Genomic DNA, 144179 nt, shown 5'->3' on the forward strand with positions numbered 1-144179 from the left:
AAAGTTTGTATATAAGGATAAAATAGTCCATGAACATATTTGTAAATTGTTTTCAAAATAAGGGTATTATTGTCTAAAAATTTTAATAGTTAAGGATAAGATTGTAACAAAAATAAGACTACCAGGTAATCTTAAAATACCTAAAAAAATAAAGGTAATCAGATTACTTTCTATATTACCAACAATAATTACTATTGACGTTAGAAGATTATTAGAATCTTATATTACTTAACAACCAAATGTTGTACTTAAGTAATATAAGATGGTATTACCTTAGTAATGAGGGATTACTTCCAACCAAATACACCATAAATTTATGATATGAATTAATTTGCAGACCTTATGTTTTATAATTTGGGGGTGGCATTTTGTGGCATTTATAATTATATTTTGTAATTAGGATAGTNAGTACATTTAGACCCAAAGATTTAAACAAGTAACATTATAAGCTCATACGTTAAAATATAGTGACATTTTTATCTAAAGGGTAACCATCGTTAGTTTAATCAGTTAGATGGAGAGCCAAAGTTGGGAATATGTTGAAAATTAATCAAAATATGATTTTATAATTTGCATCTTTTACATTATTATTTTTTTAGAATTATTTTTCTCTTATTTGAACACTTATTATTTTAGTTTTGTTGGACAAAAATATATCTCCCTGTTTGTTTAATTTTTGGAAACATTTTTCTATTATCCTATCATATCCTAAACAGTAAAAAACGTGTTTGTTTTAATATTAACTATTTAATTAAAAATTCAATCATATTATATTCAACTCAAAACATTTAACAATTACATTTTACAATAAAATTTTATAAATTAACAAAAACACCCGCATCCACCCAAGCCACTATTAGCCGCCATTGTTGCCATCGCTGACTGCCGACACAAAACGACGCACGATCGGCCAATCGTACGCCTATTTGGCCGTTTCTGGCCAAATCCACTATGGATCTGGCCGAAAATGGCCAGATCTATGACCAGAGGTCTGGTCGTTGACAACGGCCAAAATTTGGTTGTTCCGTATATCTGGCCGTTTTCGACCAGATGCACAATGGATTTGGCTAGAAAATGTCGAATCGGCACATGACCAGCTAGATCTAGTCAGTCGTGTATCATTCCAGCAACTGTTGGCCAGTAGTCAATTGGGTGAGTGAGTGTGTTTTTGTTGATTTTTAAATTTTTATTGGTTGGGTTTGTGTGTGTGTGTGTGTGTGTGTGTGTGTCTTGAGTGGGAGGGGGGAGAGAGGGGAATTAAGGTTGCTTTGCTAAATTAACAAATGTATTAATGTAGGGGTTAAATATTTTCAGAAAATGTTATAAAAAAATGTACCAAACAAATTCTCAAGATCCTATCCTATTCAGAATAGTTATTCAAAATATCATATTCCAAATAATGTACCAAACAAGCCCTATATTTTCATAAAAAAACGTTTTTAGAGTTTTTTGTATTTATTATATCTAATTATTGTTTTGCTTATTTTATTTATGATCAGATGGACAAAAGGGTTTTTGTATATTTTTGATGATTTTGTATGTTTGATAATCGGTTTGAGTAACAACAATTTCCTTTTGGATGAAAATATCACAATATTATAACATTTGGGCTTGTCATATCCCTTGTTTAACCTTTGAGTCTAATATTACTTAAACTAAACCTAATGGGTATTTATGTTTTAAAACGTATAAGGGGCCGTTTGAATCGGGGCTATATAAGATAACGGGGGTAATATTCGTTTATTTTGCAAGAATACTGTGTTTGGTTTGCAAGTGATAAAATATTACGATAATCTTTTATTACAAATAGTGTTTACTGTTGGTAATGTGGGGGGTAATCTTATTACCTTGTTAGGGGGTATTATTAAAACATTATCGGGGTAATATGATTTTTCTACCCATTTTGCCCTTAATTAAAAACCATTTCGAACATAAATGCCCTCAAATGTCTACCAAATAACAATTTCTCAGCCCCCCTATATTTGATAAATTAGCTAAAATACCCCAGTCACAAAAAAGTTTAAAAGTTAAAAAAATACCTCCAACCACCCAAGACCACCGTCAGCGTCAATTCGTCATAGTGGTGCATGACCAGCGGGATTTGGCTGGTCGTGCGTCGGTAAGGCCTTTTTCGGCCATGGATCGGCCAGATCTAGCATTTCTATGGCCGTGAAATGGCATGGCCAAAGATCTGGCCGTTTCACAACCAGATCTATGGCCATACCGTGAAATGGCCATAGATCTAGTCGTTTTCCAGCCATGGATTTGTGATCCATGGCCATTTTCGGCTTTGCCGATGCATGGTCGGCCATAGACGACCATGCGTGTCCGTCGACTACCGACGGTGGCCAGAGGTGGTGGCTGGCTACTGACAGTGGCTTAAGGTGGGTGGGGGTGATTTTGCTATAATTTAAAGTTTTATGTGGCTGGAGTGTTTAAGCAAAATTTCAAATGTAGGGAGTTAAAAGAAATAATTCAAAAAATAACAATAATAAATACTATTATATTAATATTTAAAAATGAGAGCAATTTAGTAATCTATATAACATACCCACCCATTTATCCTCCCAATCAAACATATTATTCACCAATTTATTCGAACCAACTAAATACATTTTTTAAACATTCTCAGTAATCTTCAAGGTGATTTTTTTTTTCATTAATATAATATACCTCTATAATAAAACATTATATAATCTAAAACCCCCTCTAAAAGTCAATAAGTCATGATAAAAAGGACATCAGGTGGAAAAAATATTCTATTCATCTTTTCTAGATTTTACTCTTTAATTAACTTCTAATTGAAAAAGAATATTTAAAAAGTATTCGATTAATAAACATGATCTTCTTAAACAAATAAAAATCTATTATTTAATAATAGAAAAAAAAAATTGGTTTCATTTTATATAGTTGTGGTGAAATTGCAAAGTAAATTATATCAAAATAGAAAAAAAAATTAATAAAAGAAATTTTTTAGTGGGGTCATCAGCCCCATTTGTCTACATAGTTCCGCCTACGGTTACAAACCCGTTATTGAATGGACATTTAATTGTGTTAGGTTGTTATATTTTACCATACAAGGATATTTCAATAATGGAAAAATAAATAATTGTAAGTAAAATAGCTCTAAAAGAAGATTAATAAATGTTTGACACGTGTTCCCAGAGAAGTATCTTTTTTTGGAGAAAAGGTATATGGGTATTATGGGTTCTAGTCACCCATTAGAGAGGAGTTCAAAATTATTGGTAACTTGACAACATGCTACTATAGTGATACTGAAAGTTGCCAGGCAATGGAAGTTCAAATACAAGAAATTACTAATCAAATGCTAATCAGACTTGAAAGAGCGGAAGATGCAATGCAATCTAGAAAATGCTCGTTATAGTCTTAATATCGTTTGTTGTAAGCATATTGAAATGAAAAAAAAAAAAAAAAAATGTATTGAAGGGAAATTATACAAGATTTGGATTGTGTTGCTCCTAAAAGGCATCTATTACTATTTAGTGTTGTAGACAGGAAAAATCTACGATTACGGAACAGATAGATCTTGTGAGGTTGAGGCCACTAACGATCTGTAGAAGCAAACGTGAAGTTCACAGGGGACACCGGTGTGGTGTCTGCTGTAGGTACTCCGACGCTCAAATCAATGGGACTTGAGAGGCTATTTATAAGGGCTAAGGGAGGAAAGTTTACTGGAATCTCATTGGAGACTAGAACTACGACAAATGTGATGGTGGTTCTTGAAAGCAAGAACTTTTAGGAGCAAGTAGGTGGTATTGAGATTCAATTCATTATGAGAGGGTTGGGCCTCTGTTTATATAGTAAACCCAGGAGGTTGGCGCCCCAGTAGAACTCTGAGTTCTACTTGGTAGAGGAGTTCAAATTAAAAAGGAAGTCATATTGCTTGCCTTTATCGGATTAGCATTACCAATTCAAGTAAGATCTTGGATCTTGACTGAAGTAGAAAGTAAATAGAATTCTAATTCCTATTTTGCGATGCATGTGGGCTAATGGGCTGGAGTCCGATTTAGCTTAACTTGTAGGAAGGCCCAAATCATGGAGTGGTCAATCAACAAGGTTAATTTAAGCGTAGGCTCAACCAAAATTGGGTTAAGGCACTGGGACATAATATATTTATTTCATTGTTGGACCACATCAGGCCCAATACGATTTTTGACCCATACAGTTTGTCCCCCACTCTTTAAGTTAAAGAATATTTAGCTCAGAGAGTAGATTCAATTAATCGTAGGTGCAATACAAACGAATCAATGTCCTCTCAGAGAGGGCTGACTCGAAACACTTGTTATTGCCATAGGGCCATAGGCTGTTCGGCTCGGTTCATGTGGCCGAGTGGAAAGGAAGGGCTGAGTAGAATGAAATTGCTTCAAACACCCTATGCAAGGTAGAACTACTATGGGCCCCCTTGGTTCGGCTCTATTTTTTGGATAAAAGGTGTTAGCCGAATGAGGAAATGCATTAATTGCCTTCCCAAAGCAAAGCAGCAGGTCAAATGTGACTGAGCGGTACCACATGGTGGATGACCCAATACATGTCTAGGCCAAATAAATCTGAGCCATGCCGAATGGATGGCCATGTGGCCTTGACTCAAACGAGTGATAGGCATCGCATTGTAGGATAATCGCATTACCACTCGGCTAGACAAGCCGAGTGAAGCACATATGGTCTGTGACTATAAACCTTATAGGCTAGACATGATATGATCTGGTTGGCTCATCTCTTCGTATGGATGTTGAATCGAGCTTGAATTGCATTCACTGAGGGCACCACGAGTGTGACACATGTAGGGTGAAGATCAAATATGCCATGGGTAGGAATAATGAGAAGTTTCATTTTCCCAAGGCGGCATGAACACGCGATATGTGTATCATTACTTTCAATTTTTTCAATCAGCGAGAAAATGAAAAGTCACGTTTTTCGAGAACCTCTGAACGAATGCCATGTGTCCACCATGGCAAGACTCGTATTTAAGAGGGAAGTTGCCTTTTTGCAACTTCATTTTTCATTTTGGTGTTTTCATTTGAGAGAGAGAAGCTTGAGAATGGGAAAAGCCTACTTACAACAATTTGAGGATTTCGGTAAAGATAATCTTTTTTCTTTCAAATTTTTGCCCGTGTTTTGTTTCTTTTGTGTATTCCGTGGGATTATGAGTGTTTTGGGTGACGTCTCGTGAGATATGGAGCTGTTATGGATGGTAAAAATCAAATTTTGGAAAGGTTTTGTTTGGGGTGGTTTTCTGGAGAAAAGTGGCTTTTGGAAAAGAGTGGTTTTGGAAAGGAGAGTGGTTTTTTGGGGAAGGAGGTATATAAAATTCTAAAGGTTTTTTTCTTGGATTGTTCTACTAGTCAAGCCAAGTGGAGAACTAAGTTGGAACCTGGTTGACTGCCAACTGGTCGAGCCAAGTGGAAAGTCTTGTTGCGGGGTGTTCACTGATATCCTTTTGGTCGAGCAAAGTAGGAATTACACTTATGCTTACTTGGGTAGGGTAGGCCATGTCGAGCCATTAGGCATGGCAATGGGCCAAGGTGGGAATCTCATTCACCATACCCATCCCTCAAAATAACTCCCCACCCTTACCCCATCCCCATTATGGGGATGACGGGAATTCCCCTTCCCCGCCCCATAGGGGAATGTAGGAGGCTCGTCCTCGCCCTGTTAATTTTACACAAACATAAATTAATTTGAGCATTACCAAACACAATAGTTAATTCTCATCCACATGACAAACACTTAAATTAATCGTTTAAACATAGTTAATTTTACATAAATATGGGTTAGGGTTTATTCTGGTTCAATTGTTTAGGATAAGGGAAATTGGGAAAATATGGGTTTATATAGGTAGGATAATTGTTTAATTAGATGAAATATAGGGGTATTAGTGAAAAGTGTACATATATATATATATATATATTATTTTTAATTTTATATATTATATACGGGGTGGGATGGGTCCCCGGTATTCCGGGGAACATCGCCATGCCTATTGAGCCATGAATCGCGTTTCCAGAATCTTGGCCTAGTGTTTCTTGTCTAAGCCGAGTGGATGTCCAAGTATCTGGATCCTCAAATTATAGTGTGCAGAGTCAAGTGAAAGCTTGGTCACAACCGCAGTGAGTAGGTAGAGCCGTGACTCTTTGTATCTTGTTGGTTTTAGCGAATTAAAGCACTTGCCAAGCTGAGTGAGTACTAGTTGTACTCTGATACTTTGTAGTTAGTCGAACACCTTGTTGAGCTACTTGGCTTGGGTAGAGCCAAGTGGATTCATTGATAATAGGTTTGTTTGAGCTGAGTGAGCATGTTTGGGGGCAACAAATATAAGGAATCCGTAACTTCTGTGATGTTACTTGAGGGTGAAACCACGGCTCCAACTGGGGGAGTGAATGTGGCATTCCACGTAGGCCAAGTGGTTAGGGAGCTAAGTGATGAGCCGAGCGATGGGGACTCTGTTAACTTTCGTATGAAATAGACAGTGATATTTGGGAGAAACTGAATCAATGTTTATTGATTGTACTGTACTTTCTTATATACAAATACAATAAAGTTAACTATCTTGAGTTAACTAACTAATCTACTAACTACAATTAACACTAATAACTGATTATTAACAAACTAACAATATTTAACTGACTACTTAACAAACTAACAATATTTAACTTCCAATACCCCCCCTCAAATTGGAGGGTGGTAGAGATCAAGCACACACAACTTGCTTAAAAGATGATGATGAAGTTGGTTCCCAAGAGCCTTAGTCAAAATGTCAGCTGGTTGCTCAGAGGAAAAGATGTAGGCAGTGCTAATAAGGCCCTTTTGAAGTTATTCCCGTACAATATGACAATCTATATCTATATGTTTGGTCCGCTCATGAAACATGGGATTCGAAGCAATATAGTGAGCTTGATTATCACAATGCAGAGGAACAGGAGACAAATTGGAGAAACCAAGTTCTTGAAGAAGCTGGACTATCCACATTACTTCACAAATAGTTGAGACCATGGCCCTGGACTCAGCTTCTGAAGAAGATTTTGAGATAGTAGCTTGCCTCTTAGATTTCCAGGAAATAAGTGAGGAACCAAGAAAAATACAATATCCGGTAACTGATTTTCTAGTCATCAAACAGGAGGCCCAATTAGAGTTACTATATGTAGATAAACTCAAAGAATTTGCTGCAGGAAAGAAGAGACCCAAACCTGGAACAGATTTCACATATCTGACAACTTTAAGGGTTGGTGCCATGTGTGAGTGTTTAGGCTAATGCATGAACTGACTTAATAAATTCACAGAGTAACTCAAATCAGGTCTGGTCATACACAAATATAAGAGCTTGCCCATCAATCTCTGATAGACTGATGGATCAGGAAGTAAAAAATCACTGTCATTTGGAAACTGATCATCATAGGCTGTTGATGTAAGTTTCAAATGGGATTCCATAGGAACACTAGATGGCTTAAGAGCTGATAATCTAGACTCAGAAATAAGCTCTAAGGCATACTTTCTCTGACAAAAGCTAATGCCCTTACTTGATATAGCTACCTCAAACCCCAAAAAATACCTCAACATGTCCAAATCTTTCAACTTAAAATTGGAATGCAATAGCTCTTTAGTTTGATGAATCAAATTCTGATCATTCCCAGTTATCACAATGTCATCCACATAAACCAAAATAATGACAATTTGAGAATTTAGTGTTTTAATGAACAAAGAATAGTCTGACTTGGACTGCCGAAAACCACCATGCAACAAAGCTAAAGTCAGTTTATAATTCCAGGCCTTGGAGGCGTGTTTCAAACCATATAAAGATTTATGCAGCTTGCAAACAAGATTATTTTGCCCCTTTTTCTGTGGAAAACCCTGAGGAAGTGTCATGTATATTTCTTTTTGCAAATCCCCTTGCAAAAAGGCATTGTCAACATCAAGTTGGAATAAAGGCCAATGAAGCATAGAAGCCAAGGCTAAAACAGTCCGAACAGTAACCATTTTGACAACAGGGGAAAAAGTTTCAGAATAGTCAATACTAGCCTACTGTGTGTACCCCTTAGCAACCAAACGGGCTTTATATATGTCCAAGGTTCCATCAGCTTTGTACTTGAGCTTGTAAACCCATTTACGTCCAATGGGAACTTTTCCAAGAGGTAAAGGTACTAAAGACCAAGTATGGTTCAGTTCTAAGGCATGGCTTTCTTTATTCATAGCATCCACCCAATTATGGTCTTTTGGTGCTTGATGAAAACTAGAGGGTTCAACCAAGGATAGATTGGATAAAAAAGCTTTATATGTGGGTGAAATAGTGTTATAAGAAACAAAATTAGAGATAGGATAGTGTATGTGATTGGTTGAGGAAGAATGAGGGATAATAGGACAAACAAAGTCTTGAGTCCAGATAGGAGGATAGACACTCCTACTGGATCTCCGGAGGGCATGAGAAGGAATGAGATTGTTAGCAGGACTTGGTGTATTTAGGGAAGAAAAGTCATTTGATAATGTGTTGGCAGGGGAAACAATCGGTTCTGTGATCTGGACAGAAGGAGAATCATGATTAGGAGGAGAATGAGACTGATCTGGTTCTGTTTCAGTAAAAGCAAAATTAAGTGGAAAGGTAACCTGTGAGGGGTGAGAAAAAACAAAAGGGAAAATGTGTTCATAGAACACAGCATCTCTAGTAACTGTTATGGAATGAGTAGACAAATTATAAAGGATATACCCTTTTTGAGTTAAGGAATAACCCAAGAATATTGATGGTATGGCTCTAGGAGACAAACAGTTTGTCTTTAGAAGGTAAAATGGTAGCATATGCCAAAGACCCAAAAACCTTTAAATGATCCAATGCAGGAGGTTTAGTAAAAAAAATTTCAAAAGGTGATAATTGATAAGTTGCATAATTTGAGTGTTTTTAAGGTTGTTTTGATGTTAGTTTAGTTAACTTCTCATTTGTTTCCTTTGTTTTGATGTTTGTTTTTGTTAAATTTGAGATATGAATGGTTTACCTATTGATTTGGATAACTTTTGTGTTTTTTTAAGGCTTTGATTGAGTAGATTGGAGTATTGGAATGAAATTGGGACTTAAAGCTTGAAGAAGTTGAGATTACCCTTCAGTCTTGAAGGCCACGGCCATTCCTTGGTAGTTCACCATGGCCATGNTCCGGGGGTAAGAACCGGAACCGGAACCGCACAGTAGCGGTTCCAAAAAATTGGAACCGGAACCTACCCGCACAGTGCAGGTTCTGGGTAGGTTCCGGTTCCGGTTCCGGTTCTTACCCCCGGTTCCGGTTCTACCCGCTACCCGTGCTCACCCCTACGAAACACGACACTACGGCGAGGAAAGGCGGTTCTTGAGAGAGCAAGAACAAGGAAAGCAAAAAGAGGGATTGTATGTGAATGAATTTTGGGCGGCTTGCCCTTTGAATTTATAGGTATATGAGCCAAAAATTGTATTGGGTTTGACGAAGTCCAATAACAAAATAAACATATTATGGCCCAGTGCCTTAGCCCAATTCCGGTTAGGCCTACGCTTAAATTCACCTTGTTGATTGACCACTTCATGAGTTAGGTCTTCCTACAAGTTAAGCAAAATTGGGCTCCAGCCTATTAGCCCACTTTCGTTCCAAAATAGGAATTAGAATCCTCTCAAGTTCCTAACTCATCCAAGATCCAGTATCTTACATGAATTAGTACTCTTGAACCAATAAAGGCAAGTCACAAGACTTACTTCCTAATTCGAACTCCTTTACTAAGTAGGACTCAAAGTTTTACTATGACTCAAGCTCCCTTGAACTCCTATATAAACAGGTCAACCCTCTCATTTTGCATTCAAAAATCACTCATTACGTTAGCTCCTAAATTCTTGCTCTCAAGAATCCCCGTTTTCCCCATCGTAAAGCTTAGTTCTGACTAACTTTACCACCTTCAGCCACCGCAAAGCTGTGCTCCAGCCACTTTGTGTTAGTGTAGCCCTAGCCATATTACGGTAAACCTTTTTTTGCTCTTAGCCCTCATTAAAATACCTTCAATTACGTTGACTTGAGAGTCGGAGTGCCTACAGTAGACACCACACCAGTGTCACCCAAGCCTTCACATTCGTGTTTTCTTTTTGTGCAGATCCATTCGATTGTTAATGGTTTGTTTCTCACAAGATTCATCCCTTTCGAATCAATCGTAGATTTTACCGTTTACAATAGGGAGCTAAGGTGGTCTAAGTCATTTTTGAACTCAGAGTTATAGTTCTTTATGAAATCAGAGTGCTAGTTCCTATAGAACTAGGAGTACTTGAAGAGGAAGATGTTGTGTTAGACTTGGAACCTTTTTGAGTATACGAATTCGTGTAGGACTCAGAGTCCTTGTGATATAGGAATCCTTACGAGACTCAGAGTCCCAAGAGGTGAGGAATCCTCAATCGATTCGGAGTCCTTAGAAGTGGGTATTGAGCCTGAATCATAAATGGGCTTAATGGGTGTTGTGGCCCAGATTGTGGATTTAACCCAATTCATGGAGTGGGCTTTGGCATGAAACCAAACGAAGTTGGGCATTGATATTGAGCCTTTTGCTATTGGGCTGTTAGGGGCCCAACATGGATTTTTGCCCATACAATGTCTAACAAGACAAAGACGAATTTAATGAATTTTATAAAAATAATAATTTCAAACATAAATTTAATTTAAATTAGTCATAACATCAAATTAATGTCATAGTCGACCATTGTTGATCATTTAATTAAATTATTGTCGATTGTTGTTAATATATATATTTTTATAATTATAGAAATATGTAAGGGTTATTTTGTCATTTATTGGGGTTATTTCTGTAGTTAAAATTTTGTTTATGTACTTTTATGTTACAATTTGAACAAACTCTTGTAGTGATCTGTGATTGTGTTTTTTAGTGTTCTCATTTCTGAACTATATCATTATCCTTAGTTAATGTCTTAATAAAATTATCGTTGATCATGTTTCAACATCCATAATATATTTATTTCATCTAGTATCTTTTAGCCACCCACCGCCACGACCTCCCTCATCGACTAATTCTCGGGAGAGACTAAGGCAATAACTCACCAATTTGTCCTAACTGTTTGGACTATCCATGGATGGGTCTTTGCCTTGTAACATGAATGATATTTGTTTCAAAAGCACCTACCGTTAAATTCATTAATTAAATTTGTTAATATTAAATGTCCCTTATTATGTATTTATGAGTTATAAAATAAATTAGATTTAATTATCCTAATAAAAAAGTTATTTTTAAAATTAACCCAGCTACACTATTAAATTAAACCAATAATAGATTAATAGCATCAACAAAAAAAATTAAAAAAATATAAATTAATGTATTTGAACCCATATATTATAAGTAGAGGTAATATTTCTAAACTCCCCTCAGATTTGGAAAAATCATCTCCTACCTAGCTGATCATGTTAAATTTGATCATCTTGATCAACTACTTTTATGGTCATATTTGGGACAACTATTAAACATATTCTGCAAAATAATGACCTTTTTTTTCAATCAGAGCTTGTATAACAATAACCAAAATTAAATTCAATCAATTATTTATAGCATCTTCATGTCTTAGTTTTAGATCAAATAAAACTAAGCAGAAAATCTATATTTAGTAAAACTTACATAGCGTAGGAGGCTATTGATCAAAGCTCCGAACCACTATAAATCTCTGAGCATTTCTCTTCTCTCTAGTCATTTAATATTTCCTGCACATTTATTACTTATACTCCTAGTTAGTAAATACGCGTTTTATACGCGAATTTACGTATTTTACAAAGGGCTACCGAATTATTCGCGAATTATTAGAGTATCTGTATAATTCGCAAATTATTGCACAAAAAAAAAAAAAAAAGAACTGATTGAAACGACATCATTTTAGTGGGGGAAGAAGAAATCAGTGGGTAAGGCGTAAGGAAAGAGATTGGAAAAGGGAAATAAAATAACCTTCTCAAAAAGTTCAAAACTCAAAATGACATCCATTTTCCCCGCCTATTCCCCACACCTTTACATTTAACTCAAAACACATACAAAATCATTCTATTTTTAAATTATTTTCGTGCTATCTAATAAATTAGATTGATTAATGATATTAAAATAACAATTTATGTGAAAAAAAAAAAACTGTCTATATTATAGGTATAAAATAATAGTTAGAAATTGTAACACTAATCTTTTATATAGATTTGTGAGACAAAATTTTAGTTCTTGATTTAATATAATTTAATGGATTAATGGAAGTTAAAATTGGTTGCATTTAATATCAAACTTATCAAGTTTTAATTAGTAATAATCATGACTAGATATTGTATTTGAGTCTGGAGTAGAGCTAGGCAAGGGACCGGTCTCATGGGCCTGGGACCGGTCCCAGACCCATGAGAAAAACCAGGACCCGACCAGGCCTTAGGCCTGGTCGGGAACTGGTCCCATGGGGTTTGGAAAATTTATTTCCCCTCTCAATTTTTTTTTTATTTTGGGGGCAAAACGAAATTTTATAGGGGGTTTTGTATTTTTTAGGGGTTGATTAGTAAGTTTCTAAAATTTAATTAATTTAAAAAAATAATAAATTAATAGTTAATTTTAATTTTTAACATAAATGTAATATTCACATTTCACACATTCACGCTTCACAAATAAACATTAAATAATTTTTTTATTAAATTATTCATCTTCAATTTCATCGTCAATACTAATTACATTATTCAAATCTGTATTCCTAAAGAGTTGAGTAGTTCGGGATCTTCAGGGGTGTTGTAGTCTTCTTTCTGCATGGTCTAATCCCGTAAACAAGTTATCACTCAATCATCTCATCGGTTAAAGAACATTTTCTGTCTTCAACAATCCGACCACTCGTTGAAAATGTTGACTCGGATGCAATTGTAGAACACTGCACAGATAAAATGTCACGGCCATTTAGGATATAATGGGGAATTGACTTTCTTGTTGGTTCCACCATTGAAGAATATCCATGTCAGTTGCTCCTTCATCGTCATAAAGGTCAAGTCCACATGTAGGTAGCGAGTATCTTATTTGGTCTATGTATGTACGAGTTGGAGCTAGAGTTGGAGCTTCCGCCATGTCCCACATACGCCCTGAGAGGGGGCTACATCAAGGTCCTGATCGCCTCTCCTAGACATCCACTTCCACTTCCACTTCTACTTCCATTGTATCTGTTCTCATATAAAGAAAAAAGCCTATCCAATTTGTGTTTAAAGTCAGTCAAATACAACGTATAATCATGTCCTAAATAATGGTCTAACTCAGTAATTACACCGTTAACTACGGATAATTTAAACCTAAGATCTAGAAAAAGGCCTAATCCATATAAGAATGGAATATCTAACAAATATCTCTATATTTTTCTTCCATACTTGAAACAATTTCACTTAAAATGTTATCATATCTATATTGATCAAAAGTTTTAGCAATTTGAACTAAAATATCTAACACTAATTAGTAGTTGGATAATAAATACCACTTAATGTATTAGTAGCATCATAAAAAATTTTAAAAAATGAATAAAAAAGTTCTCAAACCGCCCAATCATTATAGTTGACAACTCCTCTGGATAGTTTTCCGATTGACGAAATCTGTAATTTGTTTCGCGGTTGGCAAAGCTTTTTCCAACATCAGTAGGTAGACTTCAACGGATAGGCATGTCTGTACATAACTCAAAGGTCGAACGGTGGGTCCTCTTGCTTACAATATTTGACGTACTCCTGCCATCTTTTATTGTACCGCCAACGATAAATCCGATAGCTCTACGCACCCTCTCCATCTTTGAATGTTAGCATCAAACCTGCTTTAACTATCAAATTGATGATGTGACAAGCACATCTCTGGTGATAAAATTTGCCTTCACCAAGCGGATCCAATTTCTTTTCAAATAAAGATATTGCCGCGGTGTTAGCAGCTGCATTATCAAGCGTTAGCACTATAACTCTATCAGTTAATAAATATTCTTGCAAAACTTCAAGAATGATAAAATAAATAGTTTCAACACATATGTTTTTCATATAATGGTTTAAAACCTATCAATTTTGTTGTAAACCCCAATTATGATCTAAGAATGTACTGTGACAGTTAAAAAATCGGTTTTTGATCTACAAGCCCATATGTCTGATGTAAGTGCAATAGATATATTCCTAAAATTTTGAAATTCGTTTTTAAGTTTATTATTTATTTTGTTATAAAGTTTTAGTATATCTCTTCTACTGTGTTTATTAACAGGGGTATATGCTGGACAAAATGCAGTTTTAACCATATTAATAAAAAAGGATTTTCAGATAAACAAATGGGAGAGTCTGTAGCAACTATATATCTTGCTATTTCCTCTCGTGCAACATGTGTATTGTATTGTCATGTTGAGAGAGTGAGGATTGTGGATTAAAATTAAGTTGAGTTTGAATTTGTCTACCTGATCCGCTTGAAGATGCATTTATTTGGGGATGCTTCTTTTCTACGTGTCGTCGCATCATCGAAGTCCATTCTCCAGCCCCAATAATGGTTCCACATAAATTACATATCCCACACGATTTCCCCTTCCCCATTTGCTTTGGCCGTTTTGATTTGGTGAAGTATCGCAGACATCGGACACGACCCTCTTTGACGGTCGGGGGGGTTGGGCTATGTCCGTGTCCGTTGACTCGCAGCTCACATGTGTTTGGCTACACCTCGTCCCGACCGAATGTGGTTGTGGAATTACAGCTGCATCATCTGGAGGAAATGGTGAAAATGGATTGAAGGCTTCAATTTCTTCGGTGGATGGAACAAAAACTCATTGGGGAAGACATTATAATTTATAATAAAATAATAATAATTAAAATGAAAAGAAATTAATAATAATATGAATTATGATTATATTGAAAAATAGAAAAAAATTTGAATAATATAAATAAATTATAAATATAAATTGAATGAGAAATTGATTGGAGATTGGAGTAGAGAGATTGAGAGAATGAAAGAATGAAAGATTGATTGGTGTGAAAAAAATTAAAGGTTTTGGGTTATTTATAGTGTAGTTGGGGGAACCGGGGGGGGGGGGGGGGAATGAAAAAAGAACTTATAATTATATAAATTAAACCTTGGTGTGAGTTGACCGTTGGCAGCCAACGGTTAATTTTTTTTTTTTTAAATAAATTTTGTAAAATTTTATTTTAGTCCTTATAATTTATATATTTTTAGGGGGTTTAATGTAATTTACAAAGGACTAAAATGATAAGGTAAAAAAAATTTGGGCCCAGGCCCGGGCCTGGGGAGGGCCCAATGGAGGACCCGGACCTTCCTCCTTAGGCTAGTCCGTTTTGGGACCAGGCCTAGGTAAGGACGGTTTTTGGAGCTGGGCTTTTGGGCCCGGTCCTAAATGCCCAGCTCTAGTCTGGAGACTATAATTTGAATATCAGTTATATATTGTATATTTGTGTTATTGATTAATTGAATACTTTGCATTTGAAATACCATATTGATTTTAGCCAGGTAATCCATAAAAGTGTTAAAATAAGATTGATATTGCCGTATTTTTTAAAACGTATTATTGACAATACATCGTATTAAACCCGTATATACCCATACAATATTTTTCCCGTATTTAAATTTTATGGCTGAATTTTATAAATGTATTTTTTACCATTTACCATATTATACCTGTAAAATTCCCGTACAGTTTTTTTTGCCGTGCCGTATTTACTAACTAGGCTTATGCTTGTTTGCTCTTAATTTGTTGGGTTGGTGAAAATTTTTATTTTGCATTATTACGTTATATTGACGTCAACATAACGTAATAAATTTTTCACTACATAATCCCCCAATAAATGAAAAAATAACCCTTACATATTTCTATATATATATATATATATATATATATATATATATATATATGAGATATACCCCACCCTAATTCCTAAACCTCCACATCGTGTTCTTCATTATTGCCATGTGTAATCTGTGCATCGCCTGTGCACAACCTGTGCACCTGCAATCCGTCATGCATCCTTGGTTGCTTTGTGTGTTCCCAGTTTGTGTAGTGGTTTATGACAAATTCTGGTGGCTCTTGCTAGAGCCATTTATGTGAAATTGCTCATTGGGTTGTTGTTTAAATGATTGTGTGTTGTGGTGATTGTGTGATAGATTGGGGTTTGAGTTGTGATAGATTGTGGCAGACTGGTGCATCAAAAAGGAATTAGGGATTTCATTTGAAATTGAAGATGAAATTGCATTTTAGTAACCTAGTTTAACACTTCAAACTCAAAAAATAAAAATGAGAGTACTAAAATGGTAGTTAGGTTCAACGTATTTAAGTTCTTATTTTTTTTTCTTTGTATATTATAATTTTTAGATAACAAAAAATTTGCCTCAACTCTGTGATCAACTTGATGAACTAGTCCCTCACTCTGTGATCAAAATCCTTTCCTCCCAAATGGGTATCTCCACTAGAAGCAAGAACCTCAAACACACCATTGTCAATAATCAAAATACAAACATCAAAGGTTCCATTAGCAAGATCATAAACCAAAATGTTATTCTCTCCCCCTTTCTTGTCTAGATCATAAGCAATGGTCGCTGCTATAGGCTCATCGATTATCCTAGCCACATTAAGCCTGACGATGGTGCTTGCATCCTTAGTTTCCAGCCTTTGCGCATAATTGAAATAAGCTACAACAAGCAACAATATAAATCCGTTCGACCCAAATAATTCTTAACAAAATGCATTTTTATCAAATATTACATCAAAAATAATGTACCTGGAACGATGACAATGACATCTTTAATTTTCTCCCCCAAGAAAGCCTTCTCTCTTGAATGGTTGAATGGCAAAATGGCAAAACCTAGCCAATTAAGAAAAAAAACTAAACAATTTAAATAAGAACAAAAATAAAAATAAAAATTGAAGACTCTAACCTTACACAATATAGTCAACTTTGGTTGATTATCGTCAAATTAACAAAGGGATGGAGTGAAACATAATGATTTTGGACAAGTCTTGGCCTTTTGGTGTGTCTAGTAAGGGATGCAAAAGAACCGATTGGAATTGAAATCATGCAGGTACTCGAGGTTCGGTTTTGGTTCCCTCCCAAAACAGACCGTCAATAGGTTGGTTCTGGTTCCAAAAATCTAGAATAGACATTGTGCGATTCCAGTTCTGACTCCTGCAGTCAAGAACCAAAATCGGAATTGGGAACCGGGACTGATATGAAATAACATTAAAGGGGGGGTTTGTAATTTTTCTGTCATATAAAAAATTTAATTAAATTTTAGGGAAAAAAAATTTCCCTTGTTTCTCTCCATCCTTATCGCTCTCTCTCAGTTGAAAAACTTGACATCGTTGAATCTTCGGTGCTGCCAATTCAAATTGTCGAACACTATTCTCTCACCGTCTAGTCTTTTCATTATCTCCAATTAGGTATTTTCAAAATTTATAATCTTTTTGAGTTAGGGTTTTCTATTTCAATTTCAATTATAAATCTTTTTGATTTAGGGTTTTCAATTTTAATATAATTTTGTTCTAACATTAGATTTTGCTAAATTGCTAATATGCTTCGGTTTGTTGGTGACATCAGAGGAGCAGCTGAAGAAAACTGAACAAGACAACGACTTGACACGATCTTCTTCTTTCACTAAGGTACAACTAAGATTTTATCCCGTATCATTGCAGCATATATTTCTTCTAAAAATCATTAGAGGCACCTTGCATTACATAATAATAAACTAATATTAAATTATTGATATTGAAAATAAGATTTTATGTCTTGTTGTGTTGCGGCCTGCTTGCCATTGATGTAGTTAGAAGAGTTTAGAGAGTTGAAGTTTGAATGAATTATGGATATAAATAAATGGTGGGATTTAGATATATGTTTTGTATGTGAAGTTCTTTGAAGATGTGAATCAACATATAAAGTGTTTGGTAAAATGACTAAGAGAGCAAATGCATAATTGATTAAGTAAAAGGATTTCACTAAATGGGGTTGTCTTGACTTGCATATGATGAGACATAGTTCTTTAGTTTAGGACAACAAATCCATTTTTGAGCTATACAAAAATAACTTACTTTTTGATGTGATTTGACTAACCGTAAACATTTTGTCAGTTCACTATTCTGCAACTTATACATTGAAGCAACATTAGTGCAATTCTATCCATTGTGGTTGCCATCTTGTAGAACAAAAAAGGAATGATACTCATAAGAGGTTGATGCAAAAAAAACAACTCCAATTCCACAGTGGGCAAAATTATTGAACTTCTTCTAAAATTGCTATACCACCAAACTAATAAATAACTCCGTGATTCCCTTCTCTATGAGTTTAAAGCCTTTGAAAATGTCTCTGTTATTCGGTGACATTTGCTGTTGATTATTAACCGCTTGCTATATAAAATTGAATTATGCAGTCTAATGACAATTCATTTTGATGTAATTATTTGTGTGTGCTGTTTGTTGTGGATCAAATAAGTAATCAAAATTGCTTATTGTCTCAAGTGTGTGTTGAACTTACAAATTGTATTCAATATTTTGAACTTGCTAATTGACTTTCTAGTATTTATTTTGTAATATAAATTTATATTTATATTTAAATTTATTCTCAAATAATTGTATTTAATATTTTGAACTTACCAATTCACTTTCGTGTATTTATTTTGTAGAAATTAATGCATGTGACCCAAAAAATTTAGAGCATGGAGCATGAGATATTTTCAATTTTTTATATTTGGATGTTGTTAATTGTTATGTTACTTATTTTATATGTTATGTAATTTTATCATTTTAATTTTGGAGTTTGTAATTTTGAATTTGTGATTTATCAATGGATTATTGTAATTTACTATGTGAAATTCTTAGTTTCGATAAAGTTGAATTGGAGGTGGTGGGCATGAAGGCTGTATAATGTATTTGTAATTTTATTTTTTGTTAACGTGTAAGTAATTGATCTACCATACGCAGCGGAAAACAAAAATTCAATCGGTAAATCAATTACTTTTCTTTGCCTAGATCCGAGTATAGATTATACCGTTTACATGTTTATAAACAAAAATCTATATAAAGTAAATCCATTCAAAGATTATAATACTTACGTACGTTTGGAGGCTCCTTCGAATATCTCTGATTTCGGACAGGAACACAGTTCACGGTCTACTATTCACGTGATTTTTTGCCAATCAATCCAAAGTAGGATCATACTCACGGAAGTCCATACAAAGATAATCCGCAAAACCCTTGATTATTTTGCTAGAACAATCAAGGGCTTCAAGAATCAAGAAAGAAGAACAAGAAAAGTTTTCTTCTTGAGAGGGAGAGAGATAGGGTGGCTAGGGTTTTAATTAAATGAATAATTCTCTTTGTTTTAATTTTAAGTTGCACTTATATAGTGCAACAATTAAAACCCTATTCCACTTAGGAATAGCCATAGACTGTAACCCTAGTTTACCCTTGCAACCAAACATACCCATTATGGTATTTTAATTAATTAATTATTATTATTATTAAAATTAATTAATATATAATAATATATTAACATTCAATTAATAATAATAATTCATTTAAATATATACATAGATATATTTAAATATAATCTCACTAATTTGTATTTAATATTAAAATTAAATATAGGCAACAACCTCAGTAAATTTAATTGTGCTATGAGATTACCAAAATACCCTTTCGTCCTAAAAGATGAAAATACCTTTCTCACAAATTGATTCTTAAATTATCTTCTAAGTGTGTGACCCATAGGCTCCTAATCATATCGACAATGTGTAATATCGCGATTAACACCAATTAATCATCTCACTACACACATACCAAGATTAGCCCCTAGCAAGACATCATGGCCACCTGATAGATTCGGATTCAACGAAACCGCAGCCTGTTAATGGTATGGTTACCGTGTAATCAAATGATTTCATCAACTGTTATCTCATCGAGACTGAGGTACAAGAATAGTGTCAACCTCATATATCCTCGACGTGTTTGTATTCAGTTCTGGACCAATGACAGAAATATTAAATTGGATTGAGCATCAACTCAATCCCACTGTGGTCACAGATTTGGTGTCATTGCCATTTACTGAATTACCTTGTGAGATAACTTCTCCAGTACCCAAAAGTGATGAATCCTTTGTCGATCCACCATAGTCTCGATACACTTCTCAATGTAACTAATCACTACCGTATTGATAGCTCTGAATAGAACTACGTTGGGCTAGTGTCAAACTACACCAATTGGTGCACAAGGCGCTCAGGTGATCTCAAGTCTAAAGATCACATGCACCACCATCCGTTAGAGGATTTATTCCATATACACTAGGGTTACCATCCATATGGAATCTTCTGGTGGGTCTGTCCACTGAATTTGCCTTTAACAAGCACTCATGCGTTGCACCAGGTTGTCGGCAAACAAACTTGACAAGTGAGATCAATTACTGCCTTTCGACAAGGTCGTTCAACACTATGATAGCCTTACCGTATTATCTGTGTCCTTGATCAGAATGGCCACCATATGTGATCATAGGGTTCTCACTATCAAGATTTGAAACACTTGATACCCTCGTCATGGTTCTACCATCCTAAGGACATATATCATTACATACATGATATAGAAAAATATGCATTTTATTGATAAATAAATATTTATTATAGAGTCAATTTTACAATAATTGATTGGCTCTAGGGCACCTACTCTAACAATCGGGTGCCAGGCGGGGGGGTATTTGTAAGTATTAAGGGTTTTTTTTCATTTTTTAAACTTATGCGGGGTAAAATAATTTTTCTGGGTACCCAGAACCAGAACCGGTGTTATAGGTTTCGGTTCCAAATTTTAGGAACGGGCCGATTCCGATTCCTTAAAAAATGTAGGATACCCAGAATCGATCACCCATGGTGTCTAGGCTTTAGTTACAAAGAAGAAGGACGTGCAGTGCACAATTTCCGGCAGCGGACAACAGATAGACCGCAGCAGCCTGAGTTGGTTGATCGACAATCTAGCATAGCAATGAGAAGAATGAAGATGGAGAGTTAGAATTTTTTTAGGGATTTTTAGTTTTAGTGAATCGGATTTGCCTCTGGTCTGACATTGTTACACCGGTTTGATAACGGTCTAAAGTGGGTCAATGCGTAGAAGCGGGTTTCTTGTGTTACTGGACCAGAGTTGTGGCCAAGACCCTATCGAATCGGTTCAACTAGCTGACCTGTCCTGAGTTTTAGAACATTGGTTATAAAGCCTTTTAAATACCAATTAAATATTTTTTATAAGTCATTAATGAATCATATTGGTAAAAAAATGTAAAGTAAATCTTGTTAAGCTCACATTGTTACACTTCTCAATTGCCGGGAACCTTAATACCTTTTTGGGGGGGGGGGGGGGGGGGGGGGGGGGGGGGGGGGGGGGGGGGTGGTCGGAGTCTAGACTCTATTATTAAAACTTACCCAAGGTAATATATTGTGTTTCCCATATTACCCCTAAATAGTTGAGCATTTGATCCAAATTAGCCTTATATTTATTAAGATTTACAAAACACCAAATTCACTCATGCATACATTTTTGTCCTCATTTTTTAAAAATTTTCGGATGACATTGCCCTTGTTATTATCATTATTTACAGAAATGTTATTGTACCCAGAGCTAACCACCACCGTGGATCGCCGTCGGAGGCTGCCAGATATGTGGCACTGCTGGCGTCACGGCTAGATTTGTGGCACTGTTGGCGACCGCTAACGGTGGTGGCCGATTGCCGGCAGTGGCTTGGGGTGTTTTTGTTAAGTTTAAAATATTTTTGGTTGTTAGGGTGTTTTTGCTAAATTTGAAAAGTTGGAGGTTAAAAGAAATTATTCAAAAAATAATTAAAAAAAATTATATTAATATTTAAAAAGGAGGGCAATTTAATGATCTATATAACATAATTTATCCTCCCAACCAAACATATTATTCACCAATTTATTCAAACCAACCAAACACATTTTTTAAACATTCCCAGTAATCTTCAAGGTGATTTTTTATTCCATTAATATAATATTCCTCTTTAATAAAATATTATATAATCCAAACGCTCCCTAAAGATTTTAAAACGAAAATGCACAGCTATCCAATTTTGTATTTGGTTTTACTTAGGGATATTATCAATTAGGATACAATTTTTTTGGATTTTTGTATGGAAGGACAAAAGTTATAAATTGTTCAATTAAGGGACAATAAATAATTATGTAAGGATAGATTTAACATTATATAAGGGTCAAACATAATTAAACAAATTTCATTTTTTTTTTTTACAAAATAAATAATAAAAATTTAAATACTAAATAAAAGATTTAAATTATCTCTTTTTATAAAATAAATAATAATTTTTTATTTTATAAAAAAATTATTTTAGTTTTAAATATTAAATATTTCATTTTTTCAATTTCCTATGAAAAAAAGTTGGTTAGTTTTTCAAAATTATTAAAATTTAGATTTTAAGAACTAAATTCACTTAAAAAAAGAACAAAAGAAAAAAAAAAAACTAAGGATATGTAAGTCACTTTATCCTTTTCCCGTTAAATATTGTTACCTTCGTCATGTAATCAGTGGCATAAAAAAGTAATAAAGTTGAGATTAGATAATATTTTTCCTTTTTAAATATGATAAAAATTGCTTCATAACCTAATTTTATTTACAAATTTTTTTTAATAGTTAAGGGAGAACGACTTACACATACCCAAGATTCATCGTAAAGACAAGTTGGTATCCAAAAGGTTTTGAAATGACAAATAGGTACTTTCCGTCATGTTCTGTTAGTGATTTCTGTTTATTACTGTTTATTAATAGTGAAAAGACTAAAATGCCCTTAAAAGTTTGAATTTTAGTTTTTTATAAATTTAAAATTTTCAAAAAACCCCCAAATTCCGGCGATGGTGGCCGGAATCTGGCATTGGGGGTGGTGGGGGTGTTTTTGTCATTTAACAAACTTTTTATATATGGGGGTGTTTAATTAAATTAGCAAACCTAGGGGCTTTTTTAGAAATTTTTAAATTTATAAAAAACAAAAATTGAAACTTTGAAGGGCATTTTAGTCTTTTCACTATTAATAAACAAAAATCATTAACCGAATATAACGGAAGGTACCTATTTATCGTTTCAAAACCTTTTAGGTATCAACTTGTCGTTACGGTAAACTTTGGGTATGCACAAATCGTTCGGCCAATAGTTAATAATTAAACAAGTTAGACTCACAAACTCATGTAAGTTGCGGCCTCATATGTCATGATTGTGAGACAAGTATTACGCTTTAAATGTTGTTAACCAACCATGGTAGTCTTGAGATAACATTCGGTAGTCTTTCATTAGATAATATTTTTCCTTTTTAAATACGATAAACCTAATTTTATTTATAATTTTTTTTAATAATTGATAATTAGTCAACATACAATTAGACAAGTTAGACTGATTGTTAAGCAAACGAGACAAGTACTACGCTTTAAATATTGTTAATCAACTCAAAAATAAAAGAAAATTCAGGGAGAAGCCGCGTAGACCATTTTGACTATCTTACGCAGACACGTAATAAATATCATCCGGTGGAAGATCAGTAAAAAAGAAAATTCGCGGAGAAGCCGTGTGCACTATTGTGACTATCTTACTCGGACACGTGATAATTATTTCAAAGTTTGAAGAAGGCCAACGCACTTCATCCAGTAGAAGATCAGTAAGAATTAAAATTCAAAGTCATACATTCATTGGTCAAGCTTAAAAACGCCTTTGATTTCATATATCTATTCAAATTTCAAAACCCAATTGTAAAAGCACACCCCGAAGGGCCCCTTCTCTTCCCCCTCTTTATCATCTCTGTTAACATAAAAAGCACAGACTTGACCTAAAACACTCAAGTCTTTCATTTTGAACTTAACTTTTATTGTTTTCTACTTCTCAAGATGGAGAATGATTTTGCTGTAAAAGGAGAGAGAGGAATCTCAATGTGTGGAGGCAGATACGTACAGTACAACATTCTAGGAAACCTTTTCCAAGTCTCCTCCAAGTACGTGCCTCCTATTCAGCCCGTCGGTCGCGGCGCATACGGCATCGTTTGGTATATTTTCTTTCCTTTTGAACTTTCTGTTTCTGTTTTTCAACTTTTGGAATTAAACAATCTGTTTTAGTTTTAAGCTGCTGGAGCTTGTAAAAGTAGATTTATTTTAAAAAGAGATTCAAATTTTATGCTTTAGTATATTTTATACTGTTTGGAAATTGGACATTTGGACGGATATTTTTGGCTTTGCTAAGGTGAGGATTTTTTTTGTTTAATTTAATTTAATATTGTTTTGATTGCGTGTTTTTAGGATGATATTCTGTCTGTTCTTTCTATCAAATCGTCTATTTATTATGTTTAAAATTGAATTTAATTTTCAGATACTAACATAATTGATGTGGTAAAACTTGTTCTCTGATGCAGTAGTGCAACAAATTCTGAGACAAAAGAATCTGTTGCTATAAAAAAGATTACGAATGCATTTGATAACAGAATTGATGCTAAGAGAACTCTCCGCGAGATCAAACTCCTTGGCCACATGGATCATGACAATGTATGTACTTCACTAAACTTTCTCTTTTTTGATGTGTTTGTGAATTGATTGTGTCTGATTTGCAAAACAGATTATTTGTATTTTCTTGTGCCTTAAACTAGAGAGATTAAGGCAGTTGTATGTTGCAGGTTATCAAGATTAAGGACATAATTCCGCCAATGGATAAGGAAAAGTTCAATGATGTTTATATTGTTTATGAATTGATGGATACTGATCTACATCAGATAATTCGCTCCAACCAGGCTTTAACAGATGATCACTGTCAGGTAAATTGGTTGGATTTGTTTTCTATTCACAAACTAGTGGTTTGTCTAATTAAATGAGCTCTTTGCATCACATGTTTGCTCTATAGAGAAAAAAAATTCATCCAGATGGTGGGTCGGTAAGATTGTTTCAAATATCAAATTGTGAGCTGGCTTGCAATATTTTTGTGAGTTAACGTGCTCAGCCAGTTTTTGTGAGTACTTCTGTACCAAATGAAAAAGCTTAGTAATGTTTTTACAGACTGAACGGATGTTTGATTTACAAGTTTGTAACATCATTTAGAGGAAACATAGTTTCATCCTTCCTTAACATGCCAAATAATTATTTTTCGTGAATGATTTATTCAGGCTGAAAAGAAATAAGATTTGTCTTAGAAAGGATTAAAAAACTTGATGCTCTCACCTTATTCATTTCCTGTGGAAGATCTAAACAAAACTTAATGGATAACACAACCTACTTCTTGAACCCTGTTGCTCTTCTCGTCAACGGTGTTGCCTTCTATACTCTGTACTTTGTACTTGATCATGCAATTGTTCTACAAGTTATGTAGTTTAATACAATATTTTATACTTCTGAAATACACATTCTGCTATCAAAACCATTTACATATGAAGCTTTCACTTTTGACATGTCAGTAAGATGGTTTGCATCAAATATGGAATTTGGATGAGTTTAAAGATAGCGTCGTCATTTTATTATAAAAAAATGTATAACAACCCTGTTGTAAAGCATATCATTTACACAAATATACATTTTTAATGATTTCCCTATGAAGTGAATTAACTGATAATCTATTTTCTTTGACTGAAGAGGTAAAGTTCTTCGGAACAGTAATATATGACAAGTGTGTATCATAGTGTTTCAACACTGCTTAGAGTTGGAAACAGATTTTTCACATGCTGAATTGCTCAACCAGCTATACTAAGATGGTTAATACTGTTGTACTAGAAAGAGAAGCCACATATTGCACTAGAGGCTGATAGTTTATCCTTTCTTATCCTTAAATATGATCAAGGAGCGAAAATTATGTCTCTTTCTTTCTTATTGTGAATTGCATTTCATGAGCATTCCATTGCCAAAATTATGTCTATTTGATTCATTGTTTATTATCCAGTTCAAAATCTAATGGAATGGCTATATATGAGCTTGAAGGCGTCTGAAATCAGTTATATGTTTGACAAATTAGCTTGAGTCAACCAATAAATGGCAACAACTAAAAATAGCTTGTTTAATGCCTTTGGCAGTATTTCCTGTACCAACTGTTGCGGGGACTGAAGTACATACACTCTGCAAATGTATTGCACCGGGATTTAAAACCCAGCAACCTGCTTCTTGATGCAAACTGTGATCTCAAAATTTGTGACTTTGGGCTTGCAAGAACCACTTCAGAGACAGATTTCATGACAGAGTATGTAGTCACTCGTTGGTATCGAGCCCCTGAATTGCTGCTGAACTGCTCAGAGTATACTGCAGCTATTGATATTTGGTCTGTTGGTTGCATTCTCATGGAAATTATTAGAAGGGAGCCTCTTTTTCCTGGTAAAGACTATGTTCAGCAGTTGACACTTATAACTGAGGTACTCATCCTTTGTTGGTATCTACTAACCAACTTTTGAAACTATTAGTAGCATACTTATGGTAAAGATGTAGTATAGGTGTTTCAAGAAGTGCTGGACTAGTTGCATATCTTAGTTGGTAAGGTATTATATCTGATGTTAATGACAACAAATTTCTTGATTTTTTCCAAAATAGTTGTTAGGTTCACCAGATGATTCAGATCTTGGATTCCTAAGAAGTGATAATGCTCGGAAGTATGTCAAGCAGCTTCCTCATGTACCCAAGCAACCCTTTTCTCTGAAGTTCCCAAGCATGTCTCCATTGGCAATTGATCTTGCTGAGAAAATGCTAGTTTTTGATCCAGCCAAACGGATAACTGGTATGCCTTTTAGCATAATATATCTGCAATAAACCTATTAAGTTTTCTCATTCTCTTATTGATATGAACATCTCTTCTTATGATGCATGTAAAGTTGAGGAAGCATTGAACCATCCATATCTATCAAGTCTTCATGAGATCAACGAGGAGCCCACTTGCCTGTATCCTTTCATCTTTGATTTTGAACAGACAACCTTGAATGAAGAAGATATAAAGGAACTCATTTTTAGGGAGTGTATGAAGTTCAACCCCGATAAGATGATTGAGTGATGTGACTGGCACCTGTCCTTTGTTTCTGTTGTTTGTTATATTAAGAGTGATCTGGAGGGTTGATTATGGCTTGTAATGCTTGCATATATATCATATGTGTAGAAATTCGGTTTAACCATAAAAAATTGGGAGATGGGTTCTCCCTTCGTGTACTGACTATTGATAGATAGGGTGGAATTGCAGTATGGATTTATATAAGTAACTGGATCTTGGGTTTGTATGCATAAAACAAGGCTATGCTCTCCTAGGCTGTGTTTGTATATTGTACATTCAATTTTATTAATGTTGAAGAACAAAATAATACCAAAATATAGAAAACAGAAGGAGCAACGATGTGCTGTTTCTGTTTCCCGGAGTGGAAGTATTTTTCTATATTTGTAGTACCTTTATCTTTGATCTGGAATATTTTGGATGCCTGGATGTCATGTAAGGCTGTATTTGGAAGTTACTTCAATGAAATATTTCTGGTATTTCTATTCATCTATGCTTATGTATAAGCAGTAAAAAAAAATTATGTCCATCCAGGTAGATGAGGCCCGTTCTCTCTAGTAATCTTATTAAACAGATGGGCTTGTTGATAGTTATATAGGGTTTGTACATTATCAGGTGCATGTTGAAGAACTTCTGGACCCTTTTTTCTTTTTTTATGTCTCAGTGATTAAGCAGGTGGAAAGTTTACAGTGAGTCACAAGGCTCAGATTCTCATATTATAGTTGCAGCAGATTTATAATTGACATATGATTAAACATATTTATGATGAATTTCACTAAAAGGTTTCTTCACATTGAAGTTGTAGCTAATTAATCTCTCTATTTAGCTTAATACAATTACTGGGCGTGAAGCCATAAAATAGCGTAGAAACAACACCAAGTTAACCACTTGGTCGTGGTCGCATGATAAAATCTTAAGACTATTCAGAGGTTTTGAATGACCACCAATAATAAATAAAATATGTGAATATTTTCTTGTCACACATAAAAAATTAAAACTAATCCATTTGTGTAGTAAACGATTTTTTCCCACCCAAGGTTTGCCTTAACGACTCTTTTTCACCCAAAAAGTTTCATAAATTCTCATGTTTAAAAGATCACACTGATGTTCACATCAATCAATCAGAGCTTAGAAAGACTTTGTATTATCTATGAGCTGTCATATTGTCCCAAGATAGAAGAGATGCGGCTTTCACTAACCCAACAGACTCAAATTTTATCTATGAGTGAATAAGGACCGCACACTTGTCCCAACTTTATCAAAATAAAAAGATAAGGATTAGAGAATGATCCCCATGTGTCATGACAACTTGCAGAAACACTCATTACATTGACCTAGAAGGTGTATAAATGAGCACCTCTTTTCACGAAAAAAGGAGGTTGGGAATATGAGAGCTAGATATAGATTTGAGCTTCATTATTTCTTTATGTAAAACAAAATATTTATTCATCTTTGTATGACTTACGGGCAATATCATAAAAATAATTAGAGAATAATAAAATAACAGTGGACGTAGGATTTACTTTAAGCATTCGAACCACTATAAAAACCTCTCTTGTCAGTCTATTATTTATGTTTCTGTAATATATATAATTTCAGTACCATATTCAAATCTCATAGATCAATCACGTATAATTTTTAAAACTCTTTTAATACTTTACACGTAAGAGTCATTGTTGTCAAAATAAAAAATTAACGTAACTAAAATTTATTTTTGTTCGTGACTTACAGTACAGGAAGATTACTGTATTATCTATTTATCTAATATAATTTATTTAATTTTATATTTTTAATCGTAAAAATAATATAAGAGAATTGGAGACGACATGTACATACTACATACACCCAGAAACTCCGTTCCGTTAATTTAAAATAGAGTAATGTTACAGTCACTAAGAGTAGTGCACCAAATAACGTGATATAATCTTGATCGTTGATTAATATTAAGTTATAATTAATCGATGATCAGAATTTTACTATGTCATTAGACGTCATTAGGTACACAGATTCGGTGCACTATTTCCCGTGTCTCTATTATTTTCCTTTAAAATATATATAAAAAAAAAAAATTGTAAAAATGAGAAAAATACAGTTCAAGGACAGTGGAGAGAGCTTCAATAACCTTTCTCTTCTTCACTCAAACTGCTGTCAAGATCGATTGAGAGCAAAACAAAAATGAGATTCTCAATCTTGAGAAAAGCTCTACAGAGTCGAAACACAAATAATATATCCTCACTATTCAACTCCACAACTACTTTTCGTCCATTCTCACAAGTCTCCTCGCAATCCCAACGGTACGCCTTCTACGCTTCTATTTAATTCTTTTCTCAAAAACATTCATTGATTTAAAGCTCCATTCTTAAAAACAGACCTTCATTTGGTATTGCCTTCGATATCGACGGCGTCCTTCTGTTAGGCAACACGCCTATTGGTGGCTCTCCTTCGGCTCTTAAGAGACTCTACCAAGAATCTGGTACTGACTCACCTGAAATATTGTTTAACTTTTTTGGAAATTATAAAGCTGAACCTTTTTTCACCCACTTTTTTTTTTTTTTTTTTTTCCATATTGTGGGCAGGTGATTTGAAGATTCCTTATGTGTTCTTGACTAATGGTAAGTTGTTTAGTTTATTTTTGGATTCTTCTGTCTTGGGATTCTGCTGATGATTAATATTGTATTGATTGTGTATAAATTTTGGCGTTGATTTACATATTGGTTATTGAAGAACTAAATAATGCATTTTTAATAAGTTCATTGGCAACGATTCTGAATCTCAACAGGAGGTGGTTTTCGTGAATCTAAAAGAGCCTCTGAGTTGAGTAAACTTCTGGGTGTAAATGTTCTACCTTCACAGGTTCTGCTACTTTTTTATTTTTTAAACTATATCTGACTCCAAACTCTGCTTTCTTTTTTTTATTATAGCGCTTAGCTCTTTTGCATTGATCAGCTCTTTAAATTGTGATTACAATGCAGGTCGTACAAGGCCATTCACCTTTTAAACAGCTGGTCAATAGGTAGGCGTTTATATTGAGTATGATTTATGGCTAATTACCAAGTTTCAAGGACTTTATATTCATGCTGACATTGAGGATCCCTGAAATATTAATTAGATTTAAATTTATATTATGTGTTACAGCATTGTTTGAGAGACTAGAAATAGAATATAGTTGCATCCAAAAAGGAATCGATTTGTTTTGGAAGTAGAGGGTTGGTATCACATGTTCGCCCATCAGGCATCTAGACCTCTTTTGAAGCAAAGATCATATGCCCTTGATTTTATTCATCCCATAAACTGTTTCATGAAATAAACTTAAGTTGTATCTGTAAGCTCACCAAGGTGATGATAAATGTAAAATATAACCCCAGGGTTTGGTTGAGTGGTTAAGAACCTTTGTACAAGAGGTCAGAGGTTCAATTTCCTGGGGGCATCTGACTTTGTAATAGTTATATCACACTAGTTCTTGGTTACCATGGTTGTAAGGCCTACCCAGGCTGCAAGTAACTCTTGCTTCTCAGTTTAAAACTCAGTGATAAGGGAATGGGACTTTTGGGTATCCAAATTAAAGAAATTTACAAGCCAATGAAATAACATGTGAGCATGCGTACCAGAGTTGAAGTAAGGAAAAAATATAAAATGAATGATAAATAGAATAAGTAAGATGTTCATATCTGTGTTCAGTATTTTTTTTTTTTTTTTGGATCTCAGTATGTTTGTCTCTATGTTGATTACATATTTACTACAGATTTGAGAATGAGTTGATTGTTGCTGTTGGTAAAGGTGAACCTGCTGCAGTGATGACTGAATATGGATTTAAGTAAGCTTTTGTGACTTGTCTGATTTCTTGGATTATCTGCTTCCTTTACCGATATTTGCCTAAGCCTTCAAGAATTTTGTAGCCTGAGTTTTTAGCCCTAACTCACTTATTTGTGTATTGATTTATCTGCAGAAATGTTCTTTCAATAGATGAGTATGCATCCTACTTTGACAACATTGATCCACTGGCACACTATAAGAAATGGACAATTAAACATGCTGCTAATCAAAATATAACATCTAAAGAGATGGCTTCAAGAATTTACTCTCAGAGAGTTCAGGCAGCATTTATTGTTAGTGAACCTGTTGACTGGAGCAGAGACATTCAGGTTGCCTTATGTCTTTCTTATCTTATTTGCATTCACTGAGAGGACTTCTGATTAAGTTATGAACCATATAGCTGGTATGAGATGCAGAGCACTATGGCTTGTTACACACTAGAAGAACAGTTAAGAATATACCATAGGCCTCTCCTTTGGTACTAATGCTGCTGTATTGGTGTCCAAAAGTATGACAATGCTATATTTGAATGGACCATGAATAGTGAGACTAGTTTTCTTAGAATGATACAGGTAGTGTCAAGAGGCCTGAACAGTCCAACCTCTGGATCTTTTCAGCTTGCAGATCTTACTGCTCCTGAGAAATGATTTAATAGTAGCTGAACTGGATTGTAGTGATGGTTGTTTAGCTTGTTTTAGTGCTTAGAACTATAGTGTCTAGCGAATGCCTTGAGTGGCCCTATATTGGAGGTTTGAGGGGGACTTTAATGTTGTTATTTTCTAGTGGTTCTAAACTTGCTCCTTTTCCAATTTATTCATTTTTTATATCTTCTATACAGTGGCTTCTTTTTAATTGAATTATGTAATCTAACGTTCTTGTTGAAATATGATGCTTGGACTCTTGAGTTAACTGGTGATAGATGTCACTATTAGGTTCTTTGCGACATTTTAAGAACTGGAGGTCTTCCTGGAAGGGAAACTGGACACCAACCTCATCTATATTTTGCAAATGATGATCTTGAATACCAGGTTTGTTACGATGTTGACTATAGAGGTTAATATCTGTTTCTTGTGTTCTTGCTGCAAAATCATTTGGAAAACTAGTGATGTACTGACAGTGTGCCACGAAAGGTAGGCTACTTTCCCTATTGAACGTCTTGGTATGGGAGCTTTCAGAATTGCTTTAGAATCCATCTTCAATAGGTAAGACAACTCCACTTGCTGATGCTATACCCTTTGAATATTTTCAGCGAATCACTAGTGTTCTCTTGGAGGGCCTCCTATGGATGGGCAATAACTGAATGAGTACAATTGCTCAAATGAGTTTTAGGGTACTATGTGCATTTTAGAGCCAGAAAACTTTTACTGAGTTGGGATGAATAGACATAAAATGTTGAAAAATTTAACCCCTATATCATGTCTTTGCTGGCCTGCCATAGACTTCTAAATTATCAATATCATGTGATTCCATGAATAATGCCTCTAGTTAAATATGCAGAATCCACCCCAAAGCTCTGGAATATACTTCTTTTGGCAAGCCAAATCCATCAGTATTCCAGAATGCTGAAACTGTGCTAAAGCAACTAGTGTCATCTCTTCATCCTAATGCTCATGATGTGAATCGTGCAACTCCTCAAAGTCATCTTTTCAAAACACTATATATGGTAGGAGATAACCCTTCGGTTGACATCAATGGTGCACGCCAGGTTTGTCTCACTTGGCTTACAAATGTTGGTTCATATTTTTGTGTCAGTAATATGAACTACATATTTTGTTCAGATATTTGAGTAGAACACTGGATTTTGTTTTACATTTCAGGCTGGACGACCCTGGTTTTCAATTTTGACTAGGACAGGGGTTTTCAAGGGAAAGGAAAACCATGCCAAGTTTCCGGCAGATCTGGTAAGCAGTTGATGAGTTCCTGTAAAGTGTCTGTACAAATGTACTTTCCTTGCTATATGTATTAATATAAATAGTATCAAAACAAGGCAATAAACACACAGCCACATCTTTTCTTTTCTTTTTGTTTTTCCCTCCTCTTCTTTCAAGTTTCCCTCCCTTGTCAAATTCCTGGGCTATCATTGGATAACCAAAAGATGCCTGAAACTGCAATCCACTCTACCTTTGCCTTTACCCTGGCTTCTTGATGACTAGAGAAACCAGCTATCTGAGTGGGTGGAAAGTGTAGTATCAATAATTTGGTGTTGAATTGCTATTTAATCATACTTTTGTTTGAGGTTGCCTAAGTCAAATCGTTTATGCCGTATTTTGCAGGTTGTTGACACCGTAGAAGAGGCTGTGGACTACATATTGAGAAAGGAAGTCACCCATTAAAAGTCTATGTGCCCATATTCGATCAAGATTTTTTTGCCTCATTGTTTCAAACACAGCTATTAATTATTTTTGATTAAAGGTTGTTCTATCATGTACAAGTCAATTCAGTTTAATAACATCATTTTCGTCAAGAATTATGATAACCTAGGGTGTGTTTGGTTCATTATTTTGGATAGGATTTTGGGAATAATATTGGGTAGTTGGATAGGGGAGTATTAGGAGGTAAACTTTAAAAATTTATGAAAAAGCCCTTTGGTTTGCTAATTTAATTAAAGACCCTAATATATAAAATAACAAAAACACCCCACTACCTACAGTGCCAGATTCCGACCGGCCACCACCGTTGGAATCTAACCGAAAAATTTCGTTACGACACAAACCTGTCGGATCTGTGTTGTAACGCGTCGCAATGGCCTTTTCCGACCAGATCCACCGGCCACCAAAGATGGACTTCTTTTGACATTTTCCGACGGTCGACGACAACATTTGGTCGTAGATCTGGTCGGAAAAAGCCAGATCTACGACCAAATGTTGTCGTCGACCGTCGGAAAACGTCAAAAGAAGTCCATCTTTGGTGGCCGTCGTTTTCGGTCAATGATAGCCAAGATTTGGCCGTCGTTGATCGTCAACGATGGCCATTTCTTTGGCCGTCGTTGATCGTCAACGATGGCCATTTCTTTGGCCATCGTTGACGGCTAGATCCGTGATGGATCTTGCAGAAAAGGCCAGATCGGTGAACTTCTCGCCATTTCTGGTCGGTAGGTAGGCCGTTGTACAGATTCCGGCAACCACCGACGATGGTTGCCGGAATCTGGTAAGTATGGGTTGGTGGGGATGTTTTTGTTAATTTTTAAACTTTTTTTCTGGGGGTATTTAATGAAATTAATAAGCTTAAGGGGTCTAAATGTAATTAAAAAAATATAGTAAAATTTCTGGAATAATATGTCAAACAATATTTGGGGAATAGGATTGGGAATATGGATAAAAAAAATGAACCAAACATGACCCTAGAGGTTATTTAAATTACCGATATAGTTACACAGTTGAATAAGAGTTCTTTTTTATATAACTTACATCATGCTCTTGCCAATCAACTATTTTTTCGTCTCATTGTTTTGCCTCGCATCTTGAATTCAATAATCAAAGTGTAGAACACCTGCTGTGCCCATCACAACCGTGGAAGGTTGCAAGATCGGCGCCCAATTTATCAGCGGAAAACATAATTACAAAGGGAAAAGCAAAATAAAAGTAATTTTTTATTTAATTTGACAGTGAAATAAGATCTTGCTCAACATAATTACATTGCAGTTAATAGTTCAGTAATAAAATATGTTCCATATTGTACAACATACAAGATGGTGTAATGTGGAAGACCTGATCAACTTTATCTGAGTTGTAATTTGATTTTCCCTTTTTGCAGGTAGAATTTTAGAGTGCTATTACATCCCGACTAAAACTTCAGTACTTGTTTAGGTTGGCTACCCTGTGATCCAAGTGCTTTATCCAGTGCAATCTGAAAATTGTCAAAAGGAACCAATTCCATCCTGCAAAGTGGAGCACCTCAACTGATAAAATAGATGGCTCATGCTTATTGACAGATATTAAACTGCCAAGTTAACCAAAAAGAAGAGGTTGAGTTTGTCTATGAAGGAGAACATACTCATATTTCAACTTCCCTTCCCGTACAAGGCACAGAAGATAATCTATCATATTTCTGCACTCCGTAGCTTTATCTGAACTTAGCCATTTCTGCAACCAAAAACCCTTCAAGGAAAGATCCTGCAAAAAAAGTATATTTAGGACAATGAACTCGAGGATGATCCCATGAATTGTGTTTTTAGAAACAAATAATTGTTCTGCCCAGGCTTGTACAAACATAACCTGAAAAGACATCAACACACTGTAACAATAAGAAAAGAATGGGAAAACCATGGCTTACCTTAAAAATGAAGGATGAAGTTGATACGGTGACAGGTTTCTTTGACATTCCACCATAAGTTACCATAGTTCCTCCCTGTCTGCAAATGAGAAGTTATTGCTTTCCTAAGAGAGATTAAATTTAAACCCAACAGTTCCTCAATAATTCAGTACTGAAGGTTACACCTCAAGAATTTGAGAACCAAAGAAGCAGAATTGCCCCCAACACAGTTGAATCCCAAAGCAGGTTCAGGTAAATTAGCCTAGAATGTAAGGAGATGTAAAATGGCAAGCTTAAGTTATGTGAGAAACAAATACGCACTAAAAAAATGGAATCCTTTAATAAACCAGGCACACCAGAAGATCAAAACCTTCCCACTTATAGTGAGTAAATAGATTATTATACCAGGAGACCCTTGACATTCTTCACTTCCAGTTGGCTCTCAGTAAAAACTTCATCTGCCCCAATATTTTTAAGTTTTTCCTTCGCTTCATCTGATCCTGGCCTGAAGCAAGCTGAAGATGGTAAGTGAAGTTATGCAGGCATCATTCATCAGATTACAGAACTTCAGAAAGTACAGAGATGAATCAAAAACACATTTCCTGTCACATTGTAAACTTCTATAACTTTTGCATGTGCCTAGCCATAGGACCTCTTCTACCTAAATATTTGGAAGGATGTTACCAGCATCCATTGTTTAACAACAAATATATCAGTTTCTTTTTCCTTGAAGTAAGAGAATTTTCAAGTCTTTTCTTTATGCATGTATGAGCATTTCTAAGGTGATGTCTTCGGGAGCATAAAAAAGGTAATGAATACCATAATTCCCTAGTTGAAAGTGGATTACTATTAACGAGTTTAAAGACATAAACATAAACAGAACCTACTGAGAAATATAGTGCTCAGAATTATCAACTTTCAAACAAATAGCTTTATAACAAGCTTAGATGCGCAAACTCAAAAAATTAATACATTACTTCTGAACTCGAAAGTACCTGTCCCTTATGATATTAATGCTATGGATGCCACGAAATTTTGCAATCTGAATTATGCACTGTCCTACAATGCTTGTAGCACCATTTTGCACAATAGAATCTCCTGATTATACCCAGAATAATCAGTAGAAACGGTAAAAGAAATACAAAAGCATCAACATTATCAAAATGAACATATGGCCGTACCAGAATTTAGAGTCGTGAAGTCTTCAAGCATCCTTAATGCAGTCAAAGGATTAACAGTAATTGTTGCAGCATATTCCATAGGTGAAACCTTATTAATTTTGTGCCAAACACTCTGATCTTTGACAACATAAGTCTGCCATGTCCCTACGTAGAACAAATACAATCATCACTGAACAAGCTCAAGCAACTCGCTACATATTTCACCTTCAAAGTTGAGCAAAGAAAAAAAAAAAATGTACCAGAAGACGGGGGTGATGGAATGACCCAATCACCGGGCAATAAACCTGCAACCTCTGAGCCCACTGAGTACACCTCTCCAACACCCTCATATCCTCCGATTGCTGGCACCTGTGGCCTCACTGGGTACACTCCTAAATAACACCACCCATTTCCACTCAATAAAGGTTTCTTAACATATACTCTTAAGAGGGCGCACGTTAAGATACAACAAAGAAAAAAATTTGATTATATCAATTAACTTTTATCTATAGAATACAAAGAAAAACAGTCCCCTGAATTCATAACAGTAAAATTTTGAATTATTGTAGTCTTAGTCTATGCAATAACAACTCAACAAACAAGAATGATTCTGAAAACGTAGCAATTCACTTAACATATGTTTTATAGAATCATTCACAATTTATCAAAACATAAGAATTTTTAATTTTCAATTGTATCAACAAACTACATATTACAAGGGGAAAAAAAAAAAGAAAAAAAAAAGAAAAGGAAAGGAAAAGCCTTTGACCTTGAATGCGGTTGATATCAGACGGATTGATGGGAGCAGCCAGCATTTTAACGCACACGTCATTCTGTTTCACTTCAACCGGCGGTAAGTCTATCACTCTGCAATATTCCACACACAGTTACTCACTCAGTGCTATACTAAAAAATATATGCCCATCGCATTATATGTAAATAGATAATCAGTGCGTATAGGTGTACTTGGTGACGGCGTCAGGTGGGCCCTCGCGCTCGTACACCACGGCCTTGGACGGCGGCGACATGAGAGCCGAGAAGGCTCGAATGCATTGAGCTTGGGCACCGCGACAATAGGTCCATTTGAGACCGAAACTTTCTGCTGATTTGTTAAAAGCTTTCGCAGCAACTGACCTTGCCAACGCCATCTCTCCCCGAGAACACAATAGTCACAGTGTACTCTCCTGCTCAAGCTTTAATCGGTTCCCCTCTATGCGATGCCGTTTCCGCTCTTCATAAGTTCGAGATATTGTCACGTAATCATTCATTATAATTGGAAGACAATTATTTTAAAGATTAAATAAAAAAAAGAACACAAATCTCATCTGTATTAACAAACAAATATTTTTTTATCACATTAAAGGAGGCTTTATAATATATATCTTTATGAGATTGATAAATGTTCGTTTATTGATATAAATAAAATATGTATTTTTTTTTTTTTTTTAAGATGAGTGTCGTCCAATTAATGATAACTCTGGAAATTGAAACGATAAAAAGTTGATGGTATATTACATTTTTCAATAAATTATATATCGAACATATTTTTGTGAAAATTTGTTTCATATCGTAAATGCAAAAAATCTACCTTTACAGAAATATGGTCTGATTCCGTGAGGTTGAGGCTACTAGCAATCCGTAGTACCTATGGCTATACACGCAAGAAAACAAGCGTAAAGCGAACGGAAAACACCGGGATGGTGTTTGCTGTAGGCACTCCGACGCTCAAGTCAACAAGGCTGAGTGAGACTAATTTAGTGGGGGTTAGGGAAATAGAAGGTTACTAGAAGTCTAGTCGGAGACTATAACTATGGCTGTGATGCGAAATTTTCAAGAGTGAGAACTACGGGGTCTGAAGGTGTAATGTCTTCTCCTGTAAGAGGGTTGACCTCTGTTGAAATAGCGATTGTAGGATCTTCGAGTCCCAGTAGGACTGTGAGTCCTTGGAGTTGAGGTTTTGTGAAAAAGGAGAACCTTTGATTCCCTTACCTTAGTGGGAAAATGAGTCCTAGCAGGGCTAAGGCACGGATCTTAGACGGATTAGGATAGTGATGGACCTCTTCGATAGAGTTCAGATAATCCTAAAATAAGTAGGCAACCCTAGGCTCCAAGTAGACCCTAAGTACAGTAGGTGGTCTAGGATCAAAGGGCCTAGGCCTAGACAAGCTGGTGACGAGGCCTAAGCGAATCGAGCTTTTGCCGATAGGCCCAAGTAGTGAGCAACAGGGTAGGTGTACCGAGCAGACCTGATATGCAGACTCAGTTATGGGCCCAATCGGAATTAGGCCAGAGCTCCGAGCTTTGTTGAAGGTGTCTTTCTGTTCAGGCCTATTTGGGCCAAAAACATTTTTTGGCCCTAACAGTTTGCCCCGCACTCTCTAAGTTAAGGGGTGCTTATCTTAGAGGGTAGATGTTGTGTGGAGGTATGCATAGTCGTCCTTCGTAATCAACTGGTTGGATACGTGAGTGTACTACTTCTTCGTTCGTGAAGCCGAACAATATAGCTTTTACTGTAGGTGATGCACTTGGCATACTAGGCCGAGTGGGTGAGTAAAGGTGAAACACAAACATACCTTCACTCGGCGTATTTGACCAAGAGGAAAAATGGAGTTGACCTTGGAGAACTCGCCTGGTGCGTTGGACCGAGTAAGGGGGAGCGGCGAATATCCATGAAGATGCTCTAATTCGGTGCATCAAACCAATTGATGGGATGTGAGGCACATCCTGTGAAGATATCCTCACTCAGTGCATCGAATCGAGTGAGAGGATGTGAAGTATCATTTAAAGGTGTCCGAACTCGGTGCATCGAACCGAGTGAGAGAAGTCATGAGAGCTTGTATCACTCGGCGTGTCGCGCCAAATGATGTGTTGCGAACTGGTTGTTTGGAGCTTCCCATTCGGCCGGGTAGGCGGGGCGAATGGATATGAAGTATCACAAGGTGTTTGATCAGACAATTAATGAGATGAATCATCTGCTCTCATTGGAGATGTAGTCGCCTGGTCAGGTTGACCGAATGATGATGCTAGGGCAGATGCAACCATCATGCTTTTGGATCGTGAGTCGTTCTAGCACCGACGACTGGCGGCTAGCGGTGGTTGCTGGTGGCTAATAGTGGCTTGGGTGGGTAAGGGTGTTTTTCTTAATTTATAAATTTTTATTGTGAAGGTAATTGTATGTTTTAAGTTGAATAGAATATGATTAGATTTTGAATTGAACTCAATGAATAGAGAAACAAACACCTTTTTTACTCTTTACAATAGGACAGGATAATATACTACTGCATGTTTGGCTTAATATTTTTATCCCTATTCTGGATCCTATTCTCCAAATAATGTTTGGTACACTATTCCAAAAATATTACCCTATTTTTTTAATTACATTTTAACCCCATAAGGTTATTAATTTCACTAAATACCCCCTGAAAAAATGTTTAAAAATTAACAAAAACACCCCCATCAACCCAACTTGTCAGATTCCGGCAACCACCGTCGGTGATAGCCGGAATCTGTACAAACGGCCTAACTTCCGACCAGAAATGGCTGGAAGTTCACCACTGTGGCCTTTTCTGGCCAGATCTGGCCGTCAGCGACAGCCAAAGATGGCCCTTGTTTGGCCTTTTCCGGCTGTCGACGGCCATAACAGACCGTAGATCTGGCCTTTTCTGGCCAGATCCACCATGGATCTGGTCGGAAAAGGCCATAACGAAGTGTTACGGCACAGACCGGTCCGGTCTGTGCCGTGACGAAATTTTCCGGTAAGGTTCTGGCGGTGGTGGCCGGAATCTGACACTGCAGGTGGTGGGGGTGTTTTTGTCATTTTATATGTTAGGGTCTTTAGTTAAATTAGTAAACCTAAAGGCTTTTTTACAAATTTTTAAAATTTACCTCGTAATACTCCCCTATCCAATAACCCAATATTATCCCTAAAATCCTATCCAAAATACTAAACCAAACGCATAGATTTGAAAAGTGTACCAATCAGGGGGTTTTATTTGAAATGAGCGTGAAAAATTAAAGTTTTGGTTAGTGGGTTTGTGTTCCTTTTTCATGAAAACAATTTGTTTGGTCCAGTTGTGAATCCTAACACAGTTGCAAATTTCAGCCTTCTTGTATATATTTTGCAGCTTGTTGATGTTACTATTACATTTTTTTTTTTTTTTTAACTCTTTTAGGTTTGAAAATTGAATATATATGTCCAAAATTTTATTTTATCTTATCATTGGTTTCCAAAATTTTATGTACTTACAACATGAGATGAGAGGGACTCATGGGATGAAACAAAGGAGGAAAAGTTATCAATTATTGGTTATGACTAAGCAATAAATAAGGGAAAAAAAAAAAATGAAGAACAAAAATTCTTTTATGGATAAGGTCTACCCGTTTCCAAAAAGACAATTGAGATAAATGGGACTATCTGTTTTTAACAGTAGACCTAGACAAGGACCAGTCCCAACTAAATCCGGGTCTGAGCTTGATTGGGACTGGTCCCATTTGGGACTAGTCACTTATGAGCCTGGGACTGGTCTTAGGCCCATAAGAAATTTTAGGGCCCAGACTAGTCCTATGTAGGGCTGTTCAAATCCGGATATCCGATCTGAATGGCTTTATTTCTGATCCGATCCAAATTTTCGGATCAGGATATATCCTGATCCGTATCCGATCCGACATATGTGGATATCCGGTTTTTCGGATATCCGATTTTTCGGATCGGATAACTGGATATTCGAAATCTATCCGAATTTTTAAAAATTTTGTTCCACCCCCCAACTCTTTTTATATTTAGGGGTTAAATAAAATTATATAGGCGGATTTATGTAATTTTTAGGGGTCTGAAAAATTCATTTCTAGATTAGTAGATTTTGTAAAATATCAATTTAACCCTTAATATTTTTGTTATTTTCAAAATTACAAAGGGTTTTTGGATATTTTTCAAAGGACTTTTTTGAAAAAATGCAAAGGGGTTTGGAGTCCAGGCTCAGGCCTTGGAGAAGGGCCCGATCTAGGGACGGCCCTCCTCCATGGGCCTGGTCCCAAGCCTAGGACCGGTTTTTTGGGACCGATACCAAATGCCTATGTCTAGTTTGACTCGCATGTCTGCAGCACTACGTCGTTTCAGGAAATTAGGGTTTTTCCATACGTCCCAGGATTAGCAAACGAAGACTTTTACCTGCATGTGAGTCGAGCCACGTGTCCTTTATTAGATCTTGAAGATCGTTTTTAGATTCGCGCTTGAACTCTCGACTCCTAGCTTTTGATTTTGTCCATGTTACCTTTTCATCAATGGTCAAATATCTTCCACGTGTATGGACCTGTGGGCCTCGTATCTCACGTGGCCTCCTGAGCCCCTACACACCTCCATTTGTTACACGTCAGCACAATAATATCTTCGCTCTCCCTTAAAATATTTGCTCCTCCAGTTCTTAAACAGTCAAGCTTTTTCTGCAAGTAGCACCAGCACGATTTAAAAAAAAAAAAAAAAAAAAAAAAAAAAAAAATTAAAAAAATCATCGATTAAACTTTATTCATTCAAGATTTGAAGCTAATGGCTGCTTGGTTTTATACTCTGGATAATCTCTGCAGGTTCATTTTCTAACTTTTTTGACTTTTAAATCATGTTCATTTTTTTTTTTTTTATTAACTATTATGGTTGTCGTTTCTCGATTTACTTTCGTTTCATATTTAATACTCTGTTGGAAGCTGAGAAAAGGTAAGGAAAGAATAAATTTTTGAGGAGGTGGATCTTAATTTATTTTTTATTTTCGTTTCCTCTGTTTTCTGATTAGAAAAAACAGTGCTCTATTAACATTTAACTTGTAGATAATTATGCTGTATATTATAATACAACATATAGATTGTTGTTCTCTGGTTGATTGGCTTATTATGGTTTGTATCTTATTTTCCCCTGTTTTGATCTTCTTGATACAGGAATATTGTAGATTCAGAATTAAAGCTGTCTTTGAGTATATAGTAATATATATGACGTGATTTTCACTGGCAAGCTTATGTTTGTAGAAGGTTTTATTTTTATTTTTTATTTGAGAATTTGTAGAGGGAAGTTGTAGGCATTTGGTTTTGTATCTGAATTTCTAATACAGTTGTCATTAGTTGATAATCCTGGAGCATAATAAACATGTATAATTTTTGGTTTGGATATATTAAGTGTGACTGTGTGAGACTGTGAGTGGATTTAAGGTCATATTGCTACTTTTGGTAGATTTAAAATGAGTTTTGCAATTTCTTTTATGGTGTCTGCTTATTAGACATTTTCTGGGAGCGAAATTGTGCTGATGGTTTGTGTTTGTAGAGGTCAATTTTGAGGAGAAAAATGTGAACAAGTGTGATACTAGAAGAAACAGGTTATCTCATACATGCATTGTGTTGTACTAAGAGATGGTATTAGAATAAAGGGTCTATGACCTAAACGGCCATATGTGTTACGAGCAAAAAGAAGTCAGGAATGGTGTGGCCGGTGAAGGCCAAGGTTTGGGCTCGTCTGAAGAAGATGAGTCGAGGGTTGATGATGCAGCTACAAACACTAGTAATGGACCTGTAGGGACAATTCAGGTCCATGATGGGTTCCAGATATCGCAGCAACAACCTCCTCAAGGTTCTGTGGTTTGTTGGGAGAGGTTCTTGCCTATTAGGTCATTGAAGGTTCTTCTAGTGGAAAATGACGATTCAACTCGCCACGTTGTCAGTGCTTTGCTGCGGAATTGCAGTTATGAAGGTTAGTACTCTGTGTTCCATTCGACACATGATCCTTCTATCTCATGTATCATTTTGGTTTTTAGTTGTGAAACTTCAATTGGCAATCGACTTTATCTTCACATAATTTTTAGTTCAAGGTAGTTTTATCTTAATCTTGTAGAACCCAAATGGATCTCATTATCTAATTGTCATATAGTATATAAAACCGGTATTACGTTGAAAACTGCATCCTTCAAAACTTGCTTAGATTTCTAGTGAAGCAAATTTTTTATCAGTTGTTTTTTTTTTTTTTTTTTTTTTTTTTTTTTTTTTTTTTTTAAAAGTGTTTGAGATAAAGTCATCTTTTTTTATTTTTCACTCCAATTGAGTCACATTTTTGCATATTTATGGAGAATCAATTATGAATTTCTTTTTTTTTTTTTTTTGATATATTTATTAGGTTTGAAGTTCATGGATTCGTTCTTTTCAATTTAAATATTCCAAGCTCTAACACATCTTAGACTCTTATTTTAAGCATGAGGAATCATTGCCCATCGGTGCTGAACATGTTCTTCCATAGATGATTATGGAACTCTAGTGCTTATTTGGTTATCATGATGAATAATGTGGGTTGAATTATACTTTTGCTTATATAGCATGTTTTGCCTTTTCACAGAAACAAATATATTATTTTTGCTTCTGATTATAATCTTGAATGTCCTAATCTGTTAGTAATATCAAGCAAATTCAAAATTGTAGTCTCCTTTGAACTGCTATTTTAGGTCTATGAGATTTGTCATCTGGGAGTGATTCTGTGGATGTCTGTGGCTGGATGGATGAAGTTGTGTCAAACTTAACTTTTATGCTTATCAGTTTTATTTATCCATGAAAGCTTATATCCTTGATCTGGTATCGGCAGTTACTCCTGTTGCAAATGGCCTTCAAGCATGGAAGATTCTTGAAGATCTTTCTAATCAGATTGATATTGTTCTAACGGAGGTAGTCATGCCCGTTTTATCAGGAATTGGTCTTCTATGCAAAATAATGATGCACAAAACGAGAAAGAACATTCCTGTAATAAGTAAGCATCATGTTACTGCTCTTTTCCATATTGATTATCATGAAATGTAAGGCTCATTCTCTCATGAATGTTTCTGATTTACTGCATTGATTACAATGACATTTGATGAGCTATGTTTGCAGTGATGTCATCTCAAGATTCTATGGGCATAGTCTTTAAGTGTTTGTCAAAAGGTGCAGTTGACTTTCTTGTGAAACCAATTCGGAAGAACGAACTGAAAAATCTCTGGCAACATGTTTGGAGGAGATGCCACAGTGTGAGTGTTCTGCTTTTTTGCTTTAGATATGCAATTACCTGGTGGACTAATGTAGACTTTTGCCTCAGGTCAAGGTTATAGTTTATTGGGAAATAAAATTATTCCCTAACTTATGCACCAGATTTTGCTTGTAAGGCTGATATCCTGTCATATGTATAGATTCAGGTTTCAAAATTTATTTGGTTTTAAAGGATGTTTGGTTTGGTAGTGGATTTATGTATTTTACCTTTGTCTCAGTTTAATCACCATTAAGCTGATTTTCTACTGATGTTTGGACTAATTTCTCATCCTCTCTCAGTCTAGTGGTAGCGGGAGTGAAAGTGGGACGCACACCAAAAAATCTGCAAAATCGAAAAGTAATGACTCTGAAAACAATAGCAGCTGTGGTGATGAGCAAGATAATGGGTATAATACTCTGAATATTCGGGATGGAAGTGACAATGGGAGTGGCACTCAGGTTATTGTATATGGGTCTTTAATACTACGTAGCTTGATATTGCTTTGTGTATGCCTTTAGATAATATTTGAATTACTTTGGAAGTGTGATTTGATGGAGCGGTGCATGAGATTAATCTAAGCGCANTCATTCTCTCATGAATGTTTCTGATTTACTGCATTGATTACAATGACATTTGATGAGCTATGTTTGCAGTGATGTCATCTCAAGATTCTATGGGCATAGTCTTTAAGTGTTTGTCAAAAGGTGCAGTTGACTTTCTTGTGAAACCAATTCGGAAGAACGAACTGAAAAATCTCTGGCAACATGTTTGGAGGAGATGCCACAGTGTGAGTGTTCTGCTTTTTTGCTTTAGATATGCAATTACCTGGTGGACTAATGTAGACTTTTGCCTCAGGTCAAGGTTATAGTTTATTGGGAAATAAAATTATTCCCTAACTTATGCACCAGATTTTGCTTGTAAGGCTGATATCCTGTCATATGTATAGATTCAGGTTTCAAAATTTATTTGGTTTTAAAGGATGTTTGGTTTGGTAGTGGATTTATGTAATTTACCTTTGTCTCAGTTTAATCACCATTAAGCTGATTTTCTACTCATGTTTGGACTAATTTCTGATCCTCTCTCAGTCTAGTGGTAGCGGGAGTGAAAGTGGGACGCACACCAAAAAATCTGCAAAATCTAAAAGTAACGACTCTGAAAACAATAGCAGCTGTGGTGATGAGCAAGATAATGGGTATAATACTCTGAATATTCGGGATGGAAGTGACAATGGGAGTGGCACTCAGGTTATTGTATATGGGTCTTTAATACTACGTAGCTTGATATTGCTTTGTGTATGCCTTTAGATAATATTTGAATTACTTTGGAAGTGTGATTTGATGGAGCGGTGCATGAGATTAATCTAAGCGCAGAGAGAGAGAGAGAGAGAGACAGGCTCACGAAGAGGGTGGTGCATAAATCAGTACTAGTATTTTTCTTGTGGTAATAAATTTTCATTCAGCTGCTCAAATGCATATGGTTAATCAGAGCATTCCATTAGATTGGCAAGAAATGTTCCATCCTGAATCAATTCTACAGTTGCCTTTGCTATCTCTGCATATTTTCTTTGTAAGACTGGATGTCATCAATCAAAAGCATATAGTGATGTCATTAAAATTTTATTCTACTCTATGCCCTTTGAATTAAGGGTTCTCATTATTGGTTAATTGGCATTATGTTAAAGCTTAATTCATGAAGAACTGTTGAATTTAGATGCTTATAAGCATAATGACAGATCATCTATACAAACTGCCTATTTAGAAGAAAATGTTGAGCTATTTGTAACAGATATAGTATATAATAATGCTTTTGGACTTTGGGACTTGTTTGGGTGCCTACTCTTTAGATGAAGACTTAGTAGATACATCTAATTTTTTATTCAGTTCTCCCTTTCTTTGTTAATGTACTTAATGAATTTTACATTGTTAATTTATGTCATACAAGAGATTGCCGAGGACAAAAAACAGACATGATAGTTCTTTTCATTTTACAGAGTTCATGGACGAAAAAAGCAGCTGACGTTGACAGCCCTCAACCACTATCACCTTCATATCATTTGACTGATGCTCCTGATAGCATTTGTGCCCAGGTGATCCATAATAAGCCTGAATCATTTAGCAATGGATGGGTGCATGTTAGTGAAACAAAAGATGGCCATGAACAGAATGAACAACATGGTAAATATCTATTTTTGCATATCTGTGGTCCTATTTGCTGGACATTTTTTCTTGTTTCCTCTTTCTCTTTTGTCCCCCCTAATAGCACTTTTTAGTGATGCCATGTGCTTTTTTTTCTTTTTTTCTATAAGATGACATTGCAATGGGCAAAGACTTGGAAATAGGAGTATCTGAAGATCCAGAGAAGTTATTTACCAACCAAACTAGAAAAAGGCACAGTAAATTGTCTGAAGTAGATAATAGACCATTTGACAATGAACAACTGCAGCGTGACAATGAAAGTGCACGCGGCAAATGGAGGGACCAAGCTGCCGGTGTCATTAGTACAAATGCCACTAATCCACTGGCTGAAGGAAGTAACTTTGATGCTATAAATGGCCCTTCTGACATCTCACGTGTCAAAGTATCCAGTGATTGTGGAGAAATGCCATCTCTTGAACTAACTCTGAAAAGGCTGCGGGGAGTAGAAGTTGGTCGAAGTGCTGCAAATGATGATTGCAACGTTCTGAGACATTCAGATTTTTCAGCATTCTCAAAGTATGATATAAACTTGAATGCTCTAATATATTCATGTTTAGTGCTTTTAGCAAGTAACAATGGACCTAAACTCTTTTTTTATTTTTATTTTTTACCTGTGGTTGTTGAACTTGAATATGCAGATACAATACCGCGTCTTCTGCAAATCAGGTAATGATGTAGCACTCTAGACTGTAGAAACCTATGAACTTTTTCTGTCATAGCTATTCTTTGATTTAAGCAAAATCGTAACTTATTCCATTAGCCATTCAACTATTGATATGTGGATGGGTGCTGCTGTCAAATTTTGAGAAAAAGGAAACCATTGAAATGGTGAAGTGCCCTTATATATTCTTCAGTTGTATAATTGCAGCATCTCCTATCTCATAATGTGGCTCGCAGTTAGTAGCAAGCTGCTGATGGTAATGATCAGTGTAGGATGGCAAACTGTTCTTTTACTGGTCTAATGTTTATTCTACCTGCTATCCAGGCTCCCACAGGGAATGCAGGAAGCTGTTCTCCACTAGATAATGGTTCTGTTGCAATGAAGACGGAAACAATGCAAAATTTTCCATCCCATTCAAATGGCCCTCCTCTCAATCAGCAGTCCAATGGAAGTAGTAACAACAATGACATGGCCTCCACTGCTAAATATTCTACCTCCAAACCAGAAGCTTTGAACGATAAGTCGGAGTCTATTTCAGCATTCAAACCTTTTCACTATTCTGCCTTCCAATCTTTGCAGAATGGCCGGATTTATTCTTCTCAACAAGTGTTACCTGAGAAGGCAGATGATATGGGAGTTAACACAATTCAAGCACAACTGAGAGGGACTCACCATTTGGTCCACGTTCAGAATCACCAGCACCACCACTGTCATTATCATCAGCGTGATCATAACGTGCAGCACTATCAGTCACAGCAAGATCAGGATGATCTTTCAGTCAAGAATATGGCAGCTGCAGCTCCGCAGTGTGGTTCATCGAATGTATTTGAAGGCACCACTGAAACTAATGTTGGAAACTATAGTGTGAATGGTAGTGCCTCAGGAAGTAACCATGGCAGCAATGGGCAAAATGGAAGCAGCACTGGATTGAATGCTGGAATAACAAACTTGGAGAGTGACAAAGGGGCGGCTGGAAAAAGTGGAGTTAGTGGGAATATTGTTGATGAAGAACGAGCTGCTCAGAGAGAGGCTGCCTTGATGAAATTTCGTCAGAAAAGAAAAGAAAGATGTTTCGGGAAGAGGGTAACTCATTTTCTTGTCGTTTTGCATTGTAGCTAAATATGTTTTGCCTAGGAACATGTTTTGCTGGATTTTTTTATTGGGCTAGTTTTTTCTCTATTCTTTTTATACCCAAAAATTCCTCCAACCTTGACCTCTTAGTTGAAACCAAGGGCTTTTACCACTAAGCCAACCCCTGGGATTTCTTATTGTGTTAATAAACCCAAGGGTTTGGTGCTGATTTCTTACTCATTTGGAAAAGAATATCCAGTTCTATGGGTTAGAATCAGGCACAGTAAATAAAAAAGATGAAGTATGTTGAATTATCATTGAATGGTGAAGTAACTTTCGTGCAGTGTCCCAACTAGTAAGGAGTGTAGGATAAACCAATATGTGATTACTTTTAACCTCTGACGGATGTTTTGTTTGGCACTTAATTATCAATCTCGAAGATTCATTGTTAAGACCCATGTCTGTAGAACATGAGAACTTCGGATTAACTCAATTACTTTTTTTTTTTTTTCCATTGTAATCTGATTGGGATGATATTGACAACTGACAAGACCAGCAGTATGATTAGTTGAACTTCGGAGGTTTTTCTCTGCAGATAATTTATAACTTTGTATTTTCTGGTAGACCGTTTATACTGCCTTTTTTTTTTTTTTTTTAACTTTTTATTGACTTAATAGTTTGATGGAGCTAGTTCTTCCTTCTGTACTGTTTTTCAGGTCCGATATCATAGCAGGAAAAAATTAGCAGAACAGCGGCCTCGTGTCAGGGGACAATTTGTTCGACAAACAGTGTATGATGCTGAGTTGTACATAGATAATATTATTTTGTATCAACTAGGTCCTTATTGTTTTTTTGTTTCAGGTCTGATTCTAAGGCAGGAAAAGATTATTCGACCAACGACCTCACCTCAGATGACAATTCAGGAGATAACCTTAGATGACACAAGCAGTGATGCAGAATCCGAAATCAACCCGATGTCCCTGATAGTGCATGTGAATTTGTGTACATTAGACTAGCATCAACTATCCATGTAGGGAAGGGGTTTGTCTCCGTATTTGCTAGAGAGAATTTTAGGTACGGGTTAAAAAAGACCTTCGAGTTCGAAACCTTTGCGAAGATACTTGATACTATATGTTATTTTTATAAACCTTTGATGAACTTGTAGGAGATCACCCCTTGAATGGTGTAACCTCTATGCTATAGATCTGTTCCTTGCTGTGTTTGGAATAATTTTCTCTATTTTCCGTCAAAGAGTTTGCTCCTTTCTAGTATTTGCTACATCTTAGTAAATTGTGTAAATTTATATTTGTTGTTAGGGTTAATGACTTTTTCTTATCCAAATAATGGTTTAATGATATTTTTTTGTCTATAGATTTTTAAAATACTATTTTATTACTTAAATTTATATTTTGTTGAAAAACGGAGAGAAAACTCGATTCAGGTTGTTGGAGTTTTGAAGAGGAGAGATCAGTAAAAAGTTAGATTTTGGTGGTTAGAATTGATCAAAATTTGAAGTGGGGGGGGTGATTGTGTAAATCTTAATCGTTTGATTGTTGATGTTTAGTAGGGTTGACAGGAGTAAGGTTTGGAAGGTTTTAGTGAGTGATGATTAGGGAAGAGAATGGTGGTGATATGGGATTATAAATACACTAAAATCGAAAATAAAATATAAATTTAAATAATAAACTAGTGTTTTAAAAACTAAGAAATGTATTATTAAAAATTATTTAGATAGAAAAAGTCGTTTACTCTTGTTATTAATCCCAGTTTGGGAAATAGTCAGCCCACTGAATGCTCATCAGTCATTTACGTATACTTGAAATGAATATGGGCTATTTTCTAGTACTTCCAAAACGTGATTCTTTTTATATGGGCCTCACTAATTCAGGAACTTTCACGACAAAGAGTTCATGGGTTTTTTTTAAAAAACTTATAGGTGGACCCTTGGCGGCCGCAGCCGCGCAGAACAAGGAGTTTAAGTTTTTAAGGAAATTATATTAAAAAAAAAAGAAATTTCCTTAAAAAAAAAAGATTCTTAAAAAGTAGAAGTCAGAATATTGTATTAATTGTCAACTTTATTAAAGTCAGGACAAAAATGATAATATTTAAATAAAACATTAACGTAAAAGATTAAACAAATATGATATGAATCCATGGCCTACATCATAAACTTTTTAATGAAATTTTATGGTACTAAAATATAAAAAGAAAACCTACAATCATCATCATCGGGATAAAAATACACCTGCCCTAATTAACATTATTCGAATATGAAATTATGAATTGTACCTTCAGTTATGTTGTTACGTAATAGTAATAATATATAAAGAGCAAACCATATATTTTCACACGAGGTTTAACGAATTTTTAAGTTGATACCTCTTGTTGTATTTATTCTAGATTCTCATTCTTAAAGTAACGTCATTTTCTTTTTTTTAACAAATTATCAACTTTTCACTATAGTGTGGTTAGTTTTTGCTTTTTTCAACTGATTATGAACTCTTTACAACTTTTTCTATAAAACTCATATCTTTACTGGTCAATCTCATTCATATTTGAATAATGTTATGTGCATTAACCAAATTATATTAATCCAAGTACTAACAATTGAAATTAATTTTTTTTTTTTCAGTTTTTGTGGGAATTGACGTGACAATAAAAGAGATCTGTCACATCAGTTAGTATTTGGGTTAGTATGGTTTTAGTTAACGCCGGAACATTATTCTTCATATTTACTCATATATAAAAGACAATAAGCATCTCAAGGGAAAGTAAAAGGGCAAGGGCAAAGAAGCTTTAATTTCTGCGCGTAAATGTTTTGCCATTTTATCCGAATCATGTTTCAATGGAGCAAGCCTTGCAGTTTTTACACATGAATAAGACAACCCATGTGGCCCCTAATTCAAGCTTCAATAATTCTCGATAAGGTTGATCCATCCCCAGCAGTTTTCTTTTCTTCTTTTCTTTATATTAAAATCAAAAGAAATCGTAACATTACACTGCCTTTTTTCACTTTCTGGAAATGTTATTGTTGAGTGTTGTCTCGTCTTGTCATTATTCCGAAGCAACTTCTTGAACTCAAAACAACGTGTTTAATGAATTTCAACTCTCAAACAGGGAAATCAAATCAGTGTCTCATTTAAACATCTGTCAAAGTAATGAAACTGGGTTTCTGTTGTTAGTTGTCACAAATTTAAGATTACCCATTTGAGGGTTTGTTACAGTTGTGGTGGGTCAACTATTGTGGGTGACAAGTAATGAAATGAACCGCTAGAACTAGAAGCTGCGTTTGAGCCAACCCAATTAAAACAAATAAAGACAGACAGTTCCTTAATTAGCTAAAGGGCATTAGGGTTTATTGCAAGGTCCCTCTCTTTTACTAGTAGTTGGGTGGGTGACACTGTCCAACTCCTTTTTTATGTTCTTGTTTTTTAGTCATTTTTTCTTCTGAATTTTTCCCGATTGATTATTTCATTCTTAAGACTTTTTTGTGTTTGGTTGACTGTTGTAATTTGTGGAGAAGACAGAAAATATACAGTAAAAGTCAAATTAGTAATAGACACACAACACTTACCAGTAATTGTCTGTGTCAATTAAGAAGGAATCTTTAGTGGGATCCATGAATATAACATGTTGGTTTTATATTTCTCTAAAAAACTTTAAGAATTATTGATCATATAACATTCATTTATTGATAGATTTTTTTTTTTTTTTTGGAATAATAATAACATTTTTGTCCCTAAGATTTGGTCTAAGTAACAGTTTAGTCTTTTATCATTTTTTTTACTAACGTTTAGATCCCTATCAGTAACATTTTTGTTCCTTGAGGTTTGCTAATGACAAAGTATCAAAATGTTAATCACCACTGGGTGGCATGATGGTAAAAGAGAAAAATGAGGTTCTATGAGCTCATATCTCCTGAGTTCGAGTTCTCCCATACACTAATATGTTTGCTAATGACCAATTATCAAGACGTTAACCACTACTGGGTGACATGATAGTAAAAGAGAAAAAAGAGGTTCCATGAGTTCCTACCTCCTAAGTTCGAGTTCTCACATGCACTAATAGGGATAGCTATTGAGACTTTTAATCAGTTGACAATTCTAAGGCTTTGGGGGATTAATTGAGATATGCGTAAGCCCTGAACACTCCCGGTCATAAAAGGAAAAGTATCAAGACATTACTAACAAAGATTTAAAACGTTATGGTAGGGACCAAAACGATATTGATAGTGACTAAAATGGTACTAAAAAAGTTTTAGTGTGACTTATGCCAAACTTCAGGGATGAACTTGTAATTGTCATTTTCAATTTTTATTAACTTTAATGGTTAATTATTAAATCCCAATTATATGAATGATGTTCCATTCCACCAGTGTTTTTTTGGTGTAAGTTGAGGAATTAAAAATGTCCACATCATGTTAACACAAAAGTCAAGCCCATGGAGTCAGCATCCATTTTGAACAGAAAAGTCAAGAATTACGCAATTTAAATTTTAAATTATAGATTAATCTCGGGATTAAGATCCAACAATTATCCAAATCACAAGACACGTGCGTACTTATATTTCGTCTTATCAAGACACGCAAATCTCTGTCTTGATCATTATCATTATTTTATTAATATATAAACTGTTGGAAACTAACAAAAAACCCCCCATCACCACTTCTCCACCAATATATTTCCCCAATTCACGATCACAAAACAAAACTTTATATTAAAAATAAAATCTCATTTAATTCAAAGATCTCATACTGTATAGTTGAAGTTGTGGGTTATTGACAAGTGTCCATTTGGGTCTCTCAATGTGGTTTTGTTAGGATTCGAGGCCTCCATGTGTTGAAATTGTTATGGTTTTGTGAATGAGTTCAGCTTTTTATATGATGTGATTGCAAAATGTATGTATATAAAATTGATTTGGTGCACCGACTATCCAAACTTATAGTTAAGAGACAAAGTGGTGTTATTCCTTTCATTGGATTTAAATTTGAACACGTAGGTGAAGATTATTATAAAATCTTTTTATGATTTATGTGGTTAATGTTAAGTTAACGTAATGTTCTTATCTTTTATCAAACTATTTTCTTCTTCAAAGGCAAAAATCTTATCTACCTTTTATTGTTGGGGAATCAATGTTTATGGAATTCTTGTTAAACCATCTAAATATTATAATATAGACGTTTTAAGAGTTCATAAAATCTGTTTTTGTTTTTTTTATCATAAACCCTCTTGATAAGGTATTATTTAACAGATTTTAATATGGGTGTATTTGATATTAATAGATTTCATGGGGAGTATATGAAATAAACTTAATTGATGATTCATGCTTTTAAGTATGGTTATTAAACGAAATACTTAGCTTTAATTAAACTTGAATTTTTCTTTACTTGCTGGGTATTTTAATTAATGGGATTTTTTTTTTTTTTTCTCAATTCTTTACAAATGGACCCACCAAGCAAACCATTTGAAGTATCCCTCTTTTGAGTATTATCAGCATTGGAATTATCTCAAAAGAATTTGAAAAAGAAATACTTTAAAATTAAGTTTGAATAAGGTTATTTTTGTGGTCAGAAAAAGAAGTTTCCGTGTTAAGTTAATGATAGACATGTTGATTAATTTGGAATAAAGTAGAATAATTGCTATGAAAGGCAAAAGAAAAGAGACAGAAAAATCTGAAATGATATGATATAAATCTTATCCTGATTGAACACTGATTCATATGGGACATAGATTATTACCTAGAATTATGTTTCAGTTAATATAATTAAAGTTAACTTACAAGGAAATAGATTGAAAAGTAAAATTTGTACTTGGCTTTTCATTATTTGTTTAGGTGAAAAGGCATATGAGAATAAATGCAGCTGAATAGAGGTAGATTAGTTGATTAAAATTTGCATTAATGTTTTATGGGTAAGTATTTATTAAACACTTTTAAAACGATTTTGGAGAGAGTCTTTCTTCACCAAAGCATTTGAAGTGCATTTATAACCCCAACAATGTTTAATGGAAAAAAGATGATGAATAAATTAATGAAGTGACAATCTTGGTGATATTCTCTATGCAAGAAAATAGTAATTCAGAAGGAGGCTATATAATTGTTAGATTAATTATAGGGTAACGATTTTTTCCCACCCTAGCAATGGTTAAATAACTCTTTTTTACGCGTAAATTTTTTAAAATATTATTTTATTATTTAAATTTATATTTTTGTGACGATAAATAGCAAATTCGGTTTATGCTTTTAGAGTTTTTGAAGAAGAAAGATTGATTAGTCATTTGATGTTGAAATATTAGATTTTAGTGATTGAGATTGAGCATAATTTGACTTAGAACAGATGATTGTGTAAACTTTAATCACTTGATTATCAATGATTGATAGGATCGACGAGAGTAGAGTTTGAAGAATTTTAACGAGTAATAACCAGAAAAAAGAATAATGATTCTATAAAATCATAACAATATTAAAATAAAAAATAAAAAATAAATTTAGATAATAAAATAGTATTTTAAAACTCTCACTTACAAAAGTCGCTTACCCTTAATTATATTATTAATTAACGAGCCGCATTGAAAAGTGAGGCATAGATTAACATAAAAACTCCATTTTAGCCTCGGTTAATAAATTAGCGAGTCAAAGTTGAACGCCGTAATTTATTTCAGAGCGCCGATCACCTGCTTTTTGATGTACCCGAGAACTTACAAGTGTCATAGTTATATTGGATAGCCTTAATTGGCTAATTAAGGTGGGCGAGTTGAGCGCGTGGATCACCGTTCGAGACCTTAAATGTGAAAACGCGTACCGTTCAGTTTTTGGGTCCCACCTTTTAACGTAAGCATCGATGTGGGTCCCGCTGGAAATAAAACTTTCACCGCGTTGACCTTTTTAACTAAAAATCGACGGTGGTAAATGCTGTCTGGCAGCTGCTTACGTCACCGGCGGGTGACACACGACAAAGAGAAGAAATAAATGGGAAATAGGCTAAATAGCTTCTAGAAAAAAGGACAAAGAAATTTTACAAAACGAGCTCGCTCACCAAATCACCGCCAACCAATACCGAATCGCCGCGTATGCAAAACAGTTGTTGTTCATCAGCGAAGACAAAAACTGATCTGACTAAACTACCCTTCAATCTTAGTTGGCAGGTTGTAATTGGTTAAAATTTTTATCCACTCTGTAGCTAAGTAACACCTCGTAACTGTGAAATGACATAAAAATATATTCGTAAATACGTGGCGAAATTTGATTGTCCATAGATTAACCAGTTTCATTAAGCGAAATACAGGAATAATACCCACAAAAATATAAAGGAGTAAAAATGGTTCAAAATAGTATGTATGTTCAGTTAGCAATTTTTGTTTCTCTCTCTTTCGCTCCCCTTCCCTTCCTCTAATTTCATTTGTTGTTTAATGCTTGTTGGCTTGGTTTCTGAAGTGGGTTCTGTTTTCTTTTCGCGTTTAGCTGCGCAAAAGCGAAAAAAGGGAGGAAATTTTTTGTTCCTTCCGTGAAGAGAAAATAAAAAGAAGAGAGAAAATTTTGTAGTATTATGGGTTGTTTTCGTTGCAGTGGGAAATCAATCAAGGATGATAATATCAACATCAACGATAATAATAAGAATTCTAGACAAGGTGATCAAAGACAAACCACTTCAGGTATGAAGCTGCTTCATTTATTCTTTTACTTTTTTTTTTTTTTTATAAAAAAGTTTTATTTTTGAAATAAATGAAACGCATTGTGTTTCTTTGATCATGATGGTTTTGGTTCTTTCTCTCTCTCTTTTGAAAATATAATAAATTTCTTGTGGGGTTGTTGTTTTATGAGCATTATGTTGATATTGAATTTGGTTTCGGTTGAGGAAAGATTGATTCTTGAATTTAGTTTTCATTTTCAAATTTTTGGCTGCATGCTTTATTTTTATGTGATCATATAATGGTATTTTTTTTTTTTTTAAAAAATCTTGATCAAATAGGTATTAAAAATATCTTTTTTACATCCTAAGCATTGATCAGGCAAAAATTGTTTAATTTTGTTATCAAATGTGTAAATATTTATCTACTTTTTTTGGTAGTTTGCATGAGATGGGGGAAAATCCAATACATAATCCAAAATCTTTGCTAAGCCTTTTTACCTTGTCCTTGTTTGTTCTCTATCTGCTTTCAATTTTTATTTTTTATTTTTGGTTTGAACTCCAACACATTCCTTATCCCGCGTCTTTTTCTTTGTTGTCTCTCATGATTTTTTTTTGTTGGTCTGTTTTTTATGTGTATGTATTTTAGATACATCAAGGGTTGCTTCACACGATACTGTAAAGAAAGAGGAGGTTTCAAAGGATGACCAATTATCTAGAGATGTAAAGAACTTAAATTTGGAAGATGATACAAACGGTGGCAAGAGGGCAGAGACATTTACATTTGAAGAACTTGCGGTTGCAACTGGTAATTTTAGGTCAGATTGTTTTTTGGGTGAAGGAGGTTTTGGCAAAGTTTATAAGGGCCACTTGGATAGAATCAACCAGGTTGGTTAAATTCACTTGATTTTCAACATTATTGGAAAATGAACTATATGTGTTAAATGTAGGTTTACTCAGGAAATTTGCAACAGGTGTAGAATAGTATTGTACTTTCAAATGTTGGATTTTTGTTTAGGTGTTTTTATTTTCTTGCAGGTTGTCGCTATCAAGCAACTTGATAGAAATGGAGCTCAAGGGATAAGGGAATTTGTTGTTGAGGTATTGACATTAAGCTTAGCAGACCACCCTAATCTTGTAAAATTGATTGGCTTTTGTGCTGAAGGCGATCAGAGACTATTGGTTTATGAGTACATGCCCTTAGGATCTTTGGAAAACCATTTATTTGGTATGTGATTTATTCAACTAGTATTTAATTACTGTTCCATTAATCAGCTTATAGCACAGTATCAGTTTGCATTTTTTGTCAGCTCTATCAATTATTTTATGGGCTTCTTTAACCACAATTTTTTCATTTCATTTTATTTTATTTTTACAGATATTCGATCTGATAGAAAACCACTTGATTGGAATACAAGGATGAAAATAGCAGCTGGTGCAGCAAGGGGCTTGGAATATTTGCACGAAAAAATGAAGCCCCCTGTTATATACCGTGATCTAAAATGTTCTAACATATTGCTTGGTGAGGGGTATCACCCCAAGTTATCTGATTTTGGCTTGGCTAAAGTAGGTCCTAGTGGGGATAAGACACATGTATCCACAAGGGTTATGGGCACGTACGGGTATTGTGCACCGGATTATGCAATGACTGGTCAGCTGACATTTAAATCAGATATTTACAGCTTCGGCGTTGTCCTTTTGGAGCTCATCACTGGTCGGAAAGCAATTGATCAAACAAAAGATAGAAAGGAGCTAAATCTGGTTGCATGGGTAAGATTACTTTTACTCTTTCTAATTTATATCTGCACATTTGTTCAAATTAATTCCGAGGTTCTAGTTGTCCTTAATAAACTGTATGTGTTATGATTTAGATCTTATGGAAAATATACTGAACTGCTTTCGGTGGGCATTGCTCGTTTTCAAAATAATTTCTTCTTATGTGAGTTTCTCAATAAACAGTGGCGCATGGCTTGCAACAGAGACAAGATCTGTTGAACTCTGATCATAATTTTGTAGCAATCATTGTCTGTTGATGCCAACACAATAAGGATCAAGAAGTAATAAGGTGTTTAAAATTGTCAGTTTAAGTAATTTCTTCTTATTAAATGAATATTTACAAATCCTGTACATAATAACTTTTTCTGGTCCCAGCAAAAAATATTTTAGACGGTTTTTATTGTATTGACAAGTGAACTTTTGCCTATATTTTCCGAGTTGGCTTCTATTGGGGTTTTTCCTCTCCGAATTTTTGCTGAGGAAGTTAGCTTCCGTTTGCAGTTTGACCACCTCTGGTTTGTTCCAGTGATTTGCACTTCTACCATGCTCGTACGGTCACATCCAGCCCGTCAATGCTCCTGCCATAGTTGGCAACACTCTCAGATGTACTTTCTGTCTGCAGTATATTGCATTTCCTTCAGTTGTTTTTTTTACCCCATCATTTTATGTTAAATTAGTATACTATTTTGAATCGTAATTGTTATAAAAGTGGCTTTTTTAATCTTGCGGGAAGCGTACTCTAGTTTTTTGCTTAAGTTATTGTCGGGTAGTCTTATTAAGTTATGAGCACCATGTTTATGCCAGCCTACTGTAAATTACTTTTCTCAATAATTGAAATCTTTAACAACTGAAGAATGCATTGAATTGACATCTGAGCATGTAGAATTTATTAATAAAAGGAGCTTGTATGGAATTTTTAGTAATGTTATGATGTATTTGCAGGCTCGACCCATGTTCAAAGACCGAAGGAACTTTTCCAAAATGGTTGACCCATTGCTTGAAGGTCAATATCCTGTGAGAGGTTTGTACCAAGCTCTTGCCATTGCTGCTATGTGCGTTCAGGAGCAGCCTAACATGCGGCCTGCCATATCTGATGTTGTAATGGCTCTCGGTTATCTTGCGTCCCAGATATATGATCCCCTAAACCCTTCAGCCAGAAGTGCCCGAAGGAAACCACCTTGTCTTGTCGAAGAAACTGGGGAAACTGCTGATCCAAAAAATGGTGGCAGTGAGTCCCCCAGCAGCAACTAGGCCAGAAGAAAGACGAAATCAGGAATAAAATGGTCCATACCTTTCTCCACTGTTTATATACAGGCAGTAGTAGGGCCTTGTTATCAAATTTTGTTCTGTCAGAAGATAACAGGTGCTACTCGCATACAGGAAATTTGCCCTTTTACTCTTCCATCTCTGTTGTACATGTGAGCTAGCTGAGGCTCTTATTCCAGAGATGCCTCTTTGCTGAACCATTTTTCCATAAATAATAGTTTAGCTTAATAATGGGTTCTCTTCTCTTAATCTTTTCAAAGCTTTATTTTAGTCATATAATCATATTTATGTATTCTTAAACTTCGCTAGCGTAATATCCTCCAAGATAGTGTTTTCGTGGGAAAACTTCCTTTGAAAAGACAGTTCGTGCACGGTAAAGTCCATATATTGGCCACCTTTTCAAGGCTACAATTTGTGTTATTATTATGACTTACAAGACCTGTTTTCTTGGCTATTAAGTCTGTAGGAGTAGGATTTGACAATTTCTCCGTTTTAGAAACCGCAAGCTCAAATTTTCGTTCTGCACACAATTATTATAGCCATGAAGAGTAGAAGGATGTTGCAGGAACCTAAATTATTTGACTCTGAATACTTGATTAAACAAATAATTGTTTCTATTTGTTAGGCTAATTGTGAAAAAGAAACATTAATTTCAAGCTCATGCAGAGCCTTTATTGAATTTTATCTTAGAAGTATTTTCAAATATAACAGAGTATTTTCTGAAATACGTCCATCTTCTGGAAACACAGATCCCATATGGTTAGAAAAAATACCCAAAAGGTCAAATTAGTTCTTATCAACTGCCAAAAGTCACGTGCGTATCACTCTTCAATACCTTTCCCGCCTAAAGTAGTTAACAGGCCTAACTAACTCAACGAAACCCAGATGCGAAACCTAACAACTTTTACTCCCCCCAGAATAAACACACACGGAATCTGGATTTACTCTCTGCAAAGCTCATCTTCAGCACCTCAAACACTGTCCAAGAAGAATCATGGATGACTCGAGCTATCTTCCCCTCTACTTTCGCCGTTCCGGCCCCCGTCAATCACGTTCGGAAACTCCCGTTTCACAGCTCCGATCATCTTCTCCATCACCATACAAGTTGGTCCATATTATTCCTTTGATTGTTTTGATGAGTTTCTTCATCCTGTGGTGGTTCTCTCGTCCTGGTAATTCTTTAATAAAACAATTAAAAATGCATGAACTCTTTTCTCATTTTGGTTTTTATATATGCTGCGTTTGAGTACTTGGACTCGATTACAAACTTTCTTGAAGTTTGGTTTATATTATTAAGGTTCAAATTTTTGATAATCTATTCATTTTAGTTTCCGATTAAGAAAAAAATTCTTTTGTTTTTGATCTTGGTAAACCTTTTCTTATTAGAAGATCGGAGTGGACCATCTGACAATTTGATTCTGATCTTGAAACCAAGAAAAAAATGACTAAACGAGAAGAATATCTTGAATCTGACGTTTATGATAGAATTTTTGTGTCTACTTTCAGTGAATTTGGTGGTCAAGGATGGCAGAATTGAAGAAATTCATCCAACTGGGACACTGTCTCTGAATGGTGCTTACGTTGAACTAGCCATTCTGCCATCTGCAAAATCGCCAGTTAACTCACCTCCTTTGAATCTCACAAGGAACAATGAAACTCTAGCACATCCGGTGAGTAAAACTGAGTAAAGAATCATATTTCCTGATCATCTCTATGATTAGTCAGTTTTATGAAATCTTGTTCTTGTTAGTATTGAGTAGAAAAACCAGTTGTAAGATAGGCAATGTTAGTTTTTGTATACGAGTGCCAAATTGTAACTATAATTTGTAGAGCAACTATAGTCTTTGATATGCCTGTATCAGATTTACATAGCCCATGGAAAGCAAGAAATGAAAGCTGTATACTCATGGCTATAATAATTTTGTCCAGAACGAAAATTTGAGGCTATCTATATGATCCGCGGCTTCTGCACTTCACTAATCTCACCATCTAGGCAACTGTCCACCCATATGTACATCGTCGAGCTATTTTTCCATGGCAGAACTCTACAGCAATCCCTTCTAGGTGACTGCCAAAACAAATCATCATTTTGAGTGGTAGTAGTATAAATAGTAATGTATATTCATTAAGCAATATTCTAGGATTTTCATGTATCAAATTGCTTCCTGCAAATATATATCATGTTTCTTCTTACCTTCTGCCAACGTTGAGGATCTGGCTTTTTGAAGACTACAACGGTGTCAACTGTCTCTGGAGACTCCAACTTCCATCTGCAATAGCGGCGGCGAGATTCATGGCGATTGTAAAATCCAACTGTTTGGTTGCTAGCCTTGTGATAGCTAACCTTGTGCATATAAAAAATAAAGGGGTGTTGACAGGGGTGCTTGGCCATAGGCCTAGTGTTGAATGCATAAGCTGTGTAATCAGCTCTCTTGTACCAATTGAGAAATGTTCTTGACGGTCTTTCAAGCTCCCTTGGAGAGATAATTCCTCTAAAGATTTGAACCACGAAACCCCATGACACAGAGATGGACCAGGATCGTGTGTGGTCATAGCAGATAGACTGTTGTATTATACTGGCTGAGTCGATGTTGACAGATTGAAATAAGTGTTGCATGGCTTTGACTCGATTCATGCCTGGAAATATCGGTTCCACTACATCTAGATGATGCAATGACACCAATGGAGTCACAGGATGAGCTGCTAGAAGGCCTAATAGGTCTCCATATAGATCATACTGCAAATTTGATTTGAATCATACATGAACATCATTTTCCTCATTAAATTTCTAAATAAATAGAGAATTTAATTTACCTGATGAAAGCCAAATTCCTTTGTGAGAGGCACACCGAGCTCAGCCATACAAGCATGAATCCTGTCGTCGCTGCCATACAATCCGGGATATCTCTGTATGCATCTGTCCTGCATTTTCTGCAATTCCTTTGCCAATGGATAGCTTATTGCAAATCCACCGCCACCATATGCCATAGAATATGAAAAATATATATTCTGAATATGACTCTCTGATGAACTCCCAACGTAATAAAACTGTGTGTGGTCATATTTAGAAAGTATTCTCACCACATTTTCCACCACAAAAACTGTATCATCATCACCCATCACAAACCACCTCACATCCTCCATTCCAAGCCTAAACATCTCCGATACAACTCTCGATATCCTTAATGCTGATCTATGTCCCTGAATGTTAGAATAGCTGAATTGTGATGTTTCTCCTGAAACTCTTGTCTCAGGCAACCCTTCACTTGTACTACTACTCACTTCTTTATCCACCCAAACTACCCCTCTTGTCTCCTTAGGCCTCCACCATACTTTTATGTACTCTTTTCTTCTCTCCCACAAATTTGATGAAGCTGCAATCCCAAACACAATGTGCTTAAGCTCCGTGTCGTATATTTTTGGTTTCTTGGGGTAGACTCTGTTTTCGCCTTCTTCTTCTTGGTCGAGTTTGAGAGAAGTGGATAAGGATGAGTTTTTACTGAGATGGTTGGCGTCTTTACAGACTTGGACATATTTGTTTAACAGGAAGTTTGAGGAATAGAGAATGTAAAGAGTGGAGATGAGGATGAACAACCAAACAATTGTGCCTCTAATTCCTGCTGGTGGAAAGCAGAGCCGGGTGGAATTCATTTGTTCATGAGGGTTATTATCTTCTTTGTTTTCCATTTTGTTTTTCTTGTTGTAGGTGTAGTAATTCCCATGTTTTCAGTTCTAAATCCTTGTGAAATAAGGCAAAAAAGATGTGGAAAGAGAGCTTGGACTGAGCATTCTTCGGATCAAGAAGAAACAAGTTCATTCATGTGTTGTTGTGTGCATATATTTTCTACTCTCTTAATATATATATATATATATATATTTTTTTTTTCTGTCATGAATCATGATCATATAATTTTTTAGGAGATTTAATTTCTTATAATATAACTTATGAATTTGAATGCATCTATTTCTCATCTGTCTACATGTTGAGTATTTGCTATATTGATGGGCAATTGTTGGGTCCTATATCTCGTTATAACCTTACGCATGTTCTTTAAGCATGGATTATATACGAACACAATTGAGAGTAGTTTGTCTGTAAAAGTGGACTTGTGGTAGGAGTATTTTTTTCTTTCCATAATTTAGTTTTATAAACCATTTTGACAAATCTTTATAAGATTGAAAGTTTATATATTTATTTTTTGTTTTACATTAGGAAAAATTATTGGTCTTAACTCTTAACGACCTCTAGGTGACCGTCCTAAGTTTGAGTCTCTCATCAGTTGCTAATAGAGATGGCAATGGACTCGATATTTTAGGGTACTCGGCCCAACCCGAAAAGGTCGGGCTTTACATGATGCTCGCGGGCTTGGGCTTGGGCTTGAGCTTGATTTTAAGGCTCGACCTCTGGTACGGGCTGAGCTTGGGTATGTCTTCAGGCCCGGCCCGACAATTTTAATATTAATTATACTAAATTATCCTTATACTATATATTTAATTACAAGATTATACTACATATATATACTCATTTTTCCCAAACCCTACATGGATGGATAGATGCACTTTGTGGAAAGTTATTTATATACTTGGTGAGTATTCAAAAATAAATTAATATTTAAAAATTGTTTCTAGAATAAAAAATATATATATTTTTTTGAAATTTATTAATATTTAAAAATTCACATTATAAAAATGGGCGGGCTTAGGCTGGGCTTGAGGTTACAAAAGCCGTCGGGTCGGGCTTGGGCTTTATCTGTCATACTTGTGATGGGCTCGGGCTTGGGCCTTTATCATGAGGTTGGGCTTAGGCCTGGGCCAAGGGGTACCTGGTCTCGGCCCAGCCCATTGCCATCACTAGTTGCTAATAAGGGTAGTCACCAAAACTTTCATTCGACCGATAGTTTCAGAGTCTTGAAAGATTAGTTGAGGTACATATTAAGCCAAGTAGCTTGTCATTTGTGCTTGATTGGTTATGGGGTAATGTCGCTGGCTGGAACATCAACAAGTGGGCTTAAAAGCCATAAAAGAGGTACACAGGAGGGGAGGCAATACGTACGGCCCTTGGGCTTTCAACTATGGCTATCTATCTAGGAAGCGGTCATTGTTGGGCCACAAATTAACATACGTATAATGGGTTGATCCACATTTGCCCTTTCGAAAGTTACACGACATCTGCGGCGGCATGGGTCGGATTCGTTTCGGTTCGCAATTGTCTATCCACTTTCAATATCTAGAATTAGGATCTTTTTACTAAGATAAAGTTTTCTTTAGTTTTTACATATTTTATGGTACGATACATTTATTTAGGTGCCTGATAGAATTTTATTTTCCTTTTTTTTTTTTTTTAATTAATCGCTAGCAAAAGATCAAGCTAAAGACTATCCTAAGCCTTGTATCTTTAACTTATTATAATTAAGTTTTTCTTGACCCCAATGTTTAGCCAAATAATATAAATTCTGTTAACGTTAGTGAACCGTTAGAATTTATACCATGACAGGTTAATATATATTTATCTAATTATACGTTTGCAGTTTATTTTAACATTTTAACATTAGAGGGATTTCTATCATGAGTAATGCTACATTTACACCATTCATTACACCATTTTCATTACACCATGATGTGGCATATCCCACATCCACACAAATTTTTAATTATTTTGAATTTTTAATATTATAATAAAATAATTAGTAGTAAAATAGTGATGGTGTAATGAAAATGATGTAGTGGATGATGTAAATGTAGTATTACTCTTCTATCATTACTATAATCAATGGGAGAATTTTGTTACTTAATAATACCCAAGGGAGATTTTTTTTTTTTTTTTTTTTTTAACTGAGGTGTTTGAGCCAGTTTACGTGCACCTTAACTACTTTTTAAGGAATTTATCCTACAGCAACCCACCGTTGTAGCCCTCAGGTAAATAATGAGCAAATATACTATTTTTTCGCCTAACGAAGAATCGAACCTAAGACTGTGGGTTGAAGTCATGCATAACTCTCTTGATTCGCTTTTATTGTTGGACTATCCATGGGTGGTGTAATATCCCACTTGAGGTACGTATTTAAGATTTGTCGTATTAGTTAAAAGTTTATTGTTTTAACTTAAATTGAGTTTGTATGTGGAGTTGGTTGAATTGTTGCCTTGAAATGGGTTGAGTTTTGGTGAAGTTGGAAATTTAAACTTCGCCGGGGCGAAGAAGAAACTTCGCCGCGGCGAGGAGGAGAAGTGGCACTACGGGTAGATTCTGCCTTATTTCGCCGAGGCGACGAAAATGCTTCGCCGCGGCGAAGAGCCTAAAACAAAGATTCTTGAGTTTTCTAGAGAATTCTTCTTTTGGGACACAATGACCATTCTACCCCTAATTAGTAGGAAAAGTGGGGAGTAAAATGAAAGGAAATTTAGTAGAGATTGTGTTTGAATGGGGGGTGTAGTTGTAAAGAATCAAAGGATATAGATGGAATTTCAAGAAAGGACAGGGCAAAATGGGAAATGAAGCTTATAATATGATTAAAAAGAGTAAAGTGTAGAGAAAGCCCTTATTCATTTCATTCCACCGCCTCTTCCAATTGCCCATATTCTCTCAATTTCTCCACCCAATTTTCCAAGAGTTCTAAGGGATTTAAGGGGGTTTTGAGTAGAGATTCATCTAAAGCTTTCTAAGGTAAGAATCATGCTTAGATGTGAGTTTTCTTGTATTTATAGTGAAGTCTTATTGTGTTGTTGCTGCCCTTGTGGTTGTTTTGAGTTGTAGAGAAGAGACAAGCCCACAAAGGGAAGGAAAAGTGCAAGGAACCCATCTTTGCACAAGGTAAGTAAATCCAACCAAGTTGAGTTATGACTAAGCTTTGAGTAGAGACTTATTTAATTATGTATGTACATGGTATACCTACTGAAAATTGAATGAGATGTGTGCTTAGTCTTAGTAGTGGGATTGATTAAATATGAGAAGTGTTGTTGATATGTGTATTGAGAATGGAGTTTGAGATGAAGTTTGAGAGATGTTATGTGAAGCTTTTTGGGAGTGCTTTTCTTGGCGGGATTATGAGTAATTGAGGGAGTTTTTCCCCAATTTGTGTGGCTAGAAAAATGAAGTTTAGTAGTAATTTTCGTAGGGTGTTTATATGCACATGAGATGTTGAGGAAATGCCTAAGTGAAATCTGCCCTGTCACTGCCGTAACTTTCTGAGTAATTTTTGAGTATCTTACATTCGAACTGGGCTGAGACCAAAACAGAGAAGTGTAGCCCTGTTTCTAAGCTTTGAAACGAGACCAGACCGTAGTAATCCGAGGTGTATAGATAAGTTAGGCCGTTTGTGTTGACTGGTGCAGAATGACTGTTTTGAGGAAATCTGTAGTTGGCATTTCATAGTGCATTAGGGAGCATGAGATAGCTCTACACTTTGTTTATACACTTGAGAAGTATCTGGATTTAGTATCGAATGTGAGTATAAGTTCTTGAAGAGATAAGAGTTAAGAGAATAGAGTAGGTTGTGCGATGGGGAACCGTGAGTAATGGGTAGAGTATTCCCGCATGTACGCCGCATTGAGAGAGCGGCATGAGTATCAGATAGAGAAGTGGTGTAGCCCGTGAGAGTGATGGCGATGAGGGCATACCCGAGTACCCGAGAGAGAGAGATTATATCTCACAGGGCCAAGGGTTCCGAATCCATGCATAACCGAGTCCGATCGGCTAGAGTGAATAGAGGTCACGTAGAGCGGGAGTGAGTCCCGGCCGTGCCCCGGTGAGATGGGGTCGTGACATATGAAAGAGTTATTAGAAAAGAGTTATTAGAAAAGAGTTCTAAGGGAAAGAGAAAGAGGAAAAGAAAGATGTACCCAAAGAGATATTTAACGAGGATGTAAGGAAAGAATGAAGAGAGAGTTACGGGGATAGCTTGAGTAGAGGATTTACTTACGAGCATTATTTTAGTGCTCACCCCGTTGTTTTTCCATGTTTTGCAGGACCTAGGTGAGGAACTGTCGGATGGATGTCGGCGTGCGAGGAGGAGTGGTTCCACTGTCCCTGATGTTTTGATGACTTTTTGTATACGTTATATATATTTTGTGTAAAAATGCATATGTATGTAAAGATATGTATATATGTTTAAAGAAAAATTTGGGCCCAATTTCCTTATGTTATTTTATATGATTTCTTTACAATGTTTTGAGTAGTAGTGGCTATACAGGTGGGTACTAAGGGAGATTATTGTTAATAACCCTTTTTATTTATATATTATTAAAGCTATAAGAGCTCGTAAGAAAGTGAAAGGAGCATAAAAACATGCCAGAAACTCAGGTCGATAGTATAGTGATGTCATCCATTCACTATGTGTTTGTTAATAAATAAAATAATTTTATTGAAAACAACTAATCATATTATTACTAATTGAGTTGGATATACAACACATGCAAAAAATTTTGTGGTATCCGGACTCGTAGTGGCTTTTGAAAGACAACCATCCCAATAAAATGGTTTCGAAAAGGACAAGATGGATAGTATTAGATGCCAATAAAATGGTCAAACAATAGAGAAAACAGAAAGCAACTTAACGCAAAGCATCGTTTAGATTCTTGCTTATTTTTTTTAGGATTGGGGATAGACTTGGAACACCAGTAGAAGCACACATTGGACCACCATCCACCAACCATTGCATTCTTACCTCACAGTTGCCAGATTAATCACGTTTTCTTGATGCAAAAAGGTTCAATGCTGTGGTGGTAAAGCCTTTTGCTTATAACACTGTAAAAATGAAAGAAAGGTGAGAAAGAAGGCATGAATCCCACGGCTGAAGAATTTGAAGTGAATGGGGCCGGGGAGGTGGTTGTGGATATGAAACAAGAAAGGTGGGGGTGGGGACTGATACGAAAAGGGCAACTGGGCAACAGCAGGGGGTGTGTGATGACTGATGTGATTGGCCCCTACAAAAGAAGAAGAAACACAGTGAACGTGAATAGATAAGATTGATTTAAAGGTTATTCACGTGGTTTGGACCTACCGCATGTGGGGGGTAGCCCACCATCCGTTCATTTAATTTCTGTTCATTACTAAAATCATCTCATTTTGAGTAAAAACTTCTAATAATCTTGGGTTCTGCATACTTTTATATGCTTCCAAATCCTCACTCTGCCATGCTTTAGGACGTTTCACAATAAATGATTCTTACTAGGAATTGGCTCTACTTTATTTGTAATACATAAGTCATGAAAATGCCTATCTAATTTCTAATATCTGTAATTTACATGTACAAGTGAAGATCTAAAATTGGGGTTTTTTTTTTTTTTTTTTTTTTAACTACCACCGAGTGACCGAGTGGTCAACTTGGATTCTTGGATATATTACTTAAAAAGTTTTGAATTCGATTTATCTCGCTTTCTTATAGGAGTGGCTGTTAGATCTCTTACTTGGTCGGTAGTTCTAAGGTCTTGAGAGATTAGTTGAGGTGTGCGCAAGCTACTTGGACACCTCTTGCCATTAAAAAAAAATAATAATAAAAAAAAAAAGGGGGTTTTGTGTAATGGTCTAGACTAGTTTAGAATATATATGTATATTATTTTGATAGTGTTTTAAAATTAAAGGGTTTATTTATTGTTATAAGGGTGTATTTGGTCCAGTGAATGTTGTATTGTTGGAAATGTTATATTAATGGGAAAATAGACTAATTTGAAGATTACTGGAAATGTTTAGAGAAATGTATTTGGTTAGGTTGGAATAAATTGGTAGGTATGTTATATTTATATGTCTGGTTGGAAAGAATAAATTAGTGGGTATATTATTTAGATTACTGAATTGCCCTTCTATTTTAATTTTATTAATATTTTAGATTATTTTTTTAACCATCTAAATTCGTTAATTTAGTTGAACACCCTCATAATAAAAGTTTAAAAATTAACTAAAACACCCTAGCTACCGGCCACCATTGCCGAATTGCAGTCGATAGTCACTGGAACAGTGTACGATTGGTTGGATTTGGCCAGTTATGCACTGATATTGCCGTTTCTGGCCAGATCTACGACCAAAATCAAGCCGTTGATTGCCATATTTTGGCCATTATCTTCGGTACTCGTTTCTGGCCAGATTAGCACACAACCAGCCAAATCCGACCACGTTAGCCAATGGTGGTTGCTAGCGGGCGGTGGTGGTCTTGGGTGACCTGTAATTTGTTTTAAATAAAAATGCATTAATGTCTAAAAACTTAACTAATTAGGCGTAAAATTGTAATGGTAGGTTCAAGTAAATTAATTTCAAAATAAGGGTATTTTTGTCCAAAAAAATTATTAATAAGGGGTAAAATTGTAACAAAATTAACATAAATAAATAATCTTAAAATACCTATAAAAATGAAGGTAATCAAATTACCAACTATATAATCAATAATAATTACCATTAGTTTTAGAAAATTACTGAAATTTTATATTATTTGATAATTAAATATGATAATTTAAGTAATATAAGATGATATTAATTCAGTAGGATACCCTCCAACCAAACGCCACTGAGATTGATTAATATCAGACATACTAAGTTGTATACATCCTAATAAAGGTTTTTAAAAGTTTTACACAATTTTTTTACTATAAATATAATAATTAAAAATATATAATATTTTTTATAATATAGAAAACTATTCCTTCGTAGAAAAATGCTAGATGTATTACGACCCTTATAAAAGGCCTTTGTACAAAGTGAAACAGTTTCACATAAATCTTTTATTTCTTTTCACAGCAGGCTGTCGCACCACATTCTCCAAACATATACGGTAGTTTCTCTACTGTTTGTACAGTTCACTTTTCTGAAAGGACAGGACGAAAAGTAGCTAGATATAGCTAGTGTTATGCAATTATTAAAACATTTTTGTAATTTTCTCTGCATCTGAAACAATCATTTTTTTTTTTTTTTTTAAGAATTCGAATCAATTACATGATATATTTTCTCGTTCAAAATCTACATTGGATAGTGTAAATTTCATGAATCTTCCAACTTCCATAATTTAATCTTTATAAAGTCAGAATTGAATTGATTAACGTAATTCTTAATAATTTGAATTACTTATATTTTAGTAAAATAATTAACTTAAATGATAATGTGATTAGAAATGAAATGCTAAATTAGATATATTTTTATGAAATTAATTAAATAGATTTTTTATTTATATTGATAAAACCAATGGACGTGATGTGATGTTAAATTAGTTAACAAGTTAGAGGACTAAACAAAAATTCAGAAAGAATAAAAGGAGTAAAAAAAAATTTAAGAGCGATTATCATCCCAAGATTTCTTGCCACTAGTGAGACACGGAGACACAAGAAGCATTGTCCAAGTAGAGCTTGGTCGGTAAAGCCTGCAAGTCTCAACGTGCAATTTATAGGACTCTATTTCCTTCTATTTCTGGTTCTGCTTTGTGTTTTTTGTTGCCAACCCATTTCCACTCTGTAGAACCATTACCTTACCAAAAAACATATATATTTTCGGTATGGTGAGTAATTATTTGCGAAACAGATAACACTACAATTTGTTTTCTGAAAACATTTTTAATGCTTCATGAATCATGATTGATGACGCCTATAGGGATGCGAGCATAAGCCATGTGAAATTTCTGTGTACAGGGATGGGGAGCCAAACCTTTTCGACAATCATTCTTTGATCTTTTCTCAGTCTTTTTGCCATTAAAAAGACGTTTCTAGTCGCTTCTCCTTCTCTGAGTACTCTCTTCCTCTCTCTTCAACTGCTGTACTTTTTGCTTATTATAATCATCTTTCAGTAAAGTTCAGCAGTTTAATTACTTGCTCAATTCAGAAGATCCGATCCAACACACTCAGCTACTTGCTCAGGTACTCTTTAATTATAATTTTGCTAAAGACGATGTTGATCATATTCATGTTCATGTTTACTCTTGAGTTTTACGGTTACAATAGTTTTAAACTTTTTAGTTATCTTTCATTCTCATGCACAGACAGGAAAAAGCTGTAGTGGGTACCTTTCTTTAATTAATGAGCGAACTACCCTTGTCATTTTCTTTAGTGTAGACATGTTTTAATTACTATTTTGAGTGTGGATTCCAACATTCTCAGTCTCACCAGTCAGTCCTGCAAAGATTGCACCCAGAAAAAAATATGAGCTGCTCAAAGTTTCTTCTTCTACGGTTCTACTCACCTAACCAATTATGTATTATCAGAAATTAGTGGTGTAAATCATTTCCAACTGATCCATTTTCATTTTCAGTTCTATTATTTTGTTTCTCTCCCACCTCACATTTCGGGTCCAAAACATCACTCGTTATCTCCTTGTTTAGTTCATACCAATGTCCCACAGCCATTTATATAGTAAGAAAAAATCTATATTAGAACTCAATATACTCTTTTGAGTACCCAGCAATATTATATTCTGTGAATCACACATATTTTATTGTATATGATGCTGATTTATTGGTAGATTATTTCTGGGCAGCAATGGACCCATCAGAAAAATCATCCAAACAATCACCTAAAGTGCCAAGAGATTCACGTGGCTCACTCGAGGTTTTTAATCCCTCAACTTACTCTACCCGACCCACCAACGCGGCAGTTCGCCCTAATCAGAATCCGTCCACATGGCAAAGTTGGATAGAGCAACGCAGCAGCACGGAACCCGACCCGAACATGCTCAACTCCAAATCGGGTCGAACCGAAGAGATCACCACTTCTTGGATGGCCCTCAAGGACCCTGCTCCACCACAGTCATCTCCGTTATCCTCACCGTTGGCACCGAAGATCACCAAGGATCATGAAAAATCTACGGTTACTAAGCAACTATCTGGTGAAGTTGGTGTGGCAGCTCAGAGGGCCGCGGAATGGGGCCTAGTGTTGAAAACGGATAATGAAACGGGAAAACCGCAAGGGGTGGGGGTTAGGACTTCGGGCGGGGAGGAACCGAATAACAAACCGGGTACTTCCCGAAGGAATTCAAATAATTCGGTTCGGAGCTCGGGTGAAATGTCGGATGAGGGAAGCAGAGAAAGAGGTTTTCCAAGAGTGTCGGAGGACTTGAAAGATGCATTATCAACATTTCAACAAACGTTTGTTGTGTCGGATGCTACCAAATCCGACTTCCCGATTATGTATGCAAGTGCAGGGTTCTTTAAGATGACCGGATATACCTCTAAAGAGGTTGTGGGAAGGAACTGGTAAATATAATTATATATTCAACTGTTTTTTGGTCAGATAACTGTGATAACGGTCTTCAAGGGTAATATTGACATTTTATTGTGGGTGAAGTCGGTTTTTACAAGGTGCGGGTACGGACCCGGAAGATGTGGCGAAGATTAGGGAGGCATTAGAAGCGGGTCAGACTTACTGTGGAAGGCTACTGAATTATAAGAAAGATGGGACACCATTTTGGAACCTTCTCACCATTGCACCCATCAAGGATGAAGAAGGCAAAGTCCTTAAATTTATTGGGTTAGTTTCTGTATTTACCTTCTCATATAATTTACAGTATTTATGAATATCGTAGTGTATTCAGAATTTTTGTTTAGGATAGGTAGCGTATGTGATGATGTCCCACGACATGTAAAGGATAGTTTGATGAGAATAAAAGGTGAAACAGAATGAGGTTCGTTCCAATTCTCCCCCAATTATTGAAGCTTTTTCGCTAGCACAGGATGGTCACCACCATGATCCTTTGTCACACACAGATATTGAAATTGATGGCACGTCGTGGGACAATCTGATAGATGAACTTATCCATTCAATTATGATAAACTGTTTGGTAATGGCTGATTGTGAATGGACGGTAATGGAGAGATTGATCTGTCTGTTTGTGATGATGGCAGAATGCAAGTGGAGGTGAGTAAGCACACAGAAGGGACCAAGGATAAGTCGCTGCGTCCAAATGGATTGCCCGAGTCTTTGATTCGATACGATGGTACGTACGTTACTTATTTCATTTTCCTTAAGATCAAAATAGATATTCTTTAAATTAATATAAAAAATAGAAATATATATGACGTACGGTGGGATGGGATGAATTTATTATATCCATGGGTTGGCGCCAAAATTTATAGCTACCTAACTGAATAACAGAAGCTATATGTGATTATTGAGGAAGTCTCAGAAGTAAAGTTTTGCAGCCCGGCAGAAGGAAGTCGCTACGAGTTCAGTGACTGAACTTGTGCAAGCAGTGAGGAAACCTCGCTCACTAAGCGAATCAACAAATCGTCCACTGTTTAGAAAATCAGAAGGTGGTGCAGAAGAGGAAAGATCCGGAGCCCTCGGATCAGCTGGAAGAAGAAACTCAGAAAATGTACCTCCTCACAGAAGGAATTCACATGGTGGTCCTAGAGCCTCCATGCAACGTATCGTTGAGGTCCCTGAAAAGAAACCCAGAAAATCGAGTCGTCTTTCTTTCATGGGGTAATTAATAATTACTTTTTTGATCTTATGATTTATAATGATAAGTAAAATGCATGCAACTTGATATTTGGCTTGTTTTTATGGGTACATATGTTTAGGATTATCAATCGGAAAAGTACTCAATCAGCAGCTAATGATAGCTTTGACAATGGAGTTCTTATGGATTATGACGAGAGCGATGATGAGAGACCTGATACTGTTGATGACAAAGTAAGAAAGAAGGAAATGAGAAAAGGTATTGATCTGGCTACCACACTTGAACGTATAGAGAAGAACTTTGTCATTACGGATCCCAGGTTGCCTGATAATCCCATTGTAAGAATATTACTTCAACTATTGCTTTTCTTTCCTTAATTAAGAATTTATAATCCTCTGGGGATATATGCGAATTGGTAAATTAAGAAGTGACAAAACTTTTTTTCTACTTTGAAATTTCAGATTTTTGCCTCTGATAGCTTCCTGGAGCTGACAGAGTACAGCCGTGAAGAAATCTTGGGAAGAAATTGCAGGTATTTATATATACATGCTTCGAAATTCCGGTACTTGTGCATATAACATTTTTTACGAGTGATTTTTATAGCGTTTGATTGAAAATAAATGCACTTTCTAATGTTTTCTTTTAGTACCATCAGTTACTCCGGCCAAATATAAAAATTGAGTTTCCTTCTATGTCAAAATAAAACTCAAAATTTGCACTCTGAACGAACTAAGTATTGGATCTGGACGCACCATAAGTGAATTGAACCAAATCAAAGCAGGTATGTGTATGGTATTATGTGTGTCTGCAATCTGATGTCTGTTTCTACACGTGTAAATCCCCACTTGGACGGAGGAAACAGGTAAGCGGGCTCGTATCCCGCAGCCATATTCATGCAATCCAAAGGGCGGTTGCATGAACCAACACCAAAGCAATCGGCCCTAGGTGCCCTTTTGCAAGGTCATCTCGAGAGAAATATATATATCTTTCGGGATCTGTGAATTTGTTACTTTTCATCAAAATGAAGACACACGGCACCCAAACAACCCCTTAAAAATTGTATACATAGTACACTTTTTTTAATCACTTTTCATGAAATACTGTTTAGTTGCTGGAAAGTTGTTTATAAAATTATTTTTGGTACAGATATAAACATGGGAAATTAGTAACTATTTCAGGGACATGCTGAATTAATTCTGACTAGAATGCATGTGAAAGCAGGCAGGTTTCTTGATTTGAATAACATTCCACACAGATACAATTTATAAGATTACTGTAATCTACAATTATCATAGGTTTCTCCAAGGCCCTGAAACTGATCCCGCCACTGTGAGGAAGATAAGAAACGCAATTGATAACCAGACTGAAGTTACTGTGCAGCTAATTAACTACACCAAGAGTGGTATGTTCACGGTTGCTATTCTTTTGAGTTACTAAATTATTCTTCAGAATGAGAGTTAATTTGTTATAATTAGAGAATACAATGTTTTAATTTTCATTCGCCTTGGAGTTAATTATTTGCCTTTTGCATTAAATCCAGGCAAGAAGTTCTGGAACTTGTTCCATCTGCAGCCTATGCGTGACCAAAAGGTGCAGTCTAAACTTTAAATGAGAAATTTATGTTTTGTTATGAAAGGCAAAGATAGTCATGCTAGTTACCTGTAGCATTTTTCCCATCAATAGAACGAAAATTTAGTTAACTTTCTACTTGTGTGGATGAACAGGGAGAAGTGCAGTATTTTATTGGAGTACAACTAGACGGAAGCGAGCACGTTGAGCCACTTCGCAACAGTATTCTCGAGGACACTGCAAAAGAGAGTGAAAAATTGGTATCAGCTCTCTGCAAGTGCTTATTTTTATGTTTTCTTTTTTCCCTCTGCTTTGAATTCTTTTGGATTGTTAACCTTATATATGTATTTCGTATAGCTAGTGAATAGAATTATGTATTTCACTGTTGGCTTACCCATACCTAGAATAAGTGTGTTGTGGTTGATACATATTATCAGGTGAGACAAACGGCAGAGAATGTTGATGATGCAGTGAGAGAACTTCCAGATGCCAATTTGGTAATGACCAGTTTCAATTTTACTAATCAAGAAAAGTTTTATGGGCTCAACTATAAGTTTGTGACAACAAGTTTTACTACCTATTCAGAAACCAGAAGATTTATGGATAAATCACTCAAAGTTGGTTCAGCCAAAGCCTCATAGGAAGGATACACCCTGTTGGAAAGCTATTCAAAAGGTACAACCATTCATTATCCTTTTAAATTGTATGGATTCTTTAATGTTCGTCTTGTTGGTCTGTAATTGTTCAATTACATAATATGGCAGATTCAAGATAGTGGAGAACAGATAGGTCTACAACATTTTAGGCCAATAAAACCTCTGGGATCTGGTGATACCGGCAGGTTGGTTTGTTTCTCCAATTTTTCTGCTTTTTGCCTCATTTTCTGTGGTATGTCAGAATTTGATGTGTGGTTCTAATTGATTAATTGAGTTATTGAATGGCATGGCAGTGTGCATTTGGTTGAGTTGTGTGGAACTGGTCAGTTCTTTGCCATGAAAGCTATGGATAAGGGTGTTATGCTCAACCGCAACAAGGTATTTAAACTGACTTGTCTGCTTTTCTTTTCACATTTATTTGCAGATAGAAAAACTCCAGCTGGTAATATCATTTTTTATTGGGTTTAGTATTATCGTTTTTGGCTATCCAAAGTATTGCTGATTGTTGGCTGACTGAACTCAATTATGACTTCTCCGTTTCTACATGGTGCTGAACCATTTTGTTTTCCTTGCAATTGAACTTAGGAATCCAGTAGTAGTCTTGTGTCTGCTATGTCATGGTGGGCATATTTGTAGGACAATACTGCTACACCACCAGGGCCAAAGAGATTTTTTCTTAATAAATCTGTATCTTTGGAATATAAGGAGAAGATAACTTTGATTATGATGAATTACCCTAAAATTCGGAACTTAACTCATCAACAGCTAATTAGTTTCACTATCGTTCTTCATAGATTGCCCACAGAACTGTCCCTTATTCATGTCTCTTTATATGACTTCTTTGTTGCAGGTGCATAGGGCTTGTGCAGAGAGAGAGATTCTCGACATGTTGGACCATCCATTCCTTCCTGCATTATATGCCTCATTTCAGGTTGGTCAACTATAAATTTCAGGAATTTATAAGATTGTATTGATTTCATGATAGCTCTGGGGCCTGTTACTACTGTGGCAGCCCAATTTTGTGAACTGATAGTTGAAAAATATCTATTAAGGAAGCTGATACTTTGTAGGTGATATGGGGCTCATTTGCTCACAGTATTGAGTTTAAAAATATATTTGTCACCATATTCCATGATGTTTATTTTTGTAAAGCCAGCCTCTTTATTCTTTTTCATATATCCAACTTCTTACTCATTGCCTTTGTGCCATATCTAGTTCTCAATTTACAATGGAGCACATGCAGACATGCTTCTGTAGAATTACATTTACATTGATATGTTTATGTTGGATTAATCTAATATTAGTCAACTTTGCAGACAAAAACACATATTTGTCTGATAACTGATTACTGCCCGGGTGGGGAGCTTTTCTTGCTTTTGGATAGACAACCCACGAAGGTCCTGAAGGAGGATGCAGTGAGGTAATTCAGATTAGGTCATAGTTCATCACAAGACATTTAAGACTCAAATACTGCATGTAGAATTATTGATTGTCACAATGAATTTATCATACCTTATTTTTGAATATATTGCGAACACTTTATTTCTTAACTGACATGTATTGTTGGTGATTGTAGATTCTATGCCGCAGAGGTAGTTGTGGCATTGGAGTATCTACACTTTCAAGGTAGAGTTTAGTTGATAATCAATCAAAATAAAATATCTTAGCATACTCAGGCTCTTGATAACATTATGCCGTGCCCATAAAATCTGCAGCTTCTAAATTATTATCTCCAAAGTGAATCAAATAACTTATAGTGCTGCTAAAATGTGTGTTATTTAGCTCCTGGCACAGTTCTATTTCTTTACTGAGTCCTTTTGTTATACCAAATGCAGGGATTATATACAGGGACTTAAAGCCTGAAAATGTTTTACTCCAGAGCAATGGGCATGTGTCGTTGACAGACTTTGATTTATCATGTTTAACATCTTGTAAACCACAGGTTTTTCAACTTTCTTTTTTATATATACCTTTTAAGAATCTTATTTTGTTAATAGTCGAGGATTTTTTGATAACAGAAACCTGATATGCTTGTTCTGCTATTTGAAGCTTTTAATGCCAACTGCAAATGAAAAGAAAAAGCACCACAGAAATCAGCAGAATCCAATCTTTATGGCTGAACCTATGCGAGCATCCAATTCTTTCGTTGGCACAGAAGAATATATAGCTCCGGTACATTTACATTTTTAACACATCCCGTGCAAATTTGTGGACCTCTAGATATGCCTGTTGCATCTTTCTTGTTGAAGTAATGTCACATGATGTTGAGGACCATATGTATATCAAGATATGGTTTTGGTTGCACATATTCAATCTTTTTCATTATAGATTTCATTTTATTTTTTCCTCTTGGCAGTCTCCAAGAAGTAATTTTGTTTCATCTCTTACCAGTTGAAGCAATTGTTTGGGATCAAATTTCAATTTCATTCTCCTAATATTTCTGGATATACTATTAAAAGTGCATTTGTTTCTGCAACTCTTTGCAGGAAATTATAGCTGGGGCAGGCCATTCTAGTGCAGTGGACTGGTGGGCTCTTGGTAATTCCATTTTCTTTTAAGAAGCAGCAATAATATTAGTGCAGATCTTTTCTCGGGAACAATGCTTTTCTAGTCATTCTTCTGTTACTTACCTAGCTACTATTATTTAATGCTTTTTAATTATCAGGAATTCTTCTCTATGAGATGCTATATGGATATACACCATTTAGGGGAAAGACAAGACAAAAAACATTTGCAAATATTCTTCACAAGGATCTTAAATTTCCAGGAAGAACACCGGTGAGATATTTTATCGTCATATGTTTCTTTCAGTCATTTAATACTTCATATGAACGCTAATGCAATACTCTCATGTTGTTGGTGTTATGAAGTAGAAGTAAAACAATGTGCATTAACACCGCATTCAGAGAAATGCAAACATAAACTAGCTGTATAAGCTATTTAAAAACACATGTTTTCCTTAAAACTTCTCGGTTTGCTGCCTATGTCAGGAACTCCTTTCCCGTTCCCAACTATGCTTTGTATACATGACCCTGCTCAAGGCTTTAAAAATACTTAAGACTAGCAGCTACCCATGGCAGTCGGCCTTCTTCAGTCATAAATTTGTTTATCAAATATCTGCACAAAGACTTGTCTTCAATTAGCAATTTTTTTCTTTTTTTTTGTCTAGCAATATGTGATTGTGATGTGCACTTATGCAAGAACTGGCAGAACTTATTTGTTAACCGACTAGTGGCACTAAAGAAAATGTTTAGTGGCTAGCATTATAATCAAACTGCCTGGTGTACACTGATTCACATTTTGTCTTGGTGCAGGTAAGTCTCCATGCAAAGCAGCTGATGTACAGGCTGTTGCACAGAGATCCCAAAAACAGATTAGGTTCACGTGAAGGAGCAAACGAAGTTAAGAAGCACCCATTTTTCAAGGGTGTGAACTGGGCACTAGTTCGCTGCATGGTAACATTACCAAATCCTTCTAAATCTACAAGTAGAAATAGATATCAGAAATTTGCATTATGAACTAGCTTTAGTAAGGCATTCAATTTGAAACTCATAATTATTTAAACTCATTTCCAGAACCCGCCTGAACTTGATGCTCCTATCTTCACAACTGATGCTGATCAGAAAGAAGATAAAGTTGTGGATCCTGAACTACAAGATCTTCAAGTGAACGTTTTCTGAGAGCTCCCGTTCTATGTTTTATTTGCAAGAAATGCAATTCCTGTTTCTTTTATGAATTGTCTATGACAAATTCTCTGCTGCAAAAGTTGAGCATATGTGCACGACATCTGGTAGAACACCCAGAAAGAGGCTACAAAGAGCTCCTCAACTTGCCAGGAATAGCAGTTTCATTAAATTTGCTTTATGTAATGTGTGCATGGTTTGTAATCTGTCTTGCTGCTACTTTAATTGTAAGTTCTGTTAATAATAAGTTAATTCATTCTCTCTCTCATTCATTCCGCGTCTCATTCTCAATAATTAAAACCGTGTTAAACAACTCGTTGAATATAAAGATTGAATCATATTTCAATTCATACAATGAAAAGAACCAGTCAATTATTAGACCTCCCATCAATAGAAGAAAAAAAAATTGGTTTTGAATTCTAATTTTCCCTTCATATCATATTTTCCTTAGTTGATCGAGTGTCTTACAAATTAAACATTGATAGGAACCTACTTTCAAATTAATAGGAATTGAACTGAGTAGTGGGCCTTTGATATGAATTGAGTTAGACAATGATCTTTTTATGGGTTTGGGTAGAATTCTCCTTAGAAAATCGGCTTGTCAAAAGAGGGTGTTAAAACCTTTATAAACCACAGGTTGTCCCTTCCGAAAGGACGTAGGCCCACTCTAGATGGCTTCACTTTGTCTGGAGCTTAATACCATTAGATAGGAATCTACTTTCAAATTAATAAGAATTGGGTTAGATAGTGGTCCTTTTGTGGAGAGGGTGCCCAAGCTCTTATAAACCACACGCCCACACATTTTCTATGACAATCAATCAAACTTGATACTTTTGATCAAATTACAGCTTGCTTTATTTGTTTTTTTTTTTTTTCAATAATTCAGATTGATAGTGACAATTATTTGTATCCCTTTTACAAATTTATAATCTCACCTACATTCCTTCAATTTGGGACACATTTGTTGTCATGTGACAAAGATAGTAAAGGTTCAAGATGGAAACCCAAAGAAAGACAGTCCAGCTAATCTGCATGTTTTGCCCTCTTCAATTAAACTTGCCAATTTGGAAAGCTAAAAATGGTAGCTGTTTTTGGTAAGAATTGATTAAATGGGCATAAATAATCAAAGCAGTCATTAAAGTTGTGACTGCAGGTATCTTGTACCCCAACTCCTATGCCACCAATAGGCTCACCCACCGGGCCCTAATCATCTTGATGCTTCTTGACTTCTTGTCAACCAAACCACTACATCATACATCAACTGTACCACTTGTTCAATCAAATTCACTCACTTTCAAAATTACCATAAAATAATAAACAGATAGAGAAAGGTTTATTCAAAAGATATGTACAGATAACATAGCATTTATCGGTTCCACCTAAAAGTTTTTCAAGAAAACATCTTGCAGATGCCCATTCCCTTCATTTCCAACTTTTTCTTTTCCTTTTTCACATGCCAAACTACTTGTAAAAGATTGTTTTCTCTCTATATCTCTCTCTCTCTTGTTTTTTTTTTTTTTTTTTTTTTTAAAACCATGCACTACATCCCATTCCCATCATTTCTCATGTAGAAATTTAAAAAAACTGAATACCTTTCAAGTAAGAGATTTAACTGATAACATTACCCAGAAAACTTAATTATTTTTGCTACTACTGCAATTGCTTTTTTTTTTTTTTCAGCCTTGTAATCATAAGAAGGGCAATAATAAGAAGGGCAATAAGACTGTTTATTTAACAGTGAAGAAAAGAAATATGAGTATAAGAAGCCATGACAACATTGTTAGGTGGTTTAGCAACAGCCAAATCCATTAAACCAAAATACTATAAATACAACTCAATCTCACAACATTATCTTATAATCCTAACATGATAGTAGAGTTGATACTACCACATCAATTGACGACTTTGATTAAACATGAACAATTGTTTTTTAAGGACGAACGATCGTTCATTCATAAGAAATGATTGTTTCATTCATAAGGAATGATTATTCTTTATGAACGAATGATTGTTACTTCATAAGGAATGATCATTTTCTATGAGGTTCGTCTCTAAGAAACGATCATTCATGCCTATTCAAAGTTATTTAATGTTTTGAACATGGTGAGAGTTGATGTGTTAATTGTGTGTCTATTTAAAGTTATTTAATGTTTTGAATGTGGTGAGAGCTGATGTATTAATTGTCAACAAAACTACCGATTAGAATTTTAAAAGATGGTTGTAAGATGGAGTGATAAAAGCAATTTTACTCTTCACTGAATCGCAGACACGCATAACAATGTCATTGCACAGTGAGCACGACCCACTTTCCTCCCAAATACCAAAACCTCGTAAAGCTCTAGATGCCACAGAGAAATTTCAAAGCGTTATTTTATTCAAGCAAAAACATTTGCCTGAGGTAAAGGACACTTGGCTACTTGCCCCATAAAAAAGATAAAGCAATGAAACCGACAGTAGTAGGAAAAAAACAAAAACTTGATCTTATCAAAAGGTGTACTAAAGCAAGAGATCACTTTAGGAGCATGGTAAGCAAACTTGTTAACAAGATACATATCATCTTCTCGCAATCCTCAATGGTCCAAGAAATTCCAAACATGGTGCTGATAGATTTCTATTGAGGTCCACCAGTCACAATTGTGACAGTAACTATGCAAAACTAGAAACTCTTGCATAGGTGAAAACAGGAAATCCAAGATTGTAAAACTTAGGTAGCAGCTACACTGAGTATCTGCAAAATAAGATCGACTTCTTGAGTTATTTAAATTTTCAACCTAACATGATAAATTTGAGAGAGACTGAACAATGAATTTCTATATTTAGAACCCAACTAAATCAATAACAACTCATGAGAAACAGTTTAAACACTAATAACTAATAAAGAGCTGAAACATAAATATCATTGGATAACAGAATTGGTTCTAACACAACTACCAACACTGTTAAGTTTTAAAATAAAATCAGTAGACAGAAAGCCATTGGAAGGGAGAAAGATTCTTGATAATGATTGGTAGCGTCAAAAACATTAGTAATAATATTTGATTAAAATAGATAATTAAATAAACATGCTAGGGAAAGGCAGGCAGAGGAGTTGTTGAGCGTACATATTTTTAATTAAACCAGAAACAAGCAAGCTTAGCTGGCTATTGTATAGCAATAATGCTACGGACACTGGGACTGTGCACCGAATTTTTACACCGAATTATGTGTCACCTGACTCAGACCAGCCACGTATCACTTTAACAAATATTTTGTAAGTGAACGACCGTTCATCAACTATGGACGACAATTCACTATTATTGGATAGACGTCCATCAAAGGTGGATGTCCGTTCATGCAAAATAAACGATGGACTTCCGTCTATATTATATGGACGGGTGTCCACCTATAATGGACGCCTGTCCATAGTTTAAATTAAAAAAAATTTGAAAACAAAAATCATAGACTTCCGTCTATATTCAATAGACGGGCGACCACCTTTAATGGACGCCCATCCAAACTTTAAATTAAAAAAAAATTATAAACAAAATTAATGGACGCCTGTTCATATGTTATGGACGGGTGTCCGTTAATAATGGACGGGCATCCACCTTTAGTGGATGCCCGTCCAAACTTTCAATTTTAAAAAAATTATAAACAAACTTAATGGACGCCGATTCATCTGTTATGGACGGGCGTCCCTTAATAATGGATGGGCGTCCACATATAATGGGCGCGCATCCACACTTTAAATTAAACAAAAACTTATAAAACAAAATTTTTGGACACCCGTCCATAGTAGGAAAAAAAAAAAAGTATATCTTCTCTTCAAACACTTCTTCCTCATCCAAGTCTTCAATCCATGCTTTCAGTTTGGTTTTTTAGTAATCCAAACAGCCGAAAAAAAAGGAATGAGCTACCCGGATGAAGCCTTCCAAGCGAGTTGGGTTGGTCCAACCAAAGAAAATCAGGAGAGAAAGATGAAGATGCACAAACATGAAAGGAAGAAGGCTGTTCAATTGCGTTTTTTGGTTTGTAAACAATTTGTAATAGAATAATGGATGCCTGTCCATATAATACAGATGGGCGTCCATATTAAATGGATGGTCGTCCATATAATATGGACGACTGTCTATAAGCAAATAACATGTTTTTTTTTTTTTTTTACATTTTTTTCTATTTGTAAAAAGCATTAGCTTGTCTAATACGATTCTCCAAAATAAACGCCAAAATTTTTACACGAAATTTAAAAAAAAAATTCATTTTATAGCTATTACCTTTCGTCTTCATCGTTCTCGTCTTTTCTTCTCGTCTGCGTGTTATATTTAGTGTTGTATCAGTTTCTTTCTCAACAACCACAACCAGTTTCTTCCTCAACAGCCAACAACCAGCTATCGTGACAAGAAAGAAAGCCACCAATTTTTCATGAAACAATCGTCTAAGGTGGAAAGGTAGTTAGGCAGATCAAAATTTTCTCAGATTAGAAAGATTTGTTGAGGTAGTTAAAGAGTTTTTTATTTAATTTATGCATTTATTTAGTTTTGTATTTTATTTTGGATTGAATATATGTTACAATAGAAAATAATTGATAGAGAATATTTGTTGATGATTATTATGAATCAGATTCGTGAATGTGAACACTAGTATTAGTTTTGCATGAAATTACAAAATATGGAAGAGTCCAATTTGCCTCATTTCAATGATGTTGAGGTAAACTGCTTGAAACCTAAACTTTTTTGTTAACATGATTATAAATTTGTTGTATCGTATTGTTTCTTATGATGTGTTGTATTAGTACATTCTAATTTTGTCCATTATGAAACTATTAAATGATTAGGAAAATGAATGTGATGAATTAGAAGATATGGGATGTGCGGAGGAAGAAGTGAAGCCTCATATTGGAATGGTGATTGATTCAGTTGATAGTCTAGTGAAGTATTACAAAAGATATGGTAACAAAATGGGTTTTGAAGCAATGATACGTACGTCAAAGAAAAGTGATGATGAGGAGATGAGATACGTGACAGTGGCTTGTTCTTTTTCTGGGAAGGAGAGATGTAAATCCAGAAATACCTTGAAAAAACAACCTATTGCCAAAACAGATTGTAAGAGTTAGATTAGTGCAGCTTTGAATGGTAAATGCAAATGGGAAATTAAATCAGTTGTACTAATATCGACTTGATTATGTTAGAGTAGGTGCCCTAGAGCCAATTAATTATTGTAGAATTGACTATTTGTAATAATGTTCATTGATCAATAAAAGACATTTTATTCTATATCGCGTAAATCATATTGTATGTATTAATATATGTCCTTAGAATGGTAGAACCCTGACAAGGGTATCAAGTGTTTCAAATCTTGATGGTGAGAACCCTATGAGCACATATGGTGGTTATTCTAGAAATGTCTATAGCCCCAGTATTATTCTGAATAAGGGCACAAATAATACGGTAAAGTTATCATAGTGTTGAACGACCCTGTCAAAAGGCAGTGACTGATCTCACTTGTCAAGGTTGTTTGGTGACAACCTGGTGCAACACATGGGTGCTTGCTATAGGCAAGATCACTAAACTGACCCACCAGAGGATTCCATATGAATGGTAAACCCAGTGTTTATGGAACAAATCCTCTAACGAATGGTGATGCATGTGATCCTTAGACTTGAGATCACTGGAGCGCCTTGTGCACCGATTGGTATAGTTTGACACTAGCCCAATGCAGTTCTATTCAGAGCTGTTAATACAGTAATGATTGGTTGTATCAAGGATTGTATCAAGACTATGGTGGATCGACAGAGGATTCATCACTCCCGGGTACGGGAAAAGTTATCTCACGGCATAATTTAGTAAATGACAATGACACTAAAACTATAGCCACAGTAGGATTGAGTTGTTGCTCAATATAGTTTATTATTCCCGTCATTGGTCCAGTAACTGAATACATACATATCGAGAGTAACTGAGGTTGACACTATTTCTGTGTCTCGGTCTCGATGAGATAACAGATGATGAAAGGATTGAATTATACGGTAACCATATCGTTGACAGCTAGTTACTTTGTTGAATCTGAATCTATCGGGTGGCCATGATACCTTGTTAAGGGCTAATCTTGGTCTGTGTGTAGTGGACGATTAATTAGTATTAATCATGATATTGCACATTGCCGGTATGATGAGGAGACTACGGGTCACACACATAGAAGATAATTTAAGAATCAATTTGTGTAAATGGGGTTTTCATCTTCTTAGGCGAAAGGGTATTTTGGTAATCTCACAGTGCAATTAAATTTGCTGAGGTTGTTGCCTTTATTTAATTTGATATTAAAATTAAATAAGTGAGATTAAATTTAAATATGTGTACGTATATATTTAAATGAATTATTTTTATTATTAAATGTTAATATATTTTTTATATATATTAATTGAATTTAATTGAAATAATAATAATTAAACTAAAATATCTAAATGGGGCTATTTGGACATAAGGGCTGTTTGGGTTGGTGCTTAAGCCTATTCCTAAGTGGAATAGGATTTCACATGCACTATATAAGTGCATGTGTTCTATGAATTTAATAACACTTTTCATTTAAGTCATTTTATATTATATTCATTGAAAAGCTCCCACTCTCTACCCCACGCCACTTTACTTTGAATGAATCAAATTCATTTGATTCTTGTTCTTAATTCTTGAGGCTAAAGAGGATCTAGCAAATCTCTCTTTAGCTCTTCGGGTTTTCTTCGTGTGGATTACCACTGGTTCAATTCTACTTTAAATCGGTAATGAACCCAGTCAAAGATAAGTTCAAACATGTGTATGAACTCTTATCTTTACTCTGATTGTTCATATTACTGCAGAATATTTGATTTAACCTATTATCTGTAATATCTGTATCCTGATCTTGGCTTAAAATGGAATCGATCGCTGTTTTTTTTTTGTTTTTCCACTGCCATGTGTTAGATCGTTTCCTTATAGATTATTAATGTGTTATGCTACTTTTTAGGAAAAGGATCATCAGTAGAGCGAGAAAAGGAACAGTTTCTTTCATCTACTTCTGTGGCCGATGCCCTCCCACATGATTACATCAACATTGTTGAAAGTATACTGAAAACTCAAGTGTTGTCGAATGATGTTGTTGCTACCTAGGTATGTGTTATGTATGTTTTATAATTGTAATTGGCTTAAGTTTTCTATAACGTGTGCTAAATTGTGGTTGTTAAACATTGACAGTCGTATACTGGTCCGGTTTAAAATTTCACAGGAAAAAGTAATTTCTGTACTAGGTAAGAGTCTGTTAATGATGAACATGTTTTGTTGAGAGAGATTTGATGTTGTTGACAGGTTGAAGCATATAGAATTGTATTTGATAGAAATTATTCACGCTTTGGTTAATTTCTGACAAATGTAGTTGAGTTGTATGCTGATTCAGTTGTTTTGTTTTTAGTATTTTGGTCGTTGGTTGTGTATGAGTAGGCTATCTGCTGTAGGGTTGTGAATTCATGATAATAACCTTAATAGAATTTTGGATATACATTTCATTTGAGATTTGAATTTTGATGTTTTTTGGTATGTCTAATATTACATATACATATGCATTCAAAAGAGCAGCTGAGATATGTATAAACAAAAGGTAAATATATTTATAAACAAAAGGCAATCTTTATCAAGAACATCTGCTGAAATCAATCTTTAACAATTAATATATTTATAAACAAAAGGCAAATATAATCTTCGTACATAAAGCTTAGTATTTGAACCACACATAATGACAAATACAATTCATAGTGCGTTCCCCAAGGACATTGACAAGAAGGAGGCTGTTGAAAAATTCTTCACCATGGTGTAGGGGGTGAAGGTTAACTGAAAGAGGAGAAGACTATTGAGAAGTTCTTCATCATGCTGAAAATTTATGTCATGTGTTCCCCAAAGATGTCAACCGTTTCTTCCATTCTTGATGCGAACGAGTTGAAATCACTTTGCAACTGATCTTGTTATTTCTGCATTTTAATACATGAAAAACGCTCCTCTTGAAACTTTTCGATCCACTCAAATCTGCTTCCTATTTCATCTAAAGTATGAGAAGACATATCTTGTAGATTCTGAGATGATCTAGGGTCAATACTCATTCTTCTTCTTTTGCGCACATAGAATTGTCCTTCATTTACCCATTCTGGAACACTGACACCTTCCTGAACCATTGCATCTCCTTCTATTTCATCCCTAATCACAAACCATTCTCCTCCCATATTCTTTTTAATCATACCCATTTTACATAATGTCACATCCCCCAACAAATTATTTGCAGAAAATTTAATCCTATTTGCTTCATCATTAGGGTGATCTGAATGCCCAACTTCTCGCATATTAACGTAACAAACATCCCCCAATATATTTCTCCTTTTTCTGCTTGAACCTCTCCCAACTTCTTAATCAATAACTTCGCTGAATTTACTTGCCACCCTGCTATTGCAGCTTTCATGAACATTAAATCCTTAATCGTCACATTTCCATTTGTCTTTTTCCTACCATTAAATGTATAAGTCAGATATTTATGAAATACTCTCATAGCATGATTTCTTAACTTTGTAAATTTACACCTATGTGGATGGTAAATCCCTACCCTAGAAACATTCATCCAAGCTTGTTTGGAATCCCACGTTCTAGATACGTTATCCAGACCTTCAAAATCAAATCCTATCCAGGTTGCTAAATCTTGTGGTCTCACTATAAAGTTCTGATTCTTTAATCTAAATAACATTGTATAAGCTGGAAACTCATTAGTATCTATCTCCACAACTTCCAAACTACCAAAAAACTCATAGATCAAATGCTGATATCCATCATATCTAATACTCACCAACTGGTCCCATTTCAAATAATGAATCCAACCATTCATTTCATCAAATAAACCCAAACTTGTTATAAGTCCTAAATCCAAACTTCTTCCAAGGCAAATATCTCTTTTTGACACCTCATCGTATTGTTTTTTATGCACAAGTCTCGAAATTAGATTCCAGATGACAATGTGCCTTCATGAGGAATGGTTGTATTTTTTGCTCTTACCATTTTCTCCTTTCTTCTAAAACCTGTATACATAAAAAATTCATCATTATAATCAGTCATAACTAAAAAAGTTTGAAAGATGCAAAAGTGTCAATAAGAATGGTAGGTAAAGATTCCTTCATTTCTCATAGTGTCTGAATATTACTTCTATGCATAGTTAAATATGCTTTTTTTTTTGCTGCTCTTATTATTTTTAAAATGGTAGGTGTTGACTGACATCTTTAGATGCAGGTTTGTGTATTAAGCCCCAACTTTCTTAAGATTCAGGTTTATATTTAGGACTGTCAATACAAAAACAAGTCAATTCTACCAAGCTGATACCATAAAATCCTTTAGAAAGTCTTGACTACTTGACTCCAAATCTACAAAATGACAATTATCGAGTTGCTTCTAAAAGACAATCTCTATGTCATTTTTGACAAAAGCAAAAATCAATGGAAACCTTGTCAAGTTTAAATTAACAAGCATCATGTTGTGTCTCCATACTGTAAATCAACAACAATTGACCACAAACACATTCTCTATTCTGGCCAGCAAAGTTGTCAAAATCCTTTATTTACGAACTTTCAAGCTCAACCTTCTCATGATTTTGATGTTCTAAGCTACCCTCTAAGTTAAATTTTGATTTATCTACCCTTGTCAACTAGGATTATGAAGGCATTTAGTATTCATTTATAAGCTTATCGATTACCAGCCAGGGTTAGAACTACTTGCTTTTTGAAGATTTCAGCCTCAGATGATGAAGCTAGGCTCAAAAGAAAATTGACTCTGATTTTAAATAAAACGATTCCTCCAAGGCAGTGTACAATCTATGAATGATAGTAAAAGTTGCTTACTAGAATACAGAAATACAAAATGACTTAAGAGATACCATTGGGTGGTTTTAGAGGTGGAACATTTGGGCCGGGTTAGGCGGGGCAACCTTAACCCGGCTCGTAACGAAGCGGGTTGAACCCAACAGCAACCCCCGGGTGGGCTAGGTTGCAAAATGGCAACCCGCTATTTTGTCTCTTTTGAAAGAGACCCGCCAACCCGCCAGGTTGGCTGTTGTTAACCCAGCAGGTTGACTGTTATGGAATAACGGCCAACCCGTCGGGTTGCAACAGCCAACCCGACGGGTCGGCCGAAAAAAATAAAAAAAATTATTTTATTTTGTTTTTCAAATTACCATTTTACCCTTCAATATATAGCCGTTTTATAGTCGTTGGAGGGGTCTTTTTCGACATTTTTCTTTCCCATTTTTTCCTATAAATTGGCCCTAAACTCTCACATTTTTCTCACAACTCAAATTCTCTCATTCTCTCATATTCTCTAATCTCTAATCTCTCAATTATTCATTTATTCTCTTAATCTCTTTGTTATCAATTTGCTCGTATTTTAATTTTTATTAGTTTTTGCATTTTTAATTCATATTTCCAACTTTCCAAATTCCAATTTCCATATTCCAATTCTCTTTCTTTAATTTTTATTTCTTCTACATCAATTTTTTTTTTCAACTACAATGGATAGATATTTCTCTCCCAGAAATGACATGATAAGGAAACTACTATCCTAGTTCCTAGTCCTTCTGATTTTACAACAAAATGCAGGAGGAGATTCAATAGTCCCGTTCTCCCTTCTCAGAATCCGATACACCTCAAATATGCTCCCGATTCCAACAGCTCCTGGTGGTTCTAGAAGTCTCCTCGTAATCGTCGCTCGTCCAACTTCTCTCAAGCTGAGGCGATCATCAACTGCCGTCGAAGCGAAGACAGACACACATCAGATGTTTGGCCCATTTCGACAAGTTTTACGAGACAGAAAAGCGTTCAAGTCAAGAATGCGAGATGCAATACTGTGGAAATATTTATAAAGCTATTCAGGTAATGGTTAACTTAAAACTTAAAAAGACATGCTAAAAAACATATTAATCAACATTGAAATAAGAAAGCAATCAACTCAAGTAACTATATGGTACTATTGGCGTTATAATCTGATATATATGGGAACAGTTAGCTTTATATTGCTGCAACTGATCAACCTATTAATATGGCTGAAGATAAATTTTTGAAAGATTTGTTCAAAATTCATTTTTTCCAGGATTTAAAAGTTATTCTAAAACTGCAACTAGAAATGATTTAATAAAATTGTTTAAAAAAATGAAATTAGAATTAAAAAAAAATATATACTTGTCATGTTAGTGTGACTCTAACTGCCGATATTTGGAGTGGTAGAGCTAAACAAGATTATATTTGTATGACTAGTCATTATTTTGATATAATGTAATTAAATAAATATTTATTAGGATTTAGATTAATGGATGTTGATCATAGTGGTCACAATTTTATAATAAAATTGTTGAAGTTTTAGAAGATTTATGGTAGTAAAGTGATACTTTACTTTAGATAATGCAAGTTCTAATAGTAAGCTATATTATTTTCAAAGTAATATCCTTTATATAACAATTTGAAGTTTTTTCACCAACTGTGTGTATGCCATCTATTATTTAATTGTGAAAAGTGGTATGAAAACAATTAAAGAAAATATTAATAGAATTAGAGATTGTTAGTCTTGGATTACTAGTAGTAATAAAGAAATCTGAATTTCAAGACGCTTGTATAAAATCAAATATCTTTCCTAGAACTTTTGCATTAGACATGCCTGTTAGATGGAATAGTACTTATTTAATGCTTGATTCATGTTACCTTAGCTAATATAATTATTTATTTGTAGCAAATAATAGAGGTCCTCATTATTTTGTAGAAAATGATTGACAAATAGCTAAAATATTTCATTATTTTCTTAAAACTTTTTACTAATCCACTTTACACTTTCTGGTGTGTATATCCTACTAGTCCATTGGTAATACATACAATTATAAAAATTTCCGAGTTATTTATAAAATCCAAAGACAATGTAATTTTAAATGCACCATAAAGGTAATGAAATTTTTTTTTTTAAAATATTGAGAACCCATTCCTTTTCTTTATTGTTTTTTTACTACTTGGTATATCTTTATGTAAGATAACTTTTATGGCATCCTGCCCAGGTCCTTTTCTTGTCCCTGCTCATCATTTGTTATGAATTTATTTCATTAGCAAAATTATTTTAAAAAATTTGAATGCTACTCATCTTAGAGATAACATACCTCTCGAACTCCTAGAACTCTCTGAACTGTTTTATCATTTGCCCATTCGTATGAGTAGTAGTAGTTATAAACCTATAACCATAAATAAAGCAAAAAATTTATTTGCATCTTTTGGGGTTATTAACACTTTCATCCTTAAAGATTTGGAGTATTCACTTTCCCCCAATACTGTGGGATATGAACAGTTTTGTCCAATTTTAGGTGAGACTTTTCAATAAAAAATTCACCTTATTGGACTAAATTTTTCATATCCCATAATACTGGAGGTTAGTAAATATAAACCTTAAGGATGAAACTGTAAATTAACCCACATTTTGGTGTCTACGATTTGTAATTAAAATTGTAGCAAGTCATATATAATTCAATTACCCGACACCAGGGATTTCTTTATTGTTTAAGTGCTATATTTGATCCTCAAATTAAATTAGCAGGTTTAGAAAATGGTTTTGACAATTTATGTGAAAATTTACAAACCGAAGAATATGCCAATCAAATAGGAGAGGTAAAAAATACACTTTTCGAAGTATATTTCCAGTATGAAAACAGGTATGGGAACCCGCAAAGAGGCGAAACATCCAGGGAAGCTGCATAAGAAGAAACAAATGAAGACTTCTACTCTTGGGGTGCACTGAATAGGCCAAAGAGGACCTGAATCCGAAGCACAACCTCCTCTTCAGAAGCTCCACCAACAACAACAACTAATGTACTGTCTTCCATGCAGTCGCAGAGTAATGAGCTTCAACAATATTTGACAACTTCTGAAATATTACCAGTAGATCCACAACAGAGAGCCAACATTGATCTCTTAGACTATTGGAGAGCCAGAAAATGTATTTTTCCGGTATTATCAAGACTTGCCTTGGATGTTTTCGTTGTTCCTGTCTCAGCCGTCTCATCCGAACAAACATTTAGTGCAAGTGGAAGAATTTTAAATGAAAGGAGGACTAAACTTTCACCACAAACGATTGAAATCCTCACATGTCTTCGAGATTGGGAACGGTTGCGCCATCAAGGTCAATACGAGGTTGTCAACGATACTTTAATAGAATCATTTCAATTTTGTAATATAGATGATACGGATGAGGGAGGTCCTAGTGAATCCCAAAATTAGTTGTTTTGTAAATTAATTGTCAATTATTGCACTCTTTTTTCCTTACCAAGTTTTTGTCCTATTGGGTTTTTTTTTTATGAGGTTTTTAATGAGGCAATAATTATTCTAATTTCTTATTTTATTTTTTAATAAATGAATAAATTTAATTATTCTTATATTACAATTTTAATGTATTAAAATTGAATTAGTATTTGGAATGTTAAAAAAAAAAAAAAAAAATTAATTTAATTATTGATATTTGAAAAGAAATTAACAATTAACTAAAAACAATTGCATTTATTCATTTATAAATTGTTAATTATTCATTTAAAAAGTTAATTAAACATTTAAACTTAAACAAAATAAAACAAAACAAAACAAAATTAAAAAAATAAAAATAAATAAAAAGCGGGTTAACCTGGCCCAACCGCGGCCTAACTCGACGGGTTAGGGTTGACGGTCCGGGTTGGGCCAGTCAATTCCCTAACATTGACGGGCCTAACCCGACCCGCTAATGTTACCGGGCAGGTTAGGACCGACCTGCTAGTAACAGTAACTTGCCGCGGGCCGGGTCAGATCGGTCGGACGGGTTGCTTTTCCACCTCTAGGTGGTTTAACAACCACAAAATCACACTTTTTAAATGGCACAATCCCCGATCTTGAAAATGGGCTTCCTTGCAAAAGGGTAGTGATGGTGAGAGACCAATTTGGTACCTTTCTATTTCGTTTTAGACAATAAAAAATTGACAATGATGATACTATTATAACAACAACAATGACACCTAAACTATCAGCAAAACAAGTTCAGTTTGGTTGCAAAACTGTCAGACACATAGTGATGGTGAGAGACTAATTTACCAGGTTTTTGTTTGAAAAATAAAAACCATGGTTTGGTAACTTTCTATTTCGTTTTAGACAATTAAAAATGACAATGATGATGTGCTACCCGAACAGAAATGTGCTACCCAAGTTCCAAGTAAGCAAGGCTACGTCAGACAAATTCAGGTTTCAATTATTTGTTCAGTACAATTCATTCAAAATTTTGCCTCAAAAAGTACACACTCAAAAATGGCAGATGGCTTCGACGACAATATTAACGCATTCATCAATTGCTTTCCATAATGGAATTGTCATAACCAATATTTCATACCTTAGCCACTCAACATCAATCATCAATCAAACCCAATAAAACATGATAAACACAAACCAAATTAATTGAAATACTTACTTGAAAAATGGTAGATGGCTTCGATGACTTAGAGCGGCAGATGAGGAACCAAGACAAAAAAGCGAACACTCTCAAACAAGCTCAATCATCAATCAAAACCAATAAAACGTGATGGACAAAAATCAAATAGACTAAAACAATTACAATAATAATGGCAGATGAGGAACTTGAAGAAGAATAGCGGCAGATGAGGAACTTCGACGAAGAAGCAAAGCAGAGATGAGGAATGAAGATGAAGAAGAAGAGCGGAGATGGGGAATGAATTTGAAGAAGAAAAGCGGCTTGCGGTTTTTCAAAATTAATTTGGGACCCAATTTAATTTGACCTAAATTTCATTTTAAAATACACATTAAACAATGGACAGGCGTCCATCTAAAATGGATGCTTGTCCATTTATCAAGGATGCCCGTCCATAACATATGGACGACGTCCAAAAATTTTGTTTTATAAGTTTTTGTTTAATTTAAAGTATGGACGAACGTCTATTATATGTGGACACCCGTCCATTATTAAGGGACACCTGTCCATAACATATGAACATGCGTCCATTAAGTTTGTTTATAATTTGAAGTTTGGACAGGTGTCCACTAAAGGTGGACGCCCATCCATTATTAAGGGACGCCCGTCGATAACATATGAACGGGCGTCCATTAATTTTGTTTTTAATTTTTTTTAATTTAAAGTTTGGACGGACGTCCATTAAAGGTGGTCGTCCATCCATTAGTATGGACCCCCGTCCATTGAATATGGACGAGGGTCTATAATTTTTGTTTTCAAATTTTTTAAATTTAAACTATGGACAAGCATCCATTATAGATGGACACTCATCCATAGTAAAATGGACTCCCGTCCATATAATATGGACGATAGTCCATCGTTCATTTCGCATGGACAGGTGGATGTCTGTCCAATAACAATGAACCGTTGTCCATAGTTGATGAATGACTGTTCACTCATAAAATATTTGTTAAAGTGATACGTGATTGGTCTAAGTCAAGTGACATGTAATTCGATATAAAAATTCAGTGCACAGTCCCATGTCCGTAGTATTATTGATTGTATAAAAATTCAGTGCACAGTCCCATGTCCGTAGTATTATTGATTGTATAAATATTAGCTGCCTTTCAGTCCCACAGTTAAGCTAGGGAAAGAGGAAAGGAATAGTTTAATGAAATGTTCTGAAAATCGGACTGGACCGGACTGGACTACGACCTGTTCAAGGGTCCGGTTTGACCGGTTGGATCAGTCGGTTGGACCTTTTTTGTAAAATTTTAGTCCCTGAATGTTTGAAATTCATCAAAAACACCCTTACAAAACTCCCTTAAGGTTTGAAATCTATCCAAAACACCCCTGTTGCGCGAAGAGACTGGAGATGGTGGCGGCAGCAGCAACTATCGACGGCCAATCGAGGTTTGCAATCATAGGGCTTTTGAAGTATACATGTCGGCGAATCTGATGGTGGTGCTAGGGAGTTCCATCGGTGCCGAAAATCGTCGGAATCAACAAAAGAAGTTCGACGGTCGCGTGAAGTTCAGGTGGATGGCGAGCGACGATGGCTGGACGACATCTACTGAAAATGGAAAGGTTTTGTAGTGGAGATGCCGTCAAGTCTAATGGCGGTGTTTTCTCCCTCGATCGGTGCTGGAATCCGACAGGATTCAGCTACGATTGGATCGTGATTCAGCACTATTCCGACGGTCCAATCCGGTTTAAATGCAATTAACGGGTTTTAAAGTATTCTAGACTGAAAATGTCGTCGGTTACCGAATGAACTGGTCCGATCAAATGGTCCAGTCTGATTTTCATAACATTGGTTTAATGGAATCAATCCCAATCTAAAAGCACTTCCTTAAAAAAAAAAAAAAAAAAAAAAGACTTTAAACAACTCATCTTGGATTAAGAAAAATAAAAATGGAGTTGTTAGGCAGTCATGGTCATGATACTGTAATAACATCTTCATTTAATGTTAATTTGACAGATGCCCAGATGCTCAAGCAGCTCAACATTATAATTTCCGCCTTTATTTAAAATTTTATTTGATACTTATAAAATTGTGAAATCCGTGAGGGAAGATGACAGGAGGGAAGCACGTGCAAGCAATTATCACTGTCTATCTTCTTTATAAAAGAAAATAGCAGCATTTTTTTTAGGTTACTGTAACTTTTTCTTTACTGATAGTGATGACTGATGAATCATAGTTACCACTTCATTCCGCTGCTTTTACATTTACATTTTAGATCCACGCTTAGACACTCACTCTCTCAGTCTCTCTGGCACTTCAGTACTTGGGGTTCCCACTTCCACTTCAACACATTCTCACACTCTCTTGTTTTTTTCACTTTCCTGGAAAATCTCTCCAAGAATATCCCACCAAGTTTTTGTTTTTTTTGTTCTATTGCTCTCTGTTAAATGTTTCAACTTTCCCAGAGAATTTNTCAAGTTTTATGTGAGGGGGCTTATTAGTCTAATATGCATATAGACCCACATTATATACTTGAGGGACCTGTAATTAAACCTGGTAAACGGGCGGGTACGAACCAGGTTGCTGTAGGTAACAGGTAACACGGGTACAGGTCCACGAGTAATTTTTTTTACAGGTAAGAAAATGCATGACCTGTACCCACCCGTATGGGTACGGGTCACCAGAAAAATGCAGTTTTTTTCAAGTCTCTACTTCCTGCCCCTTCGCCACCACCAGCATCAATGCAACAATCCCATCCCCAATTGACCGAGTCAACTCGACAAAGTCATGCTCAACCAACCCACCACCCAACTCTCTTCAAAATGATGTCCCAGGAACAGATACACGATACCAAAAAACCCATCAAATCCCAATCAAGAATCTTTAGACTTTTTATCGAACTTTAAAAATCCTAAAGGCCCTGGTAATGGTTTGAGTTATGTTGAGCTAGGACCAGGTGATGTGAGGCTCACAGTGATTAGTAAAGATGGGTTTAGAGTGTGAATGGATGTGCACAAGAAAATTTTGGCTGAAAAGAGTAGGTTTTTTGCCGACAAATTGACGAGAAAAGGTAAAGAAAATAGAGAGAGTTTGCATACGGTGGAGATAAGCAAGTGCAATGATGTGGAGGTGTATGTGGAAACAGTGTTGTTGATGTATTGTGAGGACTTGAAGAAGAGATTGCTTGGTGAGGATCTTGACAGGGTCTTGGCCAAATGATCATGAGAGAGATGGCTGCATGAGAGCCTCAGACAGATGGCGCTAAATTAGGAGAGATTGAGAGAAACGGTGTGAATTAGGAGAGATCGAGAAAAATGACGTCGGTATGTGACTGTGAGAGAGATGGTGAAAATGGAATTGGGTTTAGGTGTTTAGTTAATTGAATTTAGGGTTTTATTTTTTTATTATTTTTTATAAATAAAATACGGGTAAATGCGGACATTACTCAGCCCACCCGCATTTTTTCACGGGCGGGCCAAGTATGTGTAACTTTTATACGGGTAAATTTCAGAAGTACCCATATTCGCCCGTTTGATGTGGGGATACTAACAGGCTATTCGCAAGTGTAAGAAATCGTGCAAGTAGTAAAACTCGAGTAAATGAGTGTCGAATCCCAAGGGAACTACCTACCAGATACCAAACTAGTATATTCTATTGCTATTTGATAAAACATAACTTTAAGAATGACTTTAATGAAATAAAATAATAAACTAAACACTAAACACTAAATAAAAGCAAAATTTGTAAAGACTTTGAAGAAAAGATCAATATGACTAAACCTAGGGCATAGATTTCACACCAATTTAATCTTATGCATTGACAATTATTACTAACCTAATTAAGCTTATTCTAAAGGCCAAACTCCCAAATATTCCACTAACTTTCTCTCTAACAATTAGCAAATTAACCCTTAAGCAACAACCCAAAATATCTCTAAGTTGAATTTAGAAGCTAAGAGATCATTAAGTTCTATGGAATTTACCAAAGCCTCACAGATCGCGGTAACCTATCTCTAACGTTCGCTCAATCTATGGTTTTACTACCTTTGACAAATTAGGTTTTATCTCTTGATTTCAACCCAACCCACGATATCATTCAACTCTCGGATCCTTAAGAATTGAAAGCATTACACACAATAATAAAACTTAGAATTAATGCTCAATAAGAATTAACAACAATAAAGTCAACACATATTCATAAATTGGGCTACATCTTTAGCCCTAGAAAGAGAATTAGTTCATAAACACAGTAATGAAAACAACCATTATATTGAGTAACATGAGTTCAAGAACGGAAAATAGAAACACTTCTCTAATTCGTGAACGAGAATCGCAAGAATTCCGATCTCCAAAGTAGTGGCCGTCCTTTTTCCTCCTTCCAATCTCCTATTAACTTCTTAAAGACCCTATTTTATATCCCTAGGGTTCTGGTCGTGCTTAGGAAAAAGATTAGAAAACTTTGCCCATTCAGATTCGGATTAAGGTAATAACTTAGCACAAACCCGTGGCCCATCGCCGCGGCGGTAAGACTGGTCGCCGCAGCGATCATTCTTTCTATCCAACGCATCCATGATCTTCAGAATTAGATGAAGTCATCAACATTAACATTGTAGGTCTCTGAATAAGCTTTCTAACACCACCAGAATCGTCAAATTCTGACTTCTACAGCTCAAGTTATGACAGAAATATCGAGGCATACTCATGATGAAGAATTTCCAGATTTTACGTAACGTCTTCGACGCGCCACAACTTTCTCGTTTCGACTCTGATTCCTGTGCCGTTTGTTCCTACGCTTTGTGAGTCCCATCGACATCATTCTTTTCCCTTCAATAATCTGTTTGAGCCTGAAAACACTCAAAATGCACTCGTGATCCCATAAATGGTATTTATGAAAAAATTAATCCAAATTCCACACCTTAAACACATTTTTTCATAAATAAACTAATTAAATCACTAACAAAATATCAACATTCAAGCTCTTATCAGATACAAGTACCTTTTTGTCATGTCTAACTTAATTGGTGTTTACCAAAGAGTAAAAAAGGGCAAAGTTGTAAATTAGCTTTAAATTCATCTTTCACTAAAACGGTGTAGTATTAACTCTCTTCTCTTTCATATAAAAGAGAGTTGTTCTTCATTGTAAAAGTTCAGTTCGAAACTCTGAACTGTTTTTACTAAACCAATGGTTACAATAATTTTACTCACTCTCTAAATCTCACATGGTATCAAAGCTGAAGACAAACGTCTACAGCAACGATTCTTGGCTTTTTCTGTTCAATTCATCACTATGGAGAAAACAATGCTCCTCAATCCAGCTCAATCCTCAATTTTTTCATCCAATTTACAAGTAATCACTCTGAAGCTGATGAGAGATAATTACAAGGATAATTATCAGGATAATTATCGATACTAGAGGTCTCAAGTGCTATTAGTTGTAGGAGCTCATGAATTGGAAGAACATCTAACAGGTGCTATTCCATGTCATGATCCTTTAATTGTTTCTGAAAGTGTTAATTCATCTCAATCGAATGAAACCCTAGCTAAGGAAAAACTTAATCCAGCCTATGTAGCATGGGAAAAAAACTGATAAATTCCTTGTTACGTAGCTCTTAGGATTGATTTCAGAATGTATGTTTACTTGCATCTCTAAGTGTCAATTTGCTACTAAAATCTGGTATGCTCTTGAAAATGAGTTCATTACTGACTCTAAAGCACGAGCTCTTCATTTGAAGAATCTCCTACAAAATACTCAAAAAGGAAATATGAGTGTCAATGAGTTTGTTAAGAAAATGAAGAGTATTGTTGAAAATTTAACAGCTAGTGGACACGTTATAACTAATGAAGACTTACTTTAGTATGTATTAGATGGCCTAGGTCCATAATTTGATGCTACTATTGTGAACCTAACATCTAGAATTGAGTCTAAGTTTGATTTAGTATCTTTTCAAGAAGCATAGTACCTACTCCAAAAATATGAAAAGCGACTAGAGAAATTTAACAATGTAGATTTTGCTAATAGTTCAGTGCATGTTGCTTCTCTTAATAATACTGTGTCAAGAGAATTACAAGGCTCTACTGATGCTTCTAATACTCTCTATCAAGTTCATCAAGTACCTTTTCCATCAAACACTACACCTCCTACACAGATTTACCAGCCTACTGCACCCAATTATTCAGCTAGTAATGGATATTTTTCACCTGCACATCCAAGTAATTTTGGGCATTCAAGTTATTCTAGTGGAACTTTTGAACCTGCTATCACAAATTACAGACCATCAGGATTTCAGTCCTATGAAAGAGGTCGTGGCAGAGGTACAGGTAGGGGTAAACCAGTATGTCAAGTATGTAGCAAGGTAGGACACACAGCAGTGCAGTGCTATCATAGGTTTAATTCTACTTACAATGGCACTCCATATTAGTTTGGAACTTCTCACTCTCATTTTGGCATGTTTCCTCAAACTGGAGAGGTTGGTTCTAGATCTCAATTTCCTTCTACTGGTGGTAACTCTTTTGGTAGTAATCTGCCCTTTGGAAGTCATACTACCTCATTCTCCACCTTACAACAAGCTTATCCACAGTCACATCTTCCTGTTCCCAGTCAGCAGACACACTTTCTAGTCCCTAACTAGCCAAGTTTTCAAGTCCCTAGTCAATAAACCTACTTACCCAACCAAGCCTATCATACAACATCCTTTCCCACTCAATAATCAACATCCTTTCCCACTCCACAACCACCAAACACAAACCAATTTCTCTCCTAATGTCCAACCACAACAACCTAGTCAAGCTTACTTTATCTCTCACCAATATCCTCCTCAATCTTCAACCTCACATACACCTATGACCATTTCTTCTACCACACCACCTGATCCAGCCTGGCACATGGACTCAGAAGCAATTGACCATGTTACCTCTGATCCTCATCACTTAGCAGCAAGCAGGAGCTATGATGGTATATATCAACTACAAGTTGGGAGTGGTGAGTCTCTAGACATATCCCATGTTGGTTTTACTTTATTATCCAGCTCCTTACATTCTAAATGTTTATACTTGAGAAATGTCTTATGTGTGCCCAAAATAACTAAGAATCTCTTTACATCTCAAAATTTACAAAAGATAACAATGTAGTGGTGGAATTTAATTCTGATTGTTTTATTGTTAAGGACAATGACACTCGGACAGTGCTTTTGCAGGGAGGACTTAAAGCTGGCTTGTATCAGTTGCACATCCCCTCTACCTTGCCAGCCAATCATGAGATTTCACATAATCCCTCTGGTTGTCCTGGACAGATAGTTCCTCCTCATTCAAATCAACCTTATCAACCTTATTTTACTTCCCAAGGTCTTAGTTCCATAGTTATGAATAAGTCTTTAAATCCCAGCATTACTCCTAAGTGTAACTTAAGTGTCTCCACTGCTACTAATAGTTAATCTAGCACTCTTGATTTTAGCTTACAGCCAAGTAGTTCAAACATTAGTGCAATTCCTGTTTCTAATTGTAATTCAACTTCAATAAATAAAAGTTCTCATTGGAATTTTCCTAAAGATGCTCTCTCTAATTCTGATTCTGATTCTGATTCTGATTTGCCTATTTCTGCACATAGTAGCTCTAATTCTAATTCTGCCCAGTTTGCTTTGCCTGTTACAAATTTTTAATGTGCTTTAACATCTCATAATCATACTGATTTTGTCTCTCATGTGTTGCCTACTACATCATCTGCATTTCAAGTTACTGATTTTGTTCATAATATAATGCCTACTCTATCTGACTGTACCAAAGTGACTCCTGATTCATTTTCTAATGAAAACCATACTAGTTCTATCTCTCATGTGTTTCTATTGCATCATTTGAATTTCAAGTTACTAACACAGCTGCAAACATTAACCTTTGGCACAATAGACTAGGACATCCACATCTTGAAGCTCTTAATAAAATTATGTCTCAACTACATATCAAACCTCTAGAGTCTGGTCCTGTCTTATTTTTTGTGATGCTTGCAAGTTAGGAAAAACACATAGAACAAGCTTTCCTATATCTCCATCCAAAGCTGATCATCTTTTAGAACTCATACATAGTGATGTTTGGGGACCAGCACCAGTGGCTTCCCTAGAAGGATTTAGGTATTACATACATTTCACTGATGATTATAGTTGTTTTACCTGGTTATTTCCATTACAAACCAAAGCTGAGGTTAGTTCCACATTCATTAGGTTTCACCATTTGGTAGAACGACAATTTAATACCAAACTAAAATTGTTTACATTCTAACCAAGGTGGTGAATACAAAGGATTAATTTCTTATCTTACTAATGTTGGAATTGAATTTAAACATTCTTGTGCTTATGTTATCAACAAAATGGGCGTAGTGAGAGAAAACATAGACATATTGCTAAAACCGGTCTTACTTTACTTGCCCAAGCATCCATGCCATTGCATTTTTGGTGGCTTGCCTTTGAAACTGCTGTTTTTTTAATAAATAGAATGCCTTCTTCTGTATTGAAATTTATCTCTCCTTATCAAATTTTGTTTGGCAAAATTCCGCTTTATTCTTCCTTAAAAGTCTTTGGTTGTGCTTGTTTTCCCTATTTAAGGGATTTCCATAAGCATAAACTAAATTTTCACTCTTCTAAATGTGTATTTGTTAGATATAGTCTTGTCCATAAAGGCTATATATGTCTTACTACTGAAAATAGAATTACCATTACACCTAGTGTCTAATTCAATGAAACACAATTTCCCTTTGGCACTGGTTTTCCCTCTCCTGCACCTACACATCAATCCTTTCCTGATACCAATAACATCTCCACCATAGGCAGTCCATTTGTTTCTGTGCCTTGTACAACTGATACAAACAACAAAGTCTCTTTAGCAAAACTCTACTCTTCTCCTTCCTCTTCTACAGCAATTGGTAACCAAGTTTCACCATCTATTACTCCTCTTTCTCCTTAGTTAAATTTTGTACCAAATTTCTCTGTTTCTAACTCAAAATTGCAGGATAACTCTTCCATGTCATACTCATCATCCAGGTCTTTTCCAATCAGTTCAATTCTGCCTCCTCACACTCATACTACCCAAAATCATTTGTATGTTTCACAGTGTCCAAAAATTCCTCTTACTGTGGATCTGGCCTGCTTTCCACCTTCTGATTTAGTATCTAAACCTACCACAGTAACAACACAATCTTTTTTGTCTAAAAAGTCTCCTGACTGTCAGCTGGTAGTTGATCTCTCTTCATCTCAGCCTCCTAAGTCAATGCCTTCCAAGATTTCTTCTAATCTGCCCTCAGAAGCTGAAATATCTGCTTCTATTACTCCTACATTATCCCCTCACCCAATAACCAATTTCCATCCTATGCCTACCCGAGCAAAATCTGCCCAACAAACCAGTACTGCTTTAGTAACCAAGCTCCTTATTGCCCAACCTAAACCTTCATCTATCAATGAAGCTCTTGCTTGTAGAAAGTAGAGGAAGGCTATGCAAGAGGAGTTTAATGCCCTCTTAAAAAATGAGATATGGATTCTTGTTCCTAGAACCTCTAAAATGAATGTTGTGGGCAATAAATGGGTTTTTCATACCAAGTTTCATGCTAATGGTTCCTTGCAAAAATATAAAGCTAGATTGGTGGCAAAAGGATTCCAGCAAACTCCTGGTTCAGACTACTTTGAAACCTTTAGCCCAGTTATCAAACCCTCCACAATTATGATCATTTTTACCCTTGCTATCTCAAATGGTTGGGATATACAACAGGTTGATGTTAATAATGCTTTCCTTAATGGAATTTTGAGTGAAATAGTTTACATGAGTCAGCCTACTAGTTTGAGCATCCTGCGTTTTCTTCTTATGTATGCAAACTTAATAAGGCTTTGTATGGCCTCAAACAAGCCCCAAGAGCTTGGTTTGACAAGCTCAAGCAAGCTCTACTAAATAAAGGATTTCATAATTCAGTATCAGACTCTAGCCTCTTTATTTTCAAGGATTAAGTTCAAGTTCTCTACATTCTCATCTATGTAGATGACATCCTCATCACTGGTTTAGAGCATTCCTCCATTCTGAAAATAGTGACAGATTTAAACAATGAATTCTCATTAAAAACACTTGGCTCTGTTGATTATTTCCTTGGGATAGAAACTAATAGAAATGATGAGGGTATTCATCTCAAGCAAACCAAATACATTGGTGATCTACTAATCAAAACCAAAATGCAAGATGCTCATCCTTGTCCAACTCCCAAGGCTACTGGGACAAAGCTTTTCTCTTCTGACAGTGAATTATTCAAAGATCCCACTTTATATAGAAGTGCCATTGGAGCCTTCCAATATTTGACATTGACTAGACCTGACATAAGCTTCACAGTTAACAAGCTTAGTCAATTTCTCCAAGCACCCACTGAAATTCAGTGGCAAGCCTGCAAAAGAGTGTTAAGGTACATAAAAGGAACTCAGTTCCATGGTTTACAGTGCAAACCTGTAGCTACTCTTTGTGTTGAGTGCTACACGAATGCTGATTGGGGAAGTAATCTTGATGATAGAAGGTCTACTAGTAGGTATTGTATCTACTTAGGACCTAACCAAGTTCAATGGAGTTCTGCCAAGCAAAAGGTTGTTGCTTTGTCATCAACAGAGGCTGAATACAAAGCTCTTATGCAAACAGCAACTAAACTAGCTTGGTTAGACAGCTTATTCTCTGAATTAGGTGTTTAGGTGACTGCAACTCATGTAATTTGGTATGATAATCTTAGTGCAGGAGCTTTGGCAGCCAATCCTATTTTTCATGCTCAAATGAAGCATATAGAAATTGACACACATTACATAAGGGATCAAGTTCTAGCCAAGAAAGTGATAATGCAATATGTCACTTCCAAATTGTAGATTGTTGATTTTCTGACAAAGTCATTATCAGTAACTCAATTTTAGGAGCTAAAACAAAAACTCAATGTTGTTGAAGTGAGTATTTCTGCTGAAAAAAATGTTAAGTAGTTGACTGGGCTGATGTGCTACTGAAATAGCCTCTGTTTGAGCCTTTTTGGGGGTGTAGCAGGAATAAAAATAAAGTTGTTTAGAATCCAGAATTTAAGTTGACAATTTGTTAATTTGGGGGTGTCAAAGCATAAATGAAGAGTTGTGAAAAATGCAGTTTTTAGAGTTGTGAAAAATGCAGTTTTTTAGCTTGTGAAAAATGCAGTTTCAGTAGCTTGTGATAATGCAGTTTCAGCTTATGTTTGGGTGAATATTGCAGTTTGTGAAGCAGCAGTTTGTGGAGTGTTGTCAAAAAAAAAAAATGCAGTTTTAAGCTTGTGGAGTTGTGCAGTTTGTGAAGAGTTGTGAAAAATGCAGTTTTTTTTTAGCTTGTGAAAAATGCAGTTTTTTTTTAGCTTGTGAAAAATGCTGTTTCAGTAGCTTGTGATAATGCAGTTTCAGGCTATGTTTGTGTGAATACTACAATTTGTGAAGTATTGAGAATACATGATATGCAGGTTGAAAGTGTTTTGTTTTGTGCAGTGTGAGAAGTGTTTTGTTTTGTGTTGAATATTGCAGTTTGCAAAGTGTCGAGAAAATAGGATATGCAGTTTGTGGTTGTTTAGTCTGTTGAAAACAGACTCTGCAGTTCCCGCTTGAGCTAATGCAGTTTATGACAGTTTGTAAATAGCTTATGGCAATTATGCAGTTGGAGGTGTATGCAGTTTTAGTTTGAAGAATATTGCAGTTTGTGAGGTGTTGAGAAAACAGGATATGCAGTTTGTGGTTATTTAGTCTGTTGAAAACAAACTCTGCAGTTCTAGCTTGAGCTAATGCTGCTTATGACAGCTTGTAAATAGCTTATGGCAATTATGTAGTTGGTGTGATTCTAAGTTTACATATTTATGGAGATCTGTTGGAACTAATTGTGTAGAGAATGGAGATTAGTTTGAAGCAAAAAGTTGTTGCTGAATGAAGATCTGTTGGAACTTATTGTGCAGAAAATGGAGATTAGACTATAGCAATTGAGCAACTGTTTCTTTAGCAATTTTCTTTAGCAATCAATTTCAGCATTGAAGCTGTAACAAGCCGTGAAAGAAGTGCCTCTGGTCTTGAAGAGAAATGATGACTAGCAAGGAAAGGAAAAGTTGGTACCCCAGTCTCAATTGAGGGGAGATGTTAACCAAAGAGTAAGAAAGGGCAAAGTTGTAAATTAGCTTTAAATTCCTCTTTCACTAAAACGGTGTAGTATTAACTCTCTTCTCTTTCATATAAAAGCGAGTTGTTCTTCATTGTAAAAGTTCAGTTTGAAACTCATAACTGTTTTTACTAAAACAATGTTTACAATAATTTTACTCACTCTCTAAATCTCAACTGAAAACTGGCCAACTCCATGCTACACATGAAATACATTTATATATTTAGATCTCATTAATTAGGTACCTGTTACATACTTCCTATGTTAAGGGATAGTTTAAGATTGTAGCAGGTTTAAGTTTAATCAATTTTGACTCAATTTTAGAAATAACTAGCTTTGAAAATAATTTGAGAAGGTGTTTATTGTTGTGATTTTCAAAATCTATGATTACATGTTTGGTAAATTAGATTTTAAAATTGTTGGTATATGTATAATGACCAAGAAAGACATTTTATGTCTTAAAATATTTTTATAATTAGAAATTTGTATTTTGTTAAGTATTTAATCAACATTTTAAAAATGTATTTATAAATTTATGTTAAATAAATTATTAAATAACTAATAATTCAAAAAATGGATATTGTCAGCAATGGTCAACCGTCGGTCAATAGTGCGATCAACACCAATCAACGTAGAGCATTGAAGTCACAATCAATTCAATCAGGATCGTCAAATGCTGATCTATTGCAGTCCAGTGATTCCAACAAATCTCAACGCTTCATTTTGCTGTAGAATGCAGCAAAACACATGGCCGCCTTTTATGGCTAAACGACACGTTGGAATCTTGTGATTCCATTGGATTTCTTCAAATTGATTAACGCCAATCCTGATAGGACAAGCTATAAGAACCAATGCGCATTGCTGGAATAATTCTTATGGTTCAACAATAGGCACTCTAAATTTTTAGTAGCAGTACTACACTTAAATTTTTTTTCATACCATCCTAATATATCAATTCGTGATTGGTCAACTTGTCATATATTTTACTTATTTAAATGCGAGTTGACCAATTACGAATGAATAATACTTTACGTACTAACAAATTTTATTAACCAATATATTAAACTTTGTTAAAATCACACATAGTACTTGTATTATGCTTTAAGTTAGTACACTAATTTATAAAATTCGTTAGTACGTATAGTATTATCCATTACGAATTATCACATTATTATTATATAAAAGAATTGTATGAAGAAGTTGTAAGTGTATTTTTATTGCTAAATTTTTGCATCAAGTGGTTGAAAAACAAAAATAAAATAAACACTGTTTAGGTTTCGCGAAGTAGTAAAAATTTGCAGGTGCTTTTATCTTGCTATAAAGATACACCTCTATTTTTCCTAAATATTCACTCAGTATCTCTGTCCTTTCCTTGCGTTGTCAAAGTTAAGGATAAATATTTGTGTGGTAACAGTTCCTCCTCTTCAAGCAGTATTTGTTAAATTGTCTTCACAACTAGAAGTGACCAAAACAATCTCACCATCATGTCTTGGACATGGACTTCGCTTGCACTTGTAGCTCTTGTCTTCTTCCTCCAAGCGTTTCCCTGGAAAAAAGACTCAAAAACTAAGAGACTACCTCCAGGTCCGAGAGGGTTCCCAATTTTTGGAAGCCTTCATTTGTTGGGAAAGTTTCCTCACAAAGATTTTCATAAACTTGCCAAAAAATATGGCTCCATCATGTTCTTACGTTTAGGCTCGATTCCTACTATTGTTGTTTCATCACCTCACGCTGCTGAGCAGTTCCTGAAAACTCAAGACCTTGTTTTTGCCAGCAGGCCTCCTGTTGAAGCTGCAAAACACATAGGTTATAGGCAAAAGAACTTGTCCTTTTCGCCTTATGGATCTTATTGGCGAGCCATGCGCAAGATTTGCACCCTGGAACTTCTTAGCAGTGCTAAGATTAGTTCTTTCAGGGCCATGAGAAAAGAAGAGCTGTATCTCTGATTGAGCACATAAAAGAGGTTGCTGCTGCCGGTGTTGCGGTTGATCTAAGTGAAAATGTCTCATCTCACAGTTCAGTTCTGACTTGTAGAATGGTGTTTGGGAAGAAATATGCGGTGTCGAGCTTGATGAGAGAGGATTCAACACTCTAATTCACGAGGTACAAAATTGGCGGCCATTCCTAACTTGGGTGATTACATTCCTCAAATTGCTTCACTTGATCTGCAGGGGCTGACCAAGCGAATGAACGGTTTCCAAGGTGTTTGGACTTCTTGGAAAGGGTTATTATGAGCATGTTTGTTCCAAGGATGAAATAGAACAAAGGACTTTGTTGATGTCATGTTGAGCTTCTTGGAATCAGAAGAACCGAATACAAGATTGAGCGAGAGCACGTCTAGGCCACGCTCTTGGTAAGCAATCCGAGAATTGTTAGAATTTAAACAGTTGGTAAACCTTTGACAGGTTCAAGACTTATCTTCAAAGCCTACGTGTGTTCATGGGTTACTGCTGAGTGGGAGTGGAAGTAGTCTTCGGTTGTTCCTATTTTGTAGCATTAAATCAGCGTCCACTTTCTCCTTTATCTTATCCACGATCAGGTGGTTGCTAATCATGTTGTAATATTGCTATAAATCTGAATGAAATCTCAGCAAACCAGGTTGGTGAAGTTATCCATAAAAGCCTTTGTATTTTGTTTTGGTATCAGAGCATATCTTGGCCAACGCCATCAACAATAACAAAACCAAACGCTGACCCATCACCCTCATGGCTACTCCCCCAAACACTCCAGGAAGCAGTAGATCACCAGGTGCCAGTGAACCATCTTCCTTATCCAATTTGCAACTTTCAAACAAAATCACACTTACTCCCTACAGTTCCATCAAACTTGACCACACCAACTATCTCCTATGGGAAACACTGGTCCTACCTGTTATTAGAGGCCACAAATCAGCTGGCTATATCTTTGGCACAAAGCCTTGCCCTCCTGAATATCTGCCAAGAACCACACCAGGCAGTACAATGAAAATACCCAATCCAGATTATGAAGACTGGATTTCAAATGATCAGTTGCTCTTAGGATGGTTGTACAGCACCATGAATCCAGACATAGCTTCTCAGCTAATGCAAAAATCAACTTCTAAGGAGCTATGGGATGTCGCGAAGGAGCTCTTAGGAGCACACACCAAGTCAAGAGTCATTTAGTATAAAGGTGAATTGCAAAAAACCAGGAAAGGGGAAATGAAGATGGAGGAATATTTGACCACCATGAAAGCTTTTTCAGACAACCTTACCTTAGCAGGTAGCCTAATATCCTTGTCTGATTTAATCACCCAAATTTTGAGTGGTCTTGATGCAGAGTTCACCCCGATAGTCGTTCAACTCAGTGACAAAGAGTCACTATCCTGGATTGAGTTGCAGACTACTTTACTAACCTTTGAAAGCAGGTTAGAACAACTCAATACCTATCAAAGTGGTGACATCAATTTGACCCAAGCTACAACCCATATTACAATAAATAGACCTGAAAACATGTCGTCCAACTTCAGTTATGGGAGAGGGCAGAGTCGACCACCAAACAACAACAATAGTAAAGGCTCCAGAGGCAGATTTCGTGGAAGAGGAGGAAGAAGTAATGGAAGTAAACCAACATGTCAAATTTGCAACAAAATAGGGCAACACTGCCTCAATTTGTTGGAACCGATTTGATCAGAATTTCATGGGCAACACATCAACTCAGTTTGACCAGCACAAAAACCAATCAGCAAATGCTTTTATTGCCTCACCTGAAACACTTGAAGATCCCTCATGGTATGCAGATACTGGAGTGAGCCATCATGTCACCCATGATTTGGGAAATCTGCATTAGAAACAAGATTATAGTGGTAAGAATTTTCTTGTAATAGGCAATGGAAGCAAGCTTGATATTAGTCACATCGGTAACTTAAAATTACCCACTCAACAGAAAGATTTATTACTTAATAATGTGTTATGTGTGCCTAATATCACAAAGAATTTGCTAAGTATATCACAGTTGGTAGCTGATAATAAGGTAAATGTTGAGTTTAATTCTTTTGGTTGTTTTGTGAAGGACAAGCTAACAGGACTAGTGATGCTACAAGGGAAACTTGAAGATGGTATGTACAAGCTTGAAGTTGTTTCCACTTCAAATCAAAATCAGTCCAACATCACAAAATCAAAACCTTCACAATCAAAGCCTTCACATTCCCAAGCCATTTCTCTTTCTGCTAATTTGTCAAGTCCATAGTCATGTGTTAGTCCTTTTTGTTTCTCAAAAGAGGATGAATGGCATAGGAAACTAGGCCATCCATCTAAAAGAGTGTTATTTCAAGTTTTAAAATAAAGCAATGTCAATTTCAAATCAAATGAAATAAATTTTTGTGATGCTTGTCAATTTGGAAAATCACATGCTTTGCCCTTTAACAATTCTGATTCGCATGCAAAATACGTATTGGAATTAATTCACACTGATCTTTGGGGACCTGCACCATTACTTTCATCCTCTAGATATCGTTTTTATATACATTTCATTGATGATTTTAGTCGTTTCACTTGGATATATCCTCTCAAACTCAAAAGTGACGCTGTTCAGGCTTTTAGTCATTTCAAAAATCTTGTTGAAAATCAATTTGGAACTAAAATAAAACAACTCTACTCTGATTGTGGAACCGAGTATCTACCCTTTTCTCAAATAGTTCAACAGTCAGGAATCATTTTCAAACACACTTGTCCATATACCTCAGTTCAAAATGGTAGAGCAGAAAGGAAACACAGGCATATTGTTGAAATGGGGTTAACTCTCTTAGCACAGGCTAAAATGCCACTAAAATTCTGGTGGGAAGCTTTTGAGAGTGCTGTTTTCTTGATAAATAGATTGCCAACTCCCATTCTTCAAAACATCTCACCAATGCAAAAATTATTTAACAAAGTTCCAGATTATTCCTTTCTAAAGATTTTTTGAAGTAGTTGTTTCCCATGTCTTAGACCATATCAAACTCATAAATTCCAATTTCATTCAACAAAGTGTGTGTTTCTTGGTTACAGTGAATTCTTCAAGGGATATAGATGTCTTAGTTCCACTGGGAAAACATATCTTTCTAGACATGTAGTATTCAATGAAAAATATTTTCCTTTCCATTTTGGGTTCCTAAATACCAAAACAACAATAAATCATGTCATTATTCCTTCACCATTGTCATGGCACTCACCATCAAGTTCTTGTATTCATACAATAGATTTTGCTCGTACAAGCCAACATCAAACTTCCTCAATAGCATCATCAAATTCCCGAGGCTCAACTTCTATCTCACCAAGAGATTTATCTCAAGATTTTGCCACTACAATTCCCTTAAATGCAGAATCTGTGCAACCCTCAACTCAAACAGAAATAGATGAGTCACAAGTTGAACCTGAAATAGAAATCGGTGCCACAAATGAGAGGCAAAGAGGTGTCAACACTCAACAGAACAGCCACTCTATGATGACTCGAGGGAAGAGTGGAATATTCAAGCGAAAATCCCCTTCCATAGGTATTGTCGAGACCAGTGAAAGTCTGAATTCTATGGAACCTATGACTGTCTCAGCAGCTCTCAACAATAGTAATTGGAAGAAGGCCATGCAAACTGAATATAATGCTCTAATATAAAATCAGACATGGCATCTAGTTCCATCATCTATAGCTCAATCCTTGGTTGGCAACAAATGGGTTTTCAAGCTAAAATACAACCCTGATGGGACTATAGAACGTTACAAAGCGAGGTTAGTTGCAAAGGGATTCCATCAAACCCCTGGTATTGACTTCTTNTCATAAATTCCAATTTCATTCAACAAAGTGTGTGTTTCTTGGTTATAGTGAATTCTTCAAGGGATATAGATGTCTTAGTTCCACTGGGAAAATATATCTTTCTAGACATGTAGTATTCAATGAAAAAGATTTTCCTTTCCATTTTGGGTTCCTAAATACCAAAACAACAATAAATCCTGTCATTATTCCCTCACCATTGTCATGGCACTCACCATCAAGTTCTTGTATTCATACAACAGATTCTGCTCGTACAGGCCAACATCAAACTTCCTCAATAGCATCATCAAATTCCCAAAGCTCAACTTATATCTCACCAAGAGATTTATCTCAAGATTTTGCCACTACAGTTCCCTTAAATGCAGAATCTGTGCAACCCTCAACTCAAGCAGAAATAGATGAGTCACAAGTTGAACCTGAAATAGAAATCGGTGCCACAACTAAGAGGCAAAAAGGTGTCAACACTCAACAGAACAACCACTCTATGATGACTCGAGGGAAGAGTGGAATATTCAAGCGAAAATACCCTTACATAGGTATTGTCGAGACCAGTGAAAGTCTGAATTCTATGGAACCTATGACTGTCTCAGCAGCTCTCAGCAATAGTAATTGGAAGAAGGCCATGCAAACTGAATATAATGCTCTAATGCAAAATCAGACATGGCATCTAGTTCCATCATCTACAGCTCAATCCTTGGTTGGTAGCAAATGGGTTTTCAAGCTAAAATACAACCCTGATGGGACTATAGAACGTTACAAAGCGAGGTTAGTTGCCAAGGGATTCCATCAAACCCCTGGTATTGACTTCTTTGAGACATTTAGCCCTGTCATTAAACCTTCTACAGTCCGAATTGTGCTCACTCTAGCTGTCTCCAAAGGATGGGAGGTAAGAAAACTAGACATAAATAATGCATTTCTTAATGGATTACTTGCTGAAGATGTCTATATGGTGCAACCGGAGGGTTTTGTTGATCCTAAGAAACCAGATTTTGTTTGTAAACTTGACAAGGCTATCTATGGGCTTAAACAAGCTCCGCGCGCTTGGTTTGAAAGGTTGAGGAACACTTTAATTGATTAGGGGTTCTGTAATTCCAAATGTGACACCTCTCTATTCTTCTTCAAATCTACAACCAAAGTCTTGTTTATTCTCATCTATGTTGATGACATATTGATAAAAGGCAATGACAACAACCTTGTGCAAACTTTCATTTACAAGTTAAATAAGGTTTTTGCTCTCAAAGACATGGGGTCCCTACATTATTTTCTCGGAATTGAAGTTTGCAGGTATGAAACTGGGATGTATCTTACACAATCAAGATATATTCAAGAATTACTTGCCAAAACTGGAATGGGACATGTCAAAGCCTGCCCAACGCCGCTTGCAGTAGGTAAAACTCTATCTAAACAAGATGGTGAAATCATGCAGAATCCTAAATCCTATAGACAGATTATAAGGGCTCTTCAATATCTTACACACACTCGCCCAGACATAGTTTTCACTGTGAACAAACTGTGTCAATTTCAGCAACAACCCACGATGGTTCATTGGCAATCAGTGAAAAGAGTTCTTCGTTATTTAAGCGGCACTATTTCTGTTGGTTTGCATATCAAGCACAATGACATACTTCTTTTAAGTGGGTTTTCTGATGCAGACTGGGCTAGTTGTCCTGATGATCGTCGCTCAGTAGCCGGTTATTGTGTCTATTTTGGTGACACATTAGTTTGTTGGTCTTCTAAAAAGCAACATGTAGTAGCTAGATCAAGCACAGAGTCGGAGTATCGATGAGTAGCTAATCCTGCTGCAGAATTGTCTTGGCTGACTTCTTTGTTGAAAGAGTTCTCGTTTCCTCTCTCTTCCAGACCAATTGTATGGGTTGACAACTTAAGTGCAGCTGCGCTTGCAGCAAATCCCGTGTTTCATGCTCGAACTAAGCATATTGAGATCGATGTTCACTTTGTTAGAGACATGGTTTTGAAGAAACAGCTAGAAATCCGATATGTACCCTCACATGATCAGATTGCAGATTGTCTTACAAAGGCCCTGTCACATTCTCGTTTTGAATTCTTGCGTGACAAACTTGGTGTGGTAGAGTCACCCCTTCGTTTGAGAGGGCGAGTTAAAACAATTGGATAAACCTTTGACAGGTTCAAGACTTATCTTCAAAGCCTACGTGTGTTCATGGGTTACTGCTGAGTGGGAGTGGAAGTAGTCTTCGGTTGTTCCTATTTTGTAACAGTAAATCAGCGTCCACTTTCTCCTTTATCTTATCCACGATCAGGTGGTTACTAATCATGTGGTAATATTGCTATAAATCTGAATGAAATCTCAGCAAACCAGGTTGGTGAAGTTATCCATAAAAGCCTTTGTATTTTGTTTATCCAGACATAGCTTCTTAGCTAATGCAGAAGTCGACTTCTAAGGAGCTATGGGATGCCGCGAAGGAGCTCTCAGGTGCACACACCAAGTCAAGAGTCATTTACTATAAAGGTGAATTGCAAATTTGACATGTTGGTTTACTTCCATTACTTCTTCCTCCTCTTTCACGAAATCTGCCTCTGGAGCCTTTACTATTGTTATTGTTTGGTGGTCGACTCTGCCCTCTGCCATAACTGAAGTTGGACGACCTGTTTTCAGGTCTATTTATTGCAATATGGGCTGTAGCTTGGCTCAAATTGATGTCGCCACTTTGATAGGTATTGAGTTGTTCCAACCTGCTTTCAAAGGTTAGTAAAGTAGTCTGCAACTCAATCAAGGATAGTGACTCTTTGTCACTGAGTTGAACCACTATTGGGGTGTACTCTGCATCAAGACCACTCAAAATTTGGGTGATTAAATCAGACAAGGATATTGGGCTACCTGCTAAGGTAAGGTTGTCTGAAAAAGCTTTCATGGTGGTCAAATATTCCTCCATCTTCATTCCCCCTTTCCTGGTTTTTTNTTATAAATTTATATTCTAAAATATTAACTCCTTGTCTTGGTCCTAGTTAATAAATATAAATACAGGGACCCAAAAAAAAAGGATATAGAGATTTTACGGGTATAAAATGATAAATGGTGAAAAATATATTTATAAAAATTTGATTATAAAATTTAGATACAGAAAATATATAATACAAATATATACAAATTTAATATGAGATATTCTTAATAATACGTTTTAAAAAATACTGTAATACCGATTTTGTTAAATTAAAAAATACTGTAATACCGATTTTATTTTTAACACTTTTGCACCTTGTCGTCTACTGGCTCTAATCTAATATTAATTTAATTGACTCACATTTATCTCTCTCTCTCTCTTTCTTTTACAAATTCTGTCCCACGGTCCCACCCTTGAAGCAAAGGACCCAACTTTCACTTTATGTCACTTTTTCTTTCTTTTTTGTTTCTGCTTCTGGGTTTCAGTGCTTACATTGAGATCTATCATCAAGTATGGCCATAAGTGCTCATAACATCTGAGTATCATCAAAACTTTCCATGTACTTTTTCTGTATAATAATTTTTACTATCATTCCAACATAATAATTTACAATTCACCGATGTTCACTGTTTAAGCATGGTATAACAAGAAAAACAAAAAAAAAAAAATTCTCAGAAATGTTGATTGTGAAGCCAATTCAAGTCGGGATCCTCTTTCACCTCTTCTACCTTTAGATTTGTCAGAAGGGCCTCGAATTGTTCCCAGTTATAGGTTGTCTCTTCGTTGCATCTCACAACTTCTAATTTCTTAAGATTCATAATGGATGCGGGTAGCTCACAACTAGAGAAGAAAAACTGAAAACGTCGAAGACAGAACTGAGGAAGAAGAGAAAAGAGATTTTGTGTCAAACCCCACTAAAACGACATCCTGTTGAGGTTTTTTTTTTTTTTGGAATAATTCGTAAATTATATGGATATTCATATTATACGCGTATAATTCAACGGCCTTTATAAAATACGTAAATACGTATATAAAACACGTATTTATTAACTAGGGTCTTGGTAACTATTTTAACTCTTTACATCAATAATCAATAATTACTATTATATTAGAATTTTTTAGTATTGATAATCCAAAAAGTCCAATTTAACATAAATTTCTTTTTTATAATATCTCTAATGATATTGAAATATGTTAGAGTAATACAAAACTCACAACCCCAACATGATAGCTCACAATTGGTCAGTTCACAAATGAGTCTCACTTATCCATTTGCAAGCTGCCACGTTAGAATTGTGAGAAAAAATTTATGCGAAGATGTTGTAAACTTAATATTTTTGAATATGTTAAGTCGACATTAAATGTAATAGTTAAAGCAATTGGATAAACCTTTGACAGGTTCAAGATTCAATCTTCAAAGCCGACGTGTGTTCATGGGTTACTGCTAAGGTTGAGTGGAACTAGTCTTCAATTGTTCCTATTTTGTAGCATTAAATCAGCATCCACTTTCTCCTGTATCTTATCCACGATTAGATAGTTGCTGATCATGTTGTAATGTTGCTATAAAGCTGAATGAAATATCAACAAACAATATCTGTGAAGTTATTTCTAAAAGCCTTGTATTTTGTTTTGGTATCAGAGCAGATCTTGGCCAACGCCATCAACAATAACAAAAACAAACGCTGACCCATCACCCTCATGGCTATTCCTCCAAACACTCCAGGCAACAGTAAATCACCAAGTACCAGTGAACCATCTTCTTTATCCGATTTGCAACTTTCAAACAAAATCTCACTTACTCCCTACAATTACATCAAACTTGACCGAACCAACTATCTCCTATGGGAAACATTGGTCTTACCTTGTTATTAGAGGCCACAAATCAACTGGCTATATCTTTGGCACAAAACCTTGCCCTCCTGAATATCTGCCAAGAACCACACGAAGCAGTACAGTGAAAATACCCAATCCAGATTATGAAGACTAGATTTCAAATGATCAGTTGCTCTTTGGATGGTTGTACAGCACCATGAATCCAAACATAGCTTCTCAACTAATGCAGAAATCGACTTCTAAGGAGCTATGGGATGCCGCGAAGGAGCTCTCAGGTGCACACACCAAGTCAAGAGTCATTTACTACAAAGGTGAATTGCAAAAAACCAGGAAAGGGAGAATGAAGATGGAGGAATATTTGACCACCATGAAAGCCTTTTCAGACAACCTTACCTTAGCAGGTAGCCCAATATCCTTGTCTGATCTAATCACCCAAATTTTGAGTGGTCTTCATGTAAGGTACACCCCAATAGTGGTTCAACTCGGTGACAAAGAGTCACTATCCTGGATTGAGTTGCAGACTACTCTACTAACCTTTGAAAGCAGGTTAGAACAACTCAATACCTATCAAAATGGCGGCATCAATTTGAGCCAAGCTACAGCCCATATTGCAATAAATAGACCTGAAAACAGGTCATCCAACTTCAGTTATGGCAGAGGGCAGAGTTGACCACCAAACAACAACAATAGTAAAGGCTCTAGAGGCAGATTTCGTGGAAGAGGAGGAAGAAGTAATGGAAGTAAACCAACATGTCAAATTTGCAACAAAATAGGGCATACTGCCTCAATTTGTTGGAACCAATTTGATCAGAATTTCATGGGCAACACATCAAATCAGTTTGACCAACCCAAAAACTAGTCAACAAATGCTTTTATTGCCTCACCTAAAACGCTTGAAGATCCCTTATGGTATGTAGATACTGGAGCAAGTCATGATGTCACCAATGATTTGGGAAATCTGCATCAGAAACAAGATTATAGTGGTAAGAATTTTCTTGTAGTAGGCAATGGAACCAAGCTTGATATTAGTCACATCAGTAACTTAAAATTACCTACTCAGTAGAAAGATTTATTACTTAATAATGTGTTATGTGTGCCTAATATCACAAAGAATTTGCTGAGAATATCATAGTTGGTAGCTGATAATAAGGTAAATGTTGAGTTTAATTCTTTTGGTTGTTTTGTGAAGGACAAGCTAACAGGACTAGTGATGCTACAAGGGAAACTTGAAGATCATCTGTACAAGCTTAAAGTTGTTTCCACTTCAAATCAGTCCAACATCACAAAATCAAAACCTTCACAATCAAAACCTTCATGTTCTCAAGCCATTTCTCTTTCTGCTAATTTGTCAAGTCCACAGTCATGTGTCAGTCCTTTTTATTTGTCAAAAGAGGATGAATGGCATAGGAAACTAGGTCATCCATCTAAAAGAGTATTGTTTCAAGTTTTAAAACAAAGCAATGTCAATTTCAAATCAAATGAAATAAATTTTTGTGATGCTTATCAATTTGGAAAATCACATGCTTTGCGCTTTAACAATTTTGATTCACATGCAAAATCCGTATTGGAATTAATTCACACTGATCTTTGGGGGCCACCTCAGTTCAAAATGGTAAAGCGGAAAGGAAACACAGGCATATTGTTGAAATGGAGTTAACTCTCTTAGCACAAGCTAAAATGCCACTGAAATTCTGGTGGGAAGCTTTTGAGAGTACTGTTTTTTTAATAAATAGATTGCCAACTCCTATTCTTCAAAACATCTCACCAATGCAAAAATTATTTAACAAAGTTCCATATTATTCCTTTCTAAAGATTTTTGGTTGTAGTTGTTTCCCATGTCTTAGACCTTATCAAACTCATAAATTCCAATTTCATTCAACAAAGTGTATGTTTCTTGGTTATAGTGAATTCTTTAAGGGATATAGATGTCTCAGTTCCACTGGAAACATATATCTTTCTAGACATGTAGTATTCAATGAAAAAGATTTTCCCTTCCATTTTGGGTTCCTAAATACCAAAACAACAATAAATCCTGTCATTATTCCTTCACCATTGTCATGGCACTCACCATCAAGTTCTTGTATTCACACAATAGATTCTGCTCATACAAGCCAACATCAAACTTCCTCAATAACATCATCAAATTCCCAAGGCTCAACTTCTATCTCACTTAGAGATTTATCTCAAGATTTTGCCACTACAGTTCCCTTAAATGCAGAATCTGTGCAACCCTCAAATCAAGTAGAAATAGATGAGTCACAAGTTAAACCTGAAATAGAAATCGATGCCATAAATGAGAGGCAAAAAGGTTTCGACACTCAACAAAATAGCTACTCTATGATGACTCAAGGGAAGAGTAGAATATTCAAGCGAAAATCCCCTTACATAGGTATTGTCGAGACCAATGAAAGTCTGAATTCTATGGAACCTATGACTGTCTCAATAGCTCTCAGCAATAGTAATTGGAAGAAGTTCATGCAAACTGAATATAATGCTCTAATACAAAATCAGACATGGCATCTAGTTCCATCATCTACAGCTCAATCCTTGGTTGGCAGCAAATGGGTTTTCAAGCTAAAATAAAACCCTGATGGGAGTATAGAACGCTACAAAGCGAGGTTAGTTGCTAAGGGTTTCCACCAAACCCTTGGCATTGACTTCTTTGAGACATTTAGCCATGTCATTAAACCTTCTACAGTCCGAATTGTGCTCACTCTAGCTGTCTCCAAAGGATGGGAGGTAAGACAACTAGACATAAATAATGCATTTCTTAATGATTAACTTGTTGAAGATGTCTATATGGTGCAACCGGAGGGTTTTGTTGATCCTAAGAAACCAGATTTTGTTTGTAAACTTGACAAGGCTATCTATGGGCTTAAACAAGCTCTGTGCGCTTGGTTTGATAGGATGAGGAACACTTTAATTGATTGGGGGTTCTGTAATTCCAAATGTGACACCTCTCTATTCTTTTTCAAATCTACAACCAAAGTCTTATTTATTCTCATATATGTTGATGACATATTGATAACAGGCAATGAAAACAAACTTGTGCAAACTTTCATTTACAAGTTAAATAAGGTTTTTGCTCTCAAAGACATGGGGTCCCTACATTATTTTCTCGGAATTGAAGTTTGCAAGGATGAAACCGGGATGTGTATTACACAATCAAGATATATTCAAGAATTACTTGCCGAAGCTGAAATGGGACATGTCAAAGCCTGCCCAACGCCACTTGCAGTAGGTAAAACTCTATCTAAACAAGATGGTGAAATCATGCAGAATCCTAAATCCTATAGATAGATTATAAGGGCTCTCCAATATCTTACACACACTAGCCCAGACATAGCTTTCATTGTGAACAAACTGAGTCAATTTCAGCAACAACCCACAATGGTTCATTAGCAATCAATAAAGAGAGTTCTTCATTATTTAAGCGGCACTATTTCTGTTGGCTTGCATATTAATCACAGTGACAGACTTCTTTTAAGTGGGTTTTCTGATGCAGACTAGGCTAGTTGTCCTAATGATCATCACTTAGTAGCAAGTTATTGTGTCTATTTTGGTGACACATTAGTTTCTTGGTCTTCTAAAAAGCAACATGTAGTAGCTAGATCAAGCATAGAGTCAAAGTATCAATGACTAGCTAATCTTGCTGAAGAATTGTCTTGGCTGGCTTCTTTGTTGAAAGAGTTCTCGTTTCCTCTCTCTTCTCCTCTCTCTTCTAGACCAATTGTATGGGCTGACAACTTAAGTGTAGCTGCGGTTGCAGCGAATCCCGTGTTTCATGCTCGAACTAAGCATATTGAGATCGATGTTCACTTTGTTAGAGACATGGTTTTGTGGAAACAGCTAGAAATCTGATATGTACCCTCACATGATCAGATTACAGATTGTCTTACGAAGGCCCTGTCACATTCTCGTTTTGAATTCTTGCATGACAAAATTGGTGTGGTAGAATCACCTCTTCGTTTGAGAGGGCGAGTTAAAGCAGTTGGATAAACCTTTGACAGGTTCAAGATTCAATCTTCAAAGCCGACATGTGTTCACAGGTTACTGCTGAGGTTGAGTGGAACTAGTCTTCAGTTATTCCTATTTTGTAGCATTAAATCAGCATCCACTTTCTCCTGTATCTTATTCACGATTAGGTAGTTATTGATCATGTTGTAATGTTGCTATAAATCTGAATGAAATATCAGTAAACAATATTTGTGAAGTTATCTCTAAAAGCCTTGTATTTTGTTTGTAATTTTAACGATGATGTAATATCATTACAAAATGATCAATTACATGCTTTGCTTACTCATACCATTAAGAATATTTAAGAGATTCTAACACAAAGTAGTTATAAATTAATTAACCTAAGAAGANGCAGGCCTGATTTTTGTTAGCCTCTAGTCACTGCTCCTTCGTCTGGCTTGGTTGCCGTTCATATAAGAACAAAGTGTCTTTATTTGGGTGGAACAGAGATTACTTGTATAGGTTGAATATGCTGCATCGAGAAGAAACCCTCTGTTGCTTAGTGAACCCGATGACTGGCACAGAAGCAATTATGGTGACAAGAATTGGAGGCCATAGCTCCCCATCTTTGAAGAAAATGAAAATAATTGCACAAAATGCTACCATTGATGCATGAAGTGTTGCCAGTCCAACATAACTTTCTAGGCAACACAGAAACAAAATGAAGTTAATGCTCTTTGTTTTAAGTTTTGATTAATATCAGCATGATGTATGCTTAAAAAAAAAGGATAATACTATACTTATAAAGTCCCCCTACAAAGATATATGTACAAAGTGATGTATCATACTATGATTGGACAGTGAATTTGACTTCAGTTAAAAAGTTGACTTTATAAATTCAATCTCTCAATCATAATATGACACATCATTTTATACACATATCTTTGTATGAAGACTTTGTAAATGTAGTATTATTCTAAAAAAAACATTTACGGCTTTCAGCTTGCGGTTTGAGTATTTTCTTGAAGCTTAGAATAAGCATATTCTAAATATTTTTTTGGAAAACTTCATGTCTATATAATTATATTCGTGGGTTGTGAGCTTTATGAAGCATATACTTTAGAATATAAGGGAGAAGGTTCTGTTTAAGTTCAATTGTGTACGTTAGAAAGTAACATAGCGAATGGCTGATGCAAGATTAATCTGAAAAGAAAATAATTGTTTGTGGAGATGGCAATCAGCAGAATCCCACATATTGAAAAAGTATTATAAGGTGCAGGACACATTTCGCAAATGGCTGTATAGTTAGGCATGGTTTGAGCAGAAGATGGGAATAACCAATTTTGTGAATTGGAAGAGCTTGTTGTAGCTAGCTTCTGGTGGGCCTTATGCGACTACTGATATTGGGTCCAAGATGGGTCAGGCTTATTAAAGGCATGCAATGTTACGGCAAATTCAACATAAAGTTGGGCTGGGATAGAGATGCCATTGGGAAGGTCTGGGTCCTTGAATTAGACTCTTGTTAATGTCAAATTTGATCTCTCTTTATTTCGGTTGAGATTTTGAAAATTTTGATTCGTTTTATTTGATGGTTTCTTAGTAAATTTGATCACTCTTTAGAAAACATTAATATTCAAAGAACGATGCATAGGGTTGCACATTTATATAGATCATTTGTCATAGGTTTGAGTAAAACTCTACATTTAGAGACAACTGAAAGAAATGAAAATTAAGAAAGCTGTATTTTTCTATGTTACGTTTCTTTGCCAAAAGGCTATAATATATACACATATGCAGATCAAGTCATGATCTGATAAGCAAGGAAAGAAGATAAAACTCAGCTAATTCCCTTGAAAGAAGGGATTACAAATTCCTAAATATGTGCAGTAGAGATTATCTCCAAAACTAATGTTAATCAAATCTCAACAAATCTTAACACTCCCCTTCAAGTTGAAGCATGTATATCCAGCATGTTCAACTTGCTTCTTAAGTCCTTAAACACGTTTCCTCCAAGAGCTTTTGTAAAAACATCTGCCAACTGCAAATGAGATGGAACAAATTCTGTAACAATTTGACCTTCTTGTATCTTTTCTCTTACAACATGGCAATCGAGTTCTATGTGCTTGGTGCGCTCATGATATACTGGATTTGCTGCTATGTGAAGTGCAGCTTGATTATCACATAGTAACTTTGCTGGTCCTGTGGAAATCTGCATGTCATTAAGCAAAAATTTGAGCCAAGTCAATTCACAAGTTGCTACTGCCATGGACCTGTACTCAGCTTCCGAGGATGATCTAGAGATTGTTTTCTACTTCTTGGCCTTCCATGAAATCAGGGAATTTCCCAAGTACACACAATAACCTGTAGTTGATCTCGAGTCATAGGACAGTTTGCCCAATTTGCATCACAATAAGCCTTCAAGTTGAAAGAATTGCTTGATGAAAACAACAAGCCGAGACCTAGACTTCCTTTAAGGTACTTAATAATGCGAAAATCAGCATCCCAATGAGGCTTTCTTGGTGCGTGCATAAATTGGCTTAGGATATTGACTGAGTATGTGATGTATGGTCTTGTGATTGTGAGGTAGATTAATTGTCCAACTAATCTCCTATAGCGTTCTGGATCATGTAGCAAATCACCTTGATCATCCGTGAGCTTTAGATTTACTTCCGTTGGAAAATTCGAAGGTTGAGCACCTAAGTAACCAACATCATCTATAATCTCTAAGGTATATTTTCGTTGAGAGATTACAATGCCTTCTTTGGACCTCGCAACTTCCAAGCCAAGAAAAATCTTTAAAGAACCAAGATTTTTGATGTGAAATTGTTGATGCAAAAATTCTTTCAGATTCTGTATAGCAGTAGCATCATTGCCTGTTATCACTATGTCATCTACATAGATGAGCACCATAGTTGTAGATGGACCTTTAGTTTTCACAAACAAAGAATAATCTGAATGTGATTGAACAAAACCAGCCTTTTTGATAGCATGAGAGAATTTTGCAAACCAATTACGAGGGGCTTGCTTAAGTCCATAGAGTGACTTATGCAGTCGACATACAAGCTTCTCCCCTTGTCGACAAAGACCAGGTGGTGGAGTCATATATACCTCCTCCTCCAAATCACCATGGAGGAAGGCATTAGTCACATCCATTTGGTGTAATGGCCATTGTTTGGCAGTAACAACAGCAAGAAGACATCGGACAGTTGTTAACTTGGCAACAGGTGCAAAAGTTTCAATGTAATCCAAGCCTTCCTGTTGAGAAAATCCTTTGGCAACTAACCGTGCTTTGTAGCGTTCAATTATGCCATTGGAATTGTATTTGATACGATATACCCATTTGCTCCCAATGGGACGATGACTAGTAGGCAAAGGAACCAAAGACCATGTCTTCTGAGTAGTAAGTGCATCAAGTTCACGTTGCATGGCCTCTTGCCATTTCGGATCTAATACAGCCTGTGCATATGAGGTTGATTCGAGAACACTTGAGATGGCATTGACAAAGTGTTTATGATTAGAAGATAAGGAATCATATGAAATGTAGTTACTTAAAGAGTACCAAGTACCTGACTTGGTTGAAGATTTCTGGTGGAAGGTTGCATTTGATGGCATTGTACTCACTTGGCCACAATGAAAATCTTGAAGAAGAGTGGATGGTTTTCTGATGCGTTCACTTCTACGAGGAGGAGGAGCTGGGGATGAGATAGGGGAAGAGAAATTTTCTGTGGAAGTGGTCTCGGGTAATGAGGTTGTAGAAGGATTTGTAAAAGGAATGGACTCAGTAGAATATTCTGTTATTTCAGGTTGAGAAATAATGGTCTCTGGTGAGGGTGCTATGGTATGAAAAGGAAAAACTTCCTCATGAAAAATGACATCTCGACTTGAGAAAAATTGGTGGGTTTTGAGGTCATATAAGCGGTAAGCTTTTTGTCCCATGGGATAGCCAACAAAGATGCATTTTCTGGCGCAAGAGTCAAATTTGTGAGTGGGGTGCAGATTTGTTGCATAACAAAGACATCCAAACACTCTCAAGTGAGAGTAAATGGGTGGCTTGTTATACAACATTTCATAGGGAGATTTGTGTTGCAACACAGGGGCAGGAAGTCGATTGATAAGGTAGGTGGCAGTAAGCAAACTTTCTCCCCAAAATTGGAATGGAAGATTAGCATCAATTTTTAAGGCCCTGCCAACGTTTAAGAGATGTCGATGCTTTCGTTCAACTACACCATTTTGTTGAGGTGTAGATGGACAAGAGCTTTGAAATGATATGCCAAGATTGGAAAAATATTGTTTCATGGATATGAATTCTGAGCCATTATCACTACGAATACATTTAACTTAGCAATTAAACTAAGTATTAACAAAAGAGATGAAGGTTTTTAGTACTCCTTGTGTTTCGGATTTGAATCGCATGAGAAATATACATGTGAATCTGGTATAGTCATCAACAATGGTTAAAAAATAATGTGCCTTTGTATGAGTTGCAGTACGAAGGGGTCCCCAAATATCACAGTGAAGAAGATCAAAAGAATGTAAAGTTTGAATCGTACTAGAAGAAAAAGGTAGCCGTGTTTGCTTAGCCAAATGGCAAGTTTCACACAAATGTTGAGAATTAAATAAAAATGAAGGAATAACATGACTCAAAAACTGTGAAGGTGCCTTGGAGGGATGTCATAACCGCTGGTGCCATGGAATTTTTGAAGTGGAATCTACATGATAAGTAATAGATCTGGTAGGTGATGCAGACTTTATTGATGGCACGAAGTAGTACAAGCCATTAAATTGCTTCCCCAAACCAATCATCTTCTTCGAAGTTAGGTCCTGTAATACACAAAAAGTAGGAAAAAAATAAATAGAACAATTTAAGGTAGCAGTGAGTTGACTAACTGACAGTAAATTAACATGGAAAGAGGGAGCACAGAGTATGTTTTTAACATGCATGTGAGCTGAAAGTTGGGTGGAACCTATGCCAGTTATGGCAGAGGAGGCACCATTGGGCAAGGTTACTTGAGAAGAGAGAGGAGAGGAGATTGAAATGGATGTGGCTATGTGATTTGTGGCACCACTGTCAATGATCCAGTGACTCAAGTTTGTCTTTTGTGCAGTAAAGGAAGAACAGAAAGGGGCCGAAATACTTGTATAGTTTGCTTGGACAGATTTTTTACCATTAAAAAAGGCTCTGATTTGAGCAAGTTCCTCAGGAGTGAATTGAGGAGTAGGATCAGTGAGAGGCTTGTGTGAGTCTGAAATGACTTCTGTATTAGCTTGGTAAGCAATGGTTTTTCTGCTTCGATTGGGTGGCTGAACATTTTTGCCATGCAGTTTGTGTCCAACAGGAAACCCATTGAGGAAATAACATCGATCCACAGTGTGAGTAGTGCCTTCACAATAAGAGCAATGAAGAGGTTTTCGATTTCCTTGAAGCTTGGAATGAGTGGATGACCACTGTTTTTGTTGTCTTGAAGCCACAGGTTGTGACTCCTTAGAATTGTCATAAGTATGAATACTCATGGCATGAATAAGATCACTGCTCTTTGTTTCAGCGAGACCTCGCTGCTTTTCTTCTTCACATAAAAATGAATATGCCTTTTTGACAGTTGGTAAAGGATGCATGAGCATAATCTGTCCTCGTACAGCAGAGTATGTCTCATTGAGTCCCATAAGAAATTGACCAAGCCGAATTCTTTCTTCTTTTTCTTTTAGAACTTTATTACCTTCACATGTGCATGTGATTGAGGGGCTGCAAGTGGTTAGTTCATCCCACAACATTTTCATCGTTGTATAATAAGAAAAAATGGATTCTTGATTTTGTTTTAGTTCAACGATAGATCGTTGAGTTTGATAATGATGAGAAAAATCACCTTGAGAGAAACGTTCTTCAAGGTCTGTCCTTTCCTTAGTTTTAGCTCTAGAATTTTAAGTTTTCTTGCTGGAAAATATTTTCTCTTTGTACTTTCATTTTATCTGAGAAATTTTTATCTTAATATGAACAGAAGATGAAATTAAATTTCTGGGTTTTGAATTTTAAATAATATCAGTATCAAATGATGCATTTTTAGAGAGAAACATTTGCGAGTGGGCTGGCGATTTCAGTGTTTCGTTGCAGCTAAAGAAGAAGCTTATCCTAAGCAACTTTTCAGAAAAAAACTTGTTTGTCTATATAATTATATGCATGGGTTGCGCGCTTTATGAAGCTTTTAAAATATAAGTGATGAATGGTTTTGTTAAGTTTCATTTTATATATTAGAGAGTGACTTATCAGATGGCTGAAGCAAGATGAGTCTCGGGAAATAAAGCTAAGAAAAAAAATGATGTTTTCATATTCTTCTAAACATCGATCAATGTCTATTATGATATGCAATTTATTTTGATAGGGTTCTTAATCTCAATGTCTATTATGCTTATAATGGTACTATTAGACTTTAGTCTGATTTATTTGTTAGCTTTTGATTCTTACAGAAAAGCTTGTTTCCATATCCCTTTCATTTAACAGAGAAATTAACAAAATTATCATTTACAGTAAAATAATTTGTGTTCATTATTCTCTTTTAGCGTGTACTTGAACTGGTTTCACGTAACTACAAACACATCTAGGAGGTACTCGACTGAAAGTTGAAACATTAAAAGTAAGATCTGTACTACAAGGCAAATGATAGTTTGTACTTATTGCAATAATATTCCCTACAAATTATTGAAGTCTCCTTGGTTACAATTTTGCTTTCAAAACCCCCGATATTTGGTGTAGAACAAATGCATGTGAACAACTTTGTTTCTCAGCCATTTTGACATTACAAGTCTAAAAAAGTTAAAAAAGAGAGAGAGAAAGAAAAAAAAAGTTGTTTTCACCGATAAAAAAAAAAAAAAAAAAAAACCGAGAGAATTGTAGTAAATGTTTTAGTAATATCAAATATTTAATGCAAATATATAATTTTATTATATTAATGTCATTAAAGTCTTATATTTTTATGATTCTAATATATATTCTTACAATTCATTTTAAGATTTTATTTTTATTTTACTCATACATGAAATTCTATCAATGATAATACGAATGCGAAAAGAAGAAAAAAAAATGTAAAAAATTTAAAGCGAGATTGGGAATAGGAAGGCATCCTCTCCTTGCCCAATTAAACATTGATAACATCCCTAATTGTAGTCATCTAATTCCAAACTGTATGTCTGTTGAAAGTTTTATTATCAAAAAGGAATGCATAGGTGTAGATTCCTCCTGTTCTATAAATGCATCGTATGAGCGAGAATAAATTTTAAGTCACAAGAGAAAAAAAATTGAGGTATTTTATCTAATAAGAGATGTAAGAAAATTATGACTTAAACATCTTGGTAATTGAGTGATAAAACAGAGAACAATTTACGGGCTACGTTCGGTAATAGGTTATATACTAGATCATTTGGTGCATATATGATTTCGTTGTGCATGATTATACCAGTAATATTAAGACTTTAGTCCAGTTTATTAGTTAGCTTTTGATTCTTGAGGAAAAACTTGTTTTCATATCTCTTTCATTTAACAGAGACATTAACAAAAATTATCATTTACAACAAAATAATTTATGTGTTGGGTATTCTTTTTTAGTGTGTACTTGTACTAGTTTCACATAACTACAAACACATTTATGTTATTATCTTAGTGATAATATATATGAAAATTTTATCCTGTCATATTAGTGATATAACAAGTACAAAAAGTAGTATGAATGTGAAAACAAAAAACAAATACTATGAGACATAGAAACAAATTGGTTCAGGAAATATAATATTTACTACTAAAATACATCGCATGTCTTCAAAAGTTTATGTACAATAATTTTACTGTTTCACATGTTGATTACAGATTATTTTATATTCTAACATAATTAAGAATGTTAAACATTTTATCAATATTAAAATATTTCATCTATAAGATTCAGTTTTGCTATCTGTTGATGCGATATATATAATGCTTTAATAACACTTATAAAAAGAGCAATTGAAATCTCTTTTGTAGAACGTATTGAAACTCATAGTTTTTTATGTTAGATTTTTTTTATTTATCGAAGAATGTCTAAGAAAAGAAGTTAATGTGCAACAAAGATATAATATATTAGTCATGGATTTGCGGTGTAGACATATAGAGACAACCTTGAATATAACATATAATAAAGTTATAACAAGTACAATGGACTTAACGAATAAGAATAAAATAATGTGATTAACATTAAGTTTTGTCTTATCTTACACGTGAAAATAGCTACTAAAGATATTGTGAATGTGAAATGAAGAAAGAAAGACTACAGGACTAGGGAGGCAGCCATATTGAGATCAATCATATAGAGACAAATTATTTCATATTTATAGGAGTTGACCATCTAAAAATTTATATTCAACCCCCTTTTTGTGTCCTCATACAATCATCATTTTTCGTTTATTGGCTTATATTACAATATAGTTCCGTTCTTGTCCAATCTCACAATAAATCATAGGTCTTCCTTATACTTTATATGCGTAAGATAATATATCTGATATAAGATAAGCTCATTTATAATATGAATATAGCAGCACATATAAAAACACTTCACATTAAATTGGAAAAATAAGATCCAACTACTTGAAATATACAGTGATACAAAATATGAAAGAAAATCTGAGATTTGAACATAATAAATTACATACATATTTATTATTTGACTAGGACCGCTATAGAATAGAAACTTCAAAGAAATATGATAACATAGGAAAAAGGTTTGGTTAGTAGCTGTGTAGTAATCAATTCACACGAGTTTTTTTCTTTTTTTTGGCAGATATACACATGGAAACATTATTTCCATTATATTAATTTGCCGTTGAAATACAATAATGAAAATGCTTTTTGTATGCCTATTTTGTGTTTGAATTAAAGAAATATTTTATACATTCTCAAATCCTTTTTTGTAACACTGAATATCGTGTTAATTAAAATTATTTTTTAGTCTAAGTGCCTAACTTTTTTTTTTTTTGTTACTTCAGTACAGCCCTTAATTTAGTTTTCAATGTTTTCATATTTATTTATATCAATATCAATTAATTTCTTATATTGACTGTTTTTATTTGTCATATTAGCTTTTAATTTACCTTTATCCATAATATTTTAATTTACTCTCACTTGATTATTATAATTCTAATAGTAAAAGTTTATAAAAATCAATAATAATATTAAAATCACTTGATAAGGTTTTTTTTGCCAAATAAGTGCCTATAACCATAAGAGATCAAATCCTAGATGTTGTAAGAACAAATCAGAAGACCATTCGACTCAGTCCTCATAGGTAGATGAGTCTGAATTTCCCACTAAAAAAAAAAATTATTATTAACTACAGTTGATATTTTCTTTGTTAAATTGAGGCCAGGTATAATTTTTAATATCTATAAAAGGCGTTTGGTTAGAGGTAATGTAAGATTATTGAGTTATGTCATCTTATATTACTTGATTACTATATTTGGTTGTCAAGTAATATTATAAGATTCCGATAATTTTACATTAACAATAGTTGTTACTATTGATAATACTAGAGATAATCTGATTACCAATGTAATCTTATTTTTGTTATAATTCTATAACTTATTAATAAAAAATTTGGATAATAATGCCCCTGTTTTAAAATCAATTTACATTAATATATCCTTTTAATTTTACTCTTGTTTCATTAAGTTTTTGGACAATAATGCTCTTATATTTAAAACAAATTATAGACTACCACCTCCACCCAGCCACCACAGTCGGCAGCGGGCCAACCACCATGAACTGCTGCCGAAAAGTTATCGGAGTCCCTAAAAATGACCGAGAATTGCTGGGAGGCTCCGAGAGGCTTTGATATGGCTGTTTTTAGCCATATTGATAGCCGAAAACGGTCATATTATCCTAGATCTGGTCGAAAATGGCCAAATCTATTCTGGCCATTTTCGGCCAGATCCTTGGCCATTAGCGGCCAGATGTGGGCAAGATTTGGCTAATAATGGCCAAAGATCTAGCCGTTAACGGCCAACTCCATCGATCTAGCCTGAAATGGCCAGAATAGATCTGGCAATTTCCGACTAGATCTGGCCTAATATGTCCATTTTCAATCATCAATATGGCCAGAAACAGCCGTATCGGAGCCTCGCAGTCAAGGTGACTTTAGACGACTTCCAACGGTGGTTTGGGGTGGCTTTAGGGGGTGCGGGTGATTTTGTCATAAATAAAAGTTTTATATAAGCGAAGGTGTTTTAGCTAAATCTGAAATATTGGGTGTTAAAAGAAATTATTCAGAAATTAATAATAAAAATAATATTATATTAATATTTAAAAAGAGAGCAATTTAATAATTTAAATAATATACCCATTAATTTATTCTCCCTAATCAAACATATTAATATAACATACCCACCAACTAATCAAACACATTTTTCTAAAGATTCCTAATAATCTTCAAGGCAATATAAGATTCTAGTAATCTAACATTCTCAGTAATCTAATAGTTCCTGAACTAAACGCACCCTAATAATAATATATTAATACAGACATATATCATCAAAATAATTAAGGCCGAAATACATTTTCCCATGACAAAATTCCCGCCCCTAATTTTGTCGAAACAGTAGTTTCCCAATCAAGTCTTGAGATTTTGATTTTGGTTTTGTTCTGGTTAGTGATGAATTTGGAGATGTAAGATGAGGTGAAGTTTTGATGCTTATGTGTTTGGAGATGATTGATTGTGGAATTCAGTAGATCAATTGTCATGGTTTGGGTAAAACTCTACATTTAGAGACAACTTTGGGACACATTAATATGAGAAAATGATCCCCTACCTTCGAAAAAGTCTCATCTTAGTAAGAGCACATGTAAGTCCTTTTCTTAGTTTAGCTGTAGAATTTTAAGCCTTTTTGCTAGACAATATTTTCTCTTTGTACTTTCACTTTATCTGAGAAATTTTTACCTTAATGTAACAGAAGATGAATTTAAATTCCTGAGAAACATTTGCAAGTCGGCTTGCGGTTTGAGTGTTTTGTTGCAGCTTAAGAAGAAGCTTAGTCTAACCAATTTTTCAGAAAAAACTTGTTTGTCTGTATAATCATATGCATGGGTTGCACGCTTTATGAAGCATTTTAAAATATGAGTGATGAATGGTTTTGTTAAGTTCCATTTTATACATTAGAGAGTGACTTAGCAGATGGTTGAAGCAATATGAGTCTCAAGGGAAATAATGCTAAGAAAAATATTCTTCTAAAGATCGATCAATGTCGATCACATTTAAAGTTTAGAGTTTAGGGTTTAATGTCTATTATATTTTTATTGTCCATAATTATATATAACAGTAATATTAGAGTTTAGTCCGGCTTATTCTTTGATTCTTACAGAGATGCTTGTTTTCATATCTCTTTCGTTTAACTGAAAAATTAACAAAGTTATCACCTACAATAAAAATATTTATGTATTGACTATTATGTTTTTAGTGTGTGCTTGTGCTGGTTTCTCATAGCTACAAGCATATCTAGAAGGGACTCGGCTGAAAATGGAGACATAAAATGTAAGATCTGTACTACAAGACAAAGGATGGTTTGTAAGTCTTGCAATAATTGTCCCTTCAAATTATTGAGGTCGGTTTGGCAACATTTTTGCTTTCAAAATCACGGTGTAGAACAAATGCATGTGAAAACTTGTTTGCTAGGCATTTTGACTTTGCATGCCTAAAAAAGTAACCAACAAAAAAATAAAATCTTGTTTTCACCTATAAAAAGAAAAAAAAATTAATAAATAATAAATTCTTTTTGGTTTCTTATTGAATTCTCTATGAAATAAGATTTCAATTTTTAAAAGATATATGTGAAAAGTGCATGATTTCTAGAAGTATTATTATAAGAGCTAAAATTTAACTTCCTTAAGTCTAAAAAATAAATATTAATAATATCATATATATATATATAATAAAAAAATATTTATAATATATTAATTTCATTAAAAAGTATTTAAGGATTTTATGTTAAGATCATTATTATCTTAATGATAAATGAAATTTTGTCCTGTCATATTAGTGTTAATAAGTACAACAAACAGTATGAATGTGAAAAGAAGAAAGAAAAAGACTGAGACATACGGCGCTCAATAATGCACTTGAAATCTCGTGGTAGGCTTCTTTGATTGATTTTTTTGTTTTAATGATATAAATGCCACGTGCAACAAAGGATTTGTGTTGTAGACATATATAGGGACAATGTGAATATAAACTTTTCTTATTATTGTGTTGTCGTCTTTATACACAGACATAACTACAAACATATTTAGAAGCTATTGCAGATAAAGGAAACAAAAGGTAAGATATGAATAGATCACGAATTTGTGATAGATATAAATAGAGACAATTTCAATAAAGTTTTTAAGTTTATAAATAATTTAGATCAAACAACAACATGAGATTTTAATCTATTTGTTTATTTTTTTCTGTTGGAGTCGTCGATCACTTCAACAATAACGGGACACATAGATACATTTGGGGGTCCCGCTCCTTGGTGAGCAGGCGATGGTCGAGAGAGTAGCACCCTTAGGCCCGTAGGTGGTTTGGGTTTATTCCATGAAGAGCTATTGAAGGATTTTTCTAAGTATTTAATTCTTAATTGGGTTGGGGCTTAAAAAAAAAGAAATTCTTGTAATATTAGATTTTACTCTTTACACCTAGTATACAAACTTCTTTTTCACTTATATGTGGGTGAATCAGGATAAATTGTCCGCATATTTATTTCTCTTTACTCGATTGATATTTGTCTGTGATTTTTGTCTTAATTTCATATTACTCTGGATTGTTTCACTTCCAAGGGTGAAACAAGATTTTAGTTTGGGGAAGGCTGAATTTTTAACATAATATTTATGATTTTTATTTTTTTATTTTTTTTATTTTTATTTTTTTTATGAACATGACGATACAATCAATTTTGATTAAAAGAAGAAAGAATTGCACAACTGATTTAAAAATATAAAGAATTTTTTTTTTCATCAAAAATTAATTCTCCTTATAATAAAGTAAAATTATATACAATGTAAATGAAGTAGAACACCTATAAGTTATGCTTTATAAGAAATAAAATTATTTTGAAAAAGAGATGAAATGAGAGAGTTGGAGATCTATGTTTATAAATTATAGCTGTCTTGTTATATATTAATTATAATTTGTTCTTATGAAGAATAAGACAAAAAGGGAGATTTGTTTTCAATAAATATTGATAAAATAAAATAAAATTTTATTAAAGGATTGATATACAAATTATGACTATTGAATTATCCTTTGACATGGAGTGATTAAAAACTAAAAGAGAGAGAAAATTTTCGAAATAAGAATAGAAGTATGAAATATAAAGAAGTACATAAAAGAATGTGGGCTCCGTTTGGTTGCCAATTGGGAATACTACTTTTAGTATTCCCAAAAAAGTTAAACAGTAAAATACCCAAAAATTTTGATTTTTAGGAATACTACTCCCAATATTATTCAACTTTTTTTAAACCTCTTAAATTTTATAATTTAATTAAATACCCCTAAATATTTTTTTAAAAATTACAAAAACACCCCAGTAATTCATATTTACCAGATTCCGGCCACCACTGTCGGAAAATGGTCGAAATCTGTTAGGATGGCGCACTACAGGCTGAATCTGGCCGGTAGTGCGCCGATCTAGCCTTTCCCGGTCAGATCCACAGTGGATCTGGCCAGAAAAGGTCAGATCTAAGGCCAAAGATCTAGCCGTTGACGGCCAGATCTTTGGCCGTAACGGTTTATAACGACGGCCAACAAACAGTCGTCGTTGACCATCAATGACGACCGTTTGTTGGTCGTCGTTGACGAGAAAATACGGCCAGATTTGGTCGTTAACGCACGACCGGCAAGATCCAGCCAGTCATGCGCCAATACGGTGAACCCGGCCACCCTTCGGTGGTGGTGGCCGGCTGTCCGTATTTGACATTGGGTTGGAGGTGTTTTTGTTAACTTTTAAGATTTTATTATAGGAGGTATTTTGTAAATAAACAAATATAGGGGGTATTTTATTAATTTATAAATCCTGCATCGTAATACCCGCCTCATTCAACTTTTTTTTTTAACTTTTTTCAGAAAACTTTTCTCAAAAATACCCAATTGTGAACCAAACGGAGCCGTGGTTTTGTTATTACAAAAGATTTGTTAAATTTGTTTTAATAAATAAATGGGCTTTTATCTCTTTAAAGATTATCACATAGATTTAACAAATATATCAAAGTTATTTAATACAAATATATATTTTTATTATATTAATTTCATTAAAGTCTCATATTTTTATGATTTTAATATATATTCTTACAATTCATTTTAAGATTATATTTTTAATTTTACTAATATATGAAACTGTGCCCTATCACATCGATGATAATAAGTACAAAAGATAATATGAATGTGAAAAGAAGAAAAAAATGACTACAACAAGACATGAGATTTGAGATCAATCATGCACTTGGGTTTGTTGCTACATATATATAGAGACAAATTAGAGAAATAATATTTGAATACATGATCACGTGTCTTAATTTTAATAACAATACAATTTATTATAACATTTAATAATGTATTTATTATGATATATTTATTTTTGTTAATAAATCTTTAATGGGCGCCAACAAATCGGATGCCCATTTATTTTTGTAGTAGTGGGTTGAGAATGTCATTTACTCTTTTGATAGAATAAAGTGACTACTCAAGATGGGATACATTTATCCTACCATTTTCTAGAAAGAATAAACTAATGTATGTTTTATTACAGTTTAAAAAAAAAAAAAAAAAAAATATATATATATCTATTATCTATATATCTATATATTATATATTTGATTAAAAATTAATGATGTAATAAACTAGTAATTTATTTGACCATTTCATCCTATAAATACTAGGTGTGCAATGAAGAGTATCAGGTAAGAGTAACGAGATGGGTTCATGTCAAGTTAACCTTCCACACAACTTAGACCTCATTCTTGAGAATGCTGATGATCAATCCCTAAAAGACAAAGCCCGTGATAAGCTGATTGATGAGCTTCACGCTGGAGTTTTCCTGAACAACAAGAAGCAGGTAAGTCCTTGAATCATCTTCATATGGTTACTACTAACAATTTAGTATCAATTAACTTCAGTACTAATACTTAATATTGATTCAATACTGCAGAAGTTTTGGGTTGACAAGATTACTGGTGCTAACTCATTCGAATTGCATGCAACGGATCTCTCAATTGATTGGGGACAGGATATAAGTCATTGGAGGTGGAGTTCCATGAAAGACACTAAGTATGTATATATCTAAATATTGTTGTACCTCTATTACCTCTACATGAAAGGAAGGTTACTAATTGTAAGTTCTCTTTTGGCAGTGGTGATCAAATGGAGATGGCTGTATTGGTGTCTGTATGGTGGCTTGGTGTGAAAAATAAATTCCCTACAAAAATGCTCACTCCAGGGGCTTCTTATGAAATTTCAGTTGTCTTAATGATGGAGAAATATTGTGAAGGATTTAAAAATAATCCAGTGAAGCTGAAGCTCGTTCTCCCCAACCAAGATCCGATTGAACGCACAGAAGATTTAAGTTCTATCTCAAAAGAAAAATGGACAGAGATCCGACTTGGTGAGTTTGTAACTTCTTGTAATACGCCTGTGGACATGGAAATCTCTATGTATGAACACAATCGTACATGGAAGCAAGGACTTGTCGTCAACAAAATAATCATTCGCCCTGTAATCTGGAAAGAGATTAGTGGCCAAAGAAACTGGGATGGTCTCTTGAGCCCCCTCAAAAATGATCTCCGGAAACGTATAATTGACTGTGGTAAAAGCGTTGATTTTATTTATCGATCCATCGATGAGAAGGGACTTCCGAGACATACAGAAAAGGACTTATTTCATCTACTTTCTGAAGTTAGCCCAACAGAAGATAACCCAAGCGCCGAATCGCTGTACGAAGTGATAAAGTACATTTACGCATGGGTAGATGTTGCTGCCAAAGCCGACTGGTTACTTCCGGACAAATCTACTTGGATCGGTTACGTGGCTAAGACAACACTTATAGGAAAGAAAGTTTTAGGAAGGGCAGACATTCTGATTTGCTGGAGAGGTACTGTTTTTAAGGGAGAGTGGGAAAGAAATTTCGCATTCACGCAAACCCGAGCGGTGGAAGTGTTCCCGAACAGTGCTCATGCTTTTGTGCACCAAGGATTTTACTCCCTCTACACAAGTTCAAAGACTGACCCGCCATACACTGAAAGTGCCAGAGTTCAGGTAAGTAATATTTGACATACCAGCATAGTAAAAATTGACACCAGCAGAAAAAAAATTCTAGCCGGCTTCAACTCTATGATTGTAGTTATAAATCATACTTAACTTTTTCATTAATGCTATGCATGTAGGTTCGGGATGCAGTTAAGGCACTGCTAGATGAGTACAAAAATGAGCCAGCTGTCAGCATAACAATAACAGGCCACAGTCTGGGTGCAGCACTTGCAACATTAAATGCAGCTGATATAGTTTCCAATCAATATAATATGCGTACAGGGTCAAATGCATGTTTGGTCACAGCCATTGTGTTTGCAAGCCCAGTGGTTGGAAACTATGGCTTCCATCTTGAATTCAAAAAACTTCAGAATCTTCATCTTTTGCACATTAAACATAATGATGACGTTATTACTAAAATTCCATTCTATAACTTCACTTCAGTGGGAAAAGAGTTACTGATTCACACTACCCTTTCAACCTATGAGAGTAATAAAAAGCTCCCACTACCTGAAGCCTTTAAAAAGGTTCATAATTTGAAGAATTATATTAGAGAACTAGAAGGGAGAAAAGCGAGGCGTGATGACTTATACTTGGCAGCTAAAAAACATGATGATGGCAGTTGGGAGCTATATGAAGTTCCAATTCCAGATGCTCCAAGCACCTAGTGATCCTAGATAATATATTTATATACTAAATAAGGTTTGTGTCACAAGGTTGCACTAACACTACAGTGTAGAGTCAATCCTTGTAATGGAATAATTCCTCCCCTTTATATATATGTAGTTCAGTGGAGGAGTCAACTTGGAGTTTCCTAAGCTGATTAGAGCTTTGTTTACTGTATTGTGTGTTGCTGGTTTTCTCTGGTACTTGGTCACTTCAGTTGCAATCTCTGCTTCTCATGTATGTATTATAAGCATCTGTTGGCCTGAGTCCAAATTCCCTGTGCTTTTTATGTCTTTTATGTGTTCTGTTATATAAATAAAAACGTCTACTCTTCTCCTCTGTGTAAAAGAATTGAAGATGAATAAGGTTCTGTTAGGGTTTAAGGAAGATGATCAAAGTTGGGGATGGTAAATTGAACCGTAGGATCAAATCAACGGTCCAGATTAATTTCAAAATTAGTTAGTGGAATCAAGACAGCAGCCCACTGTAGTGTTCAATATATTTTTTCTTAGAATTTTAATGTATATTTTTCATATAATTATTTACATTGAATATCATATATTAACATTAGAATTACAAAATCATATAGATTGTAAAGTGACAAGTAAAAATTGTGCTCACAGTTCAGTTAATTAAGTTAGTGTTTTGCATTTGTGTTGCTAAACCAAACAATATAGACAATACATGGTGGGAAAGGAAAACTTTGTCAAATTTGGTATTTACACTTCTCAAACTGTTCTTTTTGGTGTCGAGAGTTGACATAATAAATGATACCTTTTAAAATTCCTTATTATCCTCGTTTATTCTTTTTCTTTATCTTTTCCGTTTATTTTCTCTTATTTTAATATGTCATTCTAGTTGAATTCTATTATATTATTATAGTAAAAGAGCTTTTGATAAATGTAAAAATGTCTTTAAAATAGATGCAGCCAAGATGACATTGACAACATAGCAAGTTTATACCTCTAGTTTCATATAATCCAATTTACACCCTTAAATTAATACATTGAATTTCTTTTAACAATAAAAAGCTAAAATAGTCATTTACATGTTTCAAATTATTCAACCCTAATTCCATCCCAAAATTCAACATTCACATAAATCATCTCCACCCGTCTTTCGCTGCCAACCATTTGGAGTTGATTCCGACCGATTTTCTCATCAAAATTGACAAAAATCATCACTTTATCATTTTCTAAGTATTTTTCCAACCTTGATAGCCCTCAATTTGGCCAATTTTTTACAAATCTCATAACTCAACTCCACTGCACACGACAGCCATTTTCGACCTTTTTAGAATGTATCCGATGTTGTTGGCCTTCCCCGACACCACCATCTTCCTCCCCTCAACCCTCTCACCAAAATCTCTATCATACCTCATTCGTTTACTCCGTCAATCGCTGGCCATCAATACCTTTTGGGCTACGACTTCTCAAGCCTTTTCTGGCCAATCCAGGCATTGGAAATTACTTGTTTCACCACCTATCGCTTCTCCAACATCTGCTCTCCAAAACCCCCTACCAACCTTACCTCGTTAGCTTGACGATCGTCGACCATCTTTCCTAGTGATTTTGCATCTCAAAAAACAAGAAAATAAATTTGAAATAATTTTTTTTAATATATGCTTATGTTATTAGAAGGCTACCAAAGTAACTCTTGTCTAGAGTCACAAATGTTCTTGAGACGACCCTGCCTATTACCTCATAGCTATTACATCATAACTGGATATTTATTTTAGAAATTATAAGAATATGGACATAAATTCCATTTGTATTAATAGACGAACATTTTTATATCTTTAAAAAAGTATTGTTAGTTTATTGATAAAAAAAAAATTGTAAAATATTATTCGTTTATTAATAAAAAAAAATGTGTGTTGATAGATAAAGGTGTCTATTTATTTATACACATGACTTATGTAATTTTTTCTCTAGTTTTTAATAATGCCCCTCAATTGATAACAAAAAAAAAAAAAAAAAAAAAAAAGTTTAGTTTTTACTTTTTACGAGAGTATACACAAAGTAGTGATAAGTCTATTCATTTACATAAATTAATCTTGAATGTAGATGATAATGAGTATATGAAAGAAAGAAAGAGGATTTAGATTTTGTAGTTACGCATACATAGATTTAGATTTAGATTTAGATTGAGAAGTGATAAGTCATCAGGGGTCATGAATCTTACAAGAGATCCTGAACAAATTATGACTGTTTAGCTCCAGCAGAAATAAATGTGAAGAGAAATTTAATGCTTGTGGATACAAAATGAAAAAAATAATTTCTGCAAGTCTCAAGGAGACATGAGCAGTAAAGCAGTTCCTTTCTACTTCCCCTGTCAAAGATTTCAGCAACGCCCATGAGTGCCAAGCTTAGTAATCTCGCGGTTCTATTGAGTCTGTTCCATTTTCTGGTGTGCTTGATGAATAGATAAATGGATGTATACTAATGTGAATTATTAGAAAGACAGATCCATTCATCGCCAGCCTGGGACATGGAAATGTATATAAACAGTTATGTAAGCTTCTGATTCAATTACTCTTGATTGCTTTTCTCTGAGTTCTCTCTTCTTCTCTTCAACGACTAAGAATTGTTTCATCATATTACAAATGTCATTCAAATGATATTATTGAGAAGTGTGGGGCTAATTAGGAAGAAAAATCCAAGCACGTACACCTCCTCAAATAAATAAGTGGAGTCATTAATGAAAACTACAAAAGTAATATGTGTGATCAATAATTTTACAAATGTCTCTAAATAGTCAATAGCAGGAAGATGATATTATTAAGTGGAGCGATTAGCCAAAGTGTGGGGCTATAAGCATGAACCACATGAACCTAGTTCCATATTTTATGGATAAGTGGAGCCATCAACCTTATTTTATTTCACATACAAAAGCACCAAACAATAATTTAATTTCTACATAAATGATGCTATATATTTATTACATCATAATAACTTTTAACTTATGATTGTATTTGAAAAATATTTATATGCAATGTCTTTCACTTTTATTTAGTATTTATCTTGTTTATTATTAAGATTATTCATTAATACAACATTTAAATTGTATTATCACTATATTGAATAGTTTTAAATACATCTCATTCAAATTTAATTTTTGATGAATACTTTTGGCTCTATACTATCCTTATTAAAAATAAAAATAATAATAATAATAAATCAATTAGAGAGGAGATATTTGAAAATGGAAAAAAAGAAAGAAGGGAAGGAGAAGAGAGATGAAAGCAAAAGAATAAAAATTAACTTGATAAAATATATATTAGCCATAGAAAAACACTTTATAATTAAAAAATAATTTTAGTTTTTAAAAATATTTATATACCTTTTAAAAGGATGCATATATTAAATATCATTTGGCAATAGAGAAGTGGTTTTTATTAACTTTAAGGTTATAATTTGTAAGATATCGAAGAAAAGAGAGGCAAGAGGAGTAGCTCAAGATATTGATATTGTCAAAGAATGCCTAAAAGAGAGAAGCGATGCAAGAGAGAAAGAATTGCTGTATGTTTGTATTGTGTATTAATGTAAGCCCATACACTGGGCAATTTATACAAGTTTGTGAATATAAAATAGGAAGACAATTCTTGTAATTATTCACTCAATCACATGAATTAGGGTGAATAATTGAAGCCATAATCATCTTCTTAATCTCAGTGATGCTAAGATCAAAGGGAAAGCTATAACATTCCATTCCATATTTCGTCATAATCAAAAAACGTGGTTCCAATAAGGTTGTGGAAATTTTATATCAATCCATATATACGACAAAACAAACAACATGTGAAATATTAACGTCTAAAACAAGTAGAATGTGTGAATCACAGGATCTTAAAATAAATTACAAGTCAGTAGGCTTCTATCAACACAAATATGGTCCCTGTTATGGTGACGACTAGTCACTCTGCTTTGGTGTTACTAAAGATTATTTTTGGATCTCATTGTTTCATCATCTAAGCGATGAGTACGACTTCCTATCACATGATCTTGTATTGCTGGCGAATTAAAATCTAGCTCAATTCATAAGACTTTTACTTAGTAGACGTGAATAATGGTTGCATAAGCCCAAAAAATTATAAATCATTGACTTACCCTCTTTTTTACAAGTGACTATTGGATGTATTTAAACTTATCAAGAAAGTTTTTTTTTTTTTTTTTAGGTAATTGAAGTATTTATGCCCACATTAATTAGAGTCTGATTAATCCTCAGGGTCACGGAACACCTTATAAGCTTAATAGATCAAGATAATTGCACAAATGTAGTAGATACCTCTCCTGTGAGATTCGAACACAAAACCTCATAGGTATAATTAACCTCAGTAACTAAAAAGTTTACCATCCAACCACAAGAGGAGGTAACTTATCAAGATTTTTATAATGAATAAAATGTTTTATGAGATAGGTGTTTCTGCTTCAATCAATATCAAGAGAGATTAAAATTTTAGAATGAAAATAAGCGATAGATACCTTTGAGAACAATAAAAATGATGATGATTAAAATTTTATTTGTTCATTTTGTAATCAATATGATATACATCAAAACTTTTTCTTTTTTTCATTCATATTCTCTCAATACTTTATAAAATATAAATATAGATTTTCTAACCAATGTTAAATCATAGATCTTACGTCATAACTTGTAATTAAACTTAAAGATCTATTTAACTAGGTGTGAATCTTTATTTTTGAAAATACTATATAAAAGATCTCATTGAAACACTGTTGGTTGAAATTCTAGAAAATTTGTGTCTTTTTTCATAATTTACAAAAAATTTATCTTTTTTTTTTTTTTAATTTGTTGATTAATTATCACTATATTGAATAGTTTTAAATACATCTCATTCAAATTTAATTTTGGATGAATACTTTTAACTCTATATTATCCTTTATTAAAAAAATAATTGATAAATAAATCATTTGGAGAGGAGATATTCTGAAAAATGGAAAAAGGGAAGAAGGGAAGGAGAAGAGCAATGAAAGCAAAAGAATAAAAGTTATCTTAAAGGAAAAATAAATCATTTTCTTCAAAGTAAATTAACTTCAAGAAATATATATTAGCCATAGAGAAACACTTTATAATAAAAAATATTTTTAATTTTTTAAATATACCTTCTGAAAGGATGCATATATTAAGTATTATTTGGATAATAGAAAAGCGATTGTTATTAAGTTTAAGGTTATAATCAACAAACTTGGTTCCGATAAGGTGGTGGAAATTTTACATCCATCCATATATATATATATATATATATGATAAAACAAACACCATTTGAAATATTAATGCTCTAAAATGAGTGTCCACAAGGACGAAAACAAGTAGAATTTTTTTTTTTTTAATATATGGTTTTTTTTTTTTTTTCTTAATCTTCTTTTACAGAAAATTTTTCCATTAAATTTTCTCAAGTTATGGGTGACAAAGTGTCAGTTTCGAAAGTTACATGTGTGCAATTGTCCTAAGCCCTATTAGAAGATAAACCCAATAATTAAATTATAGTGACTAAGAGAAAAACATCAAATAACAAATTAAAAGTGACGATACTATAGAAGAAAGGTTTGGTTGGTAGCCACATAGAAATAAATTAATCTCACTATTAATGGCTCATTGGTACTTTCATAGTAATTAATCTCGGACCAGTACGTGCATATATTTGCAGCTACCAATTGTCTTTGTAACATAAGTAATTAATCTTGAGCCCTTCTCACTTTGATAATAGAAGGAGAAAAGGTAAATTTCCATGATTCCATCCATCCATGGCCCTAGATGTTAAATCTCTTCTCTATGTCTTATTATAAGATATCGACAACTCAAAAATGATATTTTCTTTTCTATTTTTTCTGTTGTGACAAAGCTGAGCATTGATAAGATTTATGTTTGTTTCGTGAGAAAAAGGCAAGAAAAATGCAGAGAGAAATTTCTAGACTTTGTGAATGATTTTCATTAATTTTAGCAAAAAACACAGCATAAAAAAAACACAACTAAAGAGACACAAAATCTAACAAACTTCTGATAAAAATTCAGCACAAAATTACTGAAGCCTGTGTAGTTGGAAACCCGCAGCATTGATCTGTGTGTGCCTTGAATTCATTTTTGAACTTGGAAATGAAACGACACCGTATTACTCAATCTTCACTAACAAAAACTTATTAATTCCGTTGACTTCTCATATCAACAACTTAAACAGAATTTTGTTGTTACATAAGACTTGTTAAATTTGTTTTAATAAATAAATGGGCTTTTATCTCTTTAAAGATTATCACATAGATTTTACAAATATATCAAAGTTATTTAATACAAATATATATTTTTAATATATTAATGTCATTAAAGTCTTATATTTTTATGATTCTGATATATGAAATTTTGTCTTATCACATCCATGATGATAAGTACAAAAGATCATATGAATCATTAAAATTCAAAGGACTACAACAAGACATGAGATTTGAGATCAATCATGCATTTGAGTTTGTTGCTACAGATATAGAGACAAATTAGAGAAATAATATTTGAATACGTGATCACGTGTCTTAGTTTTAATTGCAATACAATTTATTATAACATTTAATAATATATTTATTACAATATATTTAATAATATTTCAAATTTCTTATTCCAAACCATTTATCATCTTACCGTCCAAATACATAAACAGTATGTTTAAATGATAAAAAAATCGAATACTATTTTAGGAAACGATATACACTGTTTAGAACGCTTTCTCTTTTCATTTGTGCTTTTTAGTTAATTAAAAAACAGCTATTTGAATGCCGACAATTTAAATTTGGATTTTTATTTACTTGTGCCAATAAATTTGGATTTGATTAATTAGTTTTTAGAGTTTATCAACGTTAATAAACCTTTAATCGGTGCCAACAAACCGGATCCCAATTTATTTTTGTAGTGGTAGGTGAGAATGTCATTTACTTTTTTGACAGAATAAGGTGACTATTCAAGATGCCATACATTTATCCTATCATATTCTAGAAAAAATAAACTAATCTATGTTTTATTACAGTTTAATATATATATA

The 144179-nt window shown here is 34.9% G+C and overlaps 10 protein-coding genes across 14 annotated transcripts; 8 read left to right on the top strand and 2 right to left on the bottom strand.

Annotated features, from left to right (window-relative positions):
• Positions 1 to 23723: 23723 nt before the first annotated feature.
• Positions 23724 to 27483, top strand: LOC116109517 (mitogen-activated protein kinase homolog NTF6). The gene is made up of 6 exons (XM_031395742.1): positions 23724 to 24050; positions 24414 to 24543; positions 24672 to 24809; positions 26052 to 26384; positions 26560 to 26743; positions 26838 to 27483. Exons 1-6 carry the CDS (start codon positions 23896 to 23898, stop codon positions 27011 to 27013), a joined length of 1116 nt encoding a protein of 371 aa, XP_031251602.1. The 5' UTR covers positions 23724 to 23895; the 3' UTR covers positions 27014 to 27483.
• Positions 27484 to 29101: 1618 nt separating this feature from the next.
• LOC116109516 (uncharacterized protein YKR070W-like) lies at positions 29102 to 33292 on the top strand. Its single transcript, XM_031395741.1, has 12 exons — positions 29102 to 29298; positions 29374 to 29477; positions 29581 to 29616; positions 29784 to 29857; positions 29977 to 30017; positions 30747 to 30818; positions 30951 to 31146; positions 31750 to 31845; positions 31952 to 32019; positions 32315 to 32522; positions 32635 to 32718; positions 33091 to 33292. The coding sequence occupies exons 1-12, from the start codon at positions 29180 to 29182 to the stop codon at positions 33148 to 33150; spliced, it is 1158 nt and encodes a 385-aa protein (XP_031251601.1). The 5' UTR covers positions 29102 to 29179; the 3' UTR covers positions 33151 to 33292.
• Positions 33293 to 34391: 1099 nt separating this feature from the next.
• On the bottom strand, positions 34392 to 37504 carry LOC116109496 (enoyl-[acyl-carrier-protein] reductase, mitochondrial-like). Its single transcript, XM_031395711.1, has 10 exons — positions 37195 to 37504; positions 36998 to 37095; positions 36489 to 36620; positions 36250 to 36393; positions 36064 to 36166; positions 35474 to 35573; positions 35254 to 35330; positions 35090 to 35168; positions 34811 to 34929; positions 34392 to 34694 (listed from the first exon to the last, which is right to left on the bottom strand). The coding sequence occupies exons 1-10, from the start codon at positions 37374 to 37376 to the stop codon at positions 34601 to 34603; spliced, it is 1128 nt and encodes a 375-aa protein (XP_031251571.1). The 5' UTR covers positions 37377 to 37504; the 3' UTR covers positions 34392 to 34600.
• A 4162-nt stretch (positions 37505 to 41666) lies between these two features.
• Positions 41667 to 49456, top strand: LOC116109482 (two-component response regulator-like APRR3). 2 transcript variants are annotated; one of them, XM_031395694.1, is made up of 11 exons: positions 41667 to 41808; positions 42154 to 42955; positions 43835 to 43996; positions 44119 to 44252; positions 44551 to 44709; positions 46242 to 46425; positions 46557 to 46962; positions 47085 to 47112; positions 47432 to 48190; positions 48895 to 48968; positions 49040 to 49456. In XM_031395694.1, the coding sequence occupies exons 2-11, from the start codon at positions 42658 to 42660 to the stop codon at positions 49116 to 49118; spliced, it is 2283 nt and encodes a 760-aa protein (XP_031251554.1). In that variant the 5' UTR covers positions 41667 to 41808; positions 42154 to 42657; the 3' UTR covers positions 49119 to 49456. The 2 variants fall into 2 exon arrangements, with proteins under 2 accessions (XP_031251554.1, XP_031251555.1); XM_031395695.1 differs by lacking the exons at positions 41667 to 41808; positions 42154 to 42955; positions 43835 to 43996; positions 44119 to 44252; positions 44551 to 44709 and adding exons at positions 44878 to 45038; positions 45337 to 45495.
• Positions 49457 to 55721: 6265 nt separating this feature from the next.
• Positions 55722 to 59075, top strand: LOC116109520 (probable serine/threonine-protein kinase PBL5). The gene is made up of 5 exons (XM_031395746.1): positions 55722 to 55827; positions 56452 to 56690; positions 56841 to 57030; positions 57181 to 57572; positions 58521 to 59075. Exons 1-5 carry the CDS (start codon positions 55722 to 55724, stop codon positions 58827 to 58829), a joined length of 1236 nt encoding a protein of 411 aa, XP_031251606.1. The 3' UTR covers positions 58830 to 59075.
• A 524-nt stretch (positions 59076 to 59599) lies between these two features.
• On the top strand, positions 59600 to 61152 carry LOC116109488. The gene is made up of 3 exons (XM_031395699.1): positions 59600 to 60016; positions 60351 to 60514; positions 60774 to 61152. The coding sequence occupies exons 1-3, from the start codon at positions 59839 to 59841 to the stop codon at positions 60798 to 60800; spliced, it is 369 nt and encodes a 122-aa protein (XP_031251559.1). The 5' UTR covers positions 59600 to 59838; the 3' UTR covers positions 60801 to 61152.
• Positions 60991 to 62531, bottom strand: LOC116109521. The gene is made up of 2 exons (XM_031395747.1): positions 61659 to 62531; positions 60991 to 61581 (listed from the first exon to the last, which is right to left on the bottom strand). Exons 1-2 carry the CDS (start codon positions 62529 to 62531, stop codon positions 60991 to 60993), a joined length of 1464 nt encoding a protein of 487 aa, XP_031251607.1.
• Positions 62532 to 70134: 7603 nt separating this feature from the next.
• On the top strand, positions 70135 to 79376 carry LOC116109490 (phototropin-1). 4 transcript variants are annotated; one of them, XM_031395705.1, is made up of 24 exons: positions 70135 to 70673; positions 70914 to 71028; positions 71275 to 72004; positions 72096 to 72278; positions 72653 to 72744; positions 72950 to 73232; positions 73331 to 73547; positions 73671 to 73741; positions 74505 to 74611; positions 74750 to 74799; positions 74934 to 75038; positions 75216 to 75275; positions 75364 to 75453; positions 75543 to 75619; positions 75728 to 75812; positions 76285 to 76365; positions 76751 to 76854; positions 77011 to 77060; positions 77270 to 77376; positions 77484 to 77606; positions 77921 to 77972; positions 78100 to 78212; positions 78749 to 78889; positions 79010 to 79376. In XM_031395705.1, exons 3-24 carry the CDS (start codon positions 71292 to 71294, stop codon positions 79112 to 79114), a joined length of 3009 nt encoding a protein of 1002 aa, XP_031251565.1. In that variant the 5' UTR covers positions 70135 to 70673; positions 70914 to 71028; positions 71275 to 71291; the 3' UTR covers positions 79115 to 79376. The 4 variants fall into 4 exon arrangements, with proteins under 4 accessions (XP_031251565.1, XP_031251564.1, XP_031251563.1 ...); XM_031395704.1 differs by having other exon boundaries at positions 71290 to 72004; XM_031395703.1 differs by lacking the exon at positions 70914 to 71028 and having other exon boundaries at positions 70135 to 70318; positions 70449 to 70673; positions 71290 to 72004.
• Positions 79377 to 107149: 27773 nt separating this feature from the next.
• On the top strand, positions 107150 to 107782 carry LOC116109478 (cytochrome P450 CYP736A12-like). Its single transcript, XM_031395689.1, has one exon. The coding sequence runs from the start codon at positions 107196 to 107198 to the stop codon at positions 107655 to 107657; it is 462 nt and encodes a 153-aa protein (XP_031251549.1). The 5' UTR covers positions 107150 to 107195; the 3' UTR covers positions 107658 to 107782.
• A 27355-nt stretch (positions 107783 to 135137) lies between these two features.
• On the top strand, positions 135138 to 137413 carry LOC116109495 (phospholipase A1-II 7-like). Its single transcript, XM_031395710.1, has 4 exons — positions 135138 to 135278; positions 135372 to 135490; positions 135574 to 136474; positions 136603 to 137413. The coding sequence occupies exons 1-4, from the start codon at positions 135138 to 135140 to the stop codon at positions 137131 to 137133; spliced, it is 1692 nt and encodes a 563-aa protein (XP_031251570.1). The 3' UTR covers positions 137134 to 137413.
• Positions 137414 to 144179: the final 6766 nt, after the last annotated feature.

This window comes from Pistacia vera, unplaced genomic scaffold (genome assembly GCF_008641045.1).
Source record: "Pistacia vera cultivar Batoury unplaced genomic scaffold, PisVer_v2 Contig581, whole genome shotgun sequence".
Classification (NCBI taxonomy): domain Eukaryota; kingdom Viridiplantae; phylum Streptophyta; class Magnoliopsida; order Sapindales; family Anacardiaceae; genus Pistacia; species Pistacia vera.

Coding starts and splice junctions, on each gene's coding strand:
- LOC116109517 (XM_031395742.1), top strand. CDS start 23,896: ATGGAGAATGATTTTGCTGTAAAAGGAGAGAGAGGAATCTCAATGTGT. Junction 24,810..26,051: donor TAACAGATGATCACTGTCAG/GTAAATTGGTTG, acceptor TGCCTTTGGCAG/TATTTCCTGTACCAACTGTT. Junction 26,744..26,837: donor TCCAGCCAAACGGATAACTG/GTATGCCTTTTA, acceptor ATGCATGTAAAG/TTGAGGAAGCATTGAACCAT.
- LOC116109516 (XM_031395741.1), top strand. CDS start 29,180: ATGAGATTCTCAATCTTGAGAAAAGCTCTACAGAGTCGAAACACAAAT. Junction 29,478..29,580: donor GAGACTCTACCAAGAATCTG/GTACTGACTCAC, acceptor TATTGTGGGCAG/GTGATTTGAAGATTCCTTAT. Junction 32,719..33,090: donor CCAAGTTTCCGGCAGATCTG/GTAAGCAGTTGA, acceptor CGTATTTTGCAG/GTTGTTGACACCGTAGAAGA.
- LOC116109496 (XM_031395711.1), bottom strand. CDS start 37,376: ATGGCGTTGGCAAGGTCAGTTGCTGCGAAAGCTTTTAACAAATCAGCA. Junction 36,621..36,997: donor TGATATCAACCGCATTCAAG/GTCAAAGGCTTT, acceptor GGTGTTATTTAG/GAGTGTACCCAGTGAGGCCA. Junction 36,394..36,488: donor TCCATCACCCCCGTCTTCTG/GTACATTTTTTT, acceptor TGTTCTACGTAG/GGACATGGCAGACTTATGTT.
- LOC116109482 (XM_031395694.1), top strand. CDS start 42,658: ATGTGTTACGAGCAAAAAGAAGTCAGGAATGGTGTGGCCGGTGAAGGC. Junction 42,956..43,834: donor GCGGAATTGCAGTTATGAAG/GTTAGTACTCTG, acceptor TGGTATCGGCAG/TTACTCCTGTTGCAAATGGC. Junction 44,253..44,550: donor TTTGGAGGAGATGCCACAGT/GTGAGTGTTCTG, acceptor ATCCTCTCTCAG/TCTAGTGGTAGCGGGAGTGA.
- LOC116109520 (XM_031395746.1), top strand. CDS start 55,722: ATGGGTTGTTTTCGTTGCAGTGGGAAATCAATCAAGGATGATAATATC. Junction 56,691..56,840: donor ACTTGGATAGAATCAACCAG/GTTGGTTAAATT, acceptor ATTTTCTTGCAG/GTTGTCGCTATCAAGCAACT. Junction 57,573..58,520: donor AGCTAAATCTGGTTGCATGG/GTAAGATTACTT, acceptor ATGTATTTGCAG/GCTCGACCCATGTTCAAAGA.
- LOC116109488 (XM_031395699.1), top strand. CDS start 59,839: ATGGATGACTCGAGCTATCTTCCCCTCTACTTTCGCCGTTCCGGCCCC. Junction 60,017..60,350: donor GTGGTGGTTCTCTCGTCCTG/GTAATTCTTTAA, acceptor GTCTACTTTCAG/TGAATTTGGTGGTCAAGGAT. Junction 60,515..60,773: donor ATGAAACTCTAGCACATCCG/GTGAGTAAAACT, acceptor AATTTTGTCCAG/AACGAAAATTTGAGGCTATC.
- LOC116109521 (XM_031395747.1), bottom strand. CDS start 62,531: ATGGAAAACAAAGAAGATAATAACCCTCATGAACAAATGAATTCCACC. Junction 61,582..61,658: donor AGGAATTTGGCTTTCATCAG/GTAAATTAAATT, acceptor TCAAATTTGCAG/TATGATCTATATGGAGACCT.
- LOC116109490 (XM_031395705.1), top strand. CDS start 71,292: ATGGACCCATCAGAAAAATCATCCAAACAATCACCTAAAGTGCCAAGA. Junction 75,813..76,284: donor TTATGCTCAACCGCAACAAG/GTATTTAAACTG, acceptor TCTTTGTTGCAG/GTGCATAGGGCTTGTGCAGA. Junction 76,855..77,010: donor CTGAAGGAGGATGCAGTGAG/GTAATTCAGATT, acceptor TGGTGATTGTAG/ATTCTATGCCGCAGAGGTAG.
- LOC116109478 (XM_031395689.1), top strand. CDS start 107,196: ATGTCTTGGACATGGACTTCGCTTGCACTTGTAGCTCTTGTCTTCTTC.
- LOC116109495 (XM_031395710.1), top strand. CDS start 135,138: ATGGGTTCATGTCAAGTTAACCTTCCACACAACTTAGACCTCATTCTT. Junction 135,491..135,573: donor AGTTCCATGAAAGACACTAA/GTATGTATATAT, acceptor CTCTTTTGGCAG/TGGTGATCAAATGGAGATGG. Junction 136,475..136,602: donor CTGAAAGTGCCAGAGTTCAG/GTAAGTAATATT, acceptor CTATGCATGTAG/GTTCGGGATGCAGTTAAGGC.